The following is a 144179-nucleotide window of genomic DNA, read 5'->3' on the forward strand; positions in this document are numbered from 1 at the left end:
GCATGTCTGCCTCCTAGGTGGAGGGAGCAGAGGGCTCTGTGTGCTGCCCTGCTCGTAGGCACTGCCCCCTGCAGCTCCCATTGGCTGTGATTCCTGGCCAGCGGGAGCTGAGGAGCCAGCGCTCCGGGTGGGGGTAGCACGTGGAACCCCTGCACCTAGGAGCCAGACATGCAAGCTGCTTCTGGGAGCTGCACAGCGCCAGGGCAGGCAGGCAGCCTGCCTTGCTGCCGCTGCACCAACGGGTGGGCTTTTAGTAGCCCGGTCAGCAGGGGTGACCGTAGCCACCAGTGTCCCTTTTTCACCGGGTGGTCTGGTCAAAAAACTGGATACCTGGCAACCTTATCTGCACCCTAGTTGGCTTTGGTGTAATTGAACTGGGCAGGCCCCTGCATAGTCATGCTTCGCTCATGTTAAGCGAGGCTTAATTAAACCTGTTCCTACGCGACATTCACCAGGTCTCAACTGAAACCGTGCCTTACATTAGCACAGCACAGCTCAGTGTGTCATCTCTCCACCCCAGGGTCTGACCTGGCCTACTGCGGACTAGCCTGTGGGGTGGGCTGGCCTCAGGAGGTGGGCCACAAGGATGACTGCCCGGGGGGCTAGGGGGTGGTGCCATGTGGCAGTGCAGAGGTGCGCGCTGCTGGTGTAGTGTTAGAAACTGCTCCCGGCTGGCAGGGAAGCACCTTGGGGGCAGATGTCTCCCTGCTTCCTCCTGGCAGAGGAATGGAGGGGGCACGCAGCGCCGCACAGGTACTGCTGTTCCCCCCATGCCCTCACAGGCGCTGCAAGGAGCACCAAGAGCCCTGTGCCTCCAGAATACTTTCCCCACTGGGGATGTGCTGCTGCGCTCTGCCCTCCCCTTATGGGCCCAGGGAAAGTGACCTTGATGCAGGGAACCCTGACGTTGCTCCTCGTTCACCCCTCCCCACACCTTAGGGGGTGCGCAGAGCAGTGGTAGGGAGGGGGGGATTGAGCAGCAACGCCAGCTGTTCCCTGCATCCAGGTCAGTTTCCCCACATGGGCCGTGGGGAGAAGCTGAGGGATTAGGGGATGTGGGGCGGGGGCAGGGCTTAGAACACAGGAGGGGTGTGCAGGGGCACAATGCAAGGGGTGGGGGAAAAGAGGGGGGGTAGGGACCCCACGGGGCAATGTGGAGAGTGCACCTGCAGGGACCAGGGGGCACCAAAATACAAGTTCACCCGGGATGCTATTTTCCTTAAGGCCAGCCCTCCCTGTCACGCCCCCCCATGGTCTGCCCAGCATGACCTGCCCCAGTGCTGACTAGCAGCACAGAAGTACTGGGGTAGGGGCACAAATGTAATGGCTAAAGAGTGATGCTAGCGCTTGACCTTGGGCAGTCAATGCTCACAGCTGCACCGTGGCACACGGCAACCCCTCATCTGTTTGTCTTGCTCTTATACACACACTGAACACTGCTTTGTCCCAGCAGCATTTCACTCGTCACTAGCGCTGGTAACTGTAAACCCAGCAAAACTGTGCGTGAAGTGTCTTAAAAAGCCATTGAATTAAGCTCATTGGCTTTAGACATCAGTATTTGGTTACGCCTACTTGATGTTTTTTGGTGCTAGCCTGTTCCTTGGGCAGCCATTGGGGAGGAGTAGTCAAGTAGGAACCCTGCTGTCTATTCCCACATCAGTCACTGCTGACTTGAGCCAGTCACTTCATCTCTGCAACAGTGTCCCCAGCCACAAAATGGGGCTGCTTCTTACCAGCCAGCGTAAAGTACTTTGTACTCGTTGTGTCTAGGCCACCTATTGCTCTGGCCGCATGTGTCTTTCCATAGACCGTGGCTGCACTGGAGCTGGGGATGTATGGTAGCTGAGGTAGACATACCCACACTAGCAGTGTCGCCACTGTGGCATACGCAGGGCTAGCCATGCCCTACGCAGGGTTCTGCATGGGGAGGGGGCGTACTTGAGTTGTGGTGGCTAACCCGGCCTGCTGCTCATGCTGCTGTGATTACACTGCTATTCTAGGTGCCCTCCCTCGATCAGAGTATGGCTGCCCAAGCTGGACTTTACACCCCAGTTCCACCATAGCCATCCCAAGGAGAGCCACAGCTGAGAGGTTTGGGGCCCTAGATCTTGGGCCCTGCATTGGTTGGGCCTGAAAGCAGCATGCTCAGCCCGTCAGGAGGAGAAACTGCCTCACATCACTAAACAGCATCTCACCTAGCCAACTCAGGGGCCCCAAGAGCCTCCAAGGAGTCTGCGCCAGCTGTCAGCCCCAGAGTGGTGGCTGCAGCACAGGGCCTCCACAGGGTGAGGATGGGGAGGGTAGAGAGGGTGCCCCTGGGATCCAGCTGCGGAGCAGAAAGTAGGAAGGTGGCTTAGGGTCCGTGCTACCCCTGGGAAATGGACCATTATCTCCTGGTCTCATGGCTAGCAGCAAAGGCACGGGAGTGAGCCTGAGACATCCGATCTGTAGCGAGGTATGTGCTGGGGCATTGCTCCATTGCCTGTTCTGGCAGGATTTAAATGGAGCTGGGACTGGGACAGAAGGTGGAGCGAGAAATGGCATATCACAGCCTTGGAGAGGTGCCCATAACCAGCCTGGCTGCAGCAGCGTAGCAAGGAGACGGCTGGTCTAGTGCAAGTGGCCTGGTGTTTGCACCTGCCTGCTGAAGGACACCTTCGTGTCCATGCCGCTGGCCTGAATCACACATGCATGATCCCCCAAGGATTGGCCCGATGGCCTTTACTGCTTGTTGCTAATTTTGCTCTTGATTTGAAGCCTCCCCCATGATCAAATTGCTTTGGGACAGCTGCCAATTTCTCCCACTTTTATATGTCCTCCGAGTAATGTTGCCATGTCCCCTCTTTTAGGGCTATTCACTGCTTTACACAGCTCCCGGTGGACCCAATGGTGGTTTGGCTGTGGCTCTAGGGCGCGACTAGGGCCTTTTATAGCCCACCCACTGCCCACCCTTCAGCCAGGCTGCAGCCAAGGCTTCTCAGCCCTTACAGCCCTAGTCAATTCTGTGACATTAAATGAAAATAAATACCAAGGTGAGGCTCTTGTTAGCTGGATATATTTCTTTTTTTCACAGAACACTGTTTGCAGTAGAGGAAACTGGCATTGCAGTCTGTTGGTACAATGGTATGTTCACGTAAACCAGTACATGGTCATCCTTTAGCGTAGAAAACTCTAATAGCGTGTGCCCTATCAAAACTCAGTTCTTCTTCTTCAATCCTTTCTCTCTCGGGTTGTCTTTTTGTCAAGTTTGTTTCTCAGAACATTTTCAAGGTTTCTCCAAAGGAAAGGCCATCGGCTCTCAGCTAGCAGAAAGATAATACAGAGCTGTCGTTGCACACGCGGGCCGGCACCTTCTCCAGCTGGGCAGCTGACTTGGTCTAGATTTTTTTCCAACTCATTTTTATTAAAAAAATAAAAAAATGCTCCAACTATCAGTTTTACAAGGCATACAAAATCTCTAAAAGGGAAACACGAGGGCAAGGTGCTGAGGTACGAAAACACCTGAGGTAGTTTTTTTTTTTTTCTCTTCTTTAAAAAGAAAAAAAAATTGCAATTTCCATGCCCTGGGCCAACAACATCTTGTAAGTTATTTTTGCTTCCCCTCCCCCCATTTAAAAAATAAAAAGAAAGAAAGAAGCCCCTTTCTCCAATCCTGATGCAGTATCCCCCCCCACAGGGGCTGAAGCTTCTTGTTTTTCTTTCTTTCTTTTTTTGCAAAAATGCTCATATAAGTACCATTGTGGTTGGGTTGGGTGATAACCAAAGTGGAAGTTGTGGCTGGGTGTTTCTTGTGTTTGTTTTCGGTGGTGTGTTACTTAGAGCACGGCTGATGTGGTGGTAGAGAGAGAGAGAGAGAGAGAGAAAGTGAGAGGGAGGGAATAGGACAGGATGCAAAAACCAGTGTGGAATCTGTGAAGCAAAGAGAAACTGGTATGTGAGCTGGACAGAGATATATAGAGAGATTCCTCTTCTAAGAGACGGTATCCCTTGTGTTGGCACAGACAGAGAATCCAAACGCTGCTCTTCCTAAAGCCTTTACGGAAATTGCCACTTTTTACCCTCTTTTAATTTTGCTGCTGGCAGTATCTTCAGTCTATTTTATATTAGATATCCAAGTGGACTCGTTTCTTTCCTTAGATGTCTTAAAAAGCCTGCTTTTTCAGTAAAACAAAAAGCCTCAAAAAACAAGTAAAAAATAAAAAAAATGACCTTTTTTAAAAAAAGAAAAGAAATGGGTTAGTTTAGTTACTGATATATTAATTCTAAAATATATTAATGCTGCGAGTACCACCTCACGCACTGCAGCCCATGCACTGTAAAAATCTTCTCCTCTAGTGTGTGCACACATGCACAAAGAGTGGGTCCTAAAGAGCTGTCAGTGGGATGTTTGCCCCATCTCCGCCTATGTTAGTCCAACTAAAGGGATAGCGTCGCGCTCGTAAATAGAGGAACATGGAGGCTGCGGCCTGGAAGAGTCTGCAGAGCCCCTGCTGTGTGGCATCGTCAGTGTGAGTGGGTTGGAACCCTCCCCCTCCCCACTGTGAGTCCTCTGCACAGCCCAGCCGTGGGCAGACATTTATGCCTCAGGAGGGTCTTTGGTTGGCTCCCGGCTCTGGTGCTCTGGCAGGTGCTGGAAGGGCTACATTCAATCTGTTGTTGTTGGCTGGCGTGTCGGAGCCTCACTTGCTGCGCTGTAGGGAAGGGGCTCCCTGAGCATGTTTCTGCTCCTGCAGCTTCACCTGCTGTACGATTTCCCTGATCTTGCGCTGTGCAGTCTGCGGGCAAAGCGAGAGAGAGAAAACCAGCTGCAGAGAGGGGCCAGGCAGGGTGGCACCCAGTGGCCCAGTGCGGCGCCCCCACCTGGTGCAGAGAGGCCTGTGTCTCTTGGGGCAGGAGAGAGTAAGGCCTGGGGTTGTGGGGGGCATGCACAGCGAGTTTGCAAACCGCCTTGGCCTGCAATGCTGCCCAGGGCATGGGGTTTTCAAATGCGCTCAGTGCTGGGCTGGCTGGGGCTGAATTTCCATCCCTCGGTGCCCTGGCTCAGCTGTACGAAGCAAACCCTTGTGGGCCAGCCGTGCCGTCACTTCCGCGCTGTGACTGTGCTGCCTGCCCCTCATGCGGCCTACCCACGCCCTGTATGTCACGGCTCTTGCAGTGATAAAGCCTGGCATGGCAGCACCCACAGCCAAGCAGGGTTCTACTGGGCCTAGCATGTCCGCCACCCAATGGCTGCTAAATCGTGACTCCCTGTGACCCCATAATTTGAAATTCCAGTCTGTAACCCCAGAACTTGACAGTACTGCAGTCAGCCATCCTGTGTGTCCAGCCACCGCTAGCTGAAAACCAAATGCCCCAGAGCTAGGAATAATCTTAGGCCCTGAAGGGCAAGGCTGTGCAGCTGCATGTTTGTGGTTTGCTAATCAGAATAGGAGGAAGGGGCAGAGAGTCAATGCGCCATGAGAACGGGAGGCATGTTTAGAGAATCGACCTTGGTTCAGGGCCCCTGACACGTACGTTTTATTGTTATGACTGGAAATACTAGAAATGTTTTGATGATGAGAAATAATGAATAGTTTGCTGAAATTAGGGGTTACTATGGTGACCCACCAGGAGTCACTATGAGTAATGTGCTTTGTTTAAGTTAGCTATAAAAGATTAGGCAAAAGGATACACTTTGGAGCAGCCCGAGGAAGCTTTCCTTTGGGCAAGGAGCTGGCACCTAAATTTCCCAGCAGCTGGGCGGAAGGAGGGCACCCGAAAGGCTGGTAGCCGATTCCTCAAAACCAGTCCACACTTTGAGTAAATACAGATGTTTGGGATGCGCTAACCCTGCTGCTACACTACAGCATGTGTGTGTGTGCGCTTAAGAGCTAATAAAAAGTAGTTTTAGGTAAAAGTTCTTTTGTTTGTACCAATCATTTTTCAGACAGAGGAGCTGTGTCCCCACTGATGAATTCCTGATACCACCTAGAGAGAAGCAGTTAAGTCAGCACTGCACTGAGTTCTGAAACCCTGGGTAATAAATATCCCCACTCTTCTATCCCAGGGTGTGCCGTGATGTATGGCCAGGTGAGCAGGACTCAGGGGATGCTCTTTCTATTTAGCCTTTAGGGAAGACTCTAGTGGCTGCCATTAGCATAGAGACAGTCAGCAGAGGCTGGATGCTGCCCGTTGCGATGACCGGGTAGATTCTCTCCCCCTTTGCTCTTGCAGCACAAATAGTTCACAAACTGGGCATCGGCAGGCGCTTGTGGGTGCTCATGAGGCCCCTTATGTCTGAAAATCTCGGTTTTAGTCCCTAGTTTATAACCAACAAAATCATACACTAGCACATTCCACTCTTATCAGCTCGGGCGCGCTCACTGTGGTGCTACGGGACAGGCCCTCGCCAGCCACGGGGCTGGAACATTCTAGAAGGATCAGGGAAATAGCCACCCGTAGCCCTGAGCTTTCCAGGGAGACAGATACAGACACAGGTCTGTATCAACCTAACACTGACAGAATGGCTCCAGTCAGCGGTTGGACCTGCAAGACCCCAGCTATCACCTGGGGATGGTGTGAGGGGTAGACTTTGGGGGGGGGGGGGGCAAGGGGAGGGGAATTAAATGCAAATCCTATCCCGATGCAATGTGACTGAGGCAAATTTAAACAAACTAATGGTCAGGCAACGGAAAGGTTCAGGTGATTACAACTCTGACCTCTTTGCTCACGGGTTAGATTGTGAAATGTGTGTACCCTGATATCCACAGTGGGACTGATCCAGTTTGCCTTGACATCAATGCCCAAGTCCCTATTGACTCCAGTGTGAACAGGATGAGAGCCGATGTGTGCAATGTGGGAAAGTTAACAATATTAGAATGGTAACAATCATTTACAAATGAACTGTTTCCATATCACATTAATAGACCTGCTTACACGTATAGGAAATGAACTGTCTCTGATGTGTGGTACGTACACTTTAAATCTAGGGACAACACACCCGAATGCACGTACTGAAATGGTTTTGTATTTATGGGACATCAGGCCTCACCCCTTGCATCGGAACAAAGGCGGCGGGATTAGTATAGATAATACAGATTTTGTCCCTGATGTGAAGGGGTGGACGGATTTCCCTTCTGCCACAAAAGACTTTGGAAATGAAAAATATTCATGCCCTGTACCTGACTGGCAAAAAAATGCCCGATGATTTTAACGACAACTTCCTCATTCTCATCAGGAGTTTGGTCACGGGGGACAATGACTTCTGCACTGGTTAAGTTCTGCAGTTCGTTCACCTGCAGGAAGAGAAGTTTTAACAACAGTCTGTGTGCATTGTTAACCGCTCCAGCTACTGTACCTACCCCCAAGCTGTTCCTGGGTCTTCCTCAAAGCCCAGACAGCAGCAGGACAGCCAGCAGGGGTGTTCTGCTCCTCCTGTGTGTCTGCTCCAGCAGGCTGCTCGGGGTGTGGAAAAGATGGTCTAGGGCTGTGGTCAGTGGATCCAGGACTCTATGGATCCCGGACGGGCTGCACGAGGACAAACTGGGAGCTCTCTCGGTGTCTCCCTCCTTAGCACCTCCAGGCAAAGCGTGTTTACTGGGGCTTTGCTCACTGGAGACGACTCTAGACTGTCACCCATAGGCAGAGTCCAACCAACCAACTGGAGGGATCTCTCCCCTCTTCCCACATGCCTTTGTACCTTCCTGGGCTTCTCAGATCTGCAGTGGTATGAGCTCAGCTCTGCTTATCCAGCTGTGCCAGTGCCCAGCAATTCCAATAGCCTCCCCTTAAGGAGTCAGGCCATCCCCCAAAGTGGCTGAAAGATGGGTAACTAATGGTTCTGCAGTGCCTCCAGCTGGCCAATAAGTATAGGGAAGGACTCAGTGAGACACAGTTTTGGCTCAGGCATCAGCAGGACTGGTGCCAGAGGGGGTGATGCCAGTTGAACCCAGCAGAGACTTTCCTGCCAGGCTGTTGGTGCAGTTCACTGGGAAAGACTCAACAGCACAGGACCGTGGGCCGTGTCTGCTGCAGGATCAGAGCTGTTTGTATAGCTGAACTTCAATAGCTCAGATATAGGCTAGAGGTTTGTTACAGGAGTGGGTGGATGAGAGTCTGTGGCCTGCGTTGTACAGGAGGTCAGACTAGACGATCATAATGGTCCCTTCTGACCTTAAAGTCTATGATTCTATTACTGAAGGCCCTGAAGTGACCCCAGCTGCTTTGCTAGGTATGTGCGCAGGGGGGTCCTGTCCCATGTGGTTTTCTCTCCATGCTGGGCAGCTATAAGAGCTACAGAACCATTGGCAAACAAAGCCAAAGTAATTTCAGCTCCGCAGCTCCCCACTCCCCTGGGTCTGGCTGCGGCAGACTGCCGTGCTGCTGGCTGACGTACCGTTTTGCCACCTTTGCCTATCACGCGTCCAGCTGCAGAGGAAGGCACCTTAATGTGGGCTTCAAGCTTCACTTCTTCTTTGGGGTTAAAGAAGTTTTCTTCCTTCAGTTTGCCAAATATCCGGCCCTGGGCCTGAGGAGGAAGAAGATCCCATGATGAATTCCAGGCTCAAGCTCTGTATTTCTGTGCACATGGGGCAGGGAAGGGAGAACTGGACTGGGCTGCAGCAAGGGAGAAGAGTGGTCTATGGGCTAAACCACTGGACTGGGAGGCAAGGTGAGTTCTCTGCTCCATCAGACCCCTTAGGGGCCAAGGCCAGGGTTCAGAGATGCCTTGCACGCAGCAGCTCCCAGTTAGGCACCTTGCTGAAGTGGCCAGATTTTCAAATGCTCTTAGCATCCAGTGATTCTGGATCAGGCCCCTATCCTGGGTACTGAGCACGCTGGGACATCTGGCCTTTCACCTCTCAGCTCCTTGCCTGCACAGTGGGAATAACACCACTCCCTGTGGCTGCCTTGTCTGTGTGGCACCTTGTGCGCCGGGGCCCCGACCGTGAGTCCCGGCAGCACCTCGCGCGCCAGGGTCCTGCGCTCCTGAAATTCTACGTGGCCATTTCTGCACCACGGGCCCAGAGGGCATCGTGAGGGCCAGAGGAGGACACTGGGATCCCGAGGCAGGACTGTGGGCAGTCTCCTTCCGGTAAGTGCAGAGTGGAAGCGGAATGATTGAGGCTGTGATGCCCCCGGCTCACAGCCCCACTGCCTTCTGCCAGAATGCAAATGTTACTAGCCACGTAGCTCCATAGCTCTTGTGAGTGCAGAGGACACGGCTCTGAGGTGTGTTCTGCCCCTGTTCCTTTCAAGGAGGTGTTGACACGGAAGCATAATGATGACACGACACCCATGAACACGGTTAACTATCTGAGGGCTGATTGCTTTTGTAGTGACGCCCAGCTGCTCTGGAATTGCAGGGGGAGCCTGAGACTGCAGGCTGAACGGGAGCTGAGCTCTGCCAATCTGTCCTTATCATGCTGAGCTTTGGCTGCCTGCTGGGCAGCAGCGCCCTTTCCTGGCTATAAAAGGGTCGTGCAGCCCCACCTTCTGGGTGGCCATCTGCAGGGAGGGGGCCTTCACCCCAGGCTGGGAGCACAGCTGGGCAGTTAGCTCTCTTCACGCATGGAGCCTGCATGGATGGGACAGAGCAGGCTGCCTCATTAGCAAAGCCAGGCAAGGCATTGTGCCTGTGGCTCCCTGCCAGCCCTCCCCACACTCCTCTGGGGCACAGACATCCCCTCGGATAGGCCTGAGGGCGCGCAGCAGCAGGGCCCCCAAGCAGCACGGCCCTCCTGCTGGCAGGGGGGGGGAAAGAGATGCTGCTGCTGAGCCTCAGCTCCCTTCGCACAGGATCGGGCCCATCAGACCGCTCTCTCCCCTCCCCCGCTAACCCGGAGTTCTCAGAGCTACCCTTTAAAGCATGTGTTTGCTCTGGTTTCTCCAGGGCTGAGCATGGGGGGTTCGAATCTGTACGGTGTCACAGAGCCCCTGCTTTGCTCCACCCTGCCCATTCCCCACTGACCTTAAACTGGGCTTCCGGGGGCCCGGTGATGATGACCATCCTTTCGCTGGCATCTGGACCCTCTGCTGGTGCGATCTACGAGCCACAGAGAGGCAAGTGATTAGCAGCAACATGAGCCTGGAGCTCTCTCCCCAGGCTCCCGCATCGGAGCACTCGGACTCAGTGTGTTGTGTGGGGCTCAGCCAGATCTCTTGCAGGTGTCAGCGTGTTTAGGGTATTTCATGTTCTTTAATGGATACAGAGTGGAATTTGCTCCGTCTACAAAGAGCCTGATTTCACACTAGAGTAGTTCAGAACTGGAGCTGGTTGGGATACAAGGATTTTCCCCAGGAAAAATTTAGACAAAAATGAATTCCCTCTCCTTTTCATCGGCACTTCCCTTTGAATTTCTGAGGGTTTTCAGCAAAAGGGGATGTTGCTTGCAAACATTTCTGTTGTGCCGAAAGGCCCAGATGGCCTGACAAACTCTGCCGAGACCTGAGCATTTGGATGTCGTGCAGAAGGGCTTGCAGACTTGCACAGCTCGCTAGATCTCTGCCTGCATGTTGCTGAAAAAATAAGGCAGCTCTGGACATGCAATTGGCTGCACTGGACTGAGCCCAGCCTGTCCCAAGTCCAGCACAAACAGGGAAGTGTGCGCTCACAGTGACCATGGTGGCACAGGCACCTGGAGGCTTGAGGGGGGCAGTTACAAGGTGTGATAGCAGATGCTAGCGGGCAGCATGCCTTTATTTAGCCCCCACCGACTTCAGGGGAGTGGCACTGGGGGGTCTGTTAGGTGGAAATGGGATCAGACAGGCCCTCTGTCTTGAGACAAGCTCAACACAAGAGTCCAGCAGCATTTGCCATGACACTCAAACTGCCTCCACATGGGAAGAGTTAACCACTGATTCATGCCTGGAGATGGGCGTTAAGTTCACCCTGACTCAGGAATGACACGCTGGATGACCCATGCTGCGGGGGCCTGGAACCCAGCCCTCAAGTGGTTATGTGTCTGTCTGCATCACTGAGTCACTGCCCATGAGTATCAGCTGCTCCCTATGGCAAGCTGCCTTTCGGGGACCCAGCCACATTCCCCTGAGGGGTTGGGCTGTGTGGGGAGGGGGCACTGTTGTGGGGAGGTATTCGGTCTTTGCATGTCAAAAGCCATGTGAGCAGACATGGCTCAGCAGCTGGGGGCTCAGCCTGCCCTCGCTATGGGCTTCCCCCGGACTCAAGGGGAGGAGCTGTGTCCCTGGTTACAGTGGAATGGGAGCTGCTGACGGTGTCTGTATTCAGTATACTCTAGCTCAGCCCAGAAGAGGGAGAGTTCATTTCTCCTAGGGGAATGAACGAAGAGTGGCAGGTCATGGCTGTCTTCACTGCACAGGTCAGCCTGGTGATTGGCACCTGGGTCTGAGCACCTGGGTGAGCCCAGCCCGGGTGTGGGCAGCCCCACAGCAAAGCCCTGCCCCCAGCACTCTGTCTCCCTCCTCCTGTATTCCCCGCAGCAGCCAGGAGTGATGCTGGAGGCAGGTAAGCTGAACAAATGGAACTTTATTAAATCCTGTGCACTGCTGTGTCCACGGGGCTGCATTGCGTCCAGCCCAACTCCCTGCACTGCCTGGCCTGCTAGTGTCCCCTCAGTCACAGTCCCTCCAGGGAGCATGGGCCCAATGACTCCAGTCCCACTGGTCATGGTCTATCTTCCCGGTTTTACAGACATTGTGATACAGCCTGACACTCAGCTCCCACCCCAGGTCCGTCGGCCAGAGCAGAGCTGGGCTTGTCTTTACCCAGACTCAACTGGTCACAGGCTCTGGGACATACTTTGATCTCCTCAGCAGGCGACTGCACCAGGAGCGACCTAGCTCCATCTTCCCATCACCTCTCTCCAAGCCCAGCGAACTGTCTCTGGAGTCTCCTCCATCCCTGAAAGGTTGGCCTCTGCATGGTTCTGTCCCTCCGGGCTCTCTCTGGGTTCTGTGTCTGCTGGCTCCCAAGTGTCTCCTCGTCCTTCTGGTCATTTGTCCCTCCTGTGCAGTCACCTTGTGTGATCTGTGCACCACTGCACCCCTCACCTCTTCTTTCTAGTACCTCCTTTCTCTGCTTCTTGGCCATCTCCTTCACAGCATCTCCATTCTTCTGGCTGCAACAGATCTCCCTTTACTGGTAGAGGGTTTTGGTCCTTCACCCCACTATTTCCTTGGTATGGACTGTTTGGCTCCCCTGTGTGCCAAAAACACAAACAAAGAAGAGGAGGAGGAGGAGGAGGAAAAGGAAACAGCCTTGTGTAACAGTCTCTTAGCTGTTTTCATGGCTGATTCCATCTTTCTATTATCTGGGGGTATGCTGGGGAAGAAGCGGGCTGGTCAAACTCCCCGTAGCATGCAAACTTCTGGAATTCTTCTGAGGCAAGCTGGGGTTTGTTGTTGCTGAACACAGTGCCTGCAAGGCCATAACTTGAAGAGTGGGCCTTCAGCTTGCCCATAACTGACTTGCTTCTTGTATCAGGCAGGGAATCAATCTCCCAAAATCTGAATAGCACTGCTTTTCCTTGAAGGTAAATATGTCTGCTCACACCTTTTCCCACGGGTGGGCGGGCAGCTCACGTGGTAAGAGTGTCTCTTTCTGCTGGCGGCTATCATGTGACAGGCAAGTGTCATAGAATCACAGGGTTGGAAGGGACCTCAGGAGGTCATCTAATCCAACCCCCTGCTCAAAGCAGGACCATTTTTGCCCCAGATCCCTAAATGGCCCCCTCAAGGATTGAGCTCACAACCCTGGGTTTAGCAGGCCAATGCTCAAACCACTGAGTTATCCCTCCCTTCTATCCATGGGCAGAGTTGTGTAGCCATTCACAGCTAGTAAATACACTCTCAAGCTAGGCTCAGACAGCTGTCAATTGCCTGACATCCTTTCTTACTGTGGCAAGGACGATAGTTCTCTGTCCTCAAAATAGGATTCCGACCTACACTTTCAGTTCATCTTTCATTTGAAAATATGGTTCTGCTCCTACCAGAAGTTGTTTTTTGTCTTCTGGCCTCCGTGGTTGGATGTCTTTTTCTGCAGCCTCTTTGGGAGACAGCTCTCCTGCCTGGTAGTACTTCAGGGTGGGGGCATCCATTATAATTTGTTTCAGTGCGTCCAATGCTTACTGTTGGGGACTTGCCCAGCCTCACTCAATATCCAGCCTCAGGAGCTCTTGTATGGGTTCCGCTACTGCAGCCAGGTGTGGACAGAACTTGGACAGAACACTTTGTCATTCCTACAAACTGCTGTACCCCTTTCACACCCACTGGAGCTTGTCTTGAGCTTGTTGGGATCTGCTTTCAGTCCCCTTGCTGTGAGCTGGTGTCCAGTGTACAGCACCTCATGCTGTTTGAGTTGCTTCCCCCCCCCCCCGAGTTGAGTTTTATGTTTTTGCCCCAGCATCATTGTAGAAAAGTCTGTTGTTTTCTGTCATTGTCTTGTTCAGCTTCTGTATCGTTGCTCTCTTCACCTACAATGAGGATATCTGCAATTATTTTCACCCCAGGCAGTCCTTCCAGCACTTGGCTGAATCTGGTGCTGGGCTGATGTCCATCAGCATGCACAGCCTAGAGTGACCACACAGCGAGTGTGAAAAATCGGGATAGAGGGTGGTGGTGGTGGTAATAGGAGCCTATATGAGAAAAAGCCCCAAATTTTGGGACTGTCCCTATAAAATCAGGATATCTGGTCACCCAGCACAGCCACCTGTAGTGACCAAATGATGTTGCAAAGGTTGTCAGCCAGCTTATTTGCCAAAACCGATTCCTTACATCTGACACCATAAAGATTCACCTTTGGAGAGTTCTTGCAAGATGGCATCAATGGTGGTCAGTGGATAGGGTCATCTTTTCAGCCTCTGGTTCAGTGCCTTTGGGTCTATGCAGATGTGTAATTGGCTTCTATACACCTCCACGCCGCGTACTGAGGCTATACTGGCCTCTGCGTGTGCTATGATACCCCCACTCTGCAGACTATTGAGTTCCTTGTGCCCTGGATTACACAGTGCTACCAGAGCTGTCCTTTGTGGTAAGTGCACAGGTTCCATTGTGGGGTCTATTTCCAGGCACAGCTTTCCTGCTAGGCCCCTGTTGCCTTGGAAAACATCCCCATATGCTTTTGCCATTACCTCCATCGACCATGGGACTCCTCAGGGATCAGTTTTGGGACCAATTTTATTTAATCTTTTTATTACTGACCTCGGCACAAAAAGTGGGAGTGTGCTAACAAAGTTGGCAGATGATACAAAGCTGGGAGGTATTGCCAATTTAGAGAAGGACCGGGATATCATACAGGAGGATCTCGATGACCTTGTAAACTGGAGTAATAGTAATAGGATGAAATTTAATAGTGAGAAGTGTAAGGTTATGCATTTACGGATTAATAACAAGAATTTTAGTTATAAGCTGGGGACGCATCAATTAGGAGTAACAGAGGAGGAGAAGGACCTTGGAGTATTGGTTGATCATAGGAGGACCATGAGCTGCCAATGTGATATGGCTGTGAAAAAAGCTAATGCGGCCTTGGGATGCATCAGGAGAGGTATTTCCAGTAGGGATAAGGAGGTTTTAGTACAAGGCACTGGTGAGACCTCACCTGGAATACTATGTGCAGTTCTGGTCTCCCATGTTTAAGAAGGATGAATTCAAACTGGAACAGGTACAGAGAAGGGCTACTAGGATGATCCAAGGAATGGAAAACTTGTCTTATGAAAGGAGACTCAAGGAGCTTGGCTTGTTTAGCCTAACTAAAAGAAGGTTGAGGGGAGATATGATTGCTCTCTATAAATATATCAGAGGAATAAATACCAGAGAGGGAGAGGAATTAATTAAGCTCAGTACCAACGTGGACACAAGAACAAATGGATATAAACTGGCCACCAGGAAGTTTAGACCTGAAATTAGACGAAGGTTTCTAACCATCAGAAGAGTGAAGTTTTGGAATAGCCTTCCAAGGGAAGCAGTGGGGGCAAAAGATCTATCTGGCTTTAAGATTAAACTCGATAAGTTTATGGAGGAGATGGTATGATGGGATAACATGATTTTGGTAATTAAATATTCATGGTAAATAGGCCTAATGGCCTGTGATGGGATTTTAGATGCGGTGGGATCTGAGTTACCCAGGAAAGAATTTTCTGTAGTATCTGGCAGGTGAATCTTGCCCATATGCTCAGGGTTTAGCTGATTGCCATATTTGGGTCGGGAAGGAATTTTCCTCCAGGGCAGATTGGAAGAGGCCCTGGAGGTTTTTTGCCTTCCTCTGTAGTATAGGGCACAGGTCACTTGCTGGAGGATTCTCTGCTCCTTGAAGTCTTTAAACCACGATTTGAGGACTTCAATAGCTCAGACATAGGTGAGAGGTTTCTCGCAGGAATGGGTGGGTGAAATTCTGTGGCCTGCGTTGTACAGGAGGTCAGACTAGATGATCATAATGGTCCCTTCTGACTTTAGTATATATGAAGATTCTTGCTCTGCAAGTGTGAAATTCTGATGCTGCCCTCGGTCACATCCAGGGCTTGTACGGCTGTATGCCCCAAGATGGGTCTGTGGTGCTTACCATCGGCCAACACAAACTTCAGCTGGCACCGGCTGTTTTTTTCCAGGCTAGTTTCTAGGGGGGGGACATTTTTTTCTATGGGGTGCATTGTGCTCTCATTATTATTACGTTATTAGATTGCACCTGCTCTTTGTAATGGGTGTGAGAGTCCAATTCACCCCAAGGAATCACATTTGAGGAGACCCCGCTCTCCAGCTTAAATTGCACAGGGTGTTTCCTTGTTAACATTGCTGCATGAATGAAGGTTGGTACTGTCTCCTCCTGCTTTCCCGTCCCAACAGCCTGAGCCCCATATGCCCATCTTGCACAAGTCTGACTGAATCTCTGGGGATCTTTGTCTGCTTTGCCCACACTGGTTCAGCTGGTCTTGTTCCTTGCAATGCTATCCTAGCACAGGGCCCATCTCTACCTACTCTTGCTGTCTCCCTAGGTAAATTCATCACATGGAGCCCTGGCCACCTTCTCGCCGTTGCTGTTTTCTCAGTGCACGTACTTCTGGGGCTGTCATCCTTTCTCTTGAAACTTTCACTGCATGTCCCATATCTAAGCATCTGTCTAGTCTGAGATCACCTTCCCAGAGTAGCTGCTCCTGCAGGCGGGATCCCAAGTGCTGCAGAGTGTCCTGTCCTGAATCAGGGAGTCTGACAAGTCCCCAGAATCGCATGTGAAAGCCAGGGTGTGTAAGGCAGTAGCATAGGGGTCCATCCCCTTCCCTTAGGATGGGTCTCTAGTCACTCTGCACTTTTGTTCTGCTTTGGGAAGCAATAGGTCACTGCTGTGAGGCTTGAGGCCATGGTGAGCTTCAGAGTGGTGCTGACTGCTCTGCTCTGTTCCTTAGTATGGTAAAGTAGCAATTTCACTTTCCTGTTGTCGTCCTCCTACGTGGCCAGGTCTCTACAAAGCTCAGCTCCTCCTCCTCCCCGCGGGTCCATCGCTGGGCTAGGTTTGCGTCTGCACAATCCAGGGCTAGGGTGTGTCAGACCGAGTGCCACGGCTCACGCCGCCAGCTGCTGTCCTGCAGAGAACTCACTGCTTCGGTGCTGCCAACGCGTTTCATTTGCAAAGAGTGAGGCTGGAGGTGGGTAAGCTGAACAAGTGGAACTTTATTAAACTGCGCACGGCTCTGTCCATGAGGCCGCGTTGTGTCCAGCCCAGCTGCTCGCACTGCCTGTTCTGCTGGTGTCCCATCTCTAACAGTCCCTCCAGGGAACAAGGGTGTTCTGACTCCATGTGTCTGGAGGCACACCCCATGGGTCTGTGTGCCAAGACTCTCGGATTAATTCTCAGGCAGTTGAGTTGAACGCAGACAAACTTTTCTGTTCCTTTTTTTTGGGGGGTGGGTGGGTGGGTGGGGAGAGGAGTAGAGAGGTGGGATTGTGGGAAGGGATTGGAGGCCTGTCAGCACTTGAGTGATTTAGCCTGTCCTCACTTCAAAGGGAAGGTTCCAGCCTGAGCTCAAGTGGAGACTGGGCTCTACCTACCCCCAGGGTCAAATAATCAGGGCTTAAAGCACCTCCAGACCCAGGTCAGAGGTTATTCTGTGTGGTAGGGAGGTTTGGGCTAAAACCTGAATCACACCTGGATTAACTGTGCAGTGAAGACAGACCCTCAGGTAGTAAACTGGTGCTCAGCACCTTCTAGATAGCTGCCATGCGTATTCCATGCCACCCCAAGCAGCACTGCATAGTGGGCAGAGAACACTGCTCTGAGAGCACGGATGGGGGCACTCCACAGGTCACTCCCCCAACATCGGGTTCAGTGGGAGCATGGGAAGTGGATGAGAAGTAACTAAGAACATAAGAATGGCCATACTGGGTCAGACCAAAGGTCCATCTAGCCCAGTATCCTATCTTCTGACAGTGGCCTATGCCCGGTGCCGGAGAGGGAATGAACAGAACAGGTAATCATGAAGTGATCCATCCGTCGCCCATTCCCAGCTTCTGGCAAACAGAGGCTAGGGACACCATCCCTGCCCATCCTGGCTAATAGCCACTGATGGACCTATCCTCATGAACTTACCTAGTTCTTTTTTTTAAACTCTGTCATCCTCTTGGCCTTCACAACATCCTCTGGCAAGGAGTTCCACAGGCTGACTGTGCTTTGTGTGAAGAAATACTTCTTGTTTGTTTTAAACCTGCTGCCTATTAATTTTGTTTGGTGATCTCTAGTTTGTGTGTTATGAGAAGGAGTAATGACAGGTTTCAGAGTAACAGCCGTTGTTAGTCTGTATTCGCAAAAAGAAAAGGAGTACTTGTGGCACCTTAGAGACTAACCAATTTATTTGAGCATAAGCTTTTGTGAGCTACAGTTCACTTCATCGGATGCATACTGTGGAAAGCATAGAAGATCTTTTTAGCTAACCAAAAAGATCTTCTACACTTTCCACAGTATGCATCCGATGAAGTGAGCTGCAGCTCACGAAAGCTTATGCTCAAATAAATTGGTTAGTCTCTAAGGTGCCACAAGTACTCCTTTTTTTTTGAGAAGGAGTAAATAACACTTCCTTATTTACTTTCTCCACATCAGTCATGATTTTCAACCTCTATCATATCCCCCCTTAGTCGTCTCTTTTCCAAGCTGAAAAGTCCCATTCTTATTAATCGCTCCTCATATGGAAACCATTCCAAACCCCTAATCATTTTTGTTGCCCTTTTTTCTACCTTTTTCAATTCCAATATATCTTTTCTGAGATAAGAAAAACTAAGAAAAAAAAGAGATGGAGAGATGTCCTCCAAATGTAGGGAGTAAGGGTGCTGTGCTGCCCCCCGTTTTATTTGTGGGAGTGTCCTGCCAGCTCTTCCACAGGTGCACTTTCACCATAAAAAATGTACTGGGTTGTACCCTATCCTGCTGCTGCTGCCTTGTGACGGGCAAAAATAAACTGTTCCTGGTGAGAGAGTGGAGTGAGTCCTTCGTACCAGGAAAGGGGACTCTCTGTCTCGTTACAGTGATTCAACCACAGCAAACTATTTTATCTACCAAGTGACCATACTTTTTCTAAAGGATCTTAGGGGGACTTGACCTGTGAGAGGTCTTGGTCTGTGTCCAGCATTAAATATCCTCGTCCATTTAGCTTCCCTGATGGTTTGATAATTGTGCACTAGAAAGCACATGGGGGCTATTCCATTCAAGAAGTATGTGTGTTTGCAGCCTTCTTGTTCAACCAGAAACACACTCTGCACACAGGACGCAGCTCTGAGGGTTTCACACTGGCATGCTTTTCTCCAAAGCTCCTTAGCACCCCGACACTGGTCAGATTGAACTCAGATTTCTCCCCAAGTGGCTCCAGTAAAACAAGGACTGGGTCGATGGGGAAGGAAGCCGCACCGAAGAGACAGGAATCACTGGTAGCAGGTGTGTGTCACCTCTGGTGTGGGTTAGTAGTCTAGTGGTTAGAGTAGGACTGGGAGGCAGGAGATTCTAGCCTCGCCACCACCGCCTTACTCAAATCACTTCAAACTTATGGCCAACAATTTCAAACAGGGGGGAATCAAATTAGGCGGGTAGGTCCATATTGAGGCACCTGCCTGTCAGAGCAGCTCAGCACCTGCCGCTCCCGTCACTTTCAGTGCGGACCGGCTGAAAATGGAGCCATTCTGACAAATGTCTCATTTTGAAGCGGTCAGGTTTGAATACTGCATTTCTGCCCCTCCATTTCCCTAGCGGTTTGATGGGGACTATCCCATTCACCCACCTGGAGGCCAGCAGCACTGGTACAATCCCTCCCTCTGAGGAGTCAGCTAATCACCATTGCTGCGGTATTCCCCACACCAGAAGAGCTGTACAGGTTTCAGCGGCACCCCCTGTAGCTCACGGAAGCTGAGAGATTTGGGGATGGCAGACGCTCTGGAGTGACATCCCCTCGCTGGCTCACGAGAGGATGTCGCCATCAACAGACATGATGCGTGAGGGGAGAGATCAGAGCCCACAGGTGGACAGAGATGAAGAAAAGAAGCATTTGGCACCAGAGCCTGAAATGGATTTAGGTGCAGCTGGGGTTCTGAAACCCGGTGTCTCAAGGTACCGATTCTTTTCTCCATGTCGGCTGGGCAGCTGGCTGACAGACACCCGAGAGGACGACAACGGTGGGGATGAACGCTCCAGCAAGGCTCTTTGCTTACCTTGATTGAGGCGCCAGCGAATCTCGCCAGCTGTTTAATGTGCTGGCCTTTCTTCCCAATGATGGCACCCACTGCCTGCGTCGGGATGAATAAATTCACAACCTCCTGTGCCGGCAACTGAGAGGAGAGAGAGAGAAATATAGAGATCTCAGATGGAACCCAGCCTGCCTGCTGCTTTCCCAGTCGCTTGGCAGGCAGGGCAGGGAATCATTTTGTGGCTCTCAGACCCATGCAATCAGGGTACAGCTGATTTGCCCTCTGCGGGAGAAATGAAATCTGCAAAGCTGAGCATTTTTAAAATGCCCATGAAATCATGCTCTTCTCCTACGACGGGGGTGGGCAGGTTTCTCTTATTATTATGCATTTCACTGCTTATGAAGACCTAGATATTTGAAATGTCACACCCCAGGAAGGCATCTAAATATCTGAATGGGCATTTGAGTTTTCAGATGATGCGTAAACAAGCGGGCACACAGGGCAGCATGCAAGGGATGCGATCTGCATGTGGCATAGTGCAGCGAGAGACAGGGAAGGAGAGAGAAGCGCGGAGGCAACTGCGACGCAAACGAAATCTTCACGCACACGTATGTGGACAGCTTCTGTGTGCTCTGACCCCCACAGCCCAGAAAAATGAGATTCCTGGCCTGAAAGGGCCCAGTGTGAGGGCCTACACAGAACAGACCGGAGACTTCAACTGAAGATCCTTATCCGTCTTGCAGGCGAGCGAAGCTTGCTCAGTGAGCGTTGGCAAAGGGCTCTGAGCCCTTTCCAAGGCGACAGGGGCTGTAACGCTAACACGACAGGTCCACCGCTTGCCACGTAGGCGCACACAGCACAGTCTCCAAAGAGCGTGTCTCCACACAGGCTCTCAGGCTGACACACAGTCAGCGAGGCGAGATCTGGGGGAGACAGAGGGCCCAGCCCACTCCTCTTCCAACTCCCCCTGAGAACTGCAACTGGAGCAGGCCCAGGTCATAACCACAGTGGCAGACAGAAGTCACCCAGATAATGTGGCTCAGACACAAAGTGATACACAGGTCAAGAGCCTGCATAAAAAGAATCTTCCCTTACTACCGTCAGGCCTGCTCTTGCAGCTTGTACCCAGGCAATCGCACCAGTCACAATGGGTCTACTCAGCCCAACTGCTGGCTCGGGCCCCATGGGAGAATGTGACAGGAAGTGCTGGTGGTAGGTCTAGGAGAGCAATTTCCCTAAGAAATCATCTGAAGCTCTGCTGAGCCTGACGGCAGAACTAGCTGATAGCAGCCAAGCATATTCTGAGCATCGCTTAAACGAACCCCCTTCCTTACTTTTCAGATAGGCTGACCGAAGCAGGCCCTGTTTGGGAGGCTGAGGCTGACTGCCCTAAGCACACCTCCGAGCAATGCGAATGGCTCCAGAACGCAGTGTGATGGCTAGAAACCTAGGCCGACTCCCAGACACGGTCATGCAGGAAATGCTGCGGTGCTGCTACGACTGGTCATGGAAACGTGCGTCTCCGACGCGCGGCCCTTCCCCCTTCTGAAAGCCCCGTGAGACACCTGCCTTCTCAGACTAGCTGACCCAAGCGACATGAATACAGAGACCGTGGGGACCTGACCCCCCCCGGCCCCCAACTCCATGTCACACCACACTCATTCCCAAGGCAGCCGGGGGCCGCACAAACACACAGCAGGTGAGCACGGATGCACGCTCCACAGACCTGCTCTCCTGCTGCTCACCAGCTGGGTCTGGAGGGAGACACACCACCTTGCTCAGCAGGCTTTACCAGCACCCCCTCTGCCGTTCTGGCTTAGAAGACCCTCAAAGATGCAGGGTCCTCAAGTACATGTGCACCCCGGCACTCAGAGAAGGACAGGCTGGAGGAAGGGCTGGGGAAAGGCAGTGTTACCGACTCCTGTGATTTTGGCATGGTGGTGAGGGAAATCTTAGACTACCACAACCACAGCAACCCCTGCCCGGGTGATGAAGGGTGTTGATCTCCAGAGCTGGCAATTTCTATGTTTCAAAAAGCAAAAGTCACTTCTCTGAAGCAGAAGCCACACCCACAGCTTTGGCTGTGGTTCCTACGCACACATAGCAATGTGGCCTCCACCTCTGACTGCAGCTCCTGCCAGCCAATGGTTTTATGACCTTATTCGGGTGCCACTCCACATCCACCAAGGCCAGGCAACTGGCCCCTTTTCGGAAGTCCCTAGTTAGCGCTGACTCACCATGTTCAGCACAGAATCTGGAGCACACCTAACAGACCTGCCAGTTCTTAATCCAAACTTCCCTAGGATCCTCGAGATCCATCGAGTACTACGCGGCCACCCCAGGCCTGTGAACATTCTCTCCTGATGGCTTTTTGGCTTTTACCATCTGCATTTCTCATCTCGGCTGCTTCGTGCAACGTTTTGATTTGGTAAAACCAACAATCCAATTGTGCCACGTTTAAAAGGTTCAACAATCCAACCCACCGCTGAGCGTTTCTCAAAGCCTCCTCCCCTGAGCGCTGGAAAGAAGCGCATGTGCCACTGTGTGTGCCTCTGACTGGCTAAAAGACCATCATTCTCAGTAACCACTGCCAGTGTGGTGAAAGGGAGAGGGAAAAGAAGGCCCCCAGGTAGGGCTTACAGAAGATTTAAAGGCCATTTCTGGGAGCTCAGAGGCCCCTGGTGAAAGCAAGAACTATCTGAGGTTGCTCTATACATAGTTTTGATTCCGATTTAGCTATTTTGGGTCGGGCTGCGAGTTTATACCCGTCTAGTGAAAGCGTCAGGACACCCAATACAGACGCCGTTGTACTGTCACAGAACCGGTATACAGAGCGGCCATTGGTGGGTGCTACAGGAAGGCACCGAGTAGGGGCCAGTCCCGGTCTCCTCATCCAAGGGGCTGCACCCACCATTCACTCCAAGGCCCATTCCAAACCCAGCAGCAATGGACACTGGCCCTTTTTCAGAGGGCCGAGTGGGGCTGTAGGAGTGAAGCGTCAGGCTCCGCTCTGGGGAAATGCTGGCTCTTGCTCTTTTACCGCCTCCGCCAGGGCTCAGCACAGGACCCCAGGTCACACTCCTTTCCTCCCAGGATCTGCATGTGGCTCTGTCCCCAATGGGCACAAACACCCACAACTTCTCTCTCAGGTGAACAGCCTGGCCCAGAGGGGTGTGTCCATTACCTAACACCTCGCCTGGGGCAGCTCCCAGCCTGGGGTTCTCCTCCCCAAAAAGGGCACTGGCACAAAGACGGCAGCAGCAACAAGCTGCCCAGGAAAGCTGCCGCAGCAGCTCCCATGTGCAGCGGCGGAATGGAGAAACCACCTGTGGCCACAGCCATGTGCAAATGCTCACTCGGAGCTTGGAGCACGTGACAGCTTTACAACCTCCCCAGGCATCAGCTGGCTCAGGAGACAGAGGTACCTAGCCTGCTCTCTCAGGGCCATGTCTGATTCCAGCCCAGGCTGGTAGCATTAGGGGCCTACATAAACGGAGTGGGCGGGACGCTGTCCGCCTCTCACTGCAGGGCGTGTGGCTCAGTGTTCCAGCCTGGAGCCAAGCAGCGAAACAGTCAGTGCTAGCAGGTGGGGTTGAGGTGCTCAGGGCGCTGTGTGGAGAGGCTGGCATTGTGCCAGGGCAGTAGATGAAGGGGCAGTGGGGTCTCTAGGCTGACAGTCCAACCAGGGTAAATCATGAGGCAATGGCAGGTGTGGTGCAGCAGGGCGTTTTCAGGGAGTCACTCATCTCTGGCTCTTGTCTGTAAAGGCTGCAAGGCCTGCATGGAGCACGGAGCCCTAGGCCAGTGGTTCCCATGAGGAGAACACATGCTGCCTTAGCTTATGGCTGAGGCTCTTCCCAGGGATCTCTTGACTTGAGGCAGATGGTGCTTCCTCCTGAGGCTTTGTCCTGCAGCCTGATACGCAGGCAGAGGTGGCTTCAGCCCCCAGTCTGAGTTCCAGCCCTGGCCAACCAGACCTCCAAACTGCTAGCTCCGTACTCATCCCGGGACCGGGCTAGCACTGAGGGAAGGGGCTCAGGGTCAGAGAGAGTCTGGCGATGAACCACTCTTAAGGACAAAGCCCAGGAGCGTAAGCACAAACCCATGCTCCCCGCTGGGGCTGACTCTCGGGGAGGCCAGCACTACAGACCCTGCTCCGGAGGGGACCCCAGGGTTGCACAGTGGGGTGGGGGGGAGGGGCCGCCAGGGCTCCCCACCCATGAGCCTCCTGTGGAGGAGCTGGGCTGGAATTGCCTTGCTGCCCACACGTGCAGAGCAGCAACACAAGGGACCCAGTGCTCTCCATGTGGCTCTCTGCATGCTCATCAGGAGCACCTGGTGCCGCACTGCATCAGCCATCCCTCTCTCACAGCAGCCGTACCCGTGTGCCCCTTGCAGGGGAAAGGCCCCCACCACTCTGCACCCCGGTACAGGGAAGGTGCTGCCAAGTGTCTTTGACCTGCCCTTTAAAAGGCTCAGTTCATCACCCCCCTTCCTCGCTGAGCACACATGGGGAGACAGTAAATGCATCAGGAGAATTCTCGGGGGCTAAAGGAAAACCACAGCCCCTGCTGCTTCCTCCTGGCGGCTGGGTTTAAATCCTGGGGGCTCGGCTTTGTCACGTCATGTGCAGTGAGAGTGCACTGCCAAGCCTCTGGGTGCCGGGGACTGGAACAGCTCTGGCACCAAGGCCTGCGGAGACACAGGAGAGTTGCCCAGGCCATGCCGTGCTGCGGGGGGAGCCCTGCGCGGGCGCCGATGTACTGGCTTTTGCAGAGGAAAGTGGGAATGGGCTCGGAAAAGGACTCAACGTTTCCCTGCAGGCATCTGGATTCCACAGCCTCATTTCCAGCGACCGCATCACTGCCGCCGGCTGCCAGGAGGGCACTGACCTGGCACGCTCACTGCAATGGCAGAGCAGCACCGGACAGAATCACAGCCAAGAGAGGAACGCGGGGGCCAAGCAGGGCGAGCGGTGCCAGCACGGGCAGAGCGGGCACTTACAGAGTGCTGCTGTGGGAAGGCGCCAATGGGGGAGGCTCCATACAGACCCGAGAGGTATGCCGAGGGGCTCTATGGCAGGAAAGAAAACACAGTCAGTGCGGGTTCCCAGACAGCATGGTCCGTACACACCACGCCTGTGCTACGTCTGGGGGCTGGCTGCTGGGGATCTACCCCCAGCACCTCAGTGAGCACATACACCGGAACCTTCCCTGCGTCCCCTGCCATTGCGTCTGCCGTACTTTCTAAGACGGGGGTCCCGAGACAGACCGAGAACCAGGCCTGAGGAACAACCAAAAACCCGGCTGAGGCCCCAGGAGAAATGTTGGCCCCCTCCTGCAGGCAAATCACAACTCCAGCGCTGATGTAAATGAGCCCAGCTCCACTGAAACTGATGGAGGCCCATGCAGGCCATGCACATCTGGAGCGTATCCTGACAACCTCCTGGATGACCCCCATTCAGGTGCTCCCCAGTGACACTAGAATCTCTGGACATTGCTCTACAGGGAGCTCTCTCGCTTTCCTGCTAGCACAATATGTCCACGGAAATACGCTAGTCACCCACACCTGGCGTATGACAGCGTCCCCCTGGGGAGAGCCAGGCACCACAGGAGGGGTCCCAAGGCTGGAGCCTTGTGGCGAAGTGGAGAACGAGACAAGAGACAAGGAGAGAGAACAGCCAGGGTTGTGCAAGGGCTGGCGCCCAGAGTCTGCAAGGTGCTGCCCCATGAACACACCATGACAGCACTCTCTGTACGAGGGATGTACGTGGGGGTAACTGACAAGGGCCTGACCCTGCTCCCACTCAGCTCATGGCATGGGACAGCTCAAGCTCAGACCTTGCAGCTGACCTGGAGTGCACAGCTGAGCCATGAGGTGGGAGTTATGGCCTGGCTGCTGATGGGATCAGGACTGTAATAAAACGTGTCACCAACTGGTCCAAAGGAGGCAGCAAAAGGCAGGAGGAACCTTAGACTTCGACGAATGGCCCTGAGGAGGGAGCAGGCTGCACTAGCCACCCGGTCCTGCAGAGAGGAGGAAGTTGGGCATGACTGCAACTAGGACAGGCTGAAAACAGCGTGATCTCCAACCCCCTGTAGCAATCCCTCCCAAGAGGAAGAGAGTCATGCAGGTAGGTCTAACCCTAGGCACAGTTACACCTTGGGTGACATGAGGAAAGGCAGTGGAACCAGAGAAGGGATCAGGGTTAAGGTGTGTGAGAAACTAAGGCCTGCGCTACACTACAGCTGCCTTACATCAGCCTAGTCAGTGTCTACACCACAGCCTTGCTCCCGCTGAAGTAAGTGCCCTGCTACACCGACATGATAACTCCACCTCCACGAGGGGCGTAGGCTTTGTGGTGTAGTTAGGGCGACGCAGTGTCTCTGTAGATGTTGCCTTACTTACATCAGCTGTTGTTTGTCAATGTCACAGGTCCACAAGGAAGCTGTGAAACTGACAAGAAAAGCAGGTAGGTTCCCTGTTGCAAACCCCGTGCTGGGCTCGCAGCTGGGGCTGTCGCCCCAGGGCGCGTGGGGGCTCCAGCTGTGAACCTGCTACCACCCGGGCTCTCAGCTCCCCGCAGAGCTAACCAGCTGGAACCTGGCCTGGGCTCCTAGTTACCCGCTAGCTGCCTGGCAGCCACCCACGCTCTGGGTGCAGAGCTCCCCACTGGAGCCCAGCTGACCCCTGGGGCTCCTGGCTCCCCACTCCCTGCTGGGAGCCGGGCAGACACCTGGGCTCCAGGCACGGAGCTCCGCGCTTGGATCCTGGGCAGCTGCTGGACTCCTGGCGGGGAGCCGAGAGTGGGGGGAAGCTGGGTCTCGGCAAGGAGCTCCGTGTGGAGCTGTGAGCTCAGGCTCTGAGCCCCCACGCTACCCCTCTTAAGTTGGTGGAAGCCTGCCCGGTGAGGACACGCACCACCGACAGCAGGGTAGCATGGACATGAAAAACAGCAGTAATCACTGTGGGGGCTGTAAATTGAACTAACATAGGTCGACTTCATTTTGTAGTGTAGACAAGTTCTGAGTGTGAATCTCCAGTTGATGCAGCAGAGCTGGGGCGTAGCAGGCTGGCTGGGATTACAGAGCTTTGCGTGTGAAGGCAGCAAGGCAACCATGCTGTGCTCAGCACTGGCTCCTATCCTCTCTGTTCCTGTCACACTCAGCTCCCCTGGGCCTCAGGCCCAGCCCTTAGCTCCGCGTGGGCCTCCTGTGCGGGCTGGGTGTTGGGCGTGCACTCATGGGGGGTCAGTCTGGTCACTCGGCTGGTACGTTTCACCCCTGCCCCTACCCGGTCTAGTCTGTGTAGACTGCAGCCTTTTCCGGAGAGGGACTGCCCATCCAGTGCCAGGTACAAAGGGCCTGGGACCATGAGGCACTACTGCAAGCCACAGAACATGCTCTACAGAGGGGAAACTGAGGTACAGAGGTGAAGCGACTTGCCTACAGTCACCAAGCAGGTGAGTGGCAGAGCCAGGACCAGAACCAGGTTTCCTGATTTGCAAGCCACTGTCCTACCCACCAGGCCACATGGCCGGCCGCCACACGATCCTCCGCACTCACACCCGTAAACACACACACAGAACAAAAATAGCAGAGGGGCCTGCTGTCCACCAAGGGTCTGTGTCCAAACATTCAACAGACAAACAGTATCCGAACAAAGCCCGTAGCCATTCTCAGTGCATTCACCTTCCCGGGGGAAGCCGTTAGAGCTTGAATACTTTGGAGGCACAAGAAACAGACGACTTGATGTGTGCACGTATTGATGAATACAAGACGTGTATGCCCCGCCGAACAGTGCTTTTGTGGGAGACCCGCACAGCTCTGCTGAGACATCCTCGTATTATGTATTTCATTAAGTCCATTTTTGCAATACCCTCAACAGAAACATTGCACAGCTCGGTGGGGCTTTTGCTGATCTGCAGCAGCCTCAGATAGCATCACCCGATATGACTGTGTGCGACTGACACAGGTGTCTGCACTGCCTGCCGTACCACTGGCTAGTGCAAGAAGTCTCTGCCGGAACACCAGGAGCGCCTGGGCCTCCAGGAGCAAAGACTGCAAACAAAAATGGCTTCTCCATGTCCTGGCTTATTAGAAGGGATTTAAAGCCACCAAGTGAAACATCTAAACCTTGATTCCATGAGCATTAATTCCCTTCAACTTTTCAGTCACCCAAGCATCTCCAAGCAGGCATATTTGATATCAAAGTGCACATGGATGTATTATTTGGCCTTAATTTGCAATAGGATTTCCACAGAGGACCCTCTCCCTTTCGGCTGACTGAACTTTATACAATAGATGTTTGCAAATCACCTTACAAAGGTTTTGATAAAGAAAACAAAACAGAGCCCAGTTCGTTGGGCAGCAGGGTGAATTTTGCATGTTTTAGCCCTTTTTCTAAAACAGCGTGCATCAGATCTTCGGGGGGCTGATCACGAGCAGCTGTCACCTCGCTCATCGCAGGAGATCTGCGGGATACAGCCAGGCGTTTGTAGCTCTTTCACGTCTGCTATGACTGTACAGAGCGACACAAATGACAGACTCAAAATGCACAGTGACTAACGACGCTAGCTGCTTGTAGGGCAATGGGCCCATTTGTCTGGGTGGATGGAGGCAGAACTGTACCCCTCAGATGGGAATGCACATGCATAGCACTAACATACAAGTCTGCATCTCCCCATCCCCCCCGCACACACCACTCATGCACACACATGCACCCTCTGCTTCCCAGGAGAGCTCTCCTGAGTGGCACATTCTTTCAACACTATGCCCTGTCTCTAATTTCACTCCATTCCCCACCTGTTGTGCATATACATCTATAGGTCGTGTAACCTATAGGTATCAGAATGGGAACAGGGCTATCTACCCTTCCTCCCCCTTTGCCCAAGAAACAGAAGGGAAGGAAGTAGCTTAGTGTGAGACCTCTCCACTCGTGGTTAGGCTGACAAGGAGAGGGCAGGGAGCCAACACTTGGCCTGGAGCACTTTTTATATTTGGCATAATAAATTATTTAATTTTTCCTCTAAAAATAAACTGCCAAGTAGCCTTGCTGGGGCTTTGGGGGGGTCACAGGAGTTTGCTGGGAATGTACGCTCCTCCCTTATATCATGTGCACGTTCCCAAAGTAATGGACCAGACCTAAGAACATGTGAAAGTCGACATGCAGTGTTCATGAGGAAAACACACACTCACAAATACACCACGCAGAAAAGCATGGACAGATATACACACACGCTGTTTTTGCAGTCACCATTTTGTGTCTTTTCTGCACCATCACCTAAATATTTCAACTCTGAATGGTGTAAAACTCACCATCCTTCTTCGATCACTCGGCTGCTACAGTTTTTAGAAAAACTAAAGAAGTAAATAGACTTGTTCTCAGCTCCAAATAGTTACAGCAGCTGAACTGAAATGGTGACATGGAGTGTTAGATACGCTGTCCATCAGGGGTTTATCTGCAGGAGTTAAAAGCCAGCTCAGTGATTTCCTGTAGTGCTATCCAAAAATCAAGAAGGTATGAAATAATCACTCCATATCAGCAAATCAAGCTGATCGTACAATCCTCTCAACATGTTCTATCTATGCATCTCTGTCCACCTACTGTGCAGGCAGACTAGGAAGAACACAGCTCAGAACACACAGTCACTTATCATATACGGCTCTGGGCTCTCTATCCACTTTCACAAACGGACGCCAAGGTAGTTGTCCCAACTCTGGACACACAGGCGCAGAGAGTGAAGTGTCCACTCCAAGGCGTGGCTGGCACCTGTCTGCCTGGGCCCAGGCAGTCCCAGCAGTGGCTCAGCCAGGGGCTGGTTTTGAAAACTGGTCCGATTGGGTTGGTTTTGCCTCGCGCCTCCAGAGAGTGCAGCGGCGGTGCGTGTCGTCACAATCCCACCTCTGAAAGGCACTACTGCACCGTTAATGGGGCAACGCCAGCATGGCTGGTTAAAAAATGATCCCACTCGTTTTGAAACCATCAAGTAATAAATACAGTTCCCATGAACTGACATCAAAGCTGTCTGACACCCGACAAACGCACAGCCCTCCTCCAGGATGAAACTATTACTCAGCATTACTCACACTAGCTCTGTCTTTTTATGACATTTCATCCACTTCCAAGCCAAGGGCTGCTCTGCATGCCTGCAGGAGCCTTTCCCAGGTCTCTCTCGCTGCCCCCTCAAAGAGCCTCGCCCTGCTTTCTGAGAATCACCCTGCATGGGCTCTATTGGGGTACTCAGATCCCTGCTTAGCCAGAGCTAGGATGGGCATGGCCAGGCAGGCTGTGTCTGAGGTAACCCACCCCAAGTAATTCAGGCTTTTACAGAGGACAGTGCACTTGGAGTTGCACCAGAAATGGGTTGGGAGGCAGTGCAGAGTGAAGAGCGCAGAAGTCCTGTGTCTGTCAGTCCAGCCCACTTGAGAGCTGGCCGCAGCACATGAAGCTTCTGACTGACCTTCAGCTGTAGAGCGTGTTACACCAGGAGAGCATGGAAGAGCCAAAGTCACAGCTGAAGCCTGCCCCTAACAGGCCATCCCAGATAAAGGACCCCACCCCCCGGGGTAGCGTGCCCAGTGGGAGTTCCGGAGCAGCGATGGACACACACAGACAAAGACTGTGAAGACCCCTCACAAAGAGGAGGAAAGATTCATAATCTTCTTCATAGAACCACCAAAATGCAGGGCTGGAAGGGACCTCGAGAGGTCATTAATTCCAGCCCCCTGCGCTGAGACGGGACCAAGTAAACCTAGATCATCCCTGACAGATGTTTGTGCAACCGGTTCTTAAACACCTCCAGTGATGGGGATTCCACAACCTCCCTTGGAAGCCTGTTCCGGAGCTCAATTACCCTTATAGGTAGAAAGTTTTTCTTCATATCTAACCTAAATCTCCATTGCTGCAGATGAACTTCTTGTCCTACCTTCAGTGGACATGGAGGTCAACTGATCGCTTTATAACAGCCCTTAACGTATTTGAAGACTATCAGGTCCCCCCTCAGTCTTCTTTTCTCAAGACTAAATATGCCCAGTGTTTTTAACCTTTCCTCATAGGTCAGGTTTTCTAAATCTTTGATCATTTTTGTTGCTCCCCTCTGGACTTTCTCCAATTTGTCCATGTCTTTCCTGAAGCGTAGCGTCCAGAATTGGATACGCTACTGCAGCTGGGGCCTCACCAGTGCCGAGAAGAGCATACTATCTCGTCCTATGTCTTACATAGGAGATGCCTGTCAATACACCTCAGATTGATAGTAGCTTCTTTTGCAGCTGCATCATACTGTTGACTAGAACCCCAGATCCTTTTCAGCAGCACTGACATCTAGCCAGTTAGTCCCCATTTTGTATTTGTGTGTTTGATTTTTCCCTCCTAAGTGTCATACTCTGTATTTGTCTTTATTGAATTCCATCTGTTTGAATTCAGACCAATTCTCCAATTTGGCAAAGTCGTTTTGAATTCTAATCCTGTCCTCCAAAGTGCTGGCAGCCCCTCCCTCCGTGGTGTCACCCCCAAATTTTATAAGCACTCTCTCCACTTCATTATCCAAGTCATTAATGAAAATATTGAATAGCACTAGACCCAGGACTGAGCCGTACGTGTCTCACTAAATACGCCCTCCCAGTCTGACAGCACACCATTAATAACTACTCTTTGAGTAGGTCTTTCAACCAGTTGTGCACCCACCTTTACAGGAATTCCATCTAGACCCCATTTCCCTAGTTGGCTTATAGGAACGTTATGTGGGACTGTGTCAAAGCCTCACTAAAAATCAAGCTCTCTCATGGCTACTGCTCCTGCCTATGCACTCAGCCAGTAAACCTGCTCTGCTCCTACCCAGCTGCACCATCTCTGTCTGGGATGAGCTTTCACCCAGGAACCTTGCTCACTCAGGCACTAGGAAAGCAAGCTGGCCCCAGAACCTGGCTTCACATGGAGCTGATAATCACCAGCTGGCCAGGTCTCAGTCTACAGTGAGATGGGTAGAGATGAGGGAATCCAGAGGGTGCTGGATTTGGCTCATCACTACCTCCTTTAACTGTTCCATAGCCCAAATCCTGGCCTTGTTACGGTTTTTAATTCCCACTGACTTTTGCCTAAGCAGCTCCTGAGTATGAACACCAGGTCTGGGCATTATGTAGAAGTGTTTGATGTGAACGCAAAGTGTGCTTATTCCAGGGTTTGCAGCGGCGTGTGCAGAGCCTGGGATCACCCACCAGCAATACGTGCTGTTCTACAAACTTGTCACACGCAGACATGCAGGTGTGCAGACCCCAGCCCCGCCCCATTCCATGGGCCGGCTGGGTAGGGGAGCATGCTCTGCATCCCTGAAGTGGGGAAGCACAAGGTGCATTGCTCCTGCTGGCGCAGTGCAGAGATTTAAAACCAGAGCAAGCCCTTAAAGGAAAAAAATACTTACAAAAGTACTGACCTAGGCCTAACTGGGAGTGATTATACACAAGTCTATACAGTACTGGGGCGCTGCTTCTCCTTTCTGCATACCCAGCCCCAAAAATAGCACGTGAGGCCCCATCCTGATGGGATCACCAAATCTCCACAGGCTGAGGAAAGCTGCCGGCGCCTGAAGAGCTCATACTCCAGCAAGACGCAGGATCTCCCTGGTGCTGGGGTATAAACAAATCCTCCCAAAACCATCAAGAAAAAGCAGTGCTCTTACCCAAGAGTGTATACGGGACACCTCCTGCCAAAGCCACGTCTGTCCTCAATAGAGGGTTAGCATGAGAGTGTTTCCTCCTAACCCCACTGAGCTAGGGGGACACACCCCGCACGTACGCACACACACACACACAGGCTTGGCCTGCCAGGTACTCACCGCAAAGGGGTTGTAGGAGGCAGCTGCAGCTCCGCGGGCCCCCGCTGCAGAGGGCAGCATGGACAGCCCAGTGGAGAAGATCCCCAGTGCGCTGAGGTTCAGCCCTGGGATCAAGTTGGCTTGTTGCTAGAAGTGCAAAACACAGAGAGGTGGGAAACATGGAACAAACGGGGGGTGGGGGGGGCGGGAGAGGGGAACCACATGCGCCCAAGTGCCCAATGACTCCTACACGTCTGCCCAGAGAGCTCGATCCAGTGGGTCCCATTCCACATCAGCCCCCATGACGGGCAGAACGACCTGCAAACACCCCAGAGCCAACTTTGCCTGCTCCCACTGGACTAACTCTGGCTCTGGCCCTGACATTTTGAGGTCTCTACTGGGAGAATAGGAGCAGCAGGAAAGGGGCGCTTACGTTGACAGCGACAATGTCATTCTCATAGGCCTCTCGCAACTTCTTCATGATCTCCACTTCGGCATTGGAGCAGGCCTCGATGTTGCCCTTCACCGTGATGGTCCGTTCAGGGTTATAAATGGTTAAATCCTGTAAACTAAGCAGTTGCGGACAGGTGAACTTGCCTCCATCAAGGCAACAGAAAAGCAAGCTGCCATCACCCTTCAGCTCAGAGCAGGGAACCTTCTCCTTGGAGCAGCCAGGAAAACCCAGGGCTGCAGATTATCCCCCACCAGCCAGCCACCTCCACTGGCCATTGTGCAGGGGAGCATAGCCTGAATGTCCTGTTTCCATTCCAGACCTTCCGAACACAGCTCGCTTTACTGGCACCCATGCCTTCACCAGTGCCGGGCTGGGTGGAGCACCCCTGCCTGTGTCTGTGCACCTTTGGAGGAGTCCTACGCTGGCTCCACACGGTCACGTTCACAGCACGTACCCTGAGGGCTGGCCTCAGCAGCTCCCCTGACGCTCACCTCCCACAGCCAGAGATCAAGGAGCCTGGTTTTGGGCCATGCAGTAGCTCTCTGGGCTGGAGGTGGGTCGTTCTCCTCTGCCAGGATATCACAACTTACGGAGAGATGGTGATCTTGGTCCCTGTGTCTTGCTCAATTTTCTTCAGGTTTCGTCCCTCTTTGCCAATCAGTCTCCCAACTAGACTGTTGTGTGCTAAGATTTTCAAGGGAACTTCTTCGGCGCTAAAAGAAACAAAAGGCGTTTTGGTGGTTTTTGTAAGTTCCTTTTTCCTGTTCTCCTATCACCAGTATGCTCCAAACCGTGGAGTTCTCCTGGCCAGGAACACACACAAAAAGAAAAGAAAAGTAGGACAAAAACATCACATGGACTTTTTTTCATTGCAAAACCCATACGTTTGTAGAGTCCTTGTCATGTAAAGAATCTGAAATGAGTCCTCTCTGCACTTACAGAAAATCCAGACAAATAGCTCCTCCTGCAGCTAACCGTTTGGGGCAGGAGGGGAATCAAAATAACCCTGCTCAAGAAAAACTGATTGCAACTGGGGCTGGTCAAAAATGGGTTGGTATTTTCCCATGAAAAAATTCAAACTAAACAAAAACAATTTTTCATTTGGTTCAAACTTTAGGCGACTTTTAAATTTTTTCAATGAAACAAGCTGAATTGCTAATATTTGTTTCAAATTGCTGTTTGGAAAAAAGGAAATATCGACTCAAATCTCCAGAACACAGAAAATGGACTCCCATTCCAGCAGGGAGAAGGGGAGAGAAAAAGCAAAAGCATTGAAAGCATGGGTCCTAAGGCATTACCTAAAGCCTGAGGCTTTACAGGTGGGCTGGTTTCCTTTACTGTCAGACCAGGCGTGTTCTAGTAACCAAAACTGTACATCAATTAGTTGTGCTGACTAAGCCTTTTAAACACACAAACATATTAAACCAAATCCCCATTCTTTTACATGGGCAACTACCACATTTTCTCTGGACCTCTGGGGATTTATTCTTCAAATCAGCTCCTTACTCTCCATCACTGTCTCCCCCGCCTGGTGCGTATGGCTGCAGGAATCCTCCTCCTGCAGAGTGCTCTGTGCGGAACACTTACGATTTAGTCTCATCAGCTTCTTTCTGCATGATATCGAGGATCATGCGGCACGCTTCGGAGCACCCTTCGGGGCTGGCGTGGATGGTGATTGGCTTCTCAGCAGCACCGGCATTCTCCTTCCGATGGATGTCTACCCTGCACCAAGAGAATCAGCACAGAGAAACCCCTGAGATCAGACTGATGTCATAACAAGGCACTTAAGTGAAGCATCAAAGAAAGTGCATCTACACTGCTGTCTACAGACAGTACCCCTGAACCAGGAGTCACGCTCACGCTGCTGAAACCAGCTCTGAACCAACTGTCCTGAAGGGACCAAAATTCAGCAACTGGCTGCAGAACCGTGGAAAACTCACTAGATACACTCACCATTCAGGACAGGTTTGTTTCAAGGTCTGTTAAACTTTTTGCAGGAATCCAGGCCTAAGTTGTGAATGACTGACGGCCCAGATTTGCATGAACCCAGACTGACTTCTACTAACCATGGGGTTTCAAACAATGTTGGCACTAAACCAGGTTCAACTCAGATTTTGACTTTGTTTGGCTGTACGATTTGGGGTTCATTTGCAAGTGAAAATCAAGGAGAATGAGTGGGTGGGGGGAGCTGAGCCAACACAGATCAGAACAGAGCCGGTCGCTCAGACGCAGGGCAGAGTTTCCCCGGTTCCAGGAGCTGCCAGTACTGCTACACGTTCTTCTCCTCAGCTTCTTCGGGATCCACCAGAACATGGCAGGGCAATGGAGCTCTGCTGCAGCACTATGGGCCTGAGGGCAAGGAGAGACGTCACAGTCGCTGCACAGCACAAGTGGCGTGTTAAAAACCAGAAGAGTAAAGTGAGTGCGTTTCTCTGTACGTGTGCGCGTGTGTCCGTCCCAGCTGGAGAGGATGACCCTGCTCTGTGTGCATGGTGGTCTCTTTGTTAGGAAAGGTCTTGTATATTACAGAGGAATAGTCACACTTCGGCAGCATCACACAAGAAAAGAATTACACCAAGAGAGGGATTTGGCCTGCACTTTCCAATCAGTTTTGGTACTCTTGAAGATAGCTGTATCTTAATTAGGGCTTCACCTTCCCACAGCTGATTGTGACATGACAGGAACAGACCAGGGGTCCATTTAGCCCAGCTATCCTTCCCCAACAGCAGCTTGTACTGGATGCTTTTGAAGGAGACCAGCTATCCCCCTAATGCACCTGGCCTATGTGCAACTCTTGTTCTCTTGGACCCTGGCTGGAGATCAGCTCACACCAGCAGACTGGACTGGGGCTTCACTCCACAGCCTGCATTTCGGGGCTCCAGGAGGTGGACCAGGGAGGGCTGTGCTGCAGGGGGAGCCTGGGAAGCATTTGGGCTGCAAGCCAGGGTGCAGCATGCATTGCCCCCGCTCCCCACCCCCATGTTGGCTCTGCTCTGCTGGCCAGTGCGTGGCTATAGACTGGTCCTCATGCTGTCCTCTCTGGTGGGGCTGCTGCCGTTGAGAACACTAGCGTGGAGCAGCTCTTGCGCTGCACTTGGGGGGCAGGAGAGCTGCGGCTGAGTCCTTCTCAGTGGGCGGGATGGGGAAAGTGCCAAGCACCCTCTCCACCCGCGCAAGGCTGATCACAATTTATGACAGACGCTACAAGGCATTCAGTTACTCTGTATAACCCAGGACATTAGTCTCCCTCAAAACAGGTCTAATCCTGTTCTGGCTCTTGAGAAGATCAATAATGTAATGATACCCATCATCGGTGAGTCCCACAGGTTAACCAGATATTTGTATTTCACATTTATGCTGAGTATCGTGATGGATCTGGTCGCAGCATCTTCTCTTATGACTGCCAGGCTGAAGCTACAAAAGTTAGCAATCCTCAGTGTGTTTCAGAGTGAGCTGAATACCAGCTGGGGACAAGACATTGGTTTGCCCAAGTAGGTATATTATCAGGATTTGCACATTTTCCTCTGATGCTGCTGTCAGAAGTAGGACACCTAGAGGAACTAAATGCATTGTGGATCAGTTCTGGGATGATAATTCCTGTGTCCTGCTATGTCTTCGTGTACAGGGACAGGCGGCAGATGCTGACTGATGAACTTTGTGTTAAACACAAATAGCTTGGGGCAATAACAAACTGGAGAGGGAAAACTGTGAAGAAAATCAGAATGTTACATACATGTTCAGCGTTAGGGAGGCAGATCTGAAAACCCTCACCAACAGCAGACTCCTTCTTTAAACAACACAAGATTAGAGCAGGGGGAAGGGTTGAAGTCGGATGCACAACATGGGTGCTGCAATCTACTAGCAATTCTCCTATTTCCAGATAACGTACCCCTGACACAGAGCTCTCCTCTGAAGCCTCTACTTCTCACATCGGGGATTTTATAAAGCACCCTAAAGGCATTGCTCATGAGGGCCTTGCTCATGAGTCCTGGGATCAGCCTCATGCCACTCGGATTTTCTTCCTGATTTGCGTGTTCCTTGCTAGAGCACTGGGCTGAGATGACCTGACTCTTGGCCGGTCTATGCCTGCGGGCCCTGCTCTTGTGCTGTGACGTGTGCCAGCATCGCACTGCAGCAGCAGGGCTTGGTCTCTGAATGCGCACAGCCTGGGAAGAGCCGCCTTCTGGTTCCGGCTGCCGGCAGCACGCAGGTGTCTGGCCATTACTATCTTTTCAGATACAACACACTCTCTGATCAGAAGCAGGGGGCCCTGTTACTGACCTCATCCGAGAAGAGACTCCTCCTCTCATGGCCCAGTGTGAATGGGTTGGGAAACGTGACCCCAGGCAGGAGACGATCTTGGGACCAGATGCCAATTGAGTTCAAACTCGGGTGTTTAGCCACTGGCTAGCACTGCCTGCGGTACCGAGCCGGCATGCCCCAGAGGGAGCATGGGAATGGACAGCGTAGCAGAGAGCCACGGCCCCTCCCCTAGCAGCAGGGTGAATGCATGAGGCACCAGCTCCGAGAATTGGGCCACTTATTCCTGTGCCTAATTTCAGGCTTCTGGGTTGGACCGTTCTGGCCAACATACTACAATGGCTTGATGGCCAACACTGCCGTGCTGTGCGCGCCCTGCTGCCCTGCTTGCTACCATCTACTAACCCCTCCTAGACATCAGGCTGAGGCAAGACAGCATTGCATTAATGGCACGGGCAATGACACACTCCTGGCCTACAGGCAAGGGCGCTCTAGTGCGCCTGATCTGATCTGGGCAGCTACAGGCCACCCGCGGAGTCCTGGGGAAGGAAACACGACCGTTCGCGGTACTTACTTGGACTGGGTTTGCTTAGTGAGGTTCTTTATGGTCAAGCCCTCCTTTCCTATGATCGCACCAACAAACTGCGTGGGGACCAGGATCCGTAGTGGGAAATCGAGCTGTTTGGGCTGTGAGGAGCCCCCCGGGGAGGGGCCCCGCTCCCTGGAGGCACGGCCCCCCCGGCGGGACCGCTGAGGGGGCGGAGGGGAGCTCACCTCTTCATCCGGGATGTAGGAAATCTTGAAGGAATAGTTCTCAAACTGGTGGCCGCTGAGCTTCTCAATTGCTCTGAAAGGCAGAGAAAAGAAGCCGCTGGTTAGGCCTTGCACCAGCTGTGGGTGCCAGGCCTGAGGCACCTTTGCCAGGAGGTGAGCCACCGACCCGACCGGGTGCAGGAGACTTTCCCTGTCCCTATGGGCTGGGTAAGCGTCCACACTGTCTGGACATGGTCCAAGGTCCCTCCTAGGAGCATGGGCATCCCTAGAGCAGAGATCTCATGGCTCCCCGCCCCTGTCAGAGACATCCAAATGCTTAAGACAGTCACAATGTGTCCAAAGGGGTGTGTGTAACCCATTGCCACTTGGCAGGGCTCTGTGCCCCTCGAGGGCATGTCCTCTGCACAGCGCTCTATCCCCCCACCCCCGCTCTGTGTACCTTGAGGGCACGTCCCCCGCCCCTGCGGCGCTCTGTGCCCCTGGAACACTGCGGGGGGGATGAGCCTACTGCAGTGTTGGCTAACTGATGCCTGGTGTGATCCCAGCACAGCTGATGGAGCTGCACCGCGGAGGCATTAGTGTGACATTGACTCAGTATCTCTCTCCCAGTCCCTGCCAGGGCTGCCTGAGTCCCACCCCGGTGTAGAGACGCAGCCTCCCCTTCTCCACTCCACAGCAAGGGCCCACTCCAGCTCCATCCCAGCCTGGCAGGAGACAGGCAGGCCAGACGGAACTCACACAAGTAGGAATCCTGGCCCAATTCTCCCTCTCCGCGGCTACAGGCGCGCCCTCCACTCCAGCTCTGTAACCCCCCAAACACCTCTGGAGACTCCCCAGGCAACAGCCACCTGGCAACTGCGCTTTCCTAAGCCCACCATCTAGCTAGCTGTGCTCTGCCAGCATGCACCTTCCCCGTGGAGCCCTGCTGGACTGTGGAGACGGGACACTGGGAGCCTAGCAGCAAATCAAGTGTCGCCAGTGGCTGGAGCCACCCTGAGCACAACAGCCCTCAGCATACATGGAGGGCACTGGGTTTAATCTTCCTTTTACATACTAAAGCCAGCCCGGCCAGAGGAGCTGATCGGCTCTGCATTCCTGGCCCTCTGCACAGAGGGGGCATAGCCTGTGGGACAGCGTCCAGGACAGGGGCTGCTCTCCCTAACCAGCACAGGCAGGGCCAGGAGTCATGGGTCTGGAAAGGTGCCCAAGCTCCACTTCACACGTGTGCCATAAGGCTGTATAGAACAGTCCACATCCCAAACCAGACCCTGGTTCAAGGGACAGGTGGGATTTTATGGGGTGCTCCACTCAGACCGCTCTCTGGGGCCAGCCCCCACCCCGCTGACTGCAGTGAGGCAGAGCGAGACCAACACTGAGCCCCTCTGAAAATCCAGTCCCCACCTGACTCTTTGTGGGCTGCCTGCAGTTCCTGCTCCTGGAGCTGGGGCAGGTTCTGTGACCAGCGGCACAGAAGTAGGAGAGCGCCGGAGGTGAGGGTGTCTCAGACTAGCATGGGGACATGGATCTCTGGGCCAAAGAACTCTCTAGCCCACTCTGACCCACTGACAATAACGCTGGCAATTCCCCCAGGCCCAGGGCAAATGGATGGAGGGTTTCCCAGTCGGTTACTGAATTCTGACCCAGAAACAGCTCACTCTTTTGTGCCAGAGAAAACCCGGGGGGGGGGGGGGGGTTCCGGTCCTCTTACAATAGTGAGGCTGAAGCAACTGCTCAGGTGCAATGCCAATGCCAGGAAGCACTGGGGGATGCTTGTTGAAAGCAGACGATCAAACAGAACCGCGTTGCATTTGCAGAGCAATAGGAGGTGCTGGGGGCTTGTCCACAGCGATGCCAACGGGAACGGAGCTGGGAGCTACTTATTGCCCCCACTGTGCACCGAGAGCTCGCTACCAGGGAGGAGATGAATGATTCGCTCAGGGAATGCTAGGTAACAGACCAGCGGGAGCTGCAAGAGAGCAGCCTGCTCAGGGGGAGTGCAAGCCGGATGGGAGATGTCTGACCCTTCCAGAAAGTCCTTGTTCTTCAGGACACAGTGAGTTTCTGGGATCTCCAGCATGTGATGGCTTCGGAGTCTCAGCTCATTAAGGGTCTGGCCCTGCTCCCTTTCCCACAATGAGCAGATCACAATGCCACAGATCATCCTGTGGGTTTCATGGAGTGGTGGGGAGGGGGCTGAATCAGGCCCTGGCCTGCAGTGACCACTTGTGTGTGACTGAACTTATAAGCCAATGTGATCTCACCAGCAGGGTGGCTCCCGGATGGGGCCAGCTGAACCATTCGCCCAGGGCAAGTGAAAAACAACGCCAGTGCCGAGGGACTGGCCACCAAGCAACCAGGCATGCAGCCACTGGGTGGGCACAATGCCTCATGCAGCATAGCACAGGAGGGAACCAGTTAGGGCCAGATTCTGCATGCTGAGCAGTACCTTCCTGGGGGGGGAGGGAGCTTATTGATTTCAGTGACCCCCAGAGCTCCTAGATACGGAGGGACATTTGGAAACACTGCCAGCACCTCCTGCCGGGCTCCCTTCCAACTGAGCCAAACAGGTGGCTTAGTTTGCTGTATATTTGGCCAAAGTTCTGGCCCTACAGAAGGCAAAGGGAGTTTTGGCGGGGCCAGGATTTCACCCCTGGATGACACAACCTTGCGACTGAGCCCAGGCAAGGGGCAGAGCTAGCTGTTCTGCACCAGGAGCCCTGGGATGGACTCAGGGCTTGTCCACACGGAGACTTAGTGTGTGGCCAGCCAGGGCGTGAATGAACAGCATGCCAGCCTGCTGCACATTAACTGACCATGCGTATCCTGCTAGCGTGCGCGAAAAGATCTGCACACTGCCATACGGCTGATTTATAAAGCATCTGATACGGGGCCCAACAAAAATCACCCTCTCCGATTCATTCAAATCACCTTGGACTGTCAGTGGGAATGAAAACTAGTGAAAGGGTCCTAAAGAAAACTGGCTTTTAGCCGACAGCTTCATTAATGATCTAGAGGAAGGAGCAAACGCAGTTTATACGAAATTATGAGAATAGAAAAATAAAATCAGAAGGCCTAACAAGACAGGACGAATTGACAGAGCGGGAACAGCATGAACAGAATCTGGAAAAATGCAAACCTGAACATTTAGGAGAAATAATTTGGGAAAAATGAGGCTGAATTTCATGGAAATTCCTGAGAGCAAGATCAGTAACCACTACGGGATCAGCGACACCCTCCTCGCGGGGCACATCCCAAACAGGACCTTCAAGACCTAAGTCTTGCCCCTCCCCAGAGGTGAGGGGCAGCTCACCGCTGGCATGTCAGAACACTAGGTCAGTCGCAGGCAAACCCACTATTCGTTACAGGGAAATAAATGAGCCCTGCCCCAGTGAGATGGAGCGATGAAAGGTGCATGCAAGGAAAGGCAGCTGACTCACTGCCTGGAGGGATGAAGAAAGAGAGAGGGTGAAAGGAAGGATGAAAGAGAGCAAGAGTCACTTACACTTTTGCTTCTTCTTTTGTTGCATACGTTACGTTGACAACGGCCGTTTCTGTGTCTGTGTTGACTAAGGGAAAAGCAACACACGCTGGCGTTAGTTTGTGGACGGAGAAGGTCCTCATCACCTTTTCCTTGGTGACAGTTACTAAGCCTGTCACCTGTTCCTGGCCAGGGGTGGGCTTGATTGCTCTTTACAGTGAGAGGCTGGGAGGGATGCTATTCCCCTGGGCCGGATGCCTGTGATGGTGGGCTTGGCTAATCTTTGCTCACTGGCTGATCTGTGGATACTAAGTTCAGGAGTAGCTGGGTGTGGGCCTGGCCTGCGTACCAGCCAGGTCATAGTGGGGTGCATGTCGCTCTGTCTGGCCGTGGGCAGAGGTGAATGAGTGCCCACTGTTAACTGTGATGAGAGCTCCAAACTCATTTCCTTTGTGACCTGGTCAGCAGTTTTTAACCATCATCTCTAGGTGCCGCACCAATGATTTAATGTCCTCAGCCCGTTACGCTGGTAAATACTTCTGCTCTTTGATGGAAGAACACCTGCATCCAGGGGAGGATGAGCATCCATGCATGGTTAATGCAGGGCTCTGCCTACTGCTGCAGGCTAACAGAAGGGACTGCCTCTCTCCAGGAGTTCTTGGAGACATCTCTCTAGCCCAGCTTCGCCCCATGGCCAGGACGTTTTGTATAGACACTAAATTGCTAAAGGGACCTTTTTTATTTCCTACCATGGGTGAGCCAGGCAGTCCAGCCCTTTGATCACTGCTGTCCAGGCTGGCAGGTGCTGGCTCTGTGCTGCGTGACACAGCTGAGGAGAGCTGAGCATAGCTAAGTGAAGTGGCCCGGAGAACAACAGAAAAACAAGATGCTCCTGGTTGGTGTCCTGTGGCTTTACCAGGAGCCCAAGTGCCCCCCATGCTGGCTCTGAGCAACTGGTGAATGGCTGCTTAAGGCTCTCTCTCATGCGCCCAGGGGAAGATTCACATTCTTGGTAGTGCGGGGGCTCAGCCTGGGATTCCTAGCGGAGTGCAGTGATGCTAGAGAGCCATCTCTACCCTTTGGGAGAGAAGCGAAGCTCTTATCTGAATCAACAGCAGTTGCCGGGAGCTAGGAAGGGCCTCTCCTGGGTGCTGCCTGGCACTGACCTGCTGGGGCGCTGGGGAGGGTGCTTGGCCAAGCTTCTCTGCTGTGTGGCTGCCTGTGCCCCTTCCCTTCATGTCCTGTGCTGTCTGGGGAACCTGCCCCTCTGCCCCCACACCTCATGAAACATCCCAGGGCTTTCCCCAGCCCTCTCCCCTGTCCGGGCAGGATCAGTCAGGAAGGTCAGTCTGTGCTAGCCTAGTCATCACCCTTAACCCTAAGGTTCCACAGCCTTGTGGGAGCAGCACCCTGCAACGGCTGGAGAGATGGGAGTCTTGGGTTCTAATCCAGCCTAGGCCACTGATCTGCTGTGGGATCTTGGGCAAGTCACTTAGACGATCCGTGCCTGGGTTTCTCCGCCTGAGCATCACACTTCCCTAATTCGCAGAACTATTGCAATGGCTAACAGAGGCTCAATGTATCTCAGAGAAAAGGCAGTAGACAAAGGCCAAGCACTGTTACTGTTATGCAGTTACAGCACCCCCTGGTGGCAGGGGTGGGCAAACTTTTTGTCTCAAGGGCCACTTCTGGGAATAGAAATTGTTTGGCTGGCCATGAATGCTCACAAAATTGTGGTTGCGGCGCGGGCTTGGGTTGGGGGCGCGGGTTCTGGGGTGGAGCCAGAAATGAGGAGTTCAGGGTGTGGGAGGGGGTGCAGGCCCTGGGGTGGGGCTGGGGATGAGAAGTTTGGGGGGCAGGAGGCTGGGATCGAGCAGTTTGAAGAGTGGGAGGGGGAAACAGGGCTGGGGCAGAGGGTTGGGTTCTGGGGAAAGGCTCAGGGGTGCAGGCTCCAAGCAGCGCTTACCTCAAGTGGCTGCTGGAAGCAGCGGCATGTCCCCTCTCTGGCTCCTATGTGGAGATGCGGCTCTGCATGCTGCCCCATCCGCAAGCACCGCCTGTGCAGCTCCCATTGGAGTGCCCAAGGGGGCCATTGGGAGTGTGTAGGGGTCGGAGCAGGGCCACGTTGCGGCTTCCGGCAGCCACGTGGTGCGGCCCCCAACCCTGTGCCCCGGCTGGAGTGGGGCCACGTTGCAGCTTCCGGGAGCTTTGTGGTGCGGCCCCCGACCCTACACCCTGGCTGGAGCATGGAGCAGGGCAAGCACAAGACCTTGCTCCCCAGCGGGAGCTCGCGGGCCGGCTTAAAAAGGCTCATGGGCCCTAATTTGCCCATCCCTGCTTTAAAGGGTGGTTTATACTCAGAGGCTGATTCCCAAAGCTGCCCAGGGGACCTAGATGCCCTTGAGTGGTTTGAGATACTCAGCCAGAGTGCCCAGTCCTGAAATCCTCTCAGGCAAAAATCCCACTGACTTAATCGGGCCATTTATCCTGTGGCATGAATCTGATCCTGTTCTAGGCTCATCTCAACAGGGAGCCTGGGGGATTTCTCCTGCACAGATCTCTCAGACGCTGCCAAGAGCTCACACCTGATGCATCACTGATGACACAGAGAGGGGCTCCAGGAAAGCTCTGATAAACACCTTGTACTCTGAGTACAGAGTACAGAAAAGTCTCATTAAAAATCAGCCATAAAAATACTGCTCCTGTCCACTGTGTGCAACTGCCCCGGGAACGGCCTAGGAGAAAGCTAAGGCACCCTTTTAGTATGCTAACGGGGCTTTTGGGACATGCTCTGGGTAGCTGCTAAGCCCTGCATCCCTGCGGTGCAGTCTTGCAAGATCATGTATGCTTGTGCGCACACGCGTGTGTATTGCCTTGGAGAACGCTTTGCAAATCTCCATCACTTGCTTGAGCACAATGGGGCGCAGCTCTGATGAGTGCAGGACTTTGTTGTGCTCCCAGGACCAGATTCTGGCAGCCTCATGCAGGGGGGAGGAGGACTTTATTCCGCAAACAGACCCAGCAGGACTGCCAGAGAAATGAGGCACTCCTACTCAACAGCAGCTAGTGCTGATGGCAGGATCAGGCCCCAAGCAACCAGTGGACATGGCTTTATCAGATGAGCCCAAGCGTTATCAGCAAAAGCCGAACCACTGCCTGGTCTCAGGCGGGCCTGGGGCCTGCCCTGTGCTGGCAGCCCCGTGCCTGGCAATGTGGATGCACGGAAAGAGGGGCTGGCCGGGTGAGGATAGGTTTGGGGGATCCCTTGGCAGTCCAGGTGCTGTCTAGATGGCTTCTAGATTCCAATGGCCTCTTTACTGCGACCTGCACTGCTCCCGAGTCAAAGGGCCGCTGGCCAGTCAGCTCTGGTCTGCATGACAGCCAGAATCCCAGATAACGGGGCTCACGGCTGCGACACTGAGTGGGCCCGTGTCCTGCAAGGCGGTGTGCCACCATCCCAGCTCCACCCTGCGTGTCCTCCTAAGCGGGGGTTGGGGGGGGGGGAGGGTAGGAGGAGTGGATGATGCCACCTACCCATTTCTTACCTTGTTCCACATTCTCTACAGTCCCATACTGAGCTAAAAGTCCATCTAGCACCTGAAAGAGAAAGCATCAAGCAATGCAGGGTGAGTCAGTCTGACAGGGCTCCCAAGGTTAAAGACTTAGCGATAGGGACCCTCCCCTGTGCATCTGGCTGACTTGGGGAGCAGAGCAGAGCTCTGGCTCTACCTACACAAGACAAGTATCAGAGGGGTAGCCATGTTAGTCTGTATCCATGCATCTGAAAAACTGGGTTTTTTACCCACAAAAGCTTATGCCCAAATAAATCTGTTAGTCTTTAAGTTGCCACTGGACTCCTCATTGTTTTTACACAAGACAAGTGACTGGCTGCGGACTGTGTCTCCTCAGCCCTTGTCACCTGAGGTTCAGCATGCCCGGCTGCTGGGCTGGATGGATCAAACCACTTTCTTGGAGGAAGTGCTGACAATGGCTGGGCCTGGCCTTCTGAGTGGGGAAAGGTTTCAGAGTAACAGCCGTGTTAGTCTGTATTCGCAAAAAGAAAAGGAGGACTTGTGGCACCTTAGAGACTAACCAATTTATTAGAGCATAAGCTTTCGTGAGCTACAGCTCACTTCTTCAGATGCATATACCCCAAACTTTCCACGATATGCATCTGAAGAAGTGAGCTGTAGCTCACGAAAGCTTATGCTCTAATAAATTGGTTAGTCTCTAAGGTGCCACAAGTCCTCCTTTTCTTTTTGAGTGGGGAAAGACGTCCTTTTCCTAGTGTCAATATACACTCAAGCCCAAATGAACCTGCAGTTGAGTCTCTCGAGCACACTGCCCCTATGGCAGCTATTGCTGGCATCAGAATTTGACTCGGCCGCCTCCAGACCTTCTGGGTCACCCCAGCGACCGTCGCCACAGCAGGAACAGAGGGGAAACGCCACCTCCAAAGAAACCCTGGAAGATGCTGGAGATGCTTCCCCAAAGCCCATCATGTCAGCTCCATGTGGGGTCTGGCTTTGGCAAGGTGATGGCAAGGAACCCAGGGTGCTCCCCAACATGAGCCACTCCCCAGCCTGGCACCTGGTACCAAGCAGAAGCAGCAGGTGGATTATTTCCACAGGGCAGCTCCTCTCCCGGGACTGCAATGCTGTAGCCACCTTGAGGAGATGGGCCATCTTGAGCTATAGCCAAGCCACACCCACACCATGCACCTCGGGCTAGGAAACACAGTGTCACGGGAACAGCCTTCTGCAAAGGCTGCTTTCTGCTTCCCTCCTCAAGACCCTGGGAAGATGCCACAGGACAAAGGTCAGACTATGCTTGCAGCTCCTGCCCAGCCTCCAACGTTTGTTCAGATGCAATGACAGGGGAACTTTGTAGAAAGTGGGAACCTACTTACCTCCCACTGTAGGTGAGGGGGGATGTTCCGGATCTGAATCTTCCTGCTCCTGTAAAGAAACCAGCACAGATTAGCCCAGAAACCACTCCAGCTCCTGGGCTGCCCAGCCAAGTAGCTATCCTGGTCCAGGGTGCGTGGTACCTCGTGCCTGGGGGGAGACTTTTAGGAAACGCTGCTGAAGCGTTCGGGGGAAAAGAATCACTCCACACCCACTCTGGCCCTGCTCACTGCCCTCTGGCCACAGCGGCTAGGCCCCAACCTGCCTCTCAGAGGAGTCACTCCCATTGCTGCTGCTGCACAGGGCTTCCCAGACAGCTCTACAGATGAGCCAGAATACCCAGTAGAGCAAACTGCCTCCAGCCAATGGAAGCGCAGAACCGATGCTCGGGGCAGGGGCAGCGCGCTGAGTTCCAGAGACCCCCCTTCCTAGGAGCTGGATCTGCAGGCTGCTTCCGGGGTGCAGTGCAGAGCCAGGACAGGTAGGGAGCCTGCCTTAGCCAACCACAGGGTCCCTTTTTGACCAGGAGTTCCGGTCGAAAACTAGACACCTGGTCACCCAGCATGGGTCCAGTGGCAGATACATCCACCCATTCTCGCCAGAGGCCCCAGACACAGCTGGAAGAGGCACGGCCCTGGTGTGACCACAAAGGAATATTCCATGATGCCCTGATACAGTCCTAACCTCCATCCCCAGCAGGCCCGGGGTATTTGCACCCATTCCTATTCTGAAGGCTCAGCTCCTGCTAGGTCGGGTTGGGTCGGCGCATGATACTGCTTTTCACATCAACATGTATTTCTAGCAAGTTCCCATCCTGGAGAATCTTTGGCTGCAGCCACATGAACCACGGCTCTGGGGCCTACCCTTAACGTGGCTAAGAAAAACAACCCTGGACTTCCAACCACACCTTGAGCGAAGGGCTGAGCCTTACCCTGCGGTATGAGGTCTAAGAGCTATGCAAACCAGCAAAGGGAGCCCCTGAGAACCCTGGGGTACGGAGGTACAAGGCCACACAGGGCGTGGCAGCTCAAAGCCAACCGTCTCCACAGTATTCTTGCCAGCAAGTTAAAAAAGTATCGATTGGATGAATGGACTACTATAAGGTGGATAGAAAGCTGGCTAGATCTTCAGGCTCAACGGGTAGAGATCAATGGCTTGATGTCTAGTTAGCAGCCGGTAATAAGCGGAGCGCCCCAGGGGTCGGTCTTGAGGCTGGTTTTGTTCAACATTTTCATTAATAATCTGGATGATGGGATGGCTTGCACCCTCAGCAAGTTCGCGGATGACACTAAGCTGGGGAGAGAGGTAGATAGGCTGGAGGGTAGGGATAGGGTTCAGAGTGACCTAGACAAATTGGAGGATTGGGCCAAAAGAAATCTGATGAGGTTCAACAAGGACAAGTGCAGACTCCTGCACTTCGGACAAAAGAATCCCATGCAGGCTGGGGACCAACTGGCTAAGCGGAAGTTCTGCAGAAAAGGACCTGGGGATTACAGTGAATGAGAAACTGGATATGAGTCAACAGTATGCCCCTGTTGCCAAGAAGGCTAACGGCATATTGAACTGCATTAGTAGGAGCATTGCCAGCAGATCGAGGGAAGTGATTATTCCCCTCTATTTGGTACTGGTGAGGCCACATCTGGAGTATTGCATCCAGTTTTGGGCCCCCCACTACAGAAAGGATGTGGACAAATTAGAAAAGAGTCCAGTGGAGGGCAAAGAAAATGATCAGGGGGCTGGGGCACATGACTTATGAGGAGAGGCTGAGGGAACTGGGCTTATTTAGTCTACAGACGAAAAGAGTGAGGGGGGATTTGACAGCAGCCTTCAACTACCTGAAGGGGGGTTCCAAAGAGGATGGAGCTCGGCTGTTCTCAATGGTGGCAGATGACAGAACAAGGACTAATGGTCTCAAGTTGCAGTGGGGAGGTCTAGGTTGGATATTAGGAAACACTCTTTCTCTAGGAGGGTGGTGAAGCACTGGAATGGGTTACCTAGGGAAGTGGTGGAATCTCCATCCTTAGAGGTTTTTAAGACCCGGCTTGACAAAGCCCTAGCTGGGATGATTTAGTTGGGATTGGTCCTGCTTTGAGCAATGGGTTGGACTAGATGACCTCCTGAAGTCTCTTCCAACCCTAACCTTCTATGATTCTATGAAGTGTGGGAAGAGAGGGGGAGGCAGGACAGGCCGCAGAGCACAGGGTGCTGCGCTAGCCAAGCGAGCTGCTGCTTTCTGAACCGCTGGGTATGTGGTCCCAAGCATGGCAGCAGTGCAGCCTGGAGGTATCACAGTCATGGAGCGTGCCAGGGACTCTCTCGGGGGAAAGTGCACAATCTCCATCAACCTCCACATGCAGAATCCTCTGACCCGAGTTTAGTGGTGCTCGGCCATCGCTGCTTTCTGGGAATGCAGAGCCTGCAGTGGACCCAGCCCCCAAATTGGGAATCTCTTAGACACCTGCTCCTGGGTAGGCAGCCCAGGTCAACTCCTCCAGACGCTCCCAGCTCTGCCTTGTTTGGACAGAACTGCCTACAGCTATGGAAAGGCCTACTCACCCACGCCCCCCACTGGTGAGGCACAGAGACAACAGAGAGAGAAGCCAAGGTGACTGTCGCCTGAGCATGGCAACCTCATGGCATGGAGCCCTGGGGGATCCCCCAGAGAGACCCTGTGGGGTGCTGGACCACTGACCCCAAGGCCAGGGAGAAACAGAGCCACCAAACAGCAGCCCTGTCCGCCCTGGCTGCTCCCTGCTGCTCAGTGCTACTGCAGGCAGCTGGGAGATCTCAGAGCGCAAAGCACTGATTGCTTCCTACTGCCAGACGGAAACCATCGACTGTCTCAGACCCAGACGGACAGGGGACAAGGAAATTAGTGGTGCTACCTGAGCCGTTTCACCACACCCTCCCAGGTCTCATTACCTGGCACGAGGGCTTGCAAGAGGGCAGTCTAAGGGGGAGGGTAGAGATCTCCATCGATAGCAGACACGGCTCCTGTTGCTGGCTTTCGCCAGCCAGGATGGGTAGGTCCACACTGCAGATTGTTGCCTGCAGCTCCCCCAAGGCTCCTTCCCGCAGTCTCCTTTCGTGTGCGGATGGGATCTGGGGTTCCCATGCTCTGGGAACAGGCACCGAGACTGGGCCTCTTTGTCCCACGAAGGGTGTGTCTAGATGAGATTTGGGGGCCCTGTGTCCAGACTAGCATCTAGAGTCATGCTGGTCATCAACTGGCTCAAGTTCAAACAGGGCCAGCCCGGCCCCACCTCTCTGCTCTTTGTAGCCCCAGCGGCCGAGTACAACAACCCTGGGCCTTTGCAGGCCAGGCTGAGCAGCCTGCTAGCCTGGGAACTCCGGCATGTCTGTCCCCCAGCCCCTGTGTGGAGGTCTCCCTGCAGAGTCAGCTGGCTCTTACCCAGATGTTGCTCCTAACCCCACTCCCATCCACACGCAGAACCCTCTGACCCGAGTTTAGTGGTGCTAGCTGCCCCGGCTGAGATATTGGCTAGAGCCTGGGTGCTGGGTTCACTCAGGCTGGTAACCAACCCGCTTTGCTGTCAAATGCAGGCTAAATCACCAGCATGCTGCCAGTCCAACAGCACCTTCCCACAATCCCTGCTGCGTGCCCAGAAGGGCAGACATGTTCTCCCACAATGCACTGGGAAAGACTCTGAGTGACTCAACTTAATGGAACACAAAGAACTGTGGGATATGCCCCCTGAAACTCTAGCAACACACCTGGGGGAAACGCAGCACAACTGAGGACAGTAATGGGCTTACAACCAGGTGCTCAGAGCTGGAGGCCAATTCCCCTCACTAACTCTCCAGCCAGGACGTAACCTGTGAGATGCGCCACCCCCATGATTCCCCTCACCTACTCACTTGTCTCACAATTAACACGGAGGAAAAAATCCCAACCCTGCCCCTCCCGCAGCTGCGAAGCAGTAACCCCCGTGTGCTAAGGGGACAGGTCCGATTCCATTTTACAGAGCACAAAGCAAACCCAGTGGCAGGGTAAAACGCTGCCTGGGTGTTGTGAAGGAGTAAAAAGAGAGCTCCAGTGCTCCCAGACAGTTGTCTGAGAGCAGGAGCCTTGTCTGTTTCAATCTCCTGCGTTCTCCCGAAACCCAGGAAAGTTGATGGAAGGCTGGCAAGGAAACACAGGCATGTATCTGCATTTACACACGCACCTGTCCTCTGGGGTTTGGTGAGCAGGTTGCTCCCTGGAGGAGTCAAAATTTTACCAACAATTTGCCCCTTCCTTTGGAGCCATGTGAGAGTCTTCTGCATTGGAACCAACAATGTGGGGCACAGCAAAGGGGAGGACACCCAGGAGGCAGTAAGAATGCTGGGCCAGGAAAACCATGGCAGCATTTCCTTAGACACAACCGCAGCAAGAGAAAATCAGGCAGAGACAAAGCCCATGGCGCTGCGGCTGCACCCAGGGCCGAGGAGGCAGAGGCCTCTAGCTCCTGGAGCCACTGGCAGGCATGATTTGGGAACAACACATTGTTAGAGGAGACAAGCTGCAGTTGAAGGAAAGGGGACTGGCTAATTTAATGCCAGCCAGCGCAGGGCAGTCATCAGGCACTTAGCAGAGGGTGTGTCTACACTGGACCTGGAGGTATAATTTGCAGCTCAGGCAGACATACCTATGTTAGCGCTGATCCAGCAGTGTGGACAGCAGGAGGGGCTGGCTGCCCCACATACACAGGGATTCACACAGGATCATGCTCTCGGGGCGACCAAGCCATGCCACTGTTTTTAGCACACTGTGGTGGGCACATCCACCTGACCTGGGAATTACGTTGCCAGCTCCCGTGCAGCTGTACCCAGAGAGACCGGGGTGGGGGGGAGGGAGCAAACGTTGTCCAGACTGCCATGGGCATTAGCAAGCCCACTGTGAGACCCCAGCAGAGACCAGATATGGGAGTGTTTACCGCGATGTGGCTAGGCGAGGTCATATCCTGGTGGGCAGGGGGTATAGTGTTGACCTCTTGGTAAAACCTACCAGTGCCTTGCCACCACAGCGGGACAGCTCATGCACACTGGTTATCCTGCTGTAAACCCCACCTCCACCGACGACGTAGCCGGAGACAACGCCACGGCAGTGCCTCGGGCGGAGCTCTCACACGACAGAGATAAGGCATTCTCCACTGAGGGGACCCGACCTCTGCATGGCCCGTTGGAGGAACCGTGACTGGATCGGAGCCGAACCAGTTTCAGAGAATGCTGCAGGGTTCACCTCTGTGCAACAACCAAACCAGGGAAGGATGACCCCTCCAGACCTCCCCAGGCAGGACAAGCTGCTGCACTGCAACAGGGCACAGAACAGTGTTCATTGAAGTCCACTGTAGACAACACTGCAAATCTGACTTCCTAGACACACTATTCATATACCATGGCGATGGAAGAGGGCAGCTAGGAAACCCCAAGATGTCAGAGCCAGCCATGAATTTCAGGGTGTCTCCACCAGCACCTCTCCCTGGGCTTTCTGTCCTGGGTGAGAGCCCCACTGTCATCGAAGTTCAGATTCCAGCCATGAAAGGCCAGTGCTGATGACAGACATGCAGTGACACCATCATTACTAATCAGCCCTCCGGAACAAGCTCATTGGGTGCATCATGACATTAGGACAACACACTGCCTGGAAACGTTGTCGTGGGAGAGAAGCCGGGATGACACAGGTGCCTGGGATCACTCAGGGGCATTGCAGGATGGAATGAAAAGCAGATGATCTCAGTCGGTGGCGGTAGGAAGCCTGGTGGTGTTTGCATTTTATAAAGTGTATCTGCTGTGCCCTGGATACTTAGTAGGTGTTTGCTACGGCCTGATTGCGCCCAGCCCTGCACGGGTGTGCCGGGGTAAGCAGAGCCCTCCTCTCCGCTGCGCATCAGTGCAGAGGCCGAGCAAGATGGTAGCGTGCCAGGTGAGCGTCTCCAGCAATGCCAGCTGTCCCAGAGGGCACGCAGCCATGGCCCATCCCCACTACTCCATTGGCCAGCAGAGCTGCACCCAGACGGGGGCAGAGGACACGTCCCCCTCTCAGTTCCTGCAATCCTGTGGAGTCTGGGGGGCCCTAAGCCGCCTGTGCTAGGTGCAACGGGCCAGATTTAAGAAGGGATTTCGGTGCCTAATGGGATTTACATAAGCGCCTAAGCAGGTTAGGTGCCTAACTCCCTCTGTCAATCTGGTGCAGTGCCCCAGAAGTGCCTGCTTTAGGCATAGTGCCACCACACCACTGGCCACCAGGAAGCCCTCTCCAGGTACTCATCTCCCCTGCTCTGAAAGGGGAACTAGCATCACCGCAGCTTCTGAAAGCACCTCCGGTCTCTGCAGCAAGGCTGCTGGTTCCTGCTGCTAGCTGAGAGAACCAGCATCGTCTACACCTCCTCCAGGAGCAGGGCACTTAGGGCAACTCCTCTGTCCTCCTCCAGCAGTGGGGGGCAGCAACTGTTCAGTAAGAGCATGGAGATCGCACCACACTAAGGAAACATGGCCTGGCTTTGCCAGTGCCCCGCCATCCCAGGGCACACAACAGGGAGCTGGAAAACTGCCTTGGAAGTGATTCAAACGCCCCTGCCAGCCAAGTCAATGGAAATGCACACCTCCTGCCGGTTAGTGGGCTGTGGGGGAAGGGAGAAGCATTTTCTATTCTCCCCTCAACTATTTTCCCAACCCCCAAAGTGTTGCTCAGAGGTGGGAAATCAGTTGTGCTGCAAGGAAAACTGGCTGCTTTGCACACCTCCCCTGGATGGGGGACTCACGCCTGGGGCTTGGAGAGCGGCATTTATCCCTCACTCCCCTTCCCAAGGCACAAGGACGACCAGGAGATCCACCGCTAAGCAGAGGTGCCACATGTGATCAGACCCGCTCTACTGCAGAACAGATACCAGGCACGGAAAAGACTTGGCCTTGGGAGGTGCTATAATAGTTTTACCAGCAGGAGTTTTGGAGAGGCTCGGTACTCCTGAGCAGCAGCACCACACAGACCTCACATCTGAGAGACGCAATTGGCACTGACTGCCCCACATCTGCTCCTGGGGGGTATCCCAGTTCAGGGACCTGCACTTCCCCTCGGAGGTCCACTAAGGGCCCCCAATCTCAGGCTTCCAGCTCCTGAGCTATTGCCTTTCCTGGGTGGAGTCCAGTGCCTCTCTCCCTTCTGACTGGGGTATTCCCAGGCTGCATAGTTGCCTACCCTCAAAGTGTTATCCCCAGCACAGACAGCCATGCTTGCTTTCTCCTCAGAGACTTGTAACCATGATTTCTCCAGGTATGTTACCACCCAGCTCTTTCTCAGCCAGCCCACTCTATTCTTCAGGTAAAACACCTTACAGAGAAGAGGTATCCAAAACAATATAACAATCTGCACCCCTGCTAACAGCTCACCAGGCACCAGCCCCTCCCATCCCCCTGGGGACATCTTTGGGGTCACTAGTTCATCAGAGCTTCAGCTCAGAACCAGGAGCCAGTTCATTACGAGTTCATTAGCATCCCCCTCCCTACTTCAGAAGGTATGTCAGATCCAGTCTGGCAAGTCGTATGTTCACATCCCCTGCCCTTAAAACCAAGGTCCCAGGGTCCCTTCCATCTGCTCCCAGGTGCTTTCAGGATTTCTTCTCCCATCTCGAGCCCTAGAACAGTTCCGCTCACTCCTGCAGCCAACGCAGTCAGAGGGGAGCAGCTAGCAGTTCCAGCCTGCCAAGGATTCCCCATAAGCACATTTCCCTGAGGCCAGGGGCTAGTGGTGCTTCTGGACTGGCCCTGGTACTGCTGGTCAGTGTCTCCTGGGCCACACTGGCAATGCACAGAAGAGCAGAGAACAGGCTGATTTCTCTAGAAATCCTTGGTTCCGCGGAAGCCGTTCGTTCACGCTGACAGAACTGTCCAGCGAAGTGGTTGGAGCACAGTGCTCCACGGACTGAACTTCATTTGCTCTTTTGCCTTCACAGGCACAATTCCTGGGCTTGTCGGGTCTCCACCCACTTTGACTTACTAGTGTCCTGACATGCTGTCACAATGTGAGATGAGCCGCATTAGCGCCCAAAGGCTGCAGTGCCCCCAGGAGCCTGAGGTGGGTGAGATGCGCAGGCAGAGGAATAACTGCAGCTATTCTGCGCTGGAAGAGTTTAGTGTCAACTCTGGGGAGCCAGGTTTGACACCATTGCAAAGGAGCTGAATGCCTACCCACCCAGACCTGCTCATACCACTACCCAGCCTGCACTGGTTAGCTCAGACCTCCGCTAGAGTGTCGATGCTGCTTTGCATATATGCTCAACGTTCTAATTAAGATCACTCCATTCACTGAGCATTAAGCTGTGCAGGATTATCCACCACACACCAAAGTCTCAAAGTCAAGGAAAATTCCCTTCGGACTCCTGAGGTGAGGCAGCAGTACCTGCCTAGCACCCTCTACCCATGGTGTGGCATTAAAGAGGGGCCAGACCTTTCCCACAGGTTATTGTCAGTAAGGAGTACAAGGAAAGGAGTGAGAGGGATAAGGGACCAACGGGTTACAAGATCAGGCTTACAAAAGGATGGGAAAGGCCAGTTTAGAACCATGGGCCCAAGAGTGCAAGAAGAAACCCAGCAGCTCCAGCACGCATAGTAATTATTCGTAAGCCCTGAAACATCCCATCTGGGCTGTTTAAATAAAACCCTAATTTCAGCTTTCCAGGCAGCGTCCCGCCTTAGATGCCATCCAGTGGGGCTCTATTTGCAATGTACAACCCCTGGACGGTCATTCCTCGCTCATCTTTGAGCTGGAACTGTCGGGACCTCTCTATGCATTAAGCTACCAGGCAAATTAAGTACATGCTTAGCCTAAAATGAATCCACATGCAGTCAGTTGGATTGCACTCCACAGTGCAACATCAGCTGTCAGTTCTCTGCATGCTACAGGCACTGGCTGAAACTCGGCAGCTGGTACCAGTCTGCTTAGGAACGGTTCAGTCGTAGAAATGAGAGCGGTTGGGCTGGTATCTGAGGAGCTGGGAATCCCAAGGCTGCACTCTTCCTGCATTCCCACGGAGTTTCCTGGACAGCAGGATTTCCCCTCTCCACTGAGTTTGTACCTGCATTGAGTAAAACCAGCCTGGCACCAGAAGAATCCAAACACTGGTTATTAAAGAGGGCCAGATCCTGCAGTCCGTACTCCAAGGCATTCCACTGATGTAGGCTTTGAGGATCCGGGCCAGCGTCCCTTTTTCTGGATTCCAGCCAGAGAGCGCAGGGGTAGGAGAATGGGGGCAGCCACTCTGCACATCAGACCCCTGTCTCTGGGTGCTGTGCATGGGGCATAGTGCAGGTCATCTACCCAGGGAACTGGCCAGGAGTGACTTGTGAAGTGACCCCACCCTGAGATGCACACCAGCTTTGTGCCCCTCCTCTCCCACAGCACGAATGCCAATGTGCATGACACACAGTGCAGCAAAGTGGGGCTGAGAGACAGGCAGGGCCAGGAGCAGGGAAGTTCCCTGATGTCTCCTAGCCAGAGGCAGATGGGAAGGCTCCCTGGACAGTGCCCTGGCAGAAATCCCAGGGTCTCCTAGTGCCCAGCAGTTAGTGATATGGGGGTTGGGCTGAGCCTCTTACTGGGGCATTGTCTCTGGCCCTCGCTGGTGGGACTTTCCACCCCATCTCTCTCTGGCTAGCTAGTCATGGGTGAAACCAATGAGTTACTGGGGGGCAGGTCGCTGTTCCCGGGGGCACAGGCAGCCCCTTTCCTGCATTCCAGACTGGCATGAGCCTTCTGCCTATTCCACTAACTCTGCCAGGCGAGTCTTTTCCTTGTTACTGATCCGACCCACACTGGACTCACAGGCTCCTTCCTCTTCATCTGCCCTTCTGGCCACCTTCATCTAGGTCCCTTCGTCCCACCCCTCCCTCCCTCAATGGCAGCATCACAAAAACCAGCGTGGGGAATGTTAGGAGACAGCTACAGGAACAGAGAACGTGCCAGGCACTTGAGCGGCGAGACGGGAGCGTGTTCCCGAGAGCAGCGGAGTCTCCGGAATTGAGTTACCAAGGTGACAAGTTTCTACCTAACCTTGACCATGAGAATCCTGAGAGCATTACAGATGGAGCGGCAGGTCTGGTCTCTGGTTCCCCCAGCACCAGAGCCCTTGGCAGGCCACGTTGTTCAGAGCCAGTATTTTATTTTACTAAGAATTACCCCAAGCCAGCTAAGCCACTCCCCATGGGAGCAATAGCCGACTAGATCTGCCCAGATCACTCATGAGCGTCTCCATCTCTGCCTTCACACACACAGGGGGCAAGGGGAGCAGGCCACCCCACATGAAGCCATCTCTCCTGCCCCACACTCTTCTCAGCGCTGCTGCCAAAAGAGGGCAGGGGCTGCAGTCCCAGTGTGCACACAGATGCGGCCTGGTAGGGTGCTGAGTTCTGGCGCTGGCCTGCCAGTGTCACTCTGCGGGCTCCGAAGGACACGGCCTCAGACGAGCCTGGAGATGCTGGTTATAACAATCAGAACTGGGCTCTTAATCTGCTGAAATCCCTCAGAGGAACCAGCCACGTGGCCTCAGGTGGCAACACAAGGAGGGGAAGGGCAAGGAAAAGAAACCAGAGCGGAAAGAGCTTATAGTGGCAGCTTGAGCGATGCTCAGGTGTGGAGGGATGGCACAGCTTGAGGTCAGGCCTTCCCACCCCTTGGGAACAGGGTAAATTCTTCCCCCTACCAAATTCTTGGAAAAGCCCCTTGAACCTCTCAAATTTTGCACGTGAACTGCGAGCTGAGGAGAATGTCGGATGGCCTTTGGGGGGAACCGGAGGTGGCTCCGGAGAGATGAGGCTTAGAAAACAAAGCTGCTTGCTCTGGAGAGGTGACCAAAAGAGTTGGGCAACTTTCATCGCTGGGAAGAACCCTTGCCTACAAACTTTCCATCAGTTTCCTTCAGGAGTCTTTTGCTAGATTGAACACACAGGGCTAGTTCTGAAAGCCAGGGCCCTTATTCTGAGAGCTGTTCACTTCCAAAACCAGCCCACATGAATTCTCTGTCCGCCTTTGGTGAACTTTAGGCCATTTGCCCAAGGTCTGACAGGCTTTCCCCCATGTAGATATGTCCCCCATAAAGATATGTCCCCCTTTGCATGCTCTGCAAAGCTGGAAGGCCCACAAGGACTTCTGCAGAGATTATAATGCCTGCAAAACTGTGGCCACAGAGATTACAGGCTGTGTCTGAACTCCTGCTCTTCATGAAGAGCTAAACTCTGCCACCTTTACTCACGGCCAGCCGAATCTTAATCTGCATGTGGCCCAGACTACTCACAATGTAAGGTACTGCTCAGAGTGAGTGGCAAAGGGTAGCTCATAGCTACAGTTGTCTCCAAGTTTCCTCCCAAGCCCAACCTGAAAACGCACAGCTGGAAGATACAGGAATTCTCCATCAATTTCCAGCAAACCGGTGGCAGAGGTCCGAGTTCACGCAGACTGCCCCCGTTACGCACACCCGGTAGTGTCTTACACTCTCTTCGGTGGGACCACTCACCGAGTAATGTGCTACTCATTATGCAGCTTCCGACTGACATAAACAAGTTTGCCATTGGGATAGCGAACCCATCGAAATGTCACAAAATGACAGACTTGAATAGGTCAGAAAAGTTGTCCCAGTGCAAGTTCAGGACTTGTCTATGCCTGCAAGCACGCATGTGCGTGAGAGAGAATGAACTTGCAAGCTCTGCCCAATTCACCAACCTAGCTCAATTTTTTTCCTCGTCATACTCAGGAAGGTTTATTTTTCTCAAGGAAATTCTATTAGACCTCTCCATACAGGCTAAGCAACGAACGCGTAGCACAGCAGATGTCGTTCGGATTTGGCAACAGAGGAGAGCTGTATTGAAGCCCCGTTGAAGTTTGCGTCCATTAAATTTCTATCAAAAATTCTCCCAGCACAACTGAGGAGTCATTCCTATAACTCCTTTAAAGAACAACAATCTCTGATCCAAAACCTCCTGCAAGTAAAACATGCTAAGTCTGAACAAAAACACTTCTGCCATAGAAAGTTGTGATTAGTATAAAAACAGACACCATAGAAAATGGTTAGTCTGAGCAGCCCTCTCCAGTTCGTACAGCACTATAGTCAAGCAACTGGAAATTAAACCTTTCTGCTTCTGCCACTCTGAGGCCTGGTCTACGCTTAAAAGTTAGGCTGCTGTAGCTATCTCACTCAGGGCTGGGAAAAATGTCACGCCCTGAGAACCGTAGTTAGGTCAACCTCACCTCTAGCGTAGAAGCAGTCAGGAGAGATGGATTAACTACAGTGAACAGGAAAACCCCTTCCATCATCCTAGGACGTGTCAACATAGTAGCTTGGCCACTGTGGTGGTGGCAACGTAGCTGCGCTGAGCTAAAAGACAGGCAGAGTCCTGGCAAATTCAAACTGTGGTATCAGTCAGGAAAGAGGCTGGGGACTGTGCATAGGTGACGCGTAAGGGGGGCATGCAGGGCCAAGTGTGCCCCCTCCCCCCGGATTTCTGCTTGGCCTGCCATGGGAGGAGGGAGAGGGGCTCTATCCTTCTCCCGCTGCACCTGCCCCCCCTGCGCGCTTGGCCCCTGTCCCTGGCAGCTGGGCCCAGGCGGGAAGCAGAAGGGGCAGGACCAGACACTTCTCAAGCCAGGCGCCCCGGGTCACTGCTCTGTGCAGTGCGATGGCTGCCTGAGAGAGCCTAGTTGGGGTGGCGGCGGTGGCAGCAGGCCGCCCCCCACCCACCCAGTCTCAGGGACCAGGGTCGAGTGAGTCGGAGTCCCCTCACCCGCCCGGCACGTTTCCGGCTCACTTGGCCCCTGTCCCCAGCAACTGGCCCGTGTCGGAGGTGACCTGCTGCCGTTGCCTCCCCAGCCGGGCTCTCTCAGGCAGCTGCCGTGCTGCACAGAGCAGCCACCCTGAGCGGCCAGTTTCAGTCCTGGGAGAAGTGGCTCCCTCCAGCTCCCTGCCCAGGCGCCAGGGAGAGCAGCCAAACATGCTGGCGTGGAGGTGCAGTGGGAGAAGGACAGAGCCCCCCCCCCGCAGGTAACGTGGGGCAGGGAGAGTGCAGCAGCCCTAGGCTGGATGCAGGTGTCACTGGGCAGAGAAGACACATGGGGCGGTCACGTGTCTTCCCCTTTGATTGTACCCCTCCAGTATCAGGAGACATGAGCCGTCTGTGTGACATGCACGCAACTGGGAAAGGACAGCAATGTGCTAGAGAAACGGAAAGCATTGGAGAGAAAAATGCAGGGCCTTCCCTGGAGCAGAAATCCACAATCACCTGATCCCAGGGGACAAACCAAGAGTAACAAAAATAGAGAAACAGACTGAAGGACAAATGCCACAGCCAACTCCAGAGACAGAGGGGTACACCTGGGGCCAAGGTCTGCTCTTGCCCACTGATCTCAATGGGAGGCAGAGGCAGGTAAAGTGAGAGCAGAACCTGCCTCTGAAAGTCAACACAAAAGAGGAATGGAAGCCAGACAAGAACGAAGAAGGACTGCTGAAATAACAGGGGTGGCGGGGAAGAGGAGGCAACGGGGGGAACCAACACGGAACATACAGAAGAGAGGAACAAGTGAGGGGGGTGGAGAGCAAAAAGTTGGGGCTGGTTCTGCCCCGCTGGGGTCATTGGGAGCTGTACTGCCAACTGGATTGGGAGCAAGACAAGGGAAAAGAGACAGGAGAATGGGAGAAAGCCCAAAGCAACCCGGCCCAGGCAGTCAGTGCAGTGTGAGAAAGGCCTATTTACACACAGTGAATGATCTGTTATAAGTGCCAGCAATATTACCTCTTTCTAGGGAAGGTTTCTAGAGACAAGAGGAACCCAGGTGTGTGAGCTCCAGCAGTTTGCGTGTCCATCACCAGCATCCTGACATCTCTCCATTTGGCCACAAGAGGGCACACGCTCCACAACATCAGCGCAGGAGAGTGCGGACCTGTGGGCAAACCTCTATGGTGCATGTGTATTTTCCCTGGAGCAGTGTGTGTGTGTGAGTCCTGGATGCACACGCTTCTTGGGTGGCTGCAGACACTTTGGTCCCAGGTGAACACACTGGGGACACTTGGGAATCTGGTACAAGCACCAACTTGTCATGTATCACCCCTGGCACATCAATACCACTTTCCAAGGAGGATCTCAGAGCTGCTTCTTTGATTCCAGCAGGAGATGCAGGCTGGGAAATCAGCGAGGCCAGCACTGGTCTCATTTTAAATCAACTGCAATTCGCACATTTTAGCAGCTGAGTATTGAACTCCCCATCCACAACCACAGAGTGTATTCACGGCCCCTCGCTATAGGGGTAGTGCCTTCCCACGCCCTCCTGAAACATTCTCCGGCATCGTCCAGCACTCTATGGCTGTGCTGCAAGCCAGAAGAGCGGTGTCTCCCCAGTGCAGCTGCCTCCAGAGGCTGGGTGGGACAGATGTGAGCTCTCACACTTAGGGCAAGTCCACACTTAAAATGCTGCAACGGCTGTAGCGCTTTAATGGAGATGCTTTAAGCTGACCAGAGCGAGCTCTCCCATCAGCGTGGTTAATCCACCTCTGCGAGAGGCAGTAGCTACGTCAACAGGAGCAGCTCTCCTGTTGACATAGTGCTGTCTATGCGGGGGGTAAGGTCGGTGTAACTGTCTCTAACGGTGTGGATTTTTCACATCCTAGCGTGACACAGTTACACTGATCTAGGCCAGACCTCATTCAGCTCCTGGCAGGAATCCACAGGCTAAATACCACCCTTCTCTTTACTAATCACAAGTGTATTTTACCTGCAAAAGATCGGCCAGAATCGGCACAAGAAAGCGTGTAACAGGCCCTTCCTTGTCCCAGCACCAGGATCGTGCAACATGCTAGAGCCATTTGGCCAGACATTCCTAAATTGCAAACCAGGCCTGATATAAAGAAATTCCACCAAAAACAGAAGTTGAAGACATTAGCAATGGCTTTTGGATTTATGCTCATGCCCACTGGGAACCACCACCTTGCTAATCTCAGCTCAGAACTCATGGCCATGGCCAGCAGCACCCAGTACGGCAAGAGACGCTTCTGCATGGACATGCTGGTGAAAAAAAGCTGATGGAAAGCACAGGTGAGCTCCTGGCTGGAAACAACGCTCCTGAATGGACCCGCTTCTCCTAGTCCTAGTCCACCACTGGTCTGCACTGCCTGGGATGTCAACCTCAGACTGAAAGCGGAAACTGGGGGTTGGGCAATTTAAAAACAATCCAGCCGTTTTTATATTGTGAGGAAGCAAGAGAAAAACGAACAGCTACAGAGTTTGAACTTGGATTTTTTAAGACTAATTTTTCAGATGTTCACCTGAAATTTCTCAGCCCACGGTGTTTCAAAGACAAGAAATAAACAGCAGTTTAGAGCTTCAGGGGTGTTTCATATTTCAGTTTATTTATAGAATTGTATCACTCAAATGCACTCTGCCGATTAACCCTTGCTTGCAGGGATTAGGATTCCCGCAGCTCAGCAACTACACCTGACAGAAAATGTGCCAAACCCACCACATGGTAACATGTTTTTAATGGGGAGGGTAATTAACCACTGGAAGATTTCACCCAAGGTCCTGGGGGCTCTTCCATCATGGACAATGTTTAAATCAGGATCGGATGTTTTGCTAAAAGCTCGGCTGAAGTTCTAACAGGCTTTAATTCAGGGCAGTCCTAGGGCCTGTGTTGTGCAAGGGGTCAGATTAGATGCTCATGGTCTGGGAATCTAGGACTCTGTGAGAAGCCAGGAAGGTCCCATGACTTCAGGGAACACATGGGTGCCTATTCACTCAGAGCCCCTCCAAGTACCCAAGAAGCCAATTCAACCTTAGCCCCATATGGAGGGGCTGATGTTCCCCAGAGCATCTGAGCCTAGCAACAGGATCGAGCTCACATCAGCCAGCCTGACACTGCTAATGGAACAGCTCCCTCCTGGTGAAGCCGTGCAGACCGGCTCTGCACCCCAGGTTGGGATGCAGTGGGAGCGCACAGAGCCAGGACAGTTCTGGAGGCAACCTCATCTCCAGGGTCCTGATCAAGTGGGAGCAAAAGAGCCTCTGGCCACTCACGGTTCAGTGAGGAAGAGACTTCAACGCTGGGTGGCTGGCAACACCAGACCTGGCTCAGCACCCAGAGCAGCACCGGGCCTGGCTCAGCACCACAGCAGACAGGAGCCATCATTCCCAGGGAAACTGCTTCCCAACTCCTGCTGGTGGCAGGAAGGTAACCCTGGGGTAACCGCAAGGAGGTGTCAGCCTGGGGGTGCCAACGGGGCAGGTTCTCTCCACAAGTCCCAGTAGCCCAGCACCCAGCTGGCTGGGGAATCCCATCCCCGCAAGGACACTCACTGCCTGGGGCTGGTCGAGAAGACGGGGACACAGGCTAGGATCCGAGAGCACTGTGCCAGCCATGCTGGCTGGGAGCACAGCAACTCAGGGGAACTATGCCAGGACTAGGCCCCTGTCCCCAGCCACCGACAGGTTTGGTTCTGGCCACCTGACTGAAAGCCTATTGTAAAGGAGCTGCGGGTTCCTCCTTCCCCAGCAGGATGGAGCAGAAGGGGAGCAGGGAAATGGGACTCACTGCAAACAAATAGAATGACTTTCCACAGCCTGGGGCTGGCCCCTCCAGGGCCGAGGGGTAGAGGGTCCACTTGGACTGGCTGGCAGCCGTTCCTGGGGCAGCACAGCAGGGCTTAAGCCATGACTGCCCAGCTGATCTGGCCTGTGAAGAAAAGCCCCCTCAGCTCCCTGTGGACTTGATGGAAAGGCTGCTGCAAAACAGAAGCTCTGCCTGGGAGCTCGACAGCATAGAGCAAGGGGTGACCTCCGCTCCAGGCCTAGCCGGTGGGAAACACAGCCAAGCTGAGATGCAACCACCAGTCAGCAGCAATGTCGAGGACAGTGCAGGAAATGAGTCAACCAACCTTCATTCCCTCCCCTAGGGCAGGAAACCATCAGCCAGAAACGCTCACAAACAAAACCAGGTCACCAAGGGGAGAGGCCAGCAGAGCCTGAGCAAATCGGCCAGGGGTGGGGCACAGGGCCACACAAGCCAGTGTCCCTCACAGCCTGGCTCTGACTGCCCCCAGCCTGTGCTGTCTGCTGGTGGTTTGCTCCTGTGACATGGGTGTGTGCCCCACGCCAGCCAAGATGTGTCTTCTCCCAGCTTCCCCCCTCACTGGCAGTTAAGGGCGGCCATCAGCAGGGCGTACACAGTCAGTCTGCCTTGCTCCAGATGCCCCAATCACTGCCTGCTGGAACATGGGAGCAGGGCTCCTGGTGGGTCAGTGCTGAGGGGAGATGAGCTGCTTCTACATTTCATGTCCTGCTAGGATCGCTAGGGCAGCAGCCAGGTTGTGCGCAGGGGAGGGGAGGTGTCTGCGGGGGAGCAAGGCTCCGGTGGTCACTCTGTCCCTGTACTGAACATCCCAGCGTGGACTGGCTCTGCATATCAGCTAGGAGTTTCTGATGTGGGACCCTTGGCCAGGCACAGTGTGAGAAAAGTGGCTGGGAGCTGGCAGCGCCTCACAGGTAGCAGGAGAAGCGGCCTCCCCCTGCCATGGAGCAGTAGCTAGGGTGACCAGATCGCAAGTGTGAAAAATCAGGACGGGGGGCAATAGGTGCCTATATAACACAAAGCCCCGAATATCGGGACTGTCCCCATAAAATCAGGACATATGGTCACCCTAGAAGTAGCATAGCCATGACAGTGCTTGTGTCATGCAGGGGGTGGCCGGTGCATCCAGAGTGGCGGCTTGTGCAGGGTAGGGTGACCACCCGTCCTAAACTGGGCAGGACAGTCCTGAAATACAGAGTTCAAGTCCGGTCTGGATGACTCCGGGACAGCATTTGTCCCAAATTCCCTGGGGTGTGATTTTCTACCAAACAGTTCAGCCCCCCATGTGGCTGCAATTATCCCAGTATAGCTTATTCCCCTGTCCTGTCGAGGAGCAGCTATCCTGATACAAAGCACCTTTACACTGGTAACTGGATCTACACGGCTTGAACTAGACCAGGGTAGTGAAAGGCGTGCACACAGATGATGAAACATTCTCCTAAACAATTAACCCTGCGCTACATTGGTCAAATACATAAGTCAAGTCAATTCTGGGCTGCGTGTGGCTGTGAGCTCCCCACTGCTCTGTTTGCAGACCAGCCTCTATCTAATACTTGCTGGCAAAGTCACGGCTACAACGGCTCACGCAGCGCTCCGAATGTCAGAACCGTACTGGCTTCGGAAGCGTTTTCACCTCTTCCATTCCCTTCGAGCTCTGTTCTGAAAGTACCACAACGACTGGCTTCACACCCCGTTAAAGGGACAGCGCGGGAAGTCGCTCGCAGTGAATGCAGATGCACTGAAATCTGGCGTGGCGAGATGAACCCGCAAGTCCCTGTTCAGCAAAATGGCTGCCGATGCCATCAGGGGCTTGCCTGCTTATACACCGAGCAGGGCCTTGGAGCCTGGTCATGGGAGTGGCTCCGAATTTCCACCCATGCAACAGAACAGAAGCTGACTGCAGGACTTTAGGAAGAAGTTTTGTGCCAACGTCCACTGAGGGGCTTCTTCACCCCCACCCCAGCTTACGGGAGGAAACCAAAGAGGAGGCTGATATTGCTCCCCAATCCCGAGGGAAATGCCGAGAGGTGGCTGGTGCAGCTTCCTCATCCCTGGGCAGTGACGAGAGGCAGCACTTACTATGGAGTGTGAACATGCTGGAGCACTGGCATTGGCCTGGGCACCCTAGAGAAAGCTGTGTTATACATACCTTGTCCCACTCAGCTGGCCAGGACACTGCTGCTGATCAAATGCAGCTCAAGGGACAGTGATAACTGATAATGGACACAAAAACCAGCTTGTGATAAACAGGCAGCTTGGTAGAGAGACTGCCACCACTTTTTGGCTTAACTCCAGTGAAAGCAATTACTCTAAACCAACAAAACGTCCCACCCAATTGAAAACCCCAGTCACTGCAGCACTGAGCACCTGAGAGCAAAACCAACTCCAAGAGAAAGTGAAAGTGACTTCCTGCTGGGAGAAAGGCAAGCACCTTTGCAGGGAAAACACGCAAGCTGGATGTTAAAAGCTCTTCCACTTCTCACGCTCTACAGCGTTATTAGTAAGATAGGTATCAAAATGTGCCATGTTTAGGATGTGCCTTGATCAGCAGTGAAATAGTTAACAGTGTTGACATTTAAGTCATCAGCATTAGGCTTCTGAGTTAACACATCAACAAGATAAATGGAACATTTTGTAACTCTCTGGGCTTTTCTTTCTAGCTGTCTGCAGACTCGGGCGTCAGTGACACTCTGGTTCACATTTTGAAGATTTATTCATAACCATGAAGATGAGAGGCTAATTTAAAAAAAAAAACAAAAAAACCCAAAACCCCAAACCCCAAACACAGATTCTGGAGCCATAGAGAGCTGCCTCCATGAGAAAGCATGGGCTCACCAAGCCACTGTGACATGGGCCTGATAAAACCAGGGGGCAGACTCAGACCTAAGAAGGTGGAGATTTTTATGCCCCTTTCTAAATACTGATAGAATGTCGTCGCTGGAAACTAATCATGCAGTGTCATTTCTCGCATCTCCCCATGGTCAGGAGAGGTTTTTAACGTGCAAGCACAACATTGCAAGCCCCTATGTACCCACAAAATTACCTCTCTAGACAGAAAACTGCCTGATTTGTGACTGCAGTCCAGAAGCGAGGCTCAGTTATAGCTGCAACTGCAGAGGCAGATAGCCACCCACATTTCACACCTGCATTTCATTTCAGGCAGAAAACAGTCTGCAATATCAGAGGCTATACATTACCCTAAATACCCATGCTTGCTGTTTTAAAACCCATCACCTTGTCACCAGAAAAATCAAATCAATGTTGTGTACGTAGGACCTACAACGTGTTTCATGGAGGACTTAAAATACTGCTGCAAAGCCACCAAAGGGCATCCCTCCAGAGGTGTACTGCTGCCATCCTTGATGATGCTCAGACAAGAAGGGAGGAGCGTTTACTCCACCTGGATGACTCTGGTTCTGACTCCTAGACCTGCTCATGAATGAGTTCAGCAATACTGATCACTGAGTAGAAACAAGACTCTCAACAGAGTCTGATTACTAAAGGAAGATGATCAAATGGTATCTAAGATTCATTAAACAAAACTCCACACCCCCAAATAAAAACACCCATCCGTACGCACTCTTTCACTTGAGTTTTGCTACTCCCTGCTTTGCAAGTGTGGTTACATTTAGGGTGACCCCCTCAATTAGGCCATATTAAGTGCAATTCTGCTGCCCTTTATACATACAATAAAGATAACAATGTTTTTTATTACCTGTGCATTCCAAGACTAAAGCAAATTTTAACCCAAACAGCCAAAATTGAATGCTTTGGCATGGCAGATCTGTCAGCTGATCAACTAGGCACGGTAGGTGTGTCTATGCAAATACAGTCTGCTCCTGAAGCCTTTCCCCCCAGTTTCTCACTAGAGGGCAGGGGAGAACTTATTCAGACACTGGCCTAAAGGGACAAACAGCTGCCAGGACCTAGGCTGACACCACCTAATGCATCTCCCTTTGTGACCTTTGTTTCCCCTAAGAGATGTCCCTAGAGGTAGCCCCCGTTTCACTTCCAGGAAGGTTAGCAATTACAACGACAGAGGGAAGCTTCTTCTCCGCTGCTGTACGGGTTTCTCGTGCCCCATTGTGATCATCTCCACCATGTCGATATGTTGTTGTTATTGCTCTGATACGATTGCATCTTACAATCTGGTTCTCAGCCCAGCTACCACAGCAATGCGGGGAATGCTACCAATAGTTTTAGCTCAGCACCTCGCGCAACAGTCATGCCGGAGCAGAGGGAAATCATCACCCACAGCCACGTTTGGGGCACGGAGAGCCTGTTTGCCACTCTCAGAGCGTTGGATGGAGGGTGTTCCTGGAGCTGGAATGCTTCAGTTCCCTGGCTCCAAACACCGACAGAAATGAGGACGAGGGATATAAACCTGTGTGCATTAGGGCACCCTCTATCACGCTGTCAGGGAGCCACCCCCCAGCAGGTCATTCCATCCTCAGCCACTGGGGGGCTCCTTGTGCCTTCCTCTGCAGCAGTGGGGCACCAGGCTGGGCTAGATGGAGCAGAGCTGGATTTGGTCTGGCAATGTCCTGGCTTGGGGGCTGTCTTCTCCTTTCCCTGTTGGCATAGAAAGCTCATGGACTCACCTGGGGTACATGAATACTCAGCAGGGCTGAAATTCACCCTGACAGCATGGCACCTGGCACAGGGCCCTCCCCACCAATCAGGCCAACCTGGGGAGGGCTGGTCCATGGTGTGCCGGGCCTGGAGACTCCCCTCTGCGCTAAGAGCAATTTCCAACCGGTGGGTTTTTAAATTCCACCTGGGCACTGTGAGCGGGATGCAATGGCAGGCAGCACAGAGCTGCCTAGGGCATCTCCTCTGGCAGAATCTAAGAACATTACACCCCTATCTTCGCCTGACCTCTGTAATGGGCAGTTTTGCCCTCCCATTTCCTGGAAATGCAGACGATGGCACTTGAGTGAGTGGCACTGGTAGAGGGCAGAGTGAGGCCAGGTTAGGCAGGGAGATCTCTATTCTTGGATGCTCTCCAAATTGGCTTAATTACCTTAAATATACATTCCCTACTCAAGGCAAGGGGGCATGAGCAACTTTTTAGCACAAGCCACCAGGGGTTTGTTTGGGGAGCTCAAGGTTACGAGTTTTTTCCCCAAGCAGGTGGTTTCATTGACAATCGAGGTGGCTATCTGGATTATATTTAGAGAGAGTAAAATGCTTTCCAAAAGCAACATGACATGGTAAAACTCTACAAGCCAACTTCCCAGAGGGAGTATACAGACATTGTGTATCTACACACTTCACTCGTTATTATTGTGCCTTCAGTAGCACCCAGTCAGATGTCTAACTGCCTTCCTTGCAGTTGCTTTTCACCTGGGTTAAAAATTGGGGAAAACACACCTATCTATGAAAAGCACGGAGCTAGGCTGAGGTTATGGAGTGAGGATCGCGCTTCACCCCCACTCTGGGGACCAGGCATTCTTTATCCACCCCGCCCCTTTCCTGCTCTCCCACCACATCAAACATCACGAGTCAGATCCCCCAAAATCACAAGATTAAAAACAAACAAACGAAACATCATGATTTTGCGGCCAAAGATTGTAATGTTTTTTTGGGGACTTTGACAAGCGTGCGTGTGCGCCCCTGCCCATGGTGCGCAGCATCCAGCTTCTCCCCAAACCCTGACATCCTAACTCATCAATTCTGTGTCCCGCCCCCCAGACCACATGTCACGGTTCCTCCCCCACTCTGAACTCTAGGGTACAGATGTGGGGACCTGCATGAAAAACCTCCTAAGCTTATCTTTACCAGCTTAGGTCAAAACTTCCCCAAGGTACAAAATATTACGCCCGTTATCCTTGGACTGGCCGCTACCACCACCAAACTAATACTGGTTACTGGGGAAGAGCTGTTTGGACGTGTCCTTCCCCCCAAAATACTTCCCAAAACCTTGCACCCCACTTCCTGGACAAGGTTTGGTAAAAAGCCTCACCAATTTGCCTAGCTGACTACAGATCCAGACCCTTGGATCTTAAGAACACTGAACAATCCTCCCAACACTTGCACCCCCCTTTTCCTGGGAAATGTTGGATAAAAAGCCTCACCAATTTGCATAGGTGACCACAGACCCAAACCCTTGGATCTGAGAACAATGAAAAAGCATTCAGTGTTTTACAAGAAGACTTTTAATAAAAAATAGAAGTAAATAGAAATAAAGAAATCCCCCCTGTAAAATCAGGATGGTAGATATCTTACAGGGTAATTAGATTCAAAACATAGAGAACCCCTCTAGGCAAAACCTTAAGTTACAAAAAAGATACACAGACAGAAATAGTTATTCTATTCAGCACAATTCTTTTCTCAGCCATTTAAAGAAATCATAATCTAACACATACCTAGCTAGATTACTTACTAAAAGTTCTAAGACTCCATTCCTGTTCTGTCCCCGGCCAAGACGACTACAGACAGACCCAGACCCTTTGTTTCTCTCCCTCCTCCCAGCTTTTGAAAGTATCTTGTCTCCTCATTGGTCATTTTGGTCAGGTGCCAGCGAGGTTACCTTTAGCTTCTTAACCCTTTACAGGTGAGAGGAGCTTTCCCCTGGCCAGGAGGGATTTCAAAGGGGTTTACCCTTCCCTTTATATTTATGACACCACATCTGCCCCCCAGCCCAATAACTAACTATACACCCCCTGCCCTCACATCAGTGCTGACCCTGCCCATCTGCCCTTTCCCCCAGGCCCACAGCTGTTCCTCTCCCAGCCCCACAATTCACTCTGAGCTCCGTATCTGTCCCTTGCCCCATCAGCACAAGGTTGAAATTGGCAAGAGGGCTGGAGCTTCTCAATCATTGTGAGACTGGCTCCAGCCTGGCTGAATCGCACTCCTAGAGAGGACGTCCTGACAGCTGGCCACACTGCTACCCCGGTACCTCAGGCAAAGGGCCTCTGCTCTCTGGAGCCACTGACACATGAGCATCTTATACAGTATGCAGGTCAGAGCCTACAATCCTTATTACTGGGGTAATTTATCAGCATGCACAGAGCAGGGGCTCTAGAAAACTACAAGGATAGTTACAATCTAGGACACAGAAACCGCATGATCGCAGGCTCTCTGGGAGAGGGACTGTCACCTTGTCCTGGGTCTGCACAGCACCTAGCGCGATAGGGGCCTGGTCTCTACACACACACACTCTGCAGTAGTGCCTAGGCCCGTCAGGATCTGGATCCATCATGCTGGGTGCGGCATACACACATAAGAAGCCAGTCCCTGTGGTCACCAGACATGCTTGTTTCAAGGCTTCACATTCATGTACTCACCAGGTCAAATGCTGTTGAGCTTAGAGGGGCTGACAAAAATCCCAGCTGCACATTGTGAGCTACAGATCGCAGACAGATACAAACCCTAGAACAGCAGAACTTCGAGACTGTCCTCCAGCAAAGAAGTGACATGGGGCAAACATGCTTCAGCTCTGAAAATCTGAGCAGATCAAAGGGTCCGATCCTCACCTGGTGTGAGCAGTTACAGGGCCAGTAATGCCAGCAACAATCCACATCAGCTGAGGGTCTGCCCTATGCCTTTGATCTGGTTTGATGTATGCAGCTGCTGTTGGAAATATATGTTATGATTAGGGCCCCAACAAATTAATGGCCATGAAAAACACGTCAGAGACCATGAAATCAGACCTCTGCCGGGAAATCTAGCTATTGGAGAGGCGAGTCAGGACTGGGGGCACCCCAGCCCGGGACTCCTACCGTGCCCACGGCTTCAGCTGCTAGTCCCCTCCAGGCTGGGGCGGGACAGGGACAGCCGCTCTCAGAGGGAGATCAGACCCACCTCCAGGTACCTCTCCCAACTGCAGGAAGCTTCTGGGATGGGAAGCCGCAAGAGGTTGCCAGAGGTGGAGGTGGGTTTGATCTCCCCCTGAAAGTGGCTGTGCGGGGGAAGAGCAAGTCCTGTCCCTCCCCAGGCCTGTCAGGACTAGCAACTAGGAGCCCCAGGCTGGGGTGCTCCCAGCAGCATGGGGGAGATCAGACCCACCGCTACCTGGGAGATGGGACCCACAGCAGCCCCGCAGTAAGGGTGGAAATCCCGTGACCCCCCCTACAACAGGGTTGCTATCCCCCCCACAACCCTGTTTTGGGTCGGGATCTCCACCATTATAACACCCTGAAATTTCAGATGTAAACATCTGAAAATGTGAAATTGACTAATTTTCAAATCCAATGGCTAAAAAAATTGACCAGAATGGACCATGCATCTGATAGGGCCCTAGTTATGATGACACCTTCCATTTCCTTGGCCCAAGACGCACTCACTTATCTGCGCTCTAGGAGATGCTGTTGAACAGCGCTCACCCTAGGTAAGTCTAATATTGATACAATATTGCTGCATGATACCTTCATAACTCTGCGGGCTGGCTAGTTAAAATTATCCTCTTCCTTCGGAGGTGAAAACCCACTAACAGAGCGTGCCTGGATTACAACAGAGCTGATACTTTCAAATGTGCACACTGAAAGTTTGCCCTCTAAATCCCTACTACTTGGGCACTAAAATAGGTGTCCTGGTTTTCAGAGCTCGCACTGAAATCAAAGCGGAGTCAGTGTTTTAAACCGACCTGTCCCTGGTGAGCAGCTGCAAACGCAGCACAAGAGGTCACTCAAAGATCCTGCCGTTTGTGTTCAAATTAAGAGACTGGCAAAGCTCCAAATGTTCTGCCTGGAACAGCATCTCAGAGCTGGATCCTTATTCGCATAGATATGCTCTGGAATCTCCCAAGCATTGGCTGCTAGCATCTAATACTTCCTGCTGTCTCCCGGACAGACACACCAATGAGCAGTGTCTCGTTACATCTCTTTCAGAGCCCAGACGAAACATGTATTTGTTCAGGGTTCTGAGCTGCAGAATCCAGATTTGGGCTGTAGCGCACCTCATCTGTGTGAACAGGGCTCACCAGTGTCCTCCCTCCTGGGCTGGGAGCACAGGCCCCAAGTGGCTCTACCAACTCTTGCTCCTTCTACATGGGCCCACCTGCATTCCGGCTGGAGGCCGATGGGAGGCAAGATGTAATAAGGCACTCATGGGATGAATTCTTCCTTTTTGAGTAGCGCCGTCAGGATGTGTCCTGGGGTAACAGCTGAGCCAAAGGGCCCTGCTTTGAGCTGGCGAACCCCCACACAGAAAGCACAGCAGCAGGGAGGGCTGATGGCAGAATACACCTGACGGCACAGAAGTGAAGCCCCAGCTCGCTACAATCAGAGCCTCCCAACCAACCAAATCCAATAGCTCAGCTGAGCCCTGCCTCAGGCACTGTAAAATATCCCATTGTTTTCTACAGGCAGAGACAACCAAGAGAGGCCCCTGGTCCTGCTGCTGGAGGAGATGCAGAAGAGGGAACACGAAACAACATTCCAATCAGGTGACAGAAACAGCGTCAGGGCTGGAAGTCTGATCATTACTGGTACAAAACCAGATTTTGCTTGGGGCTCACAAGTCAGTGGACCCAGCTAGCCTGGTTCCCATCAGCCCGGAAGGACAGGTGAATGGGATCCCAGCAGGCACATAATCATGTGTGCCCATTTCCCATCAGACACCACGTCCCTTGCTTTTCCGGTCCTCCAGATGAGTCTCCCGTCTCCCAGGGATGGGTGGGTCTGTGCCATGGAACAGTGGGGCAGACTGCTGCAGGAAAATGGCATATTTCACAGGGTAACATGAACATCTCCCAAACGCATTTGAAGGACCAGGAGCAACCACGGTAATGCTTTGGGACGTGCTCAAACACCTGCAGAGACAGACACAGAACTCCCATTCATTTGTTAGCTTGTTGGGGCTTTTCTCTGAAAAACAACCAGAACCAGCCAGTCAGTAATGGGTGGGTAATTAGTTCAAAAACGTAATGAAGGTCAACAAGATCAACATGCTGGACCTTCTACTGCAAGAAGGCTTGTATGTGAGTGGTGAGCACGCTGAACCACAAGCAAAATCCAAGACAGTGTGTGCCTAGATTTATCAGTTAGCAGTGCAATACACAGGGGAAATGCTCTTTCATCACTTGCACTATGGACAACTCACTGCAGCATCTGTCCCAGCTCAGGGATCTTGTTCTGCTTGTTCCCTCCATCTAGGCTGGTTTCTTGGATTTCCCCCAAATTGGCAGCTTCAGACATCTCAGCTTAAGACATTTGGATACCTGGTTCCCAAGACACTTAAGGGAATTGTGTCTCCAAACCCCTTAGGCAGCATTGGAAACCTCAGCCACAGATCCTGACTAGTTCTTTGCTAGGTGTACAGTCCTTCTCAGAAGCTGGTGTGCTGGAACACAGCTGATTGATCACCTGTGCCAGCCAGGGCAGCAGTGTTGAAGGGTGAAAACTCAACCTGCTGTAAAGAACCGTTCATCTGGCTGACCACCGCCCCCACCCCCATCCTGATCCCATTCTGTACCTCTCTCTCACATACCCTGCAGTTGTGCTCTGGGGAGTTGTCACACTGGGTCTGGGTTCAAGCAGCCCTGATGTGCTTTGCAGCTCTGCATTAGGCCATTCCCTGGTGACTGTAGGAAAGTGGCAGAACTAGGAAAGCAGCAGGCAAAGGACAGAAGCTAGAAAGCAGCAAATAGCCACCCTCTCCTCAGAGGGCACAGCGCTCCCTCCTGCTGCTCACAGGCCTGGCTGGCAGCTTGGCCCCAGACCCCAAGAGCAAGGCAGCTGGCTCCAGGCAAGGCCCCAGCTGCCAGTTCTCTCATGCCTACGTCAGTGGATTGCAGGATCACTCACACCGCTCCCACGATGAGCAGGTCATAGTCTGGAGCTCAGCCTTTGCTAAGGATGGCTAAAGTTTTCATGGGAAAGATTCAGTTTCACATGTTTTGGACTATCTGATCCCCCTAACTCACAACACTGGATGGCTGGTGTCTGGGTGCAAGCCCGGCTCCGGCAGGGGGGTGTCCTGCCCAAGGCAGTTCCTCCAGGCATCAGCTCAGGTGGATGATACGGAGCTTGAAGTAGGCACTAAGAGTGCCTGGAGTGGAAATGTGCTTGGGGGCAGGTGAGCAGAGGGAGAGAGAGATGCTGAAAACTGCTCTCCACAGAGCTTCAGCAGCTGGTGTGGACAGTGCTCAGACCATGGCATCAGACCCTCCTCAGCATGATAGACTTGACTTAACCCCAGCTGTCCTACCATGGAGAGTGGACTTGTAGATCAGGTGCTGGGCTCAATCCCCTGCTCTCCTAGCCTCCCTTGGTGACCTGTGGGGCTTTCAAAGCTGCTTTGGCCACTTGGGAATTCACAGAAATTGGGCACTTGGTACAACAGGGTTACAGCCCCTCCCAGCCTTGCAGGGGGAGTGAGGCTGAATTTACCCAGCCCATCCAATGCTCTGGCCTTGCTGAAGAAAGCTGCATTAGACAGAGAATTGCAAAGGCTTATGTGGTCCCTGAACTAGCAGCCATGTGGCTATTTTCAGGCTGCCAGGAGCTGATTGCTCTGCAGTTACCGTCATGACAACTTCATTGCAAGGAAATCATTGTCCTTCCTGACCTTTAGGGAGTATAAATACAACCCATCTCACTCCATCTTCAGAAAAGGGTCCCCTGCTTTCTTTGTGCCAAGCGTCATCTCTGACAGTGCCGCTCAACAGTGGGTCAGCTTCTGACACAGAGCCCAGCTCCTCCCGCGGCTCTCCACAAAGCTCAGGAGGGAAAACCCAAAAGACAAGCAAGGTCATGGGCACTCAGACAGCTAAATAGCTTGAGTCAGTGAGATCGAAACACCAGTAACTTGGTTTTTCAACAGAGTTGATCACCTCCAGCTCCTATGGACGTTAGCGGGAGATGGAAGTGCTCAGCCAGTTTGAAAATCTGGCCATCAAAGCATATGTCAGCAGTGGAAACAATTCATCCAGTACCTACAGAGCCCGCAAAAACAACCTACCCACGCCCCCAACACACACGCACATGCACACAGGCATGTAGAGAGGCACAGGTTGTACCATCCTTGTTAATTTCATGCAGCAGATGTCACTGGTAAATATCTCTTTGCAATGGACACTTTCTTTTTCTCTGCAGCTGCTGTACTGAACCTAAAGAAAGGAAGAACAAGGAGAGGATGAAAAGAGGAGAAAGATTAACACAGAAAGAGGAGACAAAAGGGAGCAGAGATATTAACCTGGCACGTGGTGAACTGCAGTGATGCTCAGGGGAACAGCTGACACCCAAAAACCTGTAATAGTTCTGCACAGGGCATTTTACCTGGGGAGGGGGAGGGTTCATTGTAGCTCTTCGGCGTGTGCAGGTGGAAGAGGAAACTTGGACCTGCTCTCCCTTAACTGGTGTATAACAGGAGTAACGCCATTGAAGGAAACAGTTTCTATTCCAACCCGGGCTTGTCCAGGGTGTCACATCGTTGCCATACAATCATTATCATCTTAACTTATCCTGGGGTTGGTTGCGTACTAGGCTCACTTGGCTCACCAGCCCCCTGCTCAGTCCAGACTAGTGACCTCTGTCTATTATTAAATTCACAAGTGATTGGTAACTGAAATCCCCAGCGTAATTTGCAATATTTGGACAGAAAGGGTGTGGAAGCTGGAGGAAGACAACAGATTTGAGTTTACCAGGTCTGATCCTGACTCCTCTGACTTGAAGTCACCAGGAATTTTGCCATTGCCAAGGAGAGCTGGATCAGACCCAAAGAGGAAGTACTTAAAATGCTAAGACGGCAGATCGAAGCAATCAGCATGGATGGGAAGGGGTTGAATCCACTGTCTTTCCCCTTTGCAACCCCTCACTCACAATGAAAGATCAAAGAACGGGTTTCAGTGAATTTTGCCCTGGCCTTGTTGTCAGTCTGCAGACTATGTGAAACAGCAGCTTGGGGCTGTGGTGCTGGAAAGGTTAATGGCTGCCATCAAGCAAGCATTCGATAGGTAGTCACAGATCCTGCTAAAGCTGATGAGCATATGCTGGCCATCCTTCCTTCCAGCCAAACAGAAGCAGCAATTGAGCTGCTTGATGCAGTCAGATCACTGGGGACAGTGGAAGCCAACGCCCAAGGCACTAGGCTGCATGTGGCCCGAGCTGCTCTTCCCGACCCTGGGGTACATAGGATAGGGATGCAGCTGCCCATCGCCTTTCTTAGTATAACGCCACCACTTCTAGCTCTTCCTGCTCTCTCAGCAGGCCTTGAGAGGGGGTATTCAGGGTCTGAATGCTGATGTCAGAAGACACTACGCAGAAGGGAAATGATGAACCCACGGCCATCTGCAGTGGGTCAGCACCAGAGCTGGCTGGGTTCTGTTGCAAAATGCAATTTCAGGGAAGCAACATTTTTGTGTGATGGGCTGTGGATATTGACGAAACTTCCTATGGAACTAAACATTGGAAGAAACATTTTTTTCATTTTGGAAAAAATTTAAACATTTCATCTCCATATGATATTTTATTCAAAAGTGATTTTATGTTTTCATTTTAAAAAAGAATTGTATTTGGTTTAATTAATTTGAATAATCATTAATTGCCTATTATTTTATTTAATTTTAGTACTTAGAGTGAAGTATCTTATTTTCTAGAATATCCTTGGAAAATGCTTTCAGACTAACACAAAGATATTGAAAACAGCTGCTTCTCTAATTAGTACATGGTCTTCTTTTTTGTGTGTGTTCAAAACATCAAAGTGCCAAACTGTTTCATTACCATGCAAACAGGAGACAGTTTGATCTAGAAAATAAGGTGTCTTCATTGGTATTAAGTAGCACTGCCCTTAATGATTTAAAAAAACAAAACAAAACAGAATACTTTTACTGTATGATGTTGTAGGAGAACATGTCACGTCATGTTATGCACTATTAGTACTGACAGCATAAAATAATGCAAACATGATAAAATCATATAAAAGTGGAGAAAATAATTTTCTAAATAAACATTTTGCAAATTTTTCAGAATGCAATTTGCTAAACAAAATTGCGGGGGGGGGGAGGGGAGGTCTGCTTTGAGGCACATGGCAGCAACAGGGATTTCATTCCAGTTCCAAATGAAAAGAAATTTTTAAATGTAAAAATTTCTGGCCAAATAGAAATGATGAGTTTTGACCATCCCTGATCAGCACCCCAGGCTCTCCCTGGTGACTCTTGGGGCGGTCACAACAGCCTCCCCTTGCCTGGGAAGCGAAGCTTGGCTGTGTGCTGAGACTCTGTGACCAGGGTGGCCTGTGGCCCTCCTGCGTTGCAAGATAACTTCTTATACTAAACTTCCTGCCCTAAGAGACACAAGAGGAGGCTCCCAGTGTGCAGTCTTGCTCTCAGTTCTGCAGCTGCCAAGAAAAAGGGCCAGAGCTACCCACAGCCACAGCCAAATCCATTCATTACAGCTGCTTCTCAGCACAGGGGTGTGATTGGGGAGTAGGAACGGTGGAGTATTTCCAGGGTGTTTACTGCGCTCTCTATAGCCCTCAGTAAGAACATGGTGATTTTCTTCCATTCCCAGCAATGACTTTCCAAGTCTCCAGCTGTGGGTACAGAGTAATCAAACCGCCAGGGTTACTGCAGTAAATGATCAGTCAATAATCAATAAAGAAATGAGGAGCGATAGGCCAGGATTAGTTTGCGAGCGGATGTCACAGAGTCTCAGAGGGGAGAGAGAGAGCGCGCGCGCCCAAAGCTGATGAAGAAGGGAAAGCGTCAGTCAATGGCTGAACAGAAACAAGTGACATTGCCTCTTTCCAATTCGCTCCAACCTTTCCCTGCCCCCACACCTTGGTTGGAGTAGAGTTTCGGGTGAAGCCCTGATCCTGTGCCTGGCATGCAGCTGGCACACGCACTGCCTCTACTGGCTCAGCGGCAACAGCTGGCAGCTCCCACCGCTGCTTGGGCCTCGGGATTCCTGCGTCACTCAGAAGGGAAGGAACGAGGTGGGAATGAGCATTACCGGTCTGCTACTGCCACTGGAACAGGCTGCGTGCCAGGGGAGCGGTCAGCGTGAGCGACAACCTGGCAGCAATAACGGAAAGGGCAGCATCCACCTACCCAATGAAATAACCCAGCTAAGACCCACCCAGGCCCCAGAGCTGCGAACCCGGAGCTGCACATCATCGGGCCACGCACTCGCTCTGATGACATGAACGGCGTGGAGGCCCGTGCTTGGGCTGGAAGCTATGCACAGGGGCTGGGACACAGAAGCCCATTGCGGGTGGCAGGCAGAGGGAAAAGACAATCTCATCGGCCTGGAGCCTGCGCTCAGCACGTCAGGCTCTCTCTCTCTCAGTGCAAGCCCCCTCCTCGAGCCCAGGGGCGTGGGGGTGCGAGGAACTGGGACAGCACGCGAGCCACCGCAGCACAGCCCTCAGGTTTCTTTAAGGTGTCACCAGACTCTCGTTGTTTTTGATGGAGAAACCCAATAGTTGAACATTTATTGTGCCTCCTGCCTGGTCATGGGCAGCAGCATCCTGGCTCGCACTCCGTCAAAATTGGTACCCACAAGCAGATCAGATCTTGTGGTCCCTTCTGGCCTCAAAGTGTATAACTAACTCAGGGGTGGGCAAACTACGGCCCACGGGCCAGATCCAACCCATCAGGGATTTGGATCCAGCCCGCGGGATTGCCACCCCCGTGGCGTCGCAGACCCCGCACCGCTCCGGGAAGCGGCCAGCACCAGGTCCCTGCGGCCCCTGGAGGAGGGGGGGAGAGGGCTCTGTGCACTGCCCTCGCCTGCAGGCACCACCCACTGCAGCTCCCGTTGGCCACGGTTCTCCGTTCCTGGCCAATGGGAGCTTCGGGGGAGGCACCCGCAGGCGAGGGCAGCGCATGGAGCCCTCTGCCCTTCCCTCCCCAGAGGCCGCAGAGACACGGTGACAGCTGCTTCCAGGAGCAGTGCAGGACGAGGGCAGGCAGGGAGCCCGCCTTAGCCCTGCTGCGTGCTGTTGCCAACCTGGAGCCGCTCCAGGTAAGCGGCGCCAGGGTGGAGCCCACAACCCGAACCCCTCCAGCACTCCAAACCCCTGTCACACCCCAAATCCCTCCTGCACCTCAAACCCCAACCCCCTGCTCCACCCCTCCTGCACCCTAACCCTCTGCCCTGAGCCCCTTCTTGCACACTGCACGCCCTCACACACCCCACACTCCCTCCCACACCCCAACCCCCTGCCCCAGCCGTACATTCATGGCCCTGCATGCCATTTCCCCACCCAGATGTGGCCCTTGGGCCAAAAAGTTTGCCCACCCCTCCTCTAACTCCAGGTTAGGTAGTGTCGCGCACACACTCAGTCCCAACTGTCTGCACCTGGCAGCTTCCCCACCCCAGCCCCCAACGCTGCCCTACCCATGCATCTACCTGCACTCCAGGGGTCACGGCAGGGCTGGCCCAGTGCACCTGTGTGTGAAAGAGGAAGGCCACAGCCCGCCCTACACGGGGAGCCCTAACCTGGGGGGGAACCCACAGTGGAGACTGAGTCCCTGTGAACAGAGCTGTGCTGACGGGAGCGTCGTGTGCACCCTTCCCAGAGCACAGCACGTCCCCCAGCCCAGTGTGCCCCCCAGTGCAGGGGGCAGCACTCCACACAGAGGCATGATGCTGGCAGGGGGCTTAGACTGGAAGATCTCTGGGGCAGGGACCATGTCTTTGTTCTGCCTTTGTCCATGGTCCTGATCTGTGACTAGGACTTGTTGGCGCTCCAGTAACACAAATCACAAATACCGGTGCCCATCCTGCCCACCCCCAAGCACAAAGGGCTCTTGCTCTGCTCTGAGCAGAGGCGGCAAGTCCAAAAGCCGTTGGTACCCAGTGCCAGCCGTCAGGGCCGAGGGGTGCACGCAGCAGGGGGAACACAGCTAGTGCTGCAGTGTCACTCCACAGGCAGGTTGGATCACACCCTGGCCCAGGGTGCTTGCGGAGGGCTACCGTGACTGAAAGAACAAGCCAGCTCCAGAAGGATCAGTTCCTAGGAAGAGACTAAGTAAACCCAGCAGAATGCAAGTCCCCTCACCCCCCGATCCCAGCGGTTCGTTGGTGTCTGAAGGATGGCGCTAGGCCACTGAAACCAGAACCTGTCTGGGAAGGAGCATTGGGATGCATGTTATGATTTCCACTCCCCCAAATCCCCATGATGTTGTTTGCAGGCATGTGCCACAGGCTAGCCAAGAACAACAGGCTGCTCGTCGACAAACACTGCATTTCAGCTAGACATGGTTCCACTTTCCTCCACTAAAATATGCTGGGTTTCATCCCAGCCTTTAAAAGTCCTTCCTCGAAATCTACACAATGCCTGCAACCTTCCATGCTTGTTCCGTGAAGCCATGGATTCCCCAGGCCAGAAGGGACCATTGGATCATCTTGCCTGACACCTCCTGCATAGCCCAGGCCAGAAAACCTCACCCAGGAACTTCTGTATCACGCCCAGGACTTGTGAGTGAACCAGCGCAGTTCTTCTAGAAAGACCCGAAGTCTTTACATCAAGACCTGGTGTGACAGAGAATCCACCACATCCCTCGGTCAGTTGTTCCAATGGTTAATTCCCCTCAGTGTTAAAAATTTGCACCGTATTTCTGGTCTGAATGTGTCTAGCTTCAGCTTCCAGCCATGGGATCTTTCTCTGCTAGAGTGCGGAGCTCTCTGCTAACAGAAGTCACTCCCCCATGTAGGTCCTGAGAGCAAGTAAGTGAACTTGGGTAAAATGTTCAAAAATGCTTCAGTGTACGTCTACCTGGTGTGCAGAGCACATACACATCACGCCTTCTTGTACTGGTACAGACAGCAGTGTGGACAGTGAGGCCTGAACCCTGTGGGTAGGTACCCAGGTGCACCCTACAGGGCCCAAGCAGTGCTATTCTTGGCAACGGAACGTCACAGGGAAAGGCTTCAGCAGTACAGAAAGCTCTGGCAGAGGCCAGACAGCAGGGAAAGGCCCAGCTCTCCCCTGTCAGAGCCTTGCACTGACATGTGTAGCTACACACCACAGTGTGGACTCAGCCTGCTTTTCACGGTGGCATGTAGGGACAGACTTTAAACATGCTGCTGCAAGAGGTGTGCACTGTAGATGTTGGCTATGTCCACACTTCAGATGCTGCAACTTCAGCAAAGACACCTACGCCAGCGATAGGCATTCTCCTGTTGCTGTAGTCAGCCCATCCATCTCCCCAAGAGGCAGTAGCTAAGTTGATGGAAAGACTCTTCCATCGCCCCGTGCTGTCTACCACGCAGATGTATATTTCCAGTGCAGACCAGCCTGTAGCTTAAGTGCCATTTTCAGAAGGGAGACAGCCCTGAGCAGCCCATGTCCCACTGAAAGGCAACTGGACTCGGGCTTTAACAGGCCAGAGTTACAAAGACATCGCATAGGATTGACAACAGCACCGAAGCAGGTCAGGTGCCCAACTCCCAATGGGGAGATCCACCCCGCTCTGTTCCCAGTGGGAGTTAGGCACCTAACCTGCTTCGGTGCTTTTGTCAATCCTCCAAGGCACCCATCTGCATACTTAAGAGCCTAAATCCCTACATCACTTCTGAAAATGGGGTTTGGGCTCCTGGGTCCCTTAAGGCTGTTGACAGAGTTACCCGCCTTAACCTTTGCTTGGACAAACTCGGTGTGCAGGGGTCAAGCAAGTCTATCATAATGCCCCTTCCTGGCCCTCAAACTATGACTGTCTAACGTCCAGGGCCCTGGCTATGCAGATCTCATCTCTCTGTGCAGCATGAAGGCCCTGCAGTGATACAACGGGCTCTGCAGAAACCCTCAGAGGGATCATTTGCCTTTAAGTGTTGGACATAAGATGTCCATTGTGGGCCAGATGTCTCTCTTGCTGGGGACCCCGTCAGCAGCTGGACGCAGGCAATACGTGCTCCTGGCGATCAGCCGAATGCTGGCGGGGTTAAAAGTTAAGGGCAAAGTCTGAGGCCAGCTCCTCAAAATGTAGAATTCCTGTGAGTTTCAGAGTGCGACAGTGAGGATTATGGAGCAGAAAAGGAACTTATATTCCTTGTCTCTTCTTCTCCTCTTTCCCTCTCCTCCCAGTCTTTCTCCAAGCCATGCTAACGGCGAACGTTACATAGAGCCCCCAGCTAGGAGTGCATCAGCTGTCTAATTTTAGTATTCAGAGAAAGCCAAACGCAAAATCAAAGAATAACCATAATGATAAACCAACAGTCGCATTACATCTGACCTGTTTTGTAGCAAAATAAAACCAGTAACTACAGGCATACAGCAGGAGGCTACAGTTTACGGAAAAATACTTAAAGATACGTTGCAATTAGCACTGCAATAGTTAGCCAACCTCAGTGTAGGAATACAAACAGTGTAGGAACAAAAATTGTGGGGTTCAACATTTTTCCATTTATTCTTTCCATTCGCTTTCTCTCCTTCCATCCCCAAGTTTTTTCCTTACTTTTATTTCCAACCTCTTTTTATTTTGCTGCCTTCCCTTATCCCTCTTTGCTTCTGCCCCATCGCACCCTGCCTCCATTCCAGAATCACAGGATATTGTGGTTCTCCCCTGCTGCCCCAGCCCCAGGGTGATCTCACAGAGCATCTTTGGCTCCATGTCCTGCAGACTGCCAGTTGTGAGTTTCTGAAATAGCCCCCAGGAGCCCCTGAAGTGCACAGCTACTGTGGAGTCACCTGAATTTCTTGGACCCTCCATCTATACACCCTATATTGGATCTCTGTGAAAGGGCAATTGGCAATTGTGAAAGGGCAAATTGCTTTCCCCCTTTCTACGCACCTTTTAACCCCTTCTGAGTCGGGGCGGAGTGACTGACCCGCTACAGTGCCTTGGAGTTTCCTGTCCGCTAATCAGGTAGGGCCCCTGCCATTTTTCTGGATCTGCCTTTAGCTCCTGATACACTTTTAACAGATTATTGGCTTTTTCAGCTCCCAGCCTATTATGAAACTTTGAGCCAACTAATGCAAATTTCCTAACAACATTCTAGGAAATTAGGTTTACCTCCCGTCAAGTATGTATCAGCCTCTTTTTACTGTTCTAGGCTCAGTCTGTGGCCTCTGTATTAGAGTTCCACCATGCTGGCTTCAGCATGGAAAGATTTCATAGCTTCTCTGAATTCTTTTCTGATTTGGTCTTTGTGTGGTTCGGTTCTTTGTTGTTAATTAGATCAAACCACATATCTGCTGAAACCATGACACTGTACACCTGCAGCCATTCAGAGGATGGTCCAGATACACGACCTGTAAACCCACCCCTACTCAGAGCACCGCCCAGACTCCCATCCCCATTCACAGAATGACAGCAACATATTTCCTAGGCAGTGCCCAGGGAGATCACTTGGACTACAAATAACACATTGCACAGTCACCTGCTAATCCAAACAGGTGACACCATGGAACAGAGAGCAAAGGAGATCACTGGCAGCTCATGGAGGCTGAGGGCCTATGCCAAGAGGCAGGTGGCAGGTCTGTCCAGCAGAGGACAGTGCAGAGAAGCACATGGCAGCTGATCTTATTCCAAGCAGCCAAACACGGCAGTTTACGAACATGAGGCCGGCATGGTAGCTTCGAGTTAGGTGATCCCCGCTCAGGGCCCCATGGGGGACATGCGAAGCTACAGGACCAGGCCGAAGCTCTGGGGTTCTATCAGGAACAGACTAAAGCCAATGCCAGTGGCCCCATTGGGGAAGCGGAGATGCAGACTCTTCCCTAATGGAAGCACAGGAGGAGTGCTGCCTCGCTGACAGGCCCTTGGCAGGGGTTAATCCTCAGCCCTACCCCGTGGGGGCTCCAGAGAGGATCTGAGCAGGGTGGGGCTCTTGCGGGCAGTGTGAGCCTGTGGCCCTTGTGTATGCAGGGTCCACAGCTGACCGCAGCCCCAGGAGTACCCACAGCAGATCAGATGCTGTATCCAGGCACTCAGGGGCATAGGCAGGAGCCCCCGTTTGCTCTCCCTGCATCTGGCAGCCCTGCTCTTGGGCGAGGTCCTGCTGACACAGAGGCCGGGCAGAGGAGAGGTTAAGCTCAGACCAGTGAATCTACAACTCCCCTGAGGCTCTGCTTACACTGGCAATGCTACCCTGCAAGGTGGGAGGGTCCCAGAGCAGGGGCTCTGGCCTGAGCCTGAACTTCCACACTGCAATTAAGCAGCCCCTTAGCCCGAGCCCGAGTCAGCTGACATGGGCCAGCCACAGGTGTCTAATTGCAGGGCAGACATACCCACTCAGTGCTTTTACTTCCGTCCCCTGGAACAGGGTGTGGGGCAGGCCTAGGGGATGACACTTGCCCTTACTTATTCTGCAATGCAATATCTTGCCCTGTTGCAACCTAGTGCATGTCATGTACTGACAGCTCAAGGTTATTACTTGGGATTGAAAGGTCCTAGGGTGATTTGTGTTAAACTGCACTCTGGGGCATTTTCCTTCCCCAGACCTGCTCAGCGACCCTCCTGGCCTCTTCTCTCCATTAGCCTCCCTTGCTCAATCCCTGCTGCTCCCTCACTTTTCTGTGCCATCAACAGGACATTTCTGCTTCAGGGGGGAGAGAGAGGCTGTGCCAGACTATCTCAGGCCCAGTCTACACATCAAAGACTTGCTGGCATCATTTTGCTTATGTTGGTTAGGAGTGTGACTGTTTGCTGACCTGGCTGTGCCGGCATAAGCCCCAGTGTAGACACAACTATGCCAGCAACACACTCCTGTGCTGGTAGAGCTGATATGCTCAGGGAATTGGAATAACTCACACCAGACAAAGCATTTATTGCTAGTAGATCATCATCTACGCTGGGAGGGTTTGCTGGTAGAAGTACACCTTTGAAGTAAAGGCCTAACGTTTTGAGCAATCAAATCAACAATGGAGCTGAAATAGTTGAAGCAAGGAAAGCCGCATTCTCTTACTGCTGCGCTCCCAGGGCTAATTTAGGTGAGATCAGATAAATTTTCTGTCATCTTAAAACTGTGCGCAGACACACACTCTCTCTCTCTCAGAATTGCTGCAAAGTCAAGGCTTGGTCTTCTTTTTCAGTGGTAGAATGCTGAACCCAATGGACCCTTTCACCTTGTATTTGACCGTAAAAGGAATCTGGCCACCAGTACAGGACAGTAGGTGGCACCTTTCATGGAAAATCTGTGATTAAAAAAAAAAAAAAAGATAGATATATACATTTTCCACAACAGAGCAGAACTGGATGGCAAAACAACTCTGGCAGCAGGTAGAGGAATTGTATGTGAAAAGTCTTAATCTTCATTAGAGGGAAGGGAACGATCTTTGGTTATTGGGCAAACAAAAATATAAAACAAGCAAGAGATAATCTCCATGCACCTGGCATATGATAACTGGCTAGATCTGTAGACAATAAAAGCAAATGAAATAACCACAAGCTGGCCAGTGCAAAGGCAGTTCGATGTACTCTGGAACAGAAACAAGCCACTTCTCTGTGGAAAAACCACAAATGCTATCAGAACATCCAGGGACCGCAAATAGGTACAAACAACAGAGTCACCTAAACGTCTGTACTCACCGACCATCTTATTGATTTCATCTAACATGTGAGGTTGGTTTTTTTAAAGATTTGTATGGATTTTTAAAACAGTATGAAAATAAGGCTATTTACATACAGAATTTATTAAAATTAGGACTAGATGCTATCATGGCATCTCTCCTGCTACACCTTCTTTTCATTCAAGTGTAACTATCAGTAAGAATTTTGTAACATTTCTTTCATAAACCTTTATTTAGAGGTATTAATTTGACTGTAAAAATTAGGCTGAAATATAGCAGTGGAAGTGTCAAACTGAGCTACGGATAAATATAAAGCACATACACACATGTGCTCGGTACTGATTCCCTTCACACTCTAGACGCCCACTGCAGTTTGCAATCAAGGAATTTGAAGAGCAGCCAGGAAGGGCAGATTGGACCCAGAGAGACCCCAATACACATTTATCAGAAAAGCTGTTTTTCTATCAGATAAATTTAACAAAGAAACATCACAGTAAGAACGGTGGTTATGTGCCTCACAGAAAGCGTCTGTCAATTCTACTAGTCTTATTCCTACGGCTCCATAATCCAGAAAGGAAGGAGTACATTGCACAGCACTCTTCAGCTACAGCCCTGATGTAAGAAATAGATTCATAGATATTTAGGTCAGAAGGGACCATTATGATCATCTAGTCTGACTTCCTGTACAACGCAGGCCACAGAATTTCACCCACCACTCCTACAAAAAAAACCCTCACCTATTTCTGTGCTATTGAAGTCCTCAAATCGTAGTTTAAAGACTTCAAGCAGCAGAGAATCCTCCGGCAAGTGACCCATGCCCCATGCTACAGAGGAAGGTGAAAAACCTCCAGGGCCTCTTCCAATCTGCCCTGGAGGAAAATTCCTTCCAGACCCCAAATATGGTGATCAGCTAAACCCTGAGCATATGGGCAAGATTCATCAGCCAGATACTACAGAAAATTCTTTCCTGGGTAACTCGGATATCACCCCATCTAATAGCCCACCACAGGCCATTGGGCCTATTTACCATGAATATTTAATTACCAAAATCATGTTATCCCATCATGCCATCTCCTCCATAAACTTATCGAGTTTAATCTTAAAGCCAGATAGATCTTTTGCCCCCACTGCTTCCCTTGGAAGGCTATTCCAAAACTTCACTCCTCTGATGGTTAAAAACCTTTGTCTAATTTCTAGTCTAAATATCCTAGTGGCCAGTTTATATCCATTTGTTCTTGTGTCCACGTTGGTACTGAGCTTAAATAATTCTTCTCCCTCTCTGGTATTTATTCCTCTGATATATTTATAGAGAGCAATCATATCTCCCCTCAACCTTCTTTTAGTTAGGCTAAACAAGCCAAGCTCCTTGAGTCTCCTTTCATAAGACAAGTTTTCCATTCCTCAGATCATCCTAGTAGCCCTTCTCTGTACCTGTTCCAGTTTGAATTCATCCTTCTTAAACATGGGAGACCAGAACTGCACACAGTATTCCAGGTGAGGTCTCACCAGTGCCTTGTATAACGGTACCTAAACCTCCTTATCTCTACTGGAAATACCTCGCCTAATGCATCCCAAGACCGCATTAGCTTTTTTCACGGCCATATCACATTGGCGGCTCATAGTCCTCCTATGATCAACCAATACTCCAAGGTCCTTCTCCTCCTCCATTACTTTTAATTGATGCGTCCCTAGCTTACAACTAAAATTCTTGTTATTAATCCCTAAATGCATAACCTTACATTTCTCACTATTAAATTTCATCCTATTACTATTACTCCAGTTTACAAGGTCATCCAGATTCTCCTGTAGGGTATCCCTGTCCTTCTCTAAATTGGCAATACCGCCCAGCTTTGTATCATCTGCAAACTTTATTAGCACGCTCCCAGTTTTTGTGCCTATAATAAAAAGTCAATAATAAAAAGATTAAATAAGATTGGTCCCAAAACCGAACCTTGAGGAACTCCACTGGTAACCTCCCTCCAGCCCGACAGTTCACCTTTCAGTAGGACCCGTTGTAGTCTCCCCGTTAACCAATTCCTTATCCACCTTTCAATTTTCCTGTTGATCCCCATCTTATCCAATTTAACTAATAATTCCCCATATGGCACGGTATCAAATGCCTTACTAAAATCTAGGTAAATTAGATCCACTGCGTTTCCTTGGTCTAAAAAAATCTGTTACTTTCTCAAAGAAGGAGATCAGGTTGGTTTGGCACGATCTACCTTTTGTAAAACCATGTTGTATTTTGTCCCATTTACCACTGACTTCAATGTCCTTAACTACCTTCTCCTTCAAAATTTTTTCCAAGACCTTGCATACTACAGATGTCAAACTAACAGGCCTATAATTACCCGGATCACTTTTTTTCCCTTTCTTAAAAATAGGAACTATGTTAGCAATTCTCCAATCATATGGTACAACCTCTGAGTTTACAGATTCATTAAAAACTCTTGATAATGGGCTTGCAATTTCTTGTGCCAATTTCTTTAATATTCTTGGATGAAGATTATCTGGGCCCCCTGATTTAGTCCCATTAAGCTGTTTGAGTTTCGCTTTCTACCTCAGATGTGGTAATATCTACCTCCATATCCTCATTCCCATTTGTCATGCTACCATTATCCCTAAGATCCTCTTTAGTCTTATTAAAGACTGAGGCAAAGTATTTGTTTAGATATTGGGCCATGCCTAGATTATCCTTGACCTCCACTCCATCCTCAGCGTTCAGCGGTCCCACTTCTTTCTTTGTTTTCTTCTTATTTATATGACTATAGAACCTTTTACTATTGGTTTTAATTCCCTTTGCAAGGTCCAACTCTACTTGACTTTTAGCCTGTCTCACTTTATCCCTACATGTTCTGACCTCAATAAGGTAGCTTTCCTTGCTGATCCCTCCCTTCTTCCACTCCCTATATGCTTTCTGCTTTTTCTTAATCGCCTCTCTGAGATGCTTGCTCATCCAGCTTGGTCTACAACTCCTGCCTATGAATTTTTTCGCCTTACTTGGGATGCAGGCTTCCGATAGCTTCTGCAGCTTTGATTTAAAATAATCCCAGGCCTCCTCTACCTTTAGATCCATAAATTCTTCAGTCCAATCCACTTCCCTAACTAATTTCCTTAATTTTTGAAAGTCAGCCCTTTTGAAATCAAAAACCCTAGCTGCAGATTTATTTTTGTTAATCCTTCCGTTCAGTTTGAACTGAATTAGCTCATGATCACTTGAGCCAAGATTATCCCCTACAACCATTTCTTCTATGAGGTCCTCACTACTCATCAAAACCAAATCTAAAATGGCATCCCCGCTAGTTGGTTCAGCAACTACTTGATGAAAGAATCCATCAGCTATCGCATCTAGGAAAATAAAAATAGTATTATTATTACTAGCACTCGTCCTCCAGTCTATATCTAGGAAGTTAAAGTCTCCCATGATCACACAGTTTCCATTAGTATTTACTTTATTAAAAACATTAAAAAGGGCTCTATCCATATCCAAATTAGATCCCGGCGGTCTATAGCACACCCCAAGCACGATCCCGGGGAGGCTCTAAATAGTTTTCTCCCGCAATGTAATTTTTGCCCAGACGGACTCAGTCATATCCATTTCATCGCTTCTGATTTCTTTACATTCTATCTCATCATTGATATACGATGCTACTCCACCACCTTTACCTTTATTTCGGTCTTTCCTAAACAGCACATACCCTTCAATACCTGTAGTCCAGTCATGACGACTACTCCACCATGGTTCTGTATCCCTATAATATCTGGTTTCACTTCCTGCACCAGTAACTCTAGTTCCTCCATTTTGTTACCGAGGCTCCTTGCATTAGTGTACAAACATCTTAATTTTTGCTGTTTGGCCTCGCTCACATTCTGTACCCTATTAGGCACGGTTATTTTACTACCAGTATAACCTATTAGACTTGTATCTACACTGCCCTTCCTCCTACCCACGGCTGTATACACTCTTACTTCATTTTCTTTCCTCTCAATGCTAAATTCTGGCGTGGAGATTACCTGGACATCTCCCAACCATCTCCCGCAAATTCCTAGTTTAAAGCTCTCTTAATCAGTTGTGCCAGCCTCCATCCTAGAAGTCTATTTCCTTCCCTACTCAGATGAAGTCCATCCCGAGAGAACTGTCCTCTGTCCATGAATGCCTCCCAGTGGCCATACATCCCAAAGCCCTCCTTATAGCACCACTGCCTGAGCCATCTGTTGATAGTCATAATCTTGTCACACCTTTGTTGCCCTTCTCTAGGAACAGGCAGAATCCCACTAAAGATCACCTGAGCCTCAATTTCCTTAAGCGTCTTCCCCAGCCTGGCATAGTCTCCCTTAATACTTTCCAGCGAGAATCTAGCCGTATCATTTGTTCCCACTTGAAGGATAATTAGGGGATTCTTTCCTGCTCCCTTTAGAATCCTTTTCAACCTCAGGTCTACATCCCGTATCTTAGCACCTGGAAGACAGCACACCCTTCTATTCTCTGGATCAGCTCTGGTTACAGGCCTATCTATTCTTCTCAGTAAAGAGTCCCCAATCACATAGACCTGCCTTTTCCTAGTGATGGTGCTATTCTCCAGTCTATCCCCTGTTCCCTCTGGCTGCAAGTTCTTTCCATTCCTATTCTCCCTTGTAATCCTCTTTAACCCATCCTGTATCCTCCTGGGGCTCATATTTGGTGTAATCTCCATTAACTCTTCCCCTTTTCCTATAGGACTAGCCACTCTTCTCTTCTTCCTTGCCTTTCCACCTTCAGTGACTACCTGCTGAGCCCCTTCTTTATTTTCCAACTCTGCATACCTATTCTTAAGCTCTATTTCTCCTTCACTAGCCCGTCTTTTCCTCTGCCTGGTTCTTTTAGTCACATGCTTCCACTGACCACTTTCCTCACCCAGTCTCCCCTCAGAATTCCCCAGTCCTGCTTCCATCTGCAAGTCTGAGCTTTTCTCTTCAGATACCTCATGTCTTTGCTCCATAATCTGCTCAAACCCCTTCCTAAACTCTACCAGATTTTCCACCTGCATCTCCAAACCTCAGATCTTTTCCTCCATCAGCTCTATCAGACGGCACTTCATACAGACAAAACTCTTACCAGGTGCCCCCTCCAGGATCATGTACATACCACAGCTTCCACATCCAGTCATCTTCATTGTGTCTTCCGCTACATGGGTCACTCCCACTGCTACCTCTGTATCTGTCATTGCATTCCCACCTAAATCCTGTTAAGCTGGGAAACACAAACCACACCAAAACACCACCACCCACAGTAAAAAACAAACACCACAAGACAAACTCCCCTTTCAAACTCCCACTCAAACTCCCCTTGACTCCAAGGCCAGAAGGGACCACTGTGATCTAAGTCTGATCTCCTGTGTAACACAGGCCAGAGAACTTCCCCAGAATCATTCCTAGAGCAGAGCTTTTAGAAAAAACAGCCAGCCAATTTTCATTTCAAAGTTGTCAGTGATGGAGAATCCACCACAACCTTTGGTAAATTGTTCCAATGGTTAATTACTCGCACTCTTAAAAATTTGCATCTTATTTCCAGTCTGAATTTGTCTCGCTTCAACTTCCAGCCACTGGATTGTGTTAGACCTTTCTCTGCTAGACTGAAGAGCCCATTAGTAAATATTTGTTCCACAGATAGGTACTTGTTGACTGTGATCAAGTCAACCCTTAACATTCTCTTTGTTAAACTAAATAGACTAAGCTCCTTGAGTCTACCACTATACGATATCTTCTAATCCTTTAATCGTGCTTGTGGCTCTTCTCTGACCCTCTCCAATTTATCAAAATCCTTCTTGAATTGTGGACACCAGAACTGGACATAGGATTCCTGCAGTCGTAGCACCAGTGCCAAATACAGAGATAAAATAACCTCTCTACTCCTACTTGAGATTCCCCTGTTTATGCATCCCAGGATCGCATTAGCCCTTTTGGCCACAGCATCGCACTGGGAGCTCATGTTCAGCTGAATATCTACCACAACCCCAAATCTTTTTCAGAGTCACTGCTTCCCAGGATAGAGTCCCCCATCCTGTAAGTATGGCCTACATGCTTTGTTCCTAGATGTATACATTTACATTTAGCCCTATTAAAATGCACTTTGTTTGCCTGTGCCCAGTTTGCCAAGCAATTCAGATTGCTCTGTACCAGTGACCTGCCCTCTTCATTATTTACTACTCCCCCAACTGGTGTGTTGTCTGCAAACTTTATCAGTGACGATTTTATGTTTTCTTACCGGTTTTTAATAAAAATGCAAAAAGAGCATAGGACCAAGAACTGATCCTTGCAGGCCCCCACTGGAAACACACCTGTTCAATGCAATTCCCAGTTTACAGTTACATTTTTGAGAGTCATCAGCCTGCTTTTAATCCATTTAATGTGGGCCATGCGAATTTGATATCTTTCTAGTTTTTTTAATCAAAATGTATTGCAATACTAGTCAAACACATTACAGAAGTCTATTCATCAACACGATTACCTTTATCAACAAACTTGTAATTTCATCAAAAAAGATATCAAGTTAGTTTGACTGGATCTATTGCCATAAACTCACACTGACAGTTATATTATCCTCCTTTAATTCTTTATTAATCATATCCTTTATCTTGCCCGGGATTAATGCCAAACTAATACGCCTATAATTCCATGGGTGATCATATTAACCCTTTTAAAATATTGACACAACATAAGCTTTCTTCCAGTCTTCTCGAAGTTCCAAGACTTATTGAAAATCAACATTAATGATCCAGCAAGCTCCTCAGACAGCTCTTTTAAAACTCTTGGATGCAAGTGTTTTTGGACCTGCTTATTTAAAAATGTTTAATTTTAGTAGCTGATGTTTAACATCCTCCAAAGAGACTAGTGGAATAGAAAGTGTTATCACTATCATATGATGAGATTCCATCATCTGTTTTTTCTCCAGATACAGAGCAGAAATATTTATTGAACACTTCTGCCTTTTCTGCATTATTATTGATAATTCTATCATTTCCATCTAGTAACAGACCAGTACCATTGTCAGGATTCTTTTTGTTCTGAATATACTTTAAAACCTCCTTATTGTTCTTAACACTGTTGGCCATGGCTTTCTCCTGGTCTCCCTTTGGTTCCCTTGTCAAATTTCTACAATTCCTAGCTTCTGATTTATACTTATTACTGTCAACTTCCCCTTTCTTCCATTTGTATATGTGCACACATATACACACACAGTTCTGTACAGCTGCCTTCACTTCCCGTCTAAACCAGGTCATTTTTAAACCAATATGACCTTCTTCCTTGCTTGTGGCTTTTGGAGCATCGAATAAGTGTTCTTAAACAATTCCCACTTATCATACACATTTTTCTGATTAAATTCTTCCTCCCAGCTGATTTGGATCATAATTGTTTTCAGCTTTGTGAAACTGGTGCTTTTAAAGCACCACGTGTGTGCGCATATAGATATATAAAAACTGATTTGGACTTTGTAACTGACTTGTGACAATTCCCATTGTTACAAAATTTTGAGATTGCTGTACTTGGGAATAATGGTGTTTCTGATTTACTCTTTAATAGTTCATTAATGGTGAATATATACTAAAATATATACGCTGTTTTCACTTAGGCATCTTCCCTGTATCTTACACCAGATCTAAGATTTTCAGTGGTATCAGAAAACACTACACGCTGCAACACCAATTATGTGCTGTACTTTGAGCTGCTTGGATGTAAAAGCACTGTAGTGGTCAGTCCCACGGACACTGAAGAGTCCAGAGACAGAAGCAGGTCTCCTTCAGTAATCTGCTACATGTCAATACACAGAGAAGTCTGCACTTTCAGAAAGCACGTGGTTAGAGTCCCTCTTTGTACATTCCACTTGGAAAACAGGGAATGTATCTTCTAGTGTCATCAGGAATTCAATATTCTCTGCTCACGTGAGATTCCTGCCAAAATTTTGTGTCAAGTATTTCAGTGTAAGAATAGCTCTGGAGTAACCCGGACGTCCTTGTCATTCACTTAGGATTCAGGATGCCAATTTCCCTTCTCAAACTGTTTTCTCTTTTCTTTCTTTTTTTGGAGGGTGGGGCGAGAGGTTAATTTGGTAATATGTATTTTCTTGATCATATCCACATCAAACCATCCGGCTGAGTTTGTTCTTTGCCTGACTTTCACAGGCCTTGCTAATGTCAAGCCTTTGAGGAAACAGAATTTTTGAACTCCGCTGTTTGCATAACAATGCCAGCTCCTCCCTGCCCCCCCGCCCCCCCCCCCCAACACACATTCATTCAGTAGCTTACAATGGCACAAAGGCCACATGGCACTATTTCATTCTCAAGATAAGTCCATTCATAAAATTACACTCATAGAATGTACAGCTGGGAATTCAGGATTCCATAATTAAGGGCTGACGAATGGATATTAATTGACAAGTACCTTGCAGGATTCCTCATGTTACACAATAAAGGGTCACTGCTCTGGAGACTATAGACACAGGCTCACAAACAAGATTTAGTTCCTGCCCCAGGGAGCTTGCAATCTAGGAGCCGGCTTGTGCCATTAAGGCATAGCCCTGAGTAGGCAGTGATACAGGAGGCCGTGTTTCCCCTGGAATTCCTAGTGGGCAGTGTTTTATGGCATCATGCACTGCATGATCTCCCTCACTGCCAGCTGTGCTAACGGGTGCAAAGCCACCTCAACCCTCCCTGACCCTTTCAGGTGGCTGAGCTACAGCGGTGCCCACAGTCTGGGGTGGCCTCTCTGCTTGCTGAGCTCTGGCACCAATATCTTGGGGGGAAACGCGCTTCCTCCACTCCCTGTCCTCCCTCACCCCCACACACCCATCTGGGGGCCAGCGAAAGAGAACCAGGAAAAACCACGTGGAGACACCATGCCCAGGAAGGCCGGCAGGCGAGGGCTCTATCCCTCAAAGGAGCCAGTCTCAGACGACGAGGGGCATGGCAGTGCCTTACCGTGGTAGGCAATTACTGGCGTCAGAGGAGTGAGTTCTAAGGGGGATTCTGAATGCAGGGGGCTCACCTGGTGCCACGGAGATTGGAGGGAGCTGCAGGCACAAGGGGCCCCAGTCTCTGCTCCACTATAGCCCGTTAGAGTGGCTCTGCCAGCACACAGGGGACAGGAACCCTGCGCTTCTGGCCAGCTGGGAACTGCTCCTGTATAGGGGGAAACCCCAGGTGGCACAGAGCTAGCATGATGGCTCCCCCAAGCAGGGCATGTGGCCAGAATCTGACTCACCCACTGGCAAGTCATTTGGGAAGGGTAACAGGGCAGAGGGGCCCAAAAGGAAATGAGAGGGGAGAAGGTCAAGGCTGGGGCTGTAGATGGCCCATTTGGGGACAAGAGGGGAGGAGGGAAATGGGATGATGTTTGGAGAGGGAGGTGGAAACAAGCGTCAGTGTTTAAGGCACTCGTGCACATCCAGGAATGTGGAAAGAAGGTAGTTGGAAGAGAAGGGGGAAGCAGTGAACGGGGGAGCAAGAAGAGCCTGCAGGTGGAGGAGATAGGGTCCGGGGGTCAGAGAGAAACCTCAGTGTCAGGAAGCAGAATGAAGGAGGAGAGGGTGGAGAAGGGTGGCAGGAAGTAGCTCACACCAGATCCAGTCACGTCTCTCCACAGAGGTTATGAACAAAGCAGAGGGGCAGGGAGAGCAGAAAGCGTTGGGGCTGGGCATGCAGGACTTGCTGGGGGTGACAGAGCTGGCTCAAGGGGGGTGGTTGTTCTAAAAAAGGGGAACAAGCTGACAGAAGAGGACGTGAGCGAGGACCCTATGTTTTCTCCAGCACGCTCGAGTGGGGGTACAGGAAGCAGCCATGCCAGGACTGGAGGGCAGTGGGAGCAGGGCAGTTAGGGAGGAGTTCCCAGTGGCGACCGGAGGAAGGAGGAGAGGGCTGGTGCTCACAGGGGCTGAGCACACAGACTATCCCTGCCATGGCAGTCCTGGGAGAAGGGGGAAAGAGCAGAAAGATGAGGCCAGGAAGAGGGAACTCAGAGCAGCAGCTGGTAAAGCCAGGTCTAAAGAGCAAGCAGGGCAATGAGTGGCTGAAGCCAGGCCTCGGAGGCCAATAAGAAAGCCAGGGAGAGGCAGGAAGAACCAGCTAAATCTGTAGGGTGGGAGCTGACCTTGCCCAGGTTAAGGGCAGAATACTGGGATGGAGGCAGAGAGATTTGAGGCTGGGGGAGGGAGGGGGAAAAAGACAGACAGGAGCGAAAGGCTTGTGCAGACAGAGAGGCTGGAAGGCGTGTGAGCAGCCTGGCCGTAGAAGGCACAGGAGAGGCCCCCAGGGGCCAGTGTGGGAGCGAGGAGGCAGCAGGAGAATGGGATCCTGACACTGTGAGTGGGGGTTAATTTGCTGGAGCCAGAGCAGGCATCCCGAGGCAGCAGAGGCGAAGGAAGGAGGAGAGGAAGACAGGTGCCAAGTGTGCTGTGGATCTGGAGAAGAGGCATTGCAAGGGCACAAGTCATTCCAGGCTAAACAGCTTCCACTCTAATCAGAGCAGGAGCTCATCAAGCAAGGATTCCCGTAACACTTCTCCTCTGACCAGAGCAGTGAGCAGCCTCTGCAACCCGCTCTCCAGGCGCAGCCGGCAGCAGAGAGCCCAGCTGCGTGCCACCTTGTAAAAACCATAGCAGAGGTTCCTCTAGCAGCCTGCTAGCTACCTGCTGGTCACCCTGCCACCGTCTCCACACACCATAACCCGGACCTAGAGAATCGGACAGCAGTGACAAGCATCTCTGTGGGAGACCAGCCGTGTCCTCAATCCTGGCCATCCACTTCAGCATTAAACTGCTGCTGTCATTGCCTCGCTGGCCCCTGAGAATTTGGATGGGGAAACGGGTATGCCAGCTGCATGCAACAGTTCCCTCAATGTGGAATGAAAACATTTGCGTCGTACTTGGGCATTTCTCATCTGAGCAAACCTTGCATGTCTGCAGACTTCACTGCAGCAAGCGGCACGTCTCCCCAAAAGGATGTCGCTGGCTGTATCCCTCTCCAGCAATACTCCCCCCAAACATCAGGCTTACAGCCACTGGGACTAGGTATTCCGATTGTCTGACAGTAGTGCCAAGCACTATGCTTGGTGCTGTACACATACAAAATAAGAGAGTCCCTCCCTAAACAGCTCTCAGGCTGAACAAACAGGACAGACTGGGGAGGGGGAAGAGAGAGAGAGAAAATAATATTGTTATCACTATTGTACAGCTGCGGAGGTATATGAAATAGAGATCAATCTATATCAAATGAATTGCATCAGTGCACATAGCTATAACATACCAGAGAGATTCCTTCAAGGAAGGAATCAAGTTCCTCCAAATTACAGATGCCAGCTTTTGCTGGCTTGGGCAAAGGTTCTCTGTAATGTTAGTTTTTAACCATTACTAAATATAGGTGCTTTACCCCTCCTCCCCCCCACCGATGGAAAAGCTTGCCATTTCAGAGAGATAGTACCACAGCATCACTGCATGCGACCAACCAAAGCAGGTCACTTTGTACACTGACAGGTGGTTTGGGATCATTTAAACTAGATATCGGAGACAGGAACTAAGGTGACCTGGGTGGACGTTTCCTTGTAGCTCTCTAATCTGTATTTTGCATCCAGATTAGATCAATGTGCTGTATGTATGAAATTTCTAGCAACCCTGTGCTTAAGTGACTTAATGAACTTCATCCAGCTGCTCTTCTTAATTTAGGATTGGCGTTAACCACAGCTTCTCGAACAAACTATTCACTACTGACTTTATAAAAATAAGTGATCTTCTTCTTATGCTATCTGAAGGCAAAGGGATGAGGAGATGGATGGGAGTACAATGGCTTGTTCTCTCAATTTTACTTCCAATTCTCACACCTCAACAGCAACACAAAGAGGAAAATGGGGGAAAAAAACAGGCTAATGGAGAAGTGACATGTGAAAACATGTCACCACTACCAGTATCTTTCACTGACCTGAAGAAGAGCTCTGGGTAAGCTGGTCTCTTTCCCCAACAGAAGCTGGTCCAATAAAATACATGTTCTCACCCACCTTGTCTCTCTGTTGCCACCACAGACAATTTACTTTGCTGAAATCTCCCCCGTCACACTTCACAGAACCTTCAGCCCCAGACACCCCCAAGTAAGGCATTTGGAAAAAACCATGTGTTACGCTTTAGGAATTGTAATACTCTACTCCTATTCCCAGTAGACACCTTTCCTGATCATGACAGGATAATACAGCCATTCGCACAAATCAGAGCCCTATCAAGACATAACCTTCCACATGCTAGTGATAGGAAGACAGGAGGAACACATATCCTCAACAGATGAGCTACAATATTTGTAAAGATTTATTTTTGAGAGATTCTTCAAGAGTTTACTTTTTGCTTTAAACAAGCAGCGAGAGAACTCTAAACTACAGATTCAGGTGGTGTATTTACAATATTCTGTCTGTGCAAATAGGTGTTCATGGGTTTTCCAGCAAGCTGATAAATATAAAGATTGGTATGGTTTACACAGAGGTCTAATCTCCTCTCCATAAACATGTGTACCTGACACTCAGAGAAGTTACACACACACACACACACACACACACACACACACACAGAGTAGAAGGAGAATAGCTGCCTATACACAGTGACATGGAGGCTTGTAACTTAATTCCATTCTAGACATTTAGCCTTCTTCAGCAGCATGTGGAATGCTTATAAAAAAAGAGAACATCTTGTCATCAAGAAACAAAACCCAGCATATTTGAATATGACACAGATAAGCATCACGTAAAGCACAATCTGAAATGAAGAAAATCTCTTGAAAAAGTACATTTCACTAGTTTAAAATGGACTATTCTGGCTTGTAGTAAATGCCATTTCATCAGGCAGGTCTGAAGCAAGATAATGGAGCAAACACTCAAGCTTTTTTCCTCCAATTGGGAATCCCATGTAATAGGCTCTGCAGTTCTCTCCCACAGCATTGTACACAAAAATTGCAACTATTCCCTCTCACTGGTACAATATGTGGAAAACCAGAATGAAGTTCACGATCAGAAGAGGAAAAAGAAAACCTTAAAAATAATGCTGAAAGAACATTGCAATTTGGCTGCCCAAAATAGAACACATACATGCCACCAAATGCAAATTATAAGTTTGCAAAAGCAACCAGTGGAATTATAAAGTAAAAGAGCTTTTTAAAAAGTGTTTTAATGACAGTGAGCTTGGGGGGGCAATGAATATTTTCAGTGCTGGGTTCCGCTAAGTGTCATTCTGTTTTGCTAAGCTAAGAATACTCGGCACATGTAGCAATTCACATATTCAAAACACAGTTCAAATGCCAACTAATTACAATTCCCTACACTGCTATAGGGGAGGTAAGTATTATTTTTAAAATGCATTCAATGTCATCATTGTTCAATAAACCAGTTAACTCAGGTCTACCTGTGACTAAATCATGGCTGTTTAAGAAGATATAAATGATACTCCATACACAGTTAGCTATGCTCTGGAGACAGACCGCACATTGGTTTGAGACTCAGTTCACACAGCAGCCAGAAGATCCTCTCAGCATCTATGTGAATCCTTTGATTCCATTTTGTAAAATTCACGGGTACATTTTTTAAACACTAAATGACTCAGAACCATCTTGCCCCTTTCTAGAAATCCAAAAGGGCAGCTGACATTTAAATCTTTTAGTAATATTTGAAAAATGTGGCATGAATAGGCTTTGGAAAAAGTCAAACATTCCCGGATCAGCAAAGTCATGTTTCTTTCATTGCATCCCACATAGAATTACTTGTGTGTGTATACGTGCAAGGAGGCGGCAAGCGGGAGAAACTAAAGATGTAAAAGTGTCAGACTTCTCTTGATCAAGGGTGAGGTTCCTTAGCTAAAGCACTAAACAGGATCATTTTACATGTAAATAATTTCTGTCACAATTACGCATGTCAGGGACAAACAAAACAACCACTGGATGGTCATGATATTAGCCCTCTGGCAGTCCACACTTTGTGCCATGTGAATCTGCCCCTTGATATGGAAGTACAACGGACCCTCACTAGAGCGTGCATTGCTAGAGCGCAGATTCGCATATAGTGCAGTCGTGGCGATGGATCCCAAATTTAAATATTTAAATTGAGATCCATGGTAACGTGGCCCGTGATACTGTGAATGGATCCTGAACCCCGCGTTCTAGCGAGGGTCCGGTGTACTAAAACATTTAGCAACCACTGCCATCCCAACACTCTGCCCCTCTCTGTTGTTGTTCTTTTTTTTCTTTTTGGTAAAAAATATATATTGCTTTATTTCAAACTACCACCACCAAAATGAATCTTGAAAATTACATACAAAGCTCAGACCAGAGTCTCTAACCACTTGGGACAGTTGTGAACATTCAGTTTCAGACTGGAATGGTGATTCACACTTAAACATCAAATAGTTTGGTTTCAAAAATAAAATCTACCCCTAAAATGGACATTTTTCTTTGCAAAAACCTCTGTTTTGATAAATTATTTCAACAACTAAAGCAAATACCTAGATATATTTAAACCATTTGCACAGTTTTCCATTTCAGAATTCATCTGTACACCCTATTAATGCTGCTCCTCTTTTTAAGAGGAAAAGGAAACTGTTTAATGGGGGATTCCAGCACTACAGAGACACACTAGCTTTCAGCCTTGAATTTTCTAATCTGATATTTTAAAAGTAGCTAAGATCTAGGATTTCCTTTTGAAAACTGAGAAAGATCACTGTTCCCCTAGTCATTCTAAGATTAGATCCACAAGTGTAATTCTGGCAGATGTTCCTTGCCTCTATCTCTTGAACAACTGCTCCATATTCACAGAAAACACTAAAGGAGGATCAGGACATGCCATAGGCAAAGAAGGATTTTAAATGAAGAAAAGTTTCATAAAAGTGCAGCAGGTTTCCAGATTATTAGAAACAGGGTCTTTAAAAAAAAAAATTGCATTGCTTTGATTCAATTGCAAACATCTAGGTCTGCATATATTAGACATTTGTATTTGTTAAAGTAAATCAGAAAAATAATATACTACTGAAGTTTTGCTATTAAGTAGAATAGTAAAATATTCTTTAAATGTTCTACTAAATTAGATTTGAAGACTTCTCTAATTAGCTCACCCAGTGCATTGTTCTAGATTATATTAATGTTATACATTTTGATTTTTAAAAATAGCATTGAAAACACAAAAGATGATTTTTCAAATAAAGGAATTGGAAATCTAAAACATTGCAAACATTCATTTGAGTTATTAAAACTAATCTGTTTTATTTCTGCCAAATACACATTACATGAAAGTTAACATGAACAGATTTTTGTTTTGTCCGGATTTCACAATTCACAGTTTTCTAATGTTTATTATTATTAACTATGTATTCAGAATCTGCAGTTAAGAATCAAAGTTTTCAATGTATTGCATGTTTGCATAAAAAGCATAATTACAGGACTTTTTAAAAAAAAAAAAAAAACACTAAGCTTCTCATTCAGCAAATTCTTGAAATGATATGATTTTAAGCAAATGAAGCATTCTCTGTTACCAGAGAATTTGAAGTTTACAGGACAAAAAGCGGTTTTTTTAAAAATTAGTTTGTCTATACACAATGTAGTACATACAAACAAAAAACAATTGGGATACTGTTTTCTTTAACATTCTTATAGGAGACAAAAATCACTTGCATTAGAGAGAACACAATTACGGATTTTTAACTCATGAAAGACAAATTCACTACTTCATGCTATTTTTCACTACCTCCAGCCCTTCTACATTACCATGAGGAGGTGTATAGAAAGTGGAGTTTGCAGTGCTACTTCTGACTATTTTACACTATTTCTTAGCTACATAAAGACATACAGATGAGAATGGGAGTTATTTTTGTTTGTGTTTTTGAAATCTAATTCCTGAAAAGGTTCAAGGAAATTTTAACTAAATTCAGCAGCGAGAACAGAACTTACCATTTACACATCAAGAGAGATTTCAGATACATTTCAATAACAGGCATAACAGAGGTTTTCCCTCTTCATTAAATACAAACACTACAATGCTACACTTTCAGTCCAAACATATCACAACACAAAAAGTACCAAACAAAACCATGAAACACAAAACAAACTTGGATCAAAAGATTTAAAAATAATATATATAATTAACCTGGGACAAAGCTAGCATTTAGGGGAAGTTCTCTGCAGTTCTATTCCATAGTTTTACATTCACACAGCATCAGAACTGTAGGACAGTAACAGCTTGTGTGTAACATGGAAAGTTTTCAGATCCTACACAGCTAACTCAGACAAAACTCCCTACAAAGTCATTGGCAATTTTGCCAGAGCAAGGGGTGTTGGCCAGTGTCCTGTGCATGCAGGTTAAGGGTCCCCAAATATTGGTGCCATTGACTTCAATGGAAGTTTTGCCTCACTGCACAAATTCTAATTCTTACAATCATTAGAACAGCTTGTGGGTTTTCTACAAAGAAAAACTAAATGTAAGCCTGTGTAAGCCTTTATTCCATGATAAAACCATGTTACAAAAAAAACAGGATTAAATGTCCAAGCTAACTAATATTAGGCCAAAGACACCTTTATATTAACTGTATGTCTAAAACAAAGCCACAGCTTTTTCAGAGATCAAAAAATGACATGATCAAATCCAAACATTGGAGCTCAGCAATCTGAGGAAACCAAGTAACCAAACTGAAATAGAACCCTCAGGGACAGCTGTACAGATAGCAGAAAAAGGCACAAGAAATATTAGATACTCTCGATGGCTCAATTTTTTTCCCCCAGAGATCCCCAAGCTTTTACTGCAGGTAAAGAGGAATTCACCGTTCACATCTTTTTGCTTTATGTAACAGACCTGGAAGCTAATACGTCCCCAGAGAACTGCCCTTCTAACTAACTGGGTTCTAGCTCGATCATTCTTAAAGAAGTCCTAAGAGTGCAAGAACACTAAGAAAAAGTTACTGCAAAGATTTAACTACTTGGAAATAAAAAAGAATAACTCTCTTATATTTCAAGGTAAAACTCTGTATGCTCATTGCATAGGAAACCAGAACACTGTCACATCTTTCACATATGTGCATTAGCAACAACCAACAATATCATACCCCGTGCCAGACATTAGCCATTTCTCACCAAACTTCACCAAGCTGCCTAAGTTAATTTTCCATGTACTGTGTTTTAAAAATAATACTTGACAATCAATCACACCCAGCATGAAAAAAATACCCAGCATGAAGCTAAAGAAGCAGCATCAGCAAATTAACACATTCAAGAAGAGCCTTTGCATACAATTTGTATAGTGAGCCTGCGGTTCCACTGAGTTCCACTTCAGACATTTCACAGGAGTACATGTTCAAAGAACACTGACTGCTGAGCTATAGAATAAATTCTAAACTTTTTTTTTAAATTACACATTTTACACACCTGGTTAAAAGATTTCAAAGACACTTCAAATCAACAACACAAATATATTTCATGTTTATTATTCTAAAAGAGAACAAGGAAGGAGAAACTTCAGCTTGCAGAAACAAAAGCCTGAATTATTTTTCTTTTGCTAAGACCTCTTTACAAAGCTGGCATTTAATGCAAGCTGCATTTTGCAGCCTACTGTTTTCTCCGTTAGGCAACCAAACCATTTTCAATGTGAAATTTGCTTTAAAGCTTTCCCTTTACCCACTGCTGGGGGAGGGGACTCAGAGCAGGAACAGAACCAACAAGCTGCACATTAAAAGATGCCCTGCCCCACGCTCTCTAAGCATTGTGAAGTTCACGTCTTGTGGAACTTTTAAAAATAAAATACACCAGATAATATTGCAAATCCTCCACTGCTCAAAAGGTTTTGCATGTTGAATATCAACACGAGAAGCAACACTGTATATAACAAACTCTCTAAAACACCTTTTCCCCTTATAACAGTTCAACTGTACCATCCCTGCAACAGCTAAAGGAAGAAGGCAGGCCTCTCAGAAAAATCACTACTGCCTTTCTATACCACTGCAGATTTGTGTCCGTGCTTGCAATTATATTTCTCAAGGTAAAAAAAAAAAAAATGCCCGCCACTATGTGAGAAATTTAGAAAGAGACTGCAGCAGACTTGTACATTTATAAAAGTTTGTGTTAAACAGCTGCCCTAGTAAAATACTACAAGTTGTTTACCTGGCATTATAACAAATTAGACAGTACATCGGATTTATCTGGATCAAGGGCTTCACACTCATAACCGAAATGACCACAAAGATTTTTTTGAATATGCTGCGTCCTGGGGGAACAACAGTGACCAAGCAAAGAAGTGTCATGCGGCGCAATAAGAATAAAAACTAATTCAAGGAAAATGCAAATAGTAAGTCAGTAACAGAAGAGACCCCATCTGCCCACGCACAAACAGACCACTTCTGCAGCATCTAAATGACATGCATCAGATTCTATGCCATCCCCAGAAAGTTCTGTTTACACACGTCCCACACTAGTGCGTTTTGGTTACAAACATTTCAGAACTTTGGCTCATAAGCAGCTGCCACGCCAAAAAGGGTTTTTAACTTCTTTAACTCTCAAAACAAATCAAGATGTTGCTCCAAAGCCTTGCGAGATATTGACTAACTTATCCAAAGGACATTTTGTTACCCTCAGCAGAAAGCACTTTAGAAGAAAGAAAAGCAAAAACTAACGAATTGTAATTTTAGCTAGGGAATTTCAGCTGACACAGTAAATATTTACTACTTACTTGCCACAGGAAGTCTTCCACAAAGCCTTTGTTACCATTGTGATCTTTTAAAGGGGGTGGGGGGGGGGGACTTTTTGCATTTGGTAAACAAGTTACTGCACTGGGAAGAAATGCTTTCCATCCCAACCCGCATGGAGAGAGGAAAGCCCATCAGACTTCAAAAAGTAAATCAATGACTAGGGCACGCAGCTAGCCATAATGAAAGTAAAAATGCAACTATCGCAACTACTTTCAGCACCCTTGCAAACAACCCCGCTGCCAAAGAGCCAGAGCCGTCCTGGGACTCGCCACCCCTCACCCGGACTGGAGACAGAGAACACACGGACAGGGATTTACCTTAGCTTTTTAGGGACTGAGTAATCGACCTCCATGACTTTGCCATGCAGCTCCACTTTACCTTTAAAACACAACAACAACAGAGACTCAGCATCGTCCGAAGCACGGTGTGGGAGCTAGGGCAGGAAATCTACCCAAAAGTCGGCGACTGCCCTACAGCCCGAACTGCGTGGAGAACCCTGGAGCAGGGGGCCAGCCTGCTGGGGAGGGGGTGCGGGGGGGACACGGGGTGCTGCCCGGGGGCGGGAGGGCGCCCGGGGTCCCCGCCCGGGACAACAGCACAGTCATTTTCCCAAGCAGCACCAAATGGAGAGGCTGGAGTCCGTAGCCCTCAAAATGAAGGACTGGGGCAGCCATGCTTCCACTCCCAGGGCTCCTGCCGCCCACTCCGCTAACCAGAGCTAGCAGGACTTCGCGGGGCTGCGCTCGCTTGCTCGCGGAACACCATGGCAATCTCCCGGCAGCCCAGCCCCACGGGCCTCCTCTCCTGCTCTCCTCCTGCCTCTCCTTTTCCCCTACCCGGCACTGGGCGCCAGCTCGGCCGGAGGGGCCCGCCGGGGCTGCCAGAGGGTCCCCTGTGTTTGGGGCTGCGTTGGCCTGGCGCTGCCGTGTGGCTCCTACTCCCTGGCTGGGCTGCAGTTCGCTCGGGGCCCCCCAGCTGCCTCTCGGCCGCTCTTTGCTCCGCGCCCCCGGCGAGTTGGGGCAGGGCACCTCGTAAAAAGGTGCCCGAGGCCGGGAGGGTGGCGAGGGGGCGGCCGGGCGGTGGACCCCGGGCCCCGGCTCCTCTCAATAAAATCGGAGAAAAAAATCAGGGAAAAATAGCCCGGCTGGAGGGAAGCGAGGGAGCGGGGCGGGAGCGGCTCGTCCCGCAGGGCCGGGGCGAGGGGGGAACCCGGGTGCCGCGGGCGGGGCGAGGGAGAGGACCCCCGAGGGGCTGGGGGCCAGCAGGGCGGGGGGCACCGAGTGGATTCCTGCGGCGGATCCCCGGGGGTCGCGGAGGGGGGCCAGAGAGGGATCCCGGGAGGGGCGGGGAGGGTCCCTGGGGAGGGGGCGCTGGAGCCGGGGGGCGAGCGGGAGAGGGGCGCGCCGGGGCTCCCCGGGGAGAGGGGTGCTCCGGGGCAGGGCTGGGAGGGTCCGGGCAGGGCTCGGGGGCGCTCCCCAGCGAGGCGCGGGGGAGCGGGGCGCCGCGGGTCCCCTGGCCTCGGTGCGCCCGGGCGCTTACCCGAGAGGGTCTCGATGGCCCGGATGGCCCAGTTCTGGTCCGGGTAATCCACGAAGGCGTAGCCGGACTTGAGCAGGACCTGGCCGGCCAGGGGCAGCTTCCTGTCCCCGAAGAGCTGCCGGAGCTCGTCGGCGGTGGCGGCGGGGCTCAGGTTCCCGATGTAGAGCTTGTTCATCATCCGCCTCTTCGCGGGGAGCCCGCGGCCCCTCCTGCCCGCCGCCGGCACAGACCCGGGCACCGCGCTGCGCCACCCGCCCGCCCGCCGGAGCCTGCAACAGCGCCCCGCAGCCGGGCAGCGGGCGGAGCCGAGCCGAGCCCAGCCCGCGTGTGCCGCCTCCCCCCGCCCTCCCCGGGGACTCCGCGCAGAGGGCAGCCGCGCCGGCTCCTCCCGCAGCCGCGAGCCCGCCGGGGGCGCAGCGGGGCTCTCCCCGACCGGCGCCGGGATCCAGCGCCCTCCCCGCCGCCTGGGCGGGCACCATGTGCGGGTCGGGCTGGGCTCGCGTGGTGCCCGGGAGCGCAGCGCCCGCTGGCCGAGCCCAGCTTCCGCAGGGTAGCAGCTGCTCCGCGCCCAGGAGCTGGGGAGAGGGGGAGCCCGGGGGCACCGCGCGGGACTAGCTCCGGGCCCCGCGGGCTGGGCCGTGGGGAGTCCCCTCGGGGCTAGCCACGGGCGGGGCGGGTTTCAGGAAAGCCCCTTCCCGCCCAGCTCTGGGCGCGGTGAGCGCTGGAGGCGCCGGGGGCCCAGGGCTGTGAGAGCGCAACGGCCGCCCTGCGCCCCTCGGAGCTGCTGGCGACTCCGGTGTGGGGCCGGGCCCCTGCGGAGCTGGGAGAGCACCTGGCTCACTGGCGGAGGGACCGGGGCAGGCAGCCGAGCTATTCGAGGTAGGGTTGGATCTCCTCCGTTGGACACAACAAGCTTCGTTTTCCGGATCTCTCCCCACAGCTGGCATTTAGATGCCATTTAAAACACCTGGGATGATCGCAGCAATTTCCCATGGCTTTCACAGTGCCCTTGCTTTGGTTGTAGTGCTCGGCAATGGGTGCATAGATCTTCGCTCTCCCTCCTTGGAGAAGGTCTGGTCTGATGACTTGGCACAAATTATTCATGCATCACTTGATGCTCTTGATTTCTTCTTCTTCTACTGCCACTATTATAACATCGAGAGGCCCCTGTTGACATCAAGGCCCCATTGTGCTAGGCCTGTATAGACAACAGTAAGACAGTACCCATCCCAAAGAGTTTAAATCTAAATGTACAAAAGTTTGTAATGGGCAAAGGCTCTTTATTTTATCACTCCCTCCTCAATCTATTGAGGTTTGCCAGTCCCTGCCTTTCTCAGGGGGGGCTCTCAGCATGCTCTCTTCCAGCCACCAAAGTTCGCTGAGCCCAACTCTCGTTTTAAAAAGATGTAAAACCCTGTCCGGTCTAAGGTGTAAATTATTATTTTCCACTAAGGAGCCATTGGCATTGAGCAAGGAAGGAAAGTGGAGAAATTTTTGATTAATTTCTGAACAGTTCCAGTCATAATTTTACAAAAAGAAAAGGAGTACTTGTGGCACCTTAGAGACTAACCAATTTATTTGAGCATGAGCTTTCGTGAGCTACAGCTCACTTCATCGGATGCATACCGTGGAAACTGCAGCAGATATTATATACACACAGAGATCATGAAACAATACCTCCTCCCACCCCACTGTCCTGCTGGTAATAGCTTATCTAAAGTGATCATCAAGTTGGGCCATTTCCAGCACAAATCCAGGTTTTCTCACCCTCCACCCCCCTACACACAAACTCACTCTCCTGCTGGTAATAGCCCATCCAAAGTGACAAATCTCTTCACAATGTGCATGATAATCAAGGTGGGCCATTTCCTGCACAAATCCAGGTTCTCTCACCCCCTCACCCCCCTCCAAAAACCACACACACAAACTCACTCTCCTGTCATAATTTTAGTTAAACATTTGATAGTAACCTGTCTGAAGAAATGTGATTTTTCTGTCTATTTGGATTTCAGTCTTTTTTTAGTTGCTGGCCTCCAGAGAAGAGACCCAGGCTGTCAGAGTAGACTAAGGAGAATGGGCAGCCACCGTACATACCTGTCAAATCCACAGCAGATGACCAAATAGGTTTCTTTGAAGAACCTGGAAAGGATTTTATTTCATGCCAATGATTTATTTTGCTAAGCATCTGCTGTGACACAGAGGCTCCTTGGCAAAGGATCTTCTGTTTTTTGCAAATAGCTCTCACCTTGGACCTGATAAGCTCACGACACCAAAAATGTCTTTCAGGAGATTTATCTGTAAAGAGGAATGTGTTGGAATCTACAGAAAGCTTGTAACGTGTCAAGACCCATAATCATTGTGAGATGTGTGTACGGGTAATGTTTATGGAATACTATATTTATAATGTAAGTCTGCTGTATGGACTTGGAGTAGAAATTTGTCACAGGAGTAGTGTGTCTAGGTGATGACCCTTTCAAGCAAGAGGGAGTCATCACCACTCTGTAGTCAGCCAGTGAGGTAATGCACGGTTCTATTGTTTACCCTTGCCCCATCCCAGAACAGTCAATGGAAAACCAAGTGCAAACAGTCTTAATCATTGGGAGGTGAATCAGACCATTATAGCAGAGTGCCCTGGCCAAGACTAAAGACAAAAGGCTTTTTCAATATAACAGACCGTAGGGAGAGGCACTCTGGATCCATTCACTGAGAAACCCCTTGAGGAGCAGGGGGTTTCATGAATGTTTTGATCCTGGTTCTTCTGAAACCAGGCAGCTCTGCAACAGACTGAACTTTGGGGGGTGGGAGGAAGCCTACTTTATTAGCTAGGAAAGGGAACTATTGAGACATGTAGATCCAGAGTCACATTTTTTCAGTTTGTTTTATGTTGTAACCTTTTGTTTCCATCACTTTCTCTCACTTCTAGTTACATCTTTATTCCCGCTTAAATAAACCTACCTTTGTTGTATTATAAGTGCTCACGAATGCTGTGTCTTGTACAGGAGTGGTGATTTAAGGTAAAACAGGTATATTGGGGTACGCTGCACCTTTGGGGGCAGAGGATGTGCTATTTCTATGAGTAGCCACTGTTAGGGGCTGGATATCCCAGGGGAACAATTCAAAGGGACTCAGGTGATGCAACTATTGTTAATCTGCAATGTGAAGACAGGGCTGGCATAGCCCAAAGGAGAGTGCTTGAGTGGCTGGACCGCCAAGGAGCCTACATCTAGCCACCACCAGAGAGAGTCCTTCTTGCTGGAGGCAAGGGGTAATGAGGTGACTGACGCAGATCACCCCAAGAACCATCACTCCTTCCCATTTCAGCGTCTGCAAAACAGTAACACACGTTTGCTCGTTTTGACATTTCTGTAGGATTTGAACTTATCAGATACATGGTGGTGAAGGCCAGAAGGTCCCATGATGATCATTTGAGTCTAACTTCCTGTATAACACAGGGCTGAGAACGTACCCACATAGTTCCTGTATCAAGGCCAGGCCTTCTTGTTGAGCTACAAGATCTCTTGTAGAAGGATGTTCCGTCCTGATTTAAATAAGTCAAGTGATGGGGAATCCACCCCCTTTCTAGGTAACTTGTTTCAATAGTTCAATACTGCACCTCATTTCCAGCCTGAATTTGACTTGCTTCAGCTTCCAAACACTGGATCTTGCTATGCATTTATCTGCCAGATTTATCTGCCAGATTAATGAGCCCCCACCTAAAAGTTGGCAGTGATCCGACTTGGAACCCAGGGTAAAAAAATTAACTAATATGGAATCTGCATCTTCTTAAAGGACAAATGTTTGAGCAGGTCTGGATTTGTATTCATTTGGTGTATTTGCTCCTACTTTTGGGGCCTGATCCAGACTCCATTGGAGTCAATAGAAAGATTCCCATTGACTTCAGTGAGCTATGGGTCTGGTGCTATATTCTGAAAGAGATGTTGCTTTGAGGATGGACAGATGAAAGTACAGTCGCTCCCAGTGAACATGGTGTGTTCAGTGACTGGCTCTCTCATGCAGACTATGGTCCATCGGGCAGGAGAGAGAAACCCATTCGGTTTGAATAGCTTGAATGAGGTTTTGAATTGAAGGCTTTTTCCTTAGCTGGATTCAGGAAAGAGTCTCATGAGCTTTCATGGATTTACTACAATGGGTGCTGCTGGCCTTGTGGACTGTCCCCACTCTCATTGCTAGCCATTCACTGTTCAGGAAAATGGGCACAATCAAAATTAAGCAACAGATGTGAGTGAGTTCATAATCCCCGAGCTTTGTTAGACTGCTGTAATTGTCTGCCACAAAGAAGTCAAATGCAAGGCTTTGATCCAAACACAAGCCAGTCATGCCAGTTTCTACCTTGAAATGTTTTCAGCTGTGTGTGTTTGTGGGCAGTGTGCTGTGGGGAGGATAGCTATGTTCTGTGGAGCGTGCTGCTGCTAAAGTCTCTGCCTAAAAGTGAACTGAAAGAAAGCAAACAAAACAGCAAGTTTGGGCTGTTTATTCAGGAATTTAAGGATATCATCAAATCCTTCCCCTAACAACTCCAAGAGAAAGTCTACAACCGCATCCCCCACCCCACCCCAGGGACCTTCTACACGCTTCCCAAGATCTACAAACAAGGGAACCCATCATATCTGGCCACGGCAGGTTTACTGAAGGAATGTTGGGACTCATAGAAACCATCTTCAAACCACTCACAACACAGAGAGCCAGCTTCCCCCAGGACACAACTGACTTCCTCCAGAAACTCTACAACTCAACAACCTGCCCTAGAATACCATCCTTGCCACCATGGAAGTCACCTCCCTGTACACCAACATCCCTCACCACGATGGCATCGCTGTCTACCTCAATTATCTACAAGGCAGTACACAACACTTGGTTATCCACCCCAAGCATCTCCAGACTCATCCATTTCATCCTCACCTGTCACAACTTTATATTCAGTGACAGTTTGTCCAAACCATGGGAACTAGGATGGCTCCCCAAATACCAGCCTGTTCATGAACCACCTTGAGGGAGAATTTCTGGACAAGTACACCATGGAACCAATGATGAGATACATTGATGATATTTTCATCCTCTGGACAGATGACAAACTCCTCATAGATTTCCATTACAACTTCAACAACCAACACCTATCCATTAAACTCTCTCTAGAACACTTCCATACTAGTGTCATCTTCCTGGACAATATGATCAGCTTCAACAATGGAACCCTACAGACAACTATACACAAGGAACCCATGGATCACCACACTTAGCTCCATAGATCCAGCAACCACTCCAAACACACCAAGAAATCTGTTATGTACAGCCAGGTACTCGGAAACCACAGAATATGATCTGAGGAGAAAGTCTGGGATATACAACTTAACACACTTAAAACCACCTGCACCAAACAAGGACACTCCACCACAGAAGTAGATCACATTATGGAATGGGCCACCCAAATACCCCAAGAGAACCTGCTTCAATACAGGGGGGAAAAAAAGTGCAGCTCTTAACTGTGACCTGCCACCACACACTGGAACCCATATGGGGTATCATCAAATAATTACAACCCATACTCGATGGGGATCCCATCCTGAAATAAATCTTTCCTGGGTCTCCTCTCAGGCCTTCAAACAACCCCCAACCTCATCATCAGATACAAGCTCCCCACAGACCAGGACACACCAACTCAAAGGTCCCAGATGCAAAACGTGCAGACATATCTCCACTGCTACAATGATTAATAGCCCCCACAACACCCCTTTCAAGATCCATGAGTCCTATGCATGCCTATCACAACAAGTGGTGTACCCCATCCAGTGCACTAAATGCCCCAATAACAACTCTGTGTGTAACCAGACAATCACTTTGCTCTCAAATAAACTTGCACAGGAAAATGATGAAAGACAAAAACACCACATCATCTGTGGGCGATCATGTCTCACAAAGTGATCACTTCATATCTGACCTGCCAGTCCTCATCCTCAAAGGAAACCCGCACAACACTTCCAAAAGAGGAGCCTGAAAGCTTAAATGCATAACTTTGCTAGATATTAAAGATCAGGGACTCAATGAAGACACTGGATTTACAGCTCATTACAAGAATCTGTAACCCACTAACCCCCCTATTTTGTCCTATGACTGGAGAGGTGTTAACAGGCTACTTCTCCACGAATAGTCTCTTACAACTTGTGAACTCCTTATGCTAAACAATCTCTTCCAGCTTGTATTTAGCTGTGACACTCTGAGTACCTTTTCCAGACCTGAAGAAGAGCTCTGTGTAACTTCAAGAGCTTGTCTCTCTCCCCACCAGAAGTTGGTCCAATAAAAGTTATTACCTCACCACCTTATCTTTCTATATCCTGGGACCAACATGGCTACAACACCACTGCAATGATCTCCTCCATGGCATTTGTATGAGGCCCTGTACCTATATGCTAAGGAAGAGATAGGTGTTAGTAATGGGCAATTCATTCATTAGAAACATAGATAGCTGGGTTTGCGATGATCGGGAGAACTGCATGGTGACTTGCCTGCCTGGCGCGAAGGTTGCGGATCTCTCAAGACATCTAGATAGGCTTATGTGTAGTGCTGGGGAGGAGACGGTTGTTGTGGTACATGTAGGTACCAATGACATGGGGAAGGATAGGAGAGAGGACCTGGATGCCAAATTTAGGCTGCTAGGTAAGAGATTGAAGTCTTGGACCTCCATGGTAGCATTCTCTGAAATGCTTCCAGTTCCATGTGCAGGGCCAGTTAGACAGGCAGAACTGCAGGGTCTCAATGCGTGGATGAGATGATGGGGTAGGGAGGAGGGGTTTAGATTTATTAGGAATTGGGGAAGCTTTTGGGAGAGGGGGAGCCTATACAGGAAGGATGAGCTCCACCGAAACCAAAACGGAACCAGATTGCTGGTGCTTAAAATTAAAAAGGTCGTAGAACAGTTTTTAAACTAAGGGCTGGGGGAAAGCCAACAGGTGCGGAGGAGCATGTAGTTCAGACATCCCTGAGGGGAGGATCTATAAATGGAGAGTCCCTCTGTCCTAATAAGGAGGAGAGGATGGAAAATGATATAATCCAGGGAGGATCTGATGAGAAACAGTCAAATGAAAAAAGTCCCATTCAATCACATCATGCAATAGGGGACAGCCAAAAAATGACAAGTTTTTAAAATGCTTATATACCAATGCTAGAAGTCTAAATAATAAGATGGGTGAACTAGAGTGCCTCGTATTAAATGAGGATATTGATATAATAGGCATCCCAGAAACCTGGTGGAATGAGCAATGGGACACAGTAATACCAGGGTACAAAATATATCAGAAGGACAGAACGGGTCGTGCTAGTGGGGGAGTGGCACTATATGTGAAAGAAAGTGTTGAATCAAATGAAGTAAAAATCTTAAATGAACTAAATTGTACTATAGAATCTCTATGGATAGTAATTCCATGCTTGAAAAATAAGGCTATAGCAGTAGGGCTATATTACAGACCACCTGACCAGGATATTGTTAGTGACTCTGAACTGCTCAGGGAGATTAGAGAGTCTATTAAAATAAAAAACTCAATAATAATGGGGGATTTCAACTATCCCCATATTGACCAGGTACATATCGCCTCAGGAAGGGATGCTGAGTTAAAGTTTCTTGACACCTTAAATGACTGCTTCTTGGAGCAGCTGGTCCTGGAACCCACAAGAGAGGCAATTCTTGATTTAGTCCTAACTGGAATCATAGAATCATAGAATATCAGGGTTGGAAGGGACCCCTAGTCCAACCCCATGCTCAAAGCAGGAAAGAGCACAGGATCAGATTCTAGTGGTGAATATAGCTGGACCACTTGGTAATAGTGACCATAATATAATTAAATTTAACATCCCTATGGCGGGGAAAACTCCACAGTGGCCCAGCACTGTAGCATTTAATTTCAGAAAGAGGAATTACACAAAAATGAGGAGGTTAGTGAAACAGAAATTAAAAGGTACAGTACCAAAAGTAAAATCCCTGCAAGCTGCGTGGAAGCTTTTTAAAGACACCATAATAGAGGCTCAACTTAAATGTATACCCCAATTTAAAAAACATAGTAAGAGAACCAAAAAAGAGCCACCGTGGTTAAACAACAAAGTAAAAGAAGCAATGAGAGGCAAAAAGGCATCCTTTAAAAATTGGAAGATAAATCCTAATGAGGAAAATAGAAAAGAGCATAAACTCTGGCAAATGAAGTGTAAAAATATAATTAGAAAGGCCAAAAAAAGAATTGGAAGAACAGCTAGTGTGACAGGGTCGGGCCAGATGGCTATAAGAGAGTAATTTTTTTTTGAAGCAAAAGTGTTTTTTTTTATTTGCATAACACACAAACAAAACAACAGCATATGCAATGTGTAACACAGCAACCAATCACAACTGTTTTCTCATTAGCTTCAGGGGAGGGAAGTGTTCAAGCTTGCCTGGGCCCAGAGCGGGGGGCTTCCTTGACTCTCATGGTCTTCCACCCTTCCGAGTTACCTGGTGGTCGAGAGCGAGGGGGCTTCATCGACTCTCGTCTGCCACCCCCTCGAGTTACCTGGCGCCACGCCCGAGTGTCACCAACAATTCCCTCCTCTGAAAGCACCCAACAAAAGGGGCAGGCTGTGGGGTGGACAATCCGGGGCGGGGGGGCACGTGCACCCATGTGTGAAAGGACCCCTCTAAGGTGGTGGTGTCCGCAGCAGCAATGGCTGGGGCTGGGGTCCCTTATTCTCTCCCCCAATCAAAGGGTCAAAACAAAGGGAGCCGGACAGGGACACCGAGCAGAGAGCCTCGGACAGCGCCCACCGCTCCTCAAAAGCATCAAGGGAGTCGGTGGACGCTGCCCAGAGGAACTCCGCCCGGATACGTGAACGGACCAAGGATCGGAAAACGGCCCCACAGTCACAGGAAACTCCATTGGCCAACCTCCTCTCTGGTTTTATAGATGGCTGTTTTAGCCAGGGCCAGGATGAGGTTAACTAGGAGATCCCACGACTTTGTGGGGCCACTGATGGGGAGTGCATAAATAAAAAGGTGAGGGGAAAAATGCAACCAAAAACGTAATAAAAGATTTGTGAGGAGCCGGAACAGGGGCTGCAGCCTGGCGCACTCCAAATATACGTGCTCCAGGGTTTCCCTCACACCACAGAAGGGACAGGTATCTGGGATGGAGTTGAACCACGCCAAGTAAGTGCCCGTGCTCACAGCTCCATGAAGGAGCTGCCAACTGATGGAACCAAGGTGGAATATAGGCTGGGGGCTGCTCACCGGGGCTGCTCACCCTCCAAAGCTGGCAGAAGGTCTCTCCACTTTGTGTCGGGGCGGGACACTAGGGTGAGGGTATGAAGGGTGTGGAGCACGAGCGTGTATAGATGTTTCCTTGGTGCAGTTTGGAAGCATACCGGCTGCAGTTCATGCAGCCGGCTCACCATAAAAGGGTGAGGGGGTCGATTGGGTCTACAGGGCAGGGTCCAATTAAAAGGCTGGAGGGCCTGGGGTAGAGGGTGGGCGGGGCGTGCCCTCGAGCAGGACCCGATCGAGGTAAGCTCTAGCAGCGGGTGGCAAAACGGCCTTCACCTCCTGAAGTACGCGCCGGGGGGTACGAGGTCTGGAGAGCCCCATGCGCCAAGTGAGCATCAGGGGATCCAGCCAGTCTCCCTGGTCGTAGTCCAGGAGGTCTCCAACTCTCATGACTTCTGCCAGGACCAAGCTCTGGCGCACCGAGCGGGACTCCACCACCTGTACACGGAGCTGGGGCTTGTGTAGCAGGGGCTCTGCGAGGAGATCTGCCCCCTCAGTGGCCGCCACAGACCTGCTCGTTAAAAATCATTTCCAAGTCCGGAGGAGGTCCTGGTAGAAGACCGGCAGCCCAGAGAGGTCTCGCGGAAGACCTCCCGGACAGAGATAAAAGAGCTGCCGGTCATATCGGAGACCTCGGATGAGGTGCAGGATGGTGCGCGCCAGTATGCTCCATGCTGAACTGCCTGCACTATAAAGGAGCCTCTGTAGGGCCTGGAGGCGGAAGACGCAGACCTGAGTGTGCAGACACTTCAGGCCCTGTCCTTCTTCCTTCAGGGGTAGATGAAGAACCCCTACAGGGGCCCAGTGCTCCAGAATTGATGTCCAGAGGTTGGTCAGGAAACCTGGGGCCGGGACCAGGGTGTTGAGCCGGTGCCAGAGCTTGGACAGGACTAGTTGATTAAGCACCAGCGCTCTCCCTTGGAGGGAGAGACATTGGAGTAGTCCCATCCATTTCTGGAGCCTCTCTATCACCCCACCCTCTAAATTTTCCCAGTTCTCTGGCGGAGAGGGATGCGTGGCAGAAAGGTAAATGCTGAAGTACAGCAGCGGATCTGTGCTCCACCGGATGGTCTGAAGCGTGGGTAGGAGGGATCTCGCCTGCTGCCAGTCTCCTACTGCCAAGCCAGAGCTCTTGACCCAGTTGACCCGGGCAGAGGAGGCTGCTGAATAGATGGCCTGGCAAGCCTCCACCTGCGCCAAGTCCCCCGAGTCCTAGACCACGAGGAGCACATCATCAGCGTACGCCAACAGGACCAGCCGCAGCTCCGGCTCCCGCAGCACCAACCCTGTCAACCTCCTGCAGAGGATGCAGAGGAAGGGCTCCATTGCCAGAGCGTACAGCTGGCCCGAGAGGGGGCACCCCTGCCATACTCCTCGCCCGAAGCTGACCGATTCGGTTAGGGTCCAGTTGAGCTTAACCAGACACTCTGCGGAGGTGTACAGCACCCGGAGAAACCCCACAAACTGGGGTCCGAAGCCAAACGCTCACATAGTGTTCAGGAGGTACCCGTGGTCCACCCTGTCAAACGCCTTCTCCTGATCTAGGGACAGGAGGGCAAACAACAGACCGTCTCTACGCCCGAGTTCCAAGAGATCCTGAACCAGAAATAGGTTATCAAAGATACTGCGGTCCGGGACGGTGTAGATCTGGTCTGGGTGGATCACATCCGCCAGCACAGACCCTAGCCGCAGTGAGATAGCTTTCACTACGATTTTGTAGTCCGTGCTGAGGAGCGAGACGGGACACCAATTTCGTAAATCGCAGAGGTCCCCATTCTTTGGCAATAAGGCGAGCACAGCTCGCCTGCACGAAAGAGGGAGGACCCGGCTCTGCAGAGACTCAGCCCAGATGGTGACTAGGTCTGGGCCGAGGATGTCCCAAAACATGCAGTAGAACTCCACGGTCAGCTCGTCCATGCCTGGAGACTTATTAGTGGGCATACGACGGAGGGCTTCCGAGAACTCGGCCAGAGTGAGAGGCAACTCTAGCCAGTCTCGGTCGCTCGCACTGACCATAGGGAGCTCCTCCCAGAGCACTCTACAAGCACCAGGGTCGGTCGGATACGGGGAGAAAAGACTTGCGTAGAAGGCTCGGGCCCTCCCGCACATCTCCACCGGTTCCGTGGAGGGGGGTGCCATCTTCTGCCAGGAGGCAGTTGATGTGTTTCTTGGCCCCCCTCATTTTCTCCCAGGCATAGAAAAAGCGGGAGCCGCGATCCATCTCCCGAAGGAGGTGGATGCACGATCGAACAAAGGCGCCCTGGGCCTGATGGTCTTCGAGGGCCCGGAGCTCCTCCCGCTTCTCCCAGCACGCTCCGCAGAGGAGCGGGTCCTTGGGGCTGGCGACCAGATGCCTCTCCAGCTGTAAGACCTCCCTTCCAACTGCTCTATTGCCACATTTCTCTGTCGGCTGGTGCCCCGGGTGTAGTCACGGCAGAAAAGCCTGGCGCGCACCTTCCCCAGATCCCACCATCGCTGCGCTGAGGGAAAGGCACGCCACTGCCCTCGCTGGGCCAGCCAGAATTCCCGGAAGGACGTCACAAAGCCCTCATCCTCCAACAGTCTGTTGTTAAAATGCCAGTAGGCCGGCCCTGGCCTCTCCGCAAAGAGGGAGGCTGTCACGGTGGCTAGATGATGGTCAGAAAATGGGGCCAGCTGAATGCTGGAGGAGTGGGCTCATGAGAGATGGAAGCGTGATAAATAAATGTGGTCCAAACGGGAATGGCGGGACCGATGGGCTTCCACCCGGACAAAGGTGAACATGGAAGTGTCATCTGTGTGGTAGTCGCGCCAGATGTCCACTAGGGAGTGTTGTTCGACTATCTCCTGGAGGGTGTCCACGGCGGCCGGGCTCTGCTCTCATGGATTGGTAACTGGTTAAAAGATAGGAAACAAAGGTAGGAATAAATGGTCAGTTTTCAGAATGGATAGAGGTAAATAGTGGTGTCCCCCAGGGATCTGTACTGGGCCCAGTCCTATTTAACATATTCATAAACAATCTGGAAAAAGGGGTAAACACTGAGGTGGCAAAATCTGAAGATGATACAAAACTACTCAAGATAGTTAAATCCCAGGCAGACTGCGAAGAGCTACAAAAGGATCTCACAAAACTGGCTAACTGGGTAACGAAATGGCAGATGAAATTTAATGTTGATAAATGCAAAGTAATGCACATTGGAAAACATAATCCTAACTATACATATACAATTATGGGGTCTAAATTAGCTGTTACCACTCAAGAGAGAGATCTTGGAGTCATTGTGCTCTGAAATCATCCGCTCAATGTGCAGCGGCAGTCAAAAAAGCAAACAGAATGTTGGGAATCATCAAGAAAGGGATAGATAATAAGACAGAAAATATCATATTGCCTCTGTATAAATCCATGATACGCCCAAACCTTGAATACTGTGTGCAGATGTGGTTGCTCCATCTCAAAAAAGATATATTGGAATTGGAAAAGGTTCAGAAAAGGGCAACAAAAATGATTAGGGGTATAGAGCAGCTTCCGTATGAGGAGAGATTAATAGGACTGGGACTTTTCAGCTTGGAAAAGAGTTGACTAAGGGGGGATATGATAGAGGTCTATAAAATCATGAGTGGTATAGGGAAAGTAAATAAGGAAGTGTTATTTACTCCTTCTCATAATACAAGAACAAGGGGCCACCAAATGAAATTAATAGGTAGCAGGTTTAAAACAAACACAAGAAAGTATTTTTTCACGCAACACACTGTCAGTCTCTGGAATGCCTTGCCAGAGGGTGTTGTGAAGGTCAATACTATAACGGTGTTCAAAACGGAGCTAGATAGATTCATGGAAGATATTGGCCAGGGTGGGCAGGGATGGTGTCCCTAGCCTCTGTTTACCAGAAGCTGGGATTGGGTGACAGGGCATGGATCACTTGATGATGACCTGTCTGTTCATTCCCTTTGGGGGACCTGGCATTGGCCACTGTCAGAGGACAGGATACTGGGCTTGATGGACCTTTGATCTGACTCAATATGACCATTCTTATGTTCTTAATAGCAAGTCTCTGAACTTGCTGTTCACCACTTCTAGGTTCAGTCCTTTTCATTTGGAATTGCTGGTTGTTCAGCTTCTGTTATCCCCTCTTTTCTATTACCTATCAGCTCTGTGTTCTTGGGAAACCAGGGTGCAGTATCCAACCTCTCTGACTCACGAAAGACCCCCACCCCCAGCCTCTCCTTGAATCAAAGCCAATCAGAAGAAAGACTTACAAAAAGCAATGAAAAGGCAGTGGAAGACACACCAAAACCCCTCTGGACAAGGGTGACAGTATTAAGGAAACTCCCCTAGCCTCATTTGTATCAAAGATGGGAAAGGGAAACCCCTACTCATGCTTAAGTAAGTGCTCTGATGCCTGCATCCAAAATCCGCATCAGTTCCATTGGGACTTCATCTACTCCTGAATGATCATGCTGGTGGCTCTGCCCGTCTCCAGCCCTCCGGACCCTCAGCTACCACCATCACCTGGGAAACTCGATTGATTCAAGCTTCACAGAGTGGTGAGAACCCAGCTCTCTCTCTAGGAATAGCCTTCTGACCCTGACTTGTGTGATCAGTTATAGTTTTCTAAACCAGACTTTTATAATCAAATTTAAGTTAGATTTAATATTATAACTGTTCTGTTTGTTTGGCTCCCCTTGTATGGTTATTACCTGGCAATAAATATCTTTTATGGTTAAGCTGGTTGCCCCTCCCTCTCTCTCTCACACTCTTTCTCTCGCACTCTTTCTCTTTCTCTCTTCCCCTGCCCTCCTTGAGTGTTTTTTGGCTTCCCCATTCTCTCTGCAGCAATACTCCTCTTACCTAAGCTTAAGATCCCTGCAGCACCCAAAAGTCCTGTGGAATGGGTTACTACCAGAACAATTGTAACGTGAAAGTGGGGATAGGGACGTGCTGAATATCATGACAAATGAAGGGGACAGCTTGGAAGTGCTGCTTGATCATGCCTACTGGGTCCAGGGACATATAAGGGGGTCAGTTTGGGAGGGCTGATTAACCCGGTCCTCTCAAATGGGCTCTGTTAATGTGTGTGTGGTTGTCTGTTTCTGGGGCTGGAAGAACCCAACCCTGGGGAACCTGCAGGATAGCTCCATTGGGAGGGAACTGGCAGAAGGGAGAAGTAGAGCTCCATGTGAGAACACAAGTGACAAAACCAGTACATTGATAGAATTACGGAACCTTCCCCCCTGAAGAGTAACCCTAATAAATGAGCATGCCCTAAAGTAACGTGAAAATCTGGTAACATATTGGTGGAGAATGCAGGCAGCATGTGAACTTAATCACGTGTTACTTGATGAGTAGTTGCTGCAAAGTGGGGAAACTGAGGCACAGACCTGAGCAGGAAGGGTTCATCTGTTTTGTTGGGAGTGGTGAATGTTGTATGTATGGCATGTGCATTCTGTTTTGGTGATGGTTGATAGGTGGAGATTGAGTGGGGTATTGCTGTGTAGGGCTCTTTCACTGGTTGGAGACCCCATAAACACACAAAAGATTAAGCCCTGAGTCCACAGGGAAAGGGGGTTTGCCCAGAGCCCACACAGGAGTAGATCCTGGAGCCTACAGAGGTGTAGAGCTTGGAGCCCACGGAGGGGTAAAGTTAGGTGCCTTTCACCTGGAGCCCTATGAACTGGGTAAAGGTGGGTGCCCCTAGAGCAGTGGTAGGCAACCTGAGGCCCGCAGGCAACATGTGACCCATCAGGGTAATCCACCGGCAGGGCCGCGAGACAGTTTGTTTACATTGACTGTCCGCAGGCACGGCTGCCCACAGCTCCCGGTGGCCACGGTTCACCATTCCTGGCCAATGGGAGCTGCGGGACGGTCAATGTAAACAAACTGTCTTACAGCCTGCCAGTGGATTACCCAGACAGGCTGCGTTTGGCCCGTGAGCTGCAGGTTGCCCACCACTGCCATAGAATGTGTGAGTAACAGAGAATTTTGTGTGGGTAACAAAGGCATTGGATAGTCCCCACCCAGGTATGGGGGGACCTGATTCAGTTTGTGCATGAGCAAGGGCATAGAGGAAAACAGGATACTTTAAATAGGGTTAAATATACAGCGTTGTGGCCAGGCATGAAAGCGGATATGGATTGGTGGTGTGATAATTGTCTGCCATGTGCCATGGTTCATGCTGATCGCCAGGTTTAAAAAAAATGCATTGGGGCACCAAAGAATAGAGGGTCCCTGGTCCCAGATTCAGATAGATTACATAGGCCCTTTACCCATGTGATGGGTTCAGTCACAGAGACCCCCTTGGGACTGTCACATGACATGCTGAAGCTACCTCTGAGCCCATTTTCCCTGCCAGCTTGGGACTCCAGAACACTGCGTTGTTGAGCCAGACATACTAGCCTGCTGCAAACACAGATCCAGATCTGGTCCACGCCCCCAAGCTGCAGACTTTAACCAAAAACTGCTCAGCAGGTCACCTATCTCCAGCACCCAGACATCCAGTTCCCAATGGGATCCAAACCCCAAATAAATCCATTTTACTCTGTATAAAGCTTGTACAGGGTAAACTCATAAATTGTCTGCCCTCTATAACACTGATAGAGATATGCACAGCTGTTTGCTCCCCCAGGTATTAATCACTTACTCTGGGTTAATTAATAAACAAAAGTGATTTTATTAAGTATAAAAAGTAGGATTTAAGTGGTTTCAAGTAATAACAGACAGAACAAAGTAAGTTACTAAGCAAAATAAAGCAAAAACATGCAACTCTAAGCTTAATACACTAAGAAGCTGTTTACAGGTAAAACATCACCTTCAGAGATGCTCAAGTAAGCTTCTTTCACAGACTAGACTCCTTCCTACTCTGGGCTCAATCCTTTCCCCGGTACAATCCTTGTTAGTTCCAGCTCAGGTGGTAACTAGGGGTTTTCTCGTGACTGGCAGCTGTCTTTGTTCTCTTCCACCCCCTTTTATAGCTTTGTCACAAGGCGGGAATCTTTTGTTTCTCTGGATCCCCACCCCTCCTTCTAAATGGAAAAGCACCAGGTTTAAGGTGGATTTCACCATTCTTCCTGGGCTGGCTTACTCGAACACAGAAAGGCTTGCAAGTAAACAAAGCCATTTACAACCAATTGTCCGATGGGAACCATCAAAATTCTAAACCACCATCAATGGCCCACAGTTTGCATAATTACAATAGGACCTCAGAATTATACTTTATATTTCTAACTTCAGATACAAGAATGATACATACATACAAATAGGATGAACATGCTTAGTAGATTATAAGCTTTGTAATGATACCTTACAAGAGACCTTCTGCATAAAGCATATTCCAGTTACATCATATTTACACTCATAAGCATATTTCCATAAAACATTATGGAGTGCAAAGTCACACCCACCACCAGTAGAGGGAATAAATACTGCCTGGTAATAGTAGATCCCTTCTCCAAATGGGTGGAAGCCATCCCTACTAAAACCAACACTGCCTCGGTCACTGATAGGCAGCTCTTTAACAATTTCCTCAAGAATGGGAATTCCCAGAGTAATTGGTTCAGATTTGGGATCCCATTTTGTGGGGGATGTTATGCAAGAGCTATGTAAGGCTTTAGGCATTAAGCAATGTTTCCATATAGCTGGGCACCCTGACTCCTCTGGACAAGTTGAAAGAACCAATTGCATTCTAAAGGAAGCTTTGAAAAAAACAAGTATGGAGCTCAGGGGATGGTTGGGATGAAAAACTACCAATCATCTTAATGGCTCGAAGAAGCTCTAAGGCGATACATGGGAACACTCCCTTTGAAGTTATGATTGGAAGGCAAATGAAAGTTGGTGGTTGGGAGTGGAACTGCCTAGTGCTTTGGAAGGGAAGGTGGTAACAGATGAATGGGTACAAACCTTAGTAGAGGCGATAGCTGTTTTACACAAGCAAGTGACAGCACAGCTAGGCATAGTATGGTAAAACACGGACAAAAAACTAGGCTGGGGAAAACCGCCTTTGATATGGGAATTAGGCCAACCAGTAATGTTCAGAAAGTTTTCAGCGAAGGAGCACTCTTTGACACATACCTGGGATGGCCGCTGCTTTACTGTGAATCGGGCCAGCCCCAGTGTTTATCAGGTAGAAATCCTGAATGGGAAAAACGAGAAACCCTGTGGAAATGGTTTCATTCCTCACAGCTCAAAGAGTGGAAGGGTAAACCACCTGACCCTCAAGGAATATTATAACTGTTTTCTGCATTCTGCCAACCACCCTTTTTGGCTAGCAAGAAGGAATGGCTTGGGGCTGTTGGAAAATACACATTGTGTGGGCTTGTCAGTGCCTACCCCGATGTTGAGGCAGGAAAAGGCCAGAGAAGTCCTTGACTTATTATGGCCACCCTCATGTAGGTCACTGCTTCATGTTCACCCTGCAATATTGGTCCCAGATTCTCCCAGTATATATGGGGGAAGTGTGGGAGTTTGTTCTCTCTTCTCTGCCCCCTAACAGGTCCCGAACATGAGCCATGACATCCCACCATTGCACCAGCACCCTGCTGTTCATAAGTGCCTGGAGTCTGATGCTCTTCAGGCTCTATGCTGTACCTGTGATCCCTCTGAACCTCTGGAGGTTTTTGCCAGCTGGAGCCCAGGAAGTAAAATTGCTGTGCCGTATGCATGAATTCTATGGGAATGGGAGCAACCCCTGGCCCTGCAATGTCGCTACCAGTTCTACACTGTTGGCAACTCCGCGGGTTGCCCCTGGGAAAGCGTTGCCAATTTCATGCAGAGTGCCACCAGAAAGTCACTCACATTTTGTTATGAAACTAAGACCACACCAGACTCTGTACCATTCTTCTGTAAGCCGTTGTGGTCTCAAAAGGGACGTACACCATCAAACGCAATCAGTGACAGCCTCCCAGGTGGTGGAGGGTGCAGGATAGTCCTGGTTTCCTCCGCTGTTTGGGGAGCAACCATGCCCCTACATGTCATCATTGTCATCAGAACCCAGATGCCTCCGTTACCCGGAGACGAACTGCAGCTGTTTCTGATCACACCAGCAGGCAAAAATATCACACAGTTCCTCGTAAACTGGGAACCGCTGAACTGGACTTTAGCTGGACATGTTCTGATTCAGCAAGGTCCCCCAGACTGGTTAGTTCCATTAAAGGGTACACATTGTGACAAGCTCATGCCAACAATTTGGTTTAAATTCTGTGGGCACATTACCATTGCAGAAGGATTCCATGAGCCCGGATTGTACAGAATGGAATTGGACCAACAACAAAAAACAGTTTTAAATTTTGACCCTCCGATCACAAACCTCACTCCCCTCTGACATTTAAGAGCCCCAATTTCAGGACCCCATGTGTTGAAATTGGATCAACAAAACATTTGGTTCTTCAACCTCAGACTTCTCTAAAGGAGGTTCAAATCTACTTAGAAGGCATGAATATCTTTCACACTGCAACTGTATGTGCTCTCTTGATTGGAATTAGCCATAAAGTTGGGATGAATGGGTAAGAATGTGGCAAAGGGCCAACCATATAAATAGAGTAAAAAGGGAATTAAGTGTTTGGATTGCACCTGCAGGAACAGAAATCTCTTTAGTTGATGCCACAAACATAGAAGTTCTGGCTAATAAACTATCATATGCCACCAAAAATATAGGAAAGATGGGAAACCCATTGACAGCATCTTTGAAAGAACAGCAGTGAATAAGTAAGGTATTTCCTGGGTGGGAAAGACTCATAGAAAAAGATGAAGAGTTAATGATGTCTGGTGTACAGTCCCTCCAGAATAATGTCTCATTGACCTCAGTGTGTGAACAAACTCAGACTCTCACCCAGAACGTAATCATGGGAATGATTCGGGAAGCCATAGCAGGACAAATTCCCATGGAGGCAATCAACTTGATTCAGCCCCATGTAATGGAGGAAGAATTAGTCCTCCGGTCTGGTGGAAACTAGTTAACGCTTCGTACAATCAACACCAGCGAAACTTGAAGTTATTCCTGATAACTGTGACAGGCAAAGAAATTAGAGTAATCCATCCAGTAGTCCCACTGGGATTACAGATTAATGATAACTCAGTAATGTACTCCAGAGATCCTAACACTTGGGCCTGGCAGAGAGATAATGTGTGGAATACACTAAATGTAAAGGGGTGTAGGAGAAAAGAAAGTTTGGGCTATGTCTGTGAAGACCAAGCATTGGAGGAACATGATGAATGCTTCTTCCCACAACCTGGGAATAAGTCTCACTGTTCCTTCGATGTTATCCACGAAGAGGGATCTGTTATTGTCTATGTTGGTAAAGCATGTGTGTGTGTAAGAATGAGATGTAATATTATATTGATTAATGGACATTGGATTCAACCCATGGTGCCTTATGTTAATCAGTGTTTCTATAATGTAACAACTATTGTTAGTAAGTTTACTGTGCCTTTATGGACTGTGCAACATTTGAAAGCCTATTCTGAGCTCTACAAGGAGGTTTCCCCCATTTCACTGGGAATGGGTCTCACTGCCATTAAGGGATTATTAACTCATCTCTCCTTGCAGAAGCTCCAAACTTTGTGGGAGAATGGCAGACTCGAGATTCAGCACCACAACCAGGAGATCTCTAGGTTAGCAGCTACAGTTAAAAACACAGGTTTCAGAGTAACAGCCGTGTTAGTCTGTATTCGCAAAAAGAAAAGGAGTACTTGTGGCACCTTAGAGACTAACCAATTTATTTGAGCATGAGCTTTCGTGAGCTACAGCTCACTTCTGGTGGGAGACTTTGTTTGGGTGGAGCCCCAGTGCAACAGGTCTTTTGAATATCATGCTTCACTCCACTGTGGTGATCATTGGTTTCAAAAATATACTAGCAATTGGTCTGGTTCTTCTGGGATCCAGCAACTGATGCGGCGGCTGCCATGGATTGAAGATCAGACCTGGTACCACGGAGTAAGGATGTGAGGGGGATACCCACTCATCGCAAGCACCCCATCAACGTGAGGACTTGTTACCTATCAGCTCTGTGTTCTTGGGGAACCAGGGCACAGTACCCAGCCTCTCTGACTCACGAAAGACCTTCCCCCTCCCAGCTTTTGCTTGAACCAGAGCCAATCAGAAGAAAGACTTACAAAAAGCAATGAAAAGGTAGTGGAAGACACACCTAAACCCCTCCGGACAAGGGTGACAGGATTAAGGAAACTCCCCTAGCCACATTTGCATCAAAGATGGGAAAGGGAGGCATCTCTATTAGCATACAGAATAGAGCGCAGAGATTCCAAGGCAAGAACCACACTGAACTCTGGGACCACAAAAGCAGGGAAGAACTGCATGATGGGGAATCTCTGCTCCAGATGTTAATGAACCCACGCCTGCACACACTCAACTCAGTAGTTATCAGACCAATTCTAGCAATAAATCCTTTATTGGTATTCAAAATACGGAAGCTGCCTAGTTACATTGTGAGCTCCCTCGAAGGAACACCGCCCATAGCTAGGAATGATCAGCTCCCATTGTCTAGTCTGAACAAAACAACTTTGGTATACTCCCTTGAGCCATCAGTTTACCCACAAACAAATCTAGTGTTCTCCCTAGAACCATTGTTCTTTCCCTACAAAAACCCCAACCTCAAGTAAGTGCTCTGATGTCTGGATCCAAAATCTGCAACAGTTCCTTTGGGACTTCAACTTCTTCTGACTGATCATGCTGATGGCTCTGCCTGTCTCCAGTGCTCTGGACCCTCAGCTACCACCACCACCTGGGAACCTCGATCAATTCAAGCTTCACAGAGTGGTGAGAACCTAGCTCTCTCTTTTTCTCTCTCTATAGCCTTCTGTCCCTGACTTGTATGATCAGTTAATTTTTTCTAAACCAGAGTTTTATAATCAAATTTAAGTTAGATTTAATTTTATCACTGTTTTGTTTGTTTGGCTCCTCTTGTATGGTTATTACCTAGCAATAAATAACTAAGCTGGTTGCCTCTCTCTCTCTCTCTCTCTCTCTCCCCTTCGTGGGTGATTTTTAGCTTCCCCATTCGCTGTGCAGCACCACTTCTCATACCTAAGCTAAAGATCCCTGCAGTGCCCAAAAATCCTGAGGGGTTTGCTCATCAAATGGGTTACTACCAGGACAATTGTAAAAAAGTGGGGATAGGGACATATGAGGGTGACAGGATGGAAGTGCTGCTCGATCATGCCTACTGAGTCCAGGGACATAGAAGGGGTCAGCTTGGCAGTGCCAATTAACACAGTCCTCTCAGACGGGCTCTGTTAATGTGTGTGTGGGTTCGTCTGATTCTGGGGCTGGAAGAACCAAGAAATGGGGAACCTAGGTCCTGCAGGATAGCTCCACTGGAAGGGAACCTGCAGAAGGGAGAAGAAGAGCTCCGTATAAGAACACAAGTGACACAAGCAGTACATTGATAGAATTACAGAACCCCTCCCGCCCCCCCGAAGAGTAACCCTAATAAATGAAAGTACCCCAAAATAACGGACAAATCTGGTAACATTTCTTTCTTCTCCTATGCGCTATATAAAAATGGAGCATGAGATTGACTGATTTATTTTAGTGGCTGGGCCTGCCTTTCCTCTTATGACAGGCTCTCTGGGAGGAGTGCTGGGCTGACATCACAGGAGGCTGAACTAACAGGCACAGCAATGCTGGAGAAGACATTTCTTCTTGGAATGGAATATCACATTCTAATGTGCTCGATGAGCCAAGATCTGCTACATGGGAGTCAGCTGATGATTCAGAGCCATCTCCCACTTCCCAGCTTGTAAACTGTGCTGCTGGGCGATTAAAAAAAAATCTAATATTTCCCTGGTAATGTGGTGACTTCCCCCGTCTCAGGGTGAGCGCTTGGTGAAGGTGGTTATGCACTGGATGGTGTAGGAATAGCAGTGACTGTTGTGTGCTACCACGCACATAGCAGAAATAGATGGGGTTGAACCACGATGACGCAAAGCAGGAAGAATTCGTCTATCTTCAGTCTCTTGTTCTTTGCATTCAGTGCACTTTGGGACATGCTACCATTCAGCAGCGGTGGTAGTAAGCTCGATCTTCCACAGTCCAAGCCAACTATTCTGCTTGGATGCTGCAGCAGCTGAAAGTGGCCCCCTGGATCCATGGCACTCATTAATAATGTTTCCCCTTTCACTGAGCACTTTTGGCACTGAATGAAGCATGACAGGTCTTGTCAGGGCTGTTGGGAACTGAGCTTCCAAACAGCTGATGGAAACTGTCTCCTGCAGGAATTCAAGCTCAGCCAGTGAACTTCCCACTTTTCCTTTAGAGACACTTCCCACAACAGCAGAATCACCTAGGTTTTCAGTGTGTAAGGTAACCAAAGTTACAACACGATCCTTCCTATATAACCCAGGACATGTTGTTTCTTGGCATAGCCTTAAACTGAGAGGCAATACTGCCTTGACTCACTAGTATACCCCACAGCAAGTTAGTTATACTTATTAGAATCCAAAGTTATTTGCCAAACGTAGCCTTTTTTGCACACAAGAATATTCTGTCTGAACATAGCAGTGGCCCCAACTGTGGGGTGCCCCCGCCCTTCGGGGACATGGAGGAACATTGGGGGAGGGGTGTGCAGCAGGACAGGACAGCCCCCATAGGGGCAGGGAGGGAATGAGCGCCATCCAGCCCTGCTCTACCCCAGCTCCACTTTAGCTCCCAGCCTCGGTCCCTGGCTCCTGGCCCTGCTCCCAGCCCCCAGGGGTGTGTGCAGACAGATTACATTATGGGTAAGGGGGGGGCATGGCATAAAAAGTTTGGGGACCACTAGAATATAGACTAAATCAGGGGTAGGCACCTATGGCACGCATGCCAAAGGCGGCACGCAAGCTGATTTTCAGTGGCACTCACGCTGCCCGGGTCCTGGCCACCGGTCCTGGGGGCTCCGCAGCTGGCCTGGGGTACTGGCGCTGGCCCCCTGCCAGTCGGAGTTCCGTCCGCCGGTCCCGCTCAGCCTGCTGACGGCCCCGGGTCCCGGCCACCGGTCTGGGGGTTCTGCTGCCGGCCTGGAGTCCCGGCCACCGGCCCGGGGCTCTGCAGCCGCCCCCAGCTGTGGCCCACTGGCCCCAGCCTGGGGCAGTGAGGGGTGCAGACAGGGGCAAGAGGGGCGCAACTCAGCACCCCCACCTTAAAAATTGTTCCAGCACCACTGTACTGGGATATTTTTAAGTCCTGATTTGCTGCTTACATCACTATCATGCCATATATCACAGCGCACTGTGTCTGATGTTGAGATTAGAATGTGCATGAAAGAACTGGAATCGGAATTTTCTGACAGATTTCAAGATTTCCAGTGATTTGGCCCAATGCTTTCTTTTCTAATTAAACCTGAAAAGTTCAATGAAAGTGACTTGGATTTGTCTGTATTTCAGTGGATGGGTGTTGGAGATTTCGAAATGCAGCTCATTCAGTTAAAAAGCTCAGAATTGTGGGCATCAAAGTTTGGAGGTCTGTGGAGAGTACTTGAATCTACCAAGAGAGATCATGGGGCCTCTATTCTGACCTGCTGGACATCTCTGCCAGTGAAATTTAACTGTTTGAAGAAAATTGCATTTTCAATGCTTTCAGCATTTGGATCCACATACCTGTGTGAACAGGTATTTTCACATTTGAAATCTGTCCTCTGTCCCTCTCAGAGCCGGTTAACAACTGATCACTCAGAAGCCTGTGTGCAGCTTAAAGTATCCAAATAGGTGCCAGACATTGGAAAACTCAGCAAGGAAAAGCAAGGGCAAGGATCACACTAAACTGACAAGATCTGCATTTTAATTTAATTTTAAATGAAGCTTCTTAAACATTTTAAAAACCTTATTTACTTTACATACAGCAATATTTTAGTTATATATTATAGACTTATAGAATTCAGTGATTCACCTGCATAAGGCTACACCAGGGGAATTGCTCAACCTTGCCTGGGGAACTCAGCAACGCCACTAGACATGCCTGGACTTGTGTTCTCCAAGCACATGGACTAAGAGTATAAAAGAGAACACAGTGGCCCCATGCTTTGCCTTTTCTCCTTCCCCCACCTACGCTGCAAGCAACAAGGACACTCAGAAGACTGAAGACTCCAACATAGGAGACTGGCCCAGGTCTCAAGGGTGAAACCTGTGTACTATGAACTGCAATATCCAGTGGGATGAGAAAAACTGTTTAATCTAGATGTTGCCTGGTCTAATAGGGTTGAGAGTTTAGACTGCTTGCTTTTATTTTATTTTATTTTATTTTAGTAACTAACTCTGACTTTTTGCCTGTCACTTAATATCTATCTTTTGTAGTCAATACATTTGTTTAACTGTCTATCTTTAACAGTGAGTTTGTCTGAAGTGTTTGGTAAATCTGCTCAGATTTACAAAGGCTGGTGTATATCCACTTTCCATCGATGTGTGGTGAACCAATTAATAAATTTGCACTGCTTGAGCAGTGCAAGACAGCATGTTCCTGAGGTGCAAGGCTGGGAACTGGGTGGATTTGGCTGGTGCCTTTCTCTGTGTGATTCATGAATGTCTCTGGGAGCATTCATGCAATCTAGCTAGACGTGGGGCTCCACATGCTGTTGTGCTGAGTGATCACAGAGCCTGGAGGGGCTTGCTGCTTGTCACTAGCAAAGCATTGTGAGAGACAACCCAGGCTGGAGACTTAAGGGGGCACAGCAGTCCCACAGTCCCAGGCTGCACCCAGGGATCCTGTCACACTGGGTATTTTTGAACAACGTCAGACCATGAAGTAGCTGAAATACAGAGTTTATTACAATAAGCTGCAAATAAATACACACTCAGGACCATCGCTCCACTCCAGGTAAGGTTGCGACAAGTTAACCTTTTATCTGTAAATACTCTAAAATCCACCACAAATTCAGCTTCCCTTGCCAATTGTTATGCCTCTTGGGCTCCAGGGTGGGGTTAGTGGGCCAAATCTGGGGTCACCTGAGCAAGAGATTCCTGTAATACAGTCTGGATGACACTCCAAAGATTGATTTGGGCCTGCACGGAAGGACGCTGCTCGAGGGTGGATACAAGCACATAGAGGCACACCTGCCCTCAGAGTTACTAAGTAGCAACATGCTTCACCCATCAAATCTGAGCCATAGGAAGGTTTCTGAGACTATCTCTTGTGTACAAGATGGTGACGGCTTTCTGCAGAGGGACTTGGTGGGCGTTCCCTGGAGAGGACCCTTTCTCTTTGAGACCCACTATTTCAAAATGCTCTAAAATCCATGCACATCTGTAGATTGGTTGGCAAGTTGCTGTACCTCACCAGGGCCAGGGGGAGAGATAGTGGGGCAAGTCTGGGTCATCTGGTGAAGGGATTTCTCAGATACAGCCCCTCCCCCTGACCTAATTTTAATATTCAAATGGTTGTAAAGTACACATGGCTGGGGAAATTGTAATGAAAATTGGTATCCACAAAATGGGCTGGGGGAGATGTTTAAAAAGCTTTTCTGGTACAAATCCATATGTTAGCAGTGTGATTACTGGAGAGTGTCTTTATGTTGATAAAGGCCTTGGGGTAGATGATGTTATCAGGTATGTGGAACATCCTCAGCAAAAAGGGGCTGCGAGTCGGGACGGTGGGTCACCCTCACAAGTAGGAGTGGGGTGCATTGTCAGGAGTGGAGGCACAAGGGAGCGCCTGGCCACTCCTGGGTGGAATGCAGAGATAGATGCCAGATGCACCTTGATGGAAGAAGCTGCCAGACCCTGCTGCTTAAGGTGTAACAGATACTCCAGGATGAGAGGAATGGGGGCCTGCAGTGGTGGAGTATGGCCCTGGGAGCACCAGATTGCAAACCGCTTCCACTTTGCCAGATAGGTGGCCCTAGTGGAGTGCTTCCTGCTACCAAGCAGGACTTCCCTAACCAACTCCAAGCACATGAGCTCTGTGGGGTTTAACCATGAAGCTTCCAGGCCGTGAGGTGGAGAGGCTGCAGGTCTGGGTGACGAAGGCAACTGTGGTCCTGGATGATGGTCCGGAAGTAGCAGCAATGTGATCGGGGCATCCACCGAAAGTTCCAGGAGCATGGTGTACCAATGCTGGTGGGGCCACACCAGTGCCACATTATGACCGTCACCTTGTCCCTGCGGATTTTGAGCAGGACCTTGTGCACAAGCAGAAATGGCGGAAACGCATACAGCAGATGATCCAAGCAGGGGAGGAAAAGTGCGTCTGTGAGGGAGCCCCGGCTGTGGTTCCAGAAGGAGCAAAATCGTGGGCACTTCCTGTTGTCCTGAGTGGCGAAGAGGTTGACATGGGGAGTTTCCCACCTCTGGAAGATGGTGAGAATGATGTCCGGCTGGATGGACCACTTGTGGTTGCAGAAGGAACTGTTGAGGTGATCTGCCACCTAGTTCTGTGATTCTGGGAGGTACATTGCCTCCAGGTGAATGGAGTGGGCTATACAGCTCCTTGATGTTGATGTGGAGTGAGAGCTCGTCCTGGGACCAAATGCTGTGCGTCTGAACGTCCCCCAGGGGTGCACCCCACCCCAGCACTGATGCATCTGTTACCAGGGACAGGGAGGGCTGGGGCCTGTGGAAGGGGACTCCCTGGCACACATCTTGCAGGTTGAGCCACCAGCCGAGGGACTGGAGGATCTGCAACAGAAGGGTGACCACTAGGTTCAGGCTGTTGCGCCATGGGTGATAGGCTGACATGAGCCAAGTCTGGAGAAGTCTGAAGCGCATCCTGGAGTGCTGAACCACATATGTGCAAGATGCCATATGACCGAGAAGCCTCAGGCAGTCCATGCTGTGGTGGTGGGGTACTGTCTGAAGCCATGTATGATGTCTGACGTTACCTGGAAGTGGGCCTCCGGTAAGAATGCACTGGCTCAACCCGAGTCCAGCACTGCCCCTGTCAAGGCTGATTTCCCACTCTGGCACTTTGAGTGCAGAAGGTGGGGGCCCGCAAAGATTTTAAAAATTAATACTGACCACTTCAGGCTTGTATTAAACTCCCGAAGTTACAGCTTCTCTCTGACCTTGGATGCGTAGATGCTGCTACCACCCAAGTGCAAAAAAACCCCTTTGAGAACCCAGGAAGGCGCACTTTGGAATTCCTTCCTGTGGGGTACCCTCAAGCTCTTTCATCCCACCTCTGGGGAAGAGTTGAGAAAGAAAACAAAGGAAATCAGCTGTTGCCACCAGCTAATTAAACAACATAAGCACAAACCTCTTAGAACACAAAAATCCAATCCTGTTCTTAAAAATGGTAAATTTTATTAATAACAAAAGAAAGAAAATACATGTGGAACTTAGGCTTTTTTCTAGATTTGGAAAAAAACAATTACAGTAACTCCTCACTTAACGTAGTTATGTTCTGGAAAAATTAGACTTTAAGCAAAATGATGTTAAGCGAATCCAATTTCCCCATAAGAATTAATGTAAATAGAGGGGTTAGGTTCCAGTGAAATTTTTTTTTGCCAGACAAAAGACTATATATATATATATATACACACACACACACAATAAGTTTGAAACAAACAATTTAATACTGTACACAGCAATGATGACTATGAAGCTTGGTTGAGGCGGTGAAGTCAGAGGGTGGAGGAGGGTGGGATATTTCCCAGGGAATGCCTTACTGATAAATGATGAACTAGCAATTGGCTGAGCCCTCAAGGGTTAACACATTGTTGTTAATGTAGCCTCACACTCTACAAGGCAGTAGGAGTGGAGGGAGAGGAGACAGCATGGCAGACAGAGACACACACAGTGTGTGTGTGTGTGTGTGTGAGAGAGAGATGCGCATTTCCCCTTTAAGTACGCTGACCCCACTCTTAAGTACACTGCCTTATTAAGGTAATCAGCAAGTTGAGACAGCAACTGCTGCCAGGAAGCTCCCTCCATCCTGAGCCCTGTCGTGTGTCCCCCTGCTCTGTGGAGATGAGGTAAACGGGGTGCAGGAGCAGGGGGGAGGGGGACACCCTGACATTAGTCCCCCTCTTCCTCCCCACCCCCAGCAAGCAGGAGGCTTGGGGAGCAGCTCCAAGGCAGAGGGCAAGAGCAGCACATGGCAGTGTGGGGGAGGGACAGCTGAACTGCTGGCAATTGGTAGCCTCCTGGGGGGCTGCTGCACAGCAAACTTAGGGAAGCGGGGAGCGGATGGTGGGCTGCCAGTCCACCCTGGTTCCAAGCCCCCACCAGCTAGCTCCAATGGGCTGCTTTTCCTGCAAGCAGTGGACAAAACAGGCAGCTGCCAAATGATGTTATAAGGGAGCATTGCACAACTTTAAATGAGCATGTTCTCTAATTGATCAGCAACGTAACAACAAAACAACGTTAACTGGGACAACTTTAAATGAGGAGTTACTGTAAAGGATTAATCATCATGGTAGCTCTCTCGAGGTCCAGCTTAAAGTTTACAAGCAAAACAAAAGCACCTGGGGTTAGCACAGAGGAGTCCACAAGCCATAAAGAAATAAAAGAGATAAACCTAATCGCGTCTTCCTAGACATTTCCTGATCTACTTACATATCTGGGGTTTCAAATGAGTAGTTTCTAGGTATGATTTGATGGTTTTCTATACTGGAGGCAAGTTTTTACAGCATAGTTCCAGCCCTGTCTCTGCTCTCTGGGAGAACAACACAGACAGACAAAAGAGGAGTCTTCTTTCAATTTTAAAAAGTTCTAGCTGTCCCATTGGCTCTTTTGGCCAGGTGCCCACTCACTTCCTTTTATCTATGCATCTCAGTGATACTTTTTAACCCTATACAGGTAAAGCAAGTAGAGAACAGCTTCTGACAGGGATTTTATAGCTAACTGGCTGCCTGCGTCCATAAAAGGGAGCTACCCCTCCCCCTTGATTTATCACATGCCCCCCAAATTACAGCTGTACTGGCCAGCCTGGTTCAGGTCAGGTCCACACCAGCTAGGATTTCTTTCTGGAGGTTTAGGAAACAGAGTTAATAAGACACATGCACCTTTCATTTTACTACTAATTACATGAAGAACTAAACAGTATTTTTGACTTCAGTGCAGCATGGTCAGTCTGAGGGTGGAAGCCACTTAAGTGCAGCATGGTCAGTCTGCAGGTGGAAACACCGTCCCCAAATGTATGGGTGTAGCTTCTCCAGAGCATACACATTAGCGTAACATTCTTTTTTTGAGACTGACCAGTGGCTTTTCCACTCAGAAAGTTTTTTTTCTGAGAAACACAACAGGATGGAATTGTTGATCTGGTCCTTCCTGCATTAAAACTGCTCCTATACCACGCTCAGACGCATCTGTGGTTACGACGAAAGGTTGGTCAAAGTCCAGGGCCCTTAGTATAGGGTCAGACGTAGGGGCTGCCTTAAACTGATTAAAGGCTTTTTGACACTTCTTAGTCCACTGAACTGTATTTGGCTGTTTTTTCCTGGTCAGGTCTGTCAGTGGGGTGGCAATTTGGCTGTAGTGTGGTACAAATCGTCGGTAATACCCGACCAAGCCCAGGAAGGATTGGACCTGCTTCTTTGACTTAGGGACAGGCCAATTTTGGATAGCGTTTACTTTAGCCTGAAGGGGATTGATAGTTCCTTGACCTACCTGGTGTCCAAGGTATGTTATGCTGTTCAGGCCTATTTGACATTTTTTGGCATTAATGGTTAAACCTGACTCCCTTATGCGCGGGAAGACAGCTTGGAGGTGTTCCAGGTGTTCTGCCCATGCATCTGAGAATATGGCCACATTATCAAGGTAGGTGACTGTAAATTCCCCAAATCCAGCCAGAAGGTTATCTACCAGTCTCTGGAAGGTGGTGGGTGCATTTCGCAGGCTGAAAGGGAGCACATTGAATTCATACAGACCTACATGGGTGATGAAGACTGACCTTTCCTTGGCTGGGTCATTTAGTGGCACTTGCCAGTACCCCTTAGTTAAGTCTAAGGTGGAGATGAACTGGGCACGTCCCAGTTTCTCCAATAGCTCATCTGTGCGTGGCATTGGATAGTTTTCTGGGAGAGTTAAAGCATTTAGCTTATGGTAGTCATGCAAAAGCGGATTTTCCCATTGGCTTTGGGAACCAGAACCACTGGAGAGGCCCACGCACTTTCAGAGGGGCGTATTACACCCATCTGTAACATGTCCTTGATCTCCCTTTCTATTGTGGTTTTGGCTTGAGGAGCCATTTAGTAGGTTTGGGCTCTAACTGGGCGAGCATCACCTGTGTCAATGGAGTGGTATGCCCGTTCTGTCTGTCCTGGGATGGCTGAAAACATTGGTGTGAAGCTGGTGCACAGCTCCTGGATTTGCTGTCGCTGCTTACCCCCAAGGGTTATGGAAAGGCTCACCTCTTCTATGCCACCATTGCTTCCTTTTTCCTTCATAGTATTGTCTTTAGGCCACTCAGACGTGTCTCTCTTCTGGGATGTAAACAGGAGAGCATTGATTTCTCAGAAATAAAAGGGCTTTAGAGAATTAACATGGCACACTTTAGGTTTTAGGGTAGGCTATGAGAACGCTATGAGGGACCGCTAACATCTCCCAGGCGCTCTCAGACCATAAATGGCCTCTCCCACAATGCTTCCATCTTATTTGCCTGGAGCCCCTTCAGGACCATGACTTGGTCACCTACTCTGAAGGAACGCTCTCTGGCATGTTTACCGTACCAGGCCTTTTGCTCTTGCTGAGCAACCTGTAGGTTTTCTCGAGCAAGAACTAGAGAGTCTTTGAGGGTGTTTTACAGGTTGGTTACAAAGTCCAAAACGTTAGTTCCTGGAGACGATGTAACCCTCCTACCATTGCTGCTTCACCAACTGTAATGGCCCCTTAACTTTGTGGCTATAAATGAGTTCAAAGGGTGAAAACCCCAAACTGGGATGTGGTACACCCCTGTAGGCAAAGAGCAACTAGGTCCCAATCATTGGAGTGTTCATTCACAAAATTACGTATCATGGCCCCCAAAGTCTCATTAAACTTCTCCACTAGGCCATTCGTTTGATGGTGGTAAGGGGTGGCAAACCAAGTGGTTCACCCCTTGAGCTTCCCAAAGACGTTTCATGGTCCCTGCCAGGAAGTTAATTCCGTAATCTGTAAGGATGTGGGAGGGCCAACCTACCCTGGCAAAAATGTCTGCCAAGCCTGGCTCACACTTTTAGCCCTGGTGTTGCTTAGAGCTACTGCTTTCGACCATTGTGTGGCAAAATCCATGAAGGTCAGTATGTACAGCTTTTCTCTGGGTTTCTTAGGGAAAGGACCCAGAATATCCACAGCTACATGCTGAAATGGAACCTCAATTATGGGGATTGGGGCCTTGATCTGGTCTTGGAGCTTTCCCACCCTCTGGCCCACCTTACAAGACTGGACATAGATAGAAACATCCTTGCCCATTCCCTCTCAGTGGAATGACTTTCCCAAATGGTCTGTGGTCCAATTCACTCCAGGATGGCCACTAGAGTGATCACGAGCTAACCTCAAGAGCTTTTTCCTATACTTAGTTGGAACTACCAACTGTCTCTGAGGATGCCAGTCTTCCTTGTGCCCTTGTGATACTTTTTAACGCTTTACAGGTAAAGCAAGTAGAGAACAGGTACTGAGAGGGATTTTATAGCTAACTGGCTGGCTGGGTCCAAAAAAGGGAGCTATTCTCCACTTTCATTTATCACAGCCCCGATGAACTCTATCCTTTGAGTTGGTACCAGGGTCAACTTGCTCTCATTGAGAAGAAGGCCCAGCCAGTCAAAGGTGGATCTCATGAAGTGGATCTGTGCATCCACCTGATCCTTGGAGTGCCCCTGAAGAAGCCAGTCGTCGAGGTAGGGGTATACCTGCCCTTGCCTTCAACAGAGGAAGGCCACGACGACCCATATAAACTTGGTGAATACTCAGAGGGCTGTCGACAGGCCGAAGGGGAGGACTGTGAATTGGTAATGGTTGTGGTTGACTACAAACCTGAGGAACTGCCTGTGAGCAGGACATATGGATATGTAGAAGTACGCATCCTTGAGGTTGAGGGTGGCTTAGCAGTCTCCCGGATCCAGAGAAGGGATAATAGAGCACAGGGAGATCATGTGGAACTTGAACTTTTTAATGAATCTGTTGAGGCATTGCAGGTCTAGAATGGGTCTGAGACTCACCCCCCCTCCCCTGGCTTTGGGGATTAGGAAATAACGGGAATAGAATCCCTTGCCCCTTAGCTCCCGAGGAACCTCCTCCACTGCCCTATGGCGAGGTGTGCCCGCACCTCATGGATAAGGAGTTGCTTGTGAGAAGGGTCCCTGAAGAGGAATGGGGAAAGGGGGTGGGAGGGAGGGGTAGAGCAGAATTGGAGAGAATATTCCACTTCTACTGTGTGGAGAACCCAGCGGTCCAATGTTATTTGGGATGAAGCATGGTAAAAGTGGGACAGATGGTTGAGAAAACAAGGGGAAGGATCCGGTGCTGTGGCTGGTGCACTGTCCTCGGGCGCACCTTTAAAAGATCTGCTTTGAGCCCAATGATGGCTTGGTTGGGCCCTGGCCCTGCCCAGGTGGTGGATAGGGTGGCTTGTGCCTGCCATTCCTGCCCCGTTTTATGTAAAAATCCTGCCTTGGCCGAGGAGGATAGGAGTGCTGTTGCGGCTGGGGCCTAAAATATTTGCATTGGGTTGCTGGAGTGTGCATGCCCAATGACTTCATAGTAGCCTAGCAGTCTTTGAGCATGTGCAGCCTGGAATCCATTTTCTCCAAGAAAAGGCCTGCACTGTCAAAGGGCAGGTCCTGTAGTGTTTGCTGCACCTCCGGGGGAAGCACGGATTCCTAAAGCTATGAGCTTCTTCTCATAGCGATGCCTGAGGACCAGGTTTGCACTGCTGAGTCTGCAGCATACAGTGAGGCCTGTAAGGGGGTTCATGCCACTACCTTGCCCTCCTCAACTATAGCACCAAACTCCTCCCTGGACTCTGCGGGTACCATCTCCCTGAATTTTAACGTGGAGTTCCAGGAGTTGAAGCTGTACCTGCTCAGGATTGCTTGCTGGTTGGCAATCCTGAGTTGCAAACCCCCGGTCAAGTAGACCTTGTGTCCGAAAAGGTCCAACCACTTGGACTCCTTTGACTTGGGGGTAGGACCCTGCTTCCTCTCCCGTTCATTCACCACAGCCACCACCAATGAGCAGGGCTGTGGGTGGATGTAGAGGTACCCCTTAGATAGGATGAAATACTTCTTCTCCACACTCTTCGCTGTGTGAAGTATGGAGACCGGGGTCTGCCATAGGGTCTTTGTGTTGGCCTGGATGGTTTTAATGAGGGTAGAGTCACCCTCGATGGGCCTTCTGGTGTCAAGATGTCAACCCTAGGGTCCTCCAGCTCTACCACCTCCTCGGCCTGCAGACCTATGTTTCACACCACTCCGTGCAGCAGGTCCTGATGAACGTGGCTGTCTATGGGAGGTGGCCCTGAGTTGACAGTCCCTATGACCGCCTCATCCGTGGAGAACGATGAGGATGCCCATGGGGGTACAGGGTCCTGATGTCCCTCCTGGTCCGCTGGGATCTCCTGGCCAGCCTCCAGTTCTGGACCAACTATCCCTGTGTCCATTGCAGGGATGGGGGTTGGCTCTGGGGGGAGGTATGGTGGCTGGTGTCACCTCAGCACCGCTAGAGACGGGGCAACTGGCTGATGTTGCCAGTGCCTGTGGCTCGGACACCACTGATTGGGAGCCCTTGGATGGGGGCCCTGGGCCTGTTTGTAAGCCCAAAGGGTCCAGAATGGCCACTGCGCTGGTCTCTGCCACTGCACAGGTGAATGCCCTGCACTCACGTCTGGCCACCTGTGGCCTGACCTGTGCCAGCTTTGTCTGGAATATCAGGACTCTGCATCTAAGCCCTAAGATGAAGGCCAGGGCAGTGCTGAGCGGAGCTGGGCAGAGGACCGGTGCTGCAAGGCTGGGGAGTGATGCCACGATCTGGAGCGGTGCCATGGAGTGGACTGGCATCGAGACATTGAGTGGTGCCCGTGACAAGTGGTGCCAGGAACAGGACCTCCGCTGTGTCGGGGACCGGAGCCTCAGCGGGGAGTGGTGCCCCAACGGGGAACGGTGCCGAGACCGGGACTGCTGCTGCGAATCAGTCCAGTGTCGTGATTCTGAGTGGTACCGGGACTCTGAGTGGGTCTTCTTGTCAATGCCAGGGACCAGTGCTCTGGAGATGCAGATGGGCGCATCAACATTGCGGGCTTGCCTCAAGTCCGAAGTCCGTGCTCTGGCGCTGGAGGCTTCTCTCGAGCGTCTGGGGACTGTGGCGCTGTCATGACTATTAGGTCCCTCTCGGCCTCAAAGGTGTCTGGGGTGAACGGCAACTCCACATCCTCCACCACCTGGCTCGGAGAGTCTAAGAGTACCGGGCTTGGTTCCCCCACGGCCTGAAGTTGACAGTGCCAGCTCCCAAGTCTTCAGCACCAGGAGCTCCCCTGTGGCACTTCCCCCAGTGGGGGCTTCCAGAGCGATAGACCTTGGTGTAGGGGGTTGGCCCTGTCCTGCTTCCAGTGCTGCTTCTGTGGCACAGGGGACTGGGACGGGTGCCATGCTGTCTCCGACGGCTTTGGTGCCGGGGAGCACCAGTGCCGAGGCTCTCTGAGCTCAGAGTCCTTCCTTGGCACCACTTCTCTTACGGAGGCCAGAGCGCTCTGCACAGAGGAACTCAGCTGGATGCTGCCGTGACGAGGCTGGCTGGGGTATCAGAGCCACGTCCATAAGGAGCTGTTTTAAACAAAAGTCCTGCCCCCTTTTAGGTCTGGGGCAAAACCCTCTGCAAATCTTGCACTGGTCGATCTGGTGCACCTCCCCCCAACACTTGAGGCAAGAGTCTTGGAGGTCACCTGTTGGCATGGGCTTGTGGCAGGATAGGCATGGTTTGAATCCTTGGGATCAAGGCATAACCTGGGTCCCAAGGGGAAGTAGGAAAGTTGGAGTGGGGAACCCCCCCACACACTGCTCCTAATAACTAAGTAACTATAGCTAAACGATTCAGACTACGAGACTCTAAACTATATAGAATGAGTATGGAAGAACTAGGGGACCACTTGTGAAAGCCCTGGAAGCCACTGCAGTTCCAATGGGCGGTAAGAAGGAACTGAGGAGGTGCCGGGTCAGCAGAGTCATATATTGAACATCATGGAGGTGCCACTCCAGGGGGCTCCACAGCCAGCCCAACAGGTGCCACCATGGGAAAAACTCCGACACCTGTGCACACGGCACGCACACACCTAATGGGAATCGATATGAGCAAACACTCGAAGAAGTAGAGGCTCTGTGAGTCACAATTCTGGTGCATCATCAGGCGGAGGGGGCAGAGGGTCAGAGTTGTGGGCCATTGGTAGGAATAGGCAGGGCTGTGGGGTCAGGTCTGTAGTGAGTAGTCAGGGGTAGGGGGCCTTGAGTTGGGAGTGTGGTGCATCGTTCAGAGACGAGGGGGCTGAGGGGTGGGAGTGTGGTGCTTTGTGAGAAGTAGGGGCTCTGCAGGTCAGCATTGTGGTGTGGGTTCGGATGCTGCTGCATCGTCAGGAGCGGGGAGGATGCAGGGCAAGACTGCGGTGCATCGTTAAGAATGGGGGCTGTGGGTTGGGAGTGTGGTGCATCATTCAGAGCTGAGGGGGCTGTGTGTTGGGACTGGGGGTGTATCATCAGGAGTAGGAGGCTGTGGTTCAGGATTGTGGTGCGTTGTCAGGTGTAGAGGACTGAGGGTCAGGGTTGTGGTGTGGTAGTTAAGAATAGGCCAGGCTGTGGGTCAGGAATGTAATGTATAATCCGGAGTGTGGTGCTTTGTCAGAAGTAGGGGGCTACAGGCTGGGATTGTGCCTTAGGAGTTGTGGAGGCTGAAGGTTAGAACTGTGGGGGTGCAACCTCAGAGGTGGGGGGCTGAGGGTCGCAACTGTGAAGCATCCTCAGGAGCGGGGGTGTAACAGAACGCTGCACTGTATTATACTCTTCAGCCACTAGATGGCAGGGTGTATCACTTCTTATTTAAGCGAACTTCAGCTGTCCCTGGCAGAGCATTGCAGGTTCTTATACTGAGCCCACATCCGTGCTGGAACTAGGTGTGCTGGGGGTGCACCAGCACCCCCTGGTTTGAAGAGGTCTCCATGATATACAGGGTTTACAGTTCGGCTCAATAGCTCTCAGCATCCCCACAACACAAATTGTTCCAGCGAACCCATCTGGGAATAGGTGAAGTTTGACTTCTATATCTGGGGTAGGAGGACAGCTCCAGTCAGGCCAATGGGGCCGCGTGTGGGAGGGGCAAATTCCATGCCTGCCCGAGGCTTGCAGTGTGTGTGTGGGAACTTCCCCCCCATCTCCATCCCCTCCCACAACGCCCATGTGTCTGAGACAGTTACTCTGTGGCCAGTCTGTAGCTGGTAACAAAGCCTGTCCTGCTGGTAGCAACCCAGCAACCCCCATGTACAAGGTGTGCATGACAGAGGCTGGCAGGTTGGGTGCATCGCCAGGAGTATGGGCTAAGGGTGGCGATGAGGAGTAGGGACTGAGTGTGGTGATTGTGGTGCGTCGTGAGGAGTAGGGGCTGAGGGTTTCAACTGTGGTGTATTGTGAGGAGTAGGGGCTGAGGATGGTGGCTGTGGTGTATTGTGAAGATTATGGGCTGAGGTTGGCAATTGTGGAGCGTCACCAGGAATAAGGGCTGAGGGTGGTGATTGTTGTGTACTGCAAGGAGTATGGGGTGTGGGTGGCAATTGTAGTGCATTGTGAGGAGTAGGGACTGAGGGTAGCGATTGTGGTGCGTCACCAGGAGTAGGGGCTGAGGGTGGCGATTATGTTGCATCATGAGAAGCAGGGGCTCAGGGTGGCAATTTTTGTGACTCGCCAGGAGTAGGGGCTGAGGGTAGCGACTGTTGTGTACTGCAAGGAGTATGAGGTGCAGATGGCAATTGTAGTGCATTGGGAAGAGTAGGGGCTGAGGGTGGCGATTGTGGTGAATCGCCAGGAGTAGGGACTGAGGGTGGCAATTGTGGTGCGTCATGAGAAGTAGGGGCTGAGGGTAGCAATTGTGGTGTGTCATTAGGGATAGTGGCTGAGGGTGGAGACTCTGGTGCATCGTGAGTAGTAGAGGCTGAGGGTGGCGATTGTGCTGTACCGCGAGGATTAGGGGTGATGGTGGCAATTGTGCTGTTCCATGAGGAGCACGGGCTCAGGGTTGTGATTGTGGTGTATCATGAGGAGTAAGGGCTCAGGGTTGTGATTGTGGTGTATCATGAGGAGTAGGGGCTCCAACGTTGGGATTTTGGTGCATTGTCGAGATTAGGGCTGCAGGTGAGAATGTGATGATCAGTAGGAATTGCAGGCTGCTGGTCAGGATTTTGGGGCATGGTGAGGAGTAGCAGGCTGTGGGTCAGGACAGTTGTGCATTCTCAGGAGCAGGGGTCTGAACCTCAGGATTGCAGGTGCTGGGGGCTGCAGGTCAGGATTGTGCTTTATCATAGGGGGCAGCTTGTCTACACTATAAAATTAAGTCGACTTTATGTAATTCGTCCTTGAGCCTCCAAATTAATTACGTCGATTGTGCATGGCCTCACCATGCTCATTGTCCCGATGGAGTGCCTCATCACTAGCAGTGCCTGCATCAATGCACAAAGCAGTGCATCATGGGTAGCTATACCAAAGTGCAACTTGCCACAGTGTGTTTTGGGAAGTTTGTGCAATGCCTCTTGAGACTAAAACATTGTCACAGAGGAGAATGGGAACATTGTGTTGGCATCCCATGATGCACTGTGCTCAATGGCAAACAACCCAGTGGTTTTCGCACCTTAAAACTGCCACACGTATGCCATAACCCGAGAAGCATGGAGCCTGCTCAGTTGTGCACTCTTGCTGTGAGCATCTCAGACACCTCGCACCTTCCCCTGTAGTATTTCCAGAACCGAAGTAGGGTCCGCCACACGGCACATAGTGATGTCCTGCAAGCAGCCGTGCTGCAAGCCATTGAAAAAAACAATTCACAGTTGGTGCTGGCAGTCACAGAGCAACTGCACTGTGTTGAGTGCCGTTTCTGGTCCCATGAAACAAGCACTGACTGGTGGGACTGCAGTGTTTTGCAGGTATGGGATGATGAGCAGTGGCTGCAGAACTTTTGAATGCGGAAGGACACCTTCCAGGAACTTTGTGCAGAGCTTTCCCCTGCCCGGTAGTTCAGCAACACAAAATAAGAGCTGCTCTGACAGTGGAGAAGCAAGTGGCGATCGTTATTTGGAAGCTTGCAACACACCAGTCAGTTACCGGTCAGTAGGGAATCAATTTACAGTAGGTAAATCAACTGTGGGAGCTGCTGTGCTCCAAGTGTGCAGGGCTATTAATTGACTTCTGCTATGAAGGGTAGTGAGTCTGGGAAATGTGCAGGATATAATGGATGGTTTTGCCATGAGGGGGTTTCCTAATTGCGGTGGAGTGATA

At 50.5% G+C, this 144179-nt stretch overlaps 1 protein-coding gene across 2 annotated transcripts; it reads right to left on the reverse strand.

Annotated features, from left to right (window-relative positions):
• Window positions 1–3039: 3039 nt before the first annotated feature.
• On the reverse strand, window positions 3040–105827 carry IGF2BP2 (insulin like growth factor 2 mRNA binding protein 2). Of its 2 annotated transcripts, XM_073360303.2 has the most exons (16): window positions 105554–105827; window positions 104332–104392; window positions 46298–46346; window positions 44934–44985; window positions 41413–41476; window positions 37711–37983; window positions 34464–34598; window positions 33467–33589; window positions 32856–32991; window positions 32444–32569; window positions 24616–24684; window positions 19636–19752; window positions 9950–10024; window positions 8375–8506; window positions 7161–7274; window positions 3040–4775 (listed from the first exon to the last, which is right to left on the reverse strand). In XM_073360303.2, exons 1-16 carry the CDS (start codon window positions 105729–105731, stop codon window positions 4680–4682), a joined length of 1800 nt encoding a protein of 599 aa, XP_073216404.1. In that variant the 5' UTR covers window positions 105732–105827; the 3' UTR covers window positions 3040–4679. The 2 variants fall into 2 exon arrangements, with proteins under 2 accessions (XP_073216404.1, XP_073216403.1); XM_073360302.2 differs by lacking the exon at window positions 24616–24684.
• Window positions 105828–144179: the final 38352 nt, after the last annotated feature.

Source organism: Lepidochelys kempii, chromosome 9, assembly GCF_965140285.1.
Source record: "Lepidochelys kempii isolate rLepKem1 chromosome 9, rLepKem1.hap1, whole genome shotgun sequence".
In the NCBI taxonomy this organism is placed as follows: Eukaryota; Metazoa; Chordata; order Testudines; family Cheloniidae; genus Lepidochelys; species Lepidochelys kempii.

Bases quoted from the DNA above. Each gene is read 5' to 3' on its own strand.
- IGF2BP2 (XM_073360303.2), bottom strand. From the start codon at position 105,731: ATGATGAACAAGCTCTACATCGGGAACCTGAGCCCCGCCGCCACCGCC. The intron at 32,992-33,466 runs GTAAGTTGTGAT...GCAACTGCTTAG, and splicing joins ACCAAGATCACCATCTCTCC to TTTACAGGATTTAACCATTT. The intron at 24,685-32,443 runs GTGAGTACCTGG...TTCCTGCCATAG, and splicing joins CCTCCTACAACCCCTTTGCG to AGCCCCTCGGCATACCTCTC.